This window comes from Manis pentadactyla, chromosome 2 (assembly GCF_030020395.1).
Source record: "Manis pentadactyla isolate mManPen7 chromosome 2, mManPen7.hap1, whole genome shotgun sequence".
Taxonomy (NCBI): Eukaryota; Metazoa; Chordata; class Mammalia; order Pholidota; family Manidae; genus Manis; species Manis pentadactyla.
Genome location: NC_080020.1, coordinates 185,776,551 through 185,920,729, shown reverse-complemented (window position 1 = coordinate 185,920,729; position 144,179 = coordinate 185,776,551).

Below are 144,179 nucleotides of genomic sequence, written 5' to 3'. Positions count from 1 at the left end.
TACTTAATTAAATTTTGGAACTGTTCCTGAAAATTTCATACTGTCACAGATACATATGACCTCCTTTCACCCATGTCACCCAGGAGAGGTTTAAACAAAAGCATGTAAAAAGAAGGAAGTGGGCTTATCTACCAAAGACCTGAGAAACTACATCAATTGTTGCACTTCTATTTTAAACACTGATGTTTAAAACATTCCAGCCGGGAAAACTCGGAGTACACAGGATTCATAGATGCAATGACTCTCATGAGTTCAATCTTTTCATTTTAGAGAGAGGCTAAGTGACTTAACTGAGGTAACTGATAATGCAGCAATAGTGCAGGAGTTATTCAGGCCAGAACCCTGCAGGGACATCAACCAGCATTAGACAGCGAGTAGACTCTGTGGTGCTCAGGTCCCATCCTCCGAGATGTGGCACTCAATTCCCCAGCTACCGGGAATGTGGTGAGTGACAGATGGGAATCCCTTCTGAGAGTCCTTAGCTGAAGATAGCCACTGCATGAGGGTCAGGCCCTGTTCCTGAAGCAGCCCACGTCCAATATGGGCTATAAAGAACTTGCTCCTTGAGCCAACCAGGAGACAACTCTGCAAAACTGTCCCACTTATGGATCACTCCAATGGATCAGATGAGGTCTTGGTTGTCGTTATGTTGCAGTCCTGCTGTTTCTTTGGACCAACCCTGCACACCTCACTCCTCACAGGTCTTCTTCCTAGAACATACTGCAATGAACTTTTTAAATGCTTACCTCCATCTCAGAGCCTGCTTCCCAGAGAACATCATCTGTAACAGAATTCAAAGCCCAGGGTATCTCTGCTGTCCCCAGTCCCAATTTGCAGACATCCTATAGTGTACAATTGGATGGTTCTTTCATTTTTAATTTTGTTAAAGTTTCCTGATGGTAGAATTTGTGAAGGAAGATAAAATATAGCCTGGACACTTCAGAAGATGTCAAGAAGCAATTCCCTGGCCAGAGCTGACAGTTCAATGGAACTCTCTCCCTCCTTCCTGGATGATAACTCAGAAATACGAAATTGGTAGAAGAAATAGAAGACAATGTCTCATTATAGAAAGTTTCTTTTCAGTGATTAAGAAGGCATTTACCAAAGTGAGCCAAGTCAAAAATCAACCCTGTACAGTAGCTACCTTATTAATGAAGGAGAGGCAACAATTTTTAATCTGCCCAAGACTCTTATCAATTGATTTCATGTGATTTACTGTGGATTTTATTCAACAAGAATTATGAGCTGTTTCTGTGCCTGCAGAGACCCAATATTTTTATTGTGTGGCACTGTCCCTGACTGTGTCCCACTCCATCTTGACATTAAATCATGTTCACAGACACTGGCCAATATTGCTTCATTTTATCTTGACATTGTTACTCTGTCTCCATAAACTCACTGTGTCAGGTCATGAAAAGATATGAGTTTATCAATTTTAAATAATGAACAGATTAGCATTACATGTAAAAATTAAGAAAAACTTCTGCATGTGTTCTGCAAGCCTAAGCATTTGAAGAGGTAGAAAGAAAAAAGTCAAATGCTGAGAATTCCAAGCACTGGTATTGGATTGCATGGAATCATTAACTCAACCAGTGCTCACTTAATTATTGTAAAATAGAGATAAACTTCATAAAAGAACCAAGCAACTAAAGACAGCATTCCCTGATGGTGGAAAGAGTCATGCAAGAAACTCAAATACACATCGCAAGGATGCTGCTGGACACAGAATTCCCAAAGTTCTCTGTGCTCAGGAAGGATGGTTCTCCCATGGTTTGCAGAATTGATAGATGGCCTTCATCCACAGAGGAAATATATATTTTGCCTGATGTTGTAGGATCAAGGAGGTCACTTACAAATGAAGTCACTCTTCCTTTGGCATTTCTTAAAATTATTTTTATGCAACTAATATTTGGATGACTTTTGGATATTTAAAAAAGCACACATATTTAGTTATAAAGCAAAAATTAATTATATAAAATAGCATCCCTGCCTCCACATTCCAGCCCACTTTCTTAACCAAAGGTAACCCACAGCTATCACTTTGACATGTATCCTTCAAGGTTTTCTCTAATAGTTATATAGATAGGCATAATTTTTGTTTTAAAGTAAATAAGAATCATACAATATGAACTGTTCTTTTTTTTTTAGCATTAAAAAAAGTTTTGGTGATCTTTCTGTGTCTTCTGGTATCTTTAATTGGTAGCCATTTGTGTGGTTTTATTTATTATCAATAGTGAAATGAACATTCATATCCATGTTTCTTTGTATATACTAGCAAGCATATTTTTCCCCTAAGGTATAAACTTAAAATAGAATTGCTGGGATAGAAGGTACACAGATATTACATTTTGATAGATATTACCAAATGGTCATGCCTAAAATTCACGTCAATTTAACAGAAGCTGATCTTATCAAATCCTTTCCCACCACTCCCCAGAGACTACTTAGATTACTACATTATTTTACTGTTTTAATCTGCTTATTTATTTTCAAACTCAGTAATATACTTCCAAACATATCCTTGCATTCTCAGAATAAACCTCAGCAAGTGAGAATATATAATTCGTTTGCAGTTCTGCTGAATTTTATTCATCAGTTTGCATTATTACCTTATTTAGGGTTCTTGCATCTGTATAGTAGAGCCAATATTGGCCTATACTTTTATTCTTGTATGCCATGCTTGCAAGCTTGGTAAAAGCACTTGAGTAGCTTTTCATTATTTTTTGTGCTCTGAAAGAATTTATAAAACATAGAGAATTACCAGTTTCTTAAATGTTGGTAGGGCATACTCTAAAACTTGGAGTCTAATTTTTTTTTTTTATAGAAAGAAAATTTTAACCAATTTTCAGTTACTTTTAAGATTTTTGACCTACTACAATTTCTAATTTTTTTCAATTTTATTGGGTCATCTAGAAAATCATCTATTTAGTCTAAATTTCCAAATTCATAGTAATGCTTTACATATATCCTTTCACAACATCCTTTCACAATTCCCTTCACCTCTGTCAGTTGTTCCTAAAGTAAAAGAGAAAATTTTTTTCAAATTTTCATTTCTAAGTGAGGAGTAATTTTATCTATCCTTCTTTTGGTTAATTTTTTATTTTATTTTCTGTGGTCAGAGAATTTGGACTCTGATTTCTTCAATTTAGAATTTATTGAGCTTTTCCTCTAGATTAATACATTATTCAAATTTAAAAATGTTTCATTGGAATCTGAAAAGAATATACATTTTCTATGTATTAGGTATCATTATACTATACCCAGTACATTTATACCCAATGAGTATCTAGCCAGATACATCTATAAATGACTAATCAAGCCTTTAAGTTACATTATTTAAATACCTATAGCTTTACTTATTTTTTATACACTTAATTTCCTTTTTTTCCAGGGGGTATGTTAAGTTTTAATTACAGATTACAGATTTTTGTCACTTTCTCCTAGCATTTGTAAAAGTTTCTCCTTTATATATATTACAAAGTGTATTTTTAGATGCACAAAAATTTATGATTATTGGATCTCATCAGTGAATTATATTTTTAATGAATATATGATCATCTTTGTTGGCTCTAATGTGATTTAATTTTGTCTTATATTAATACTGAAATATTTTATTTTTAAATAACATCTGCCTGATACATTTCTTCCATCCTTTTATACTAAATCCTTCTGTGTTATTTGGTTTTAGGTATGTTTATTTTAAATAACATCAAGCTAGGTATTACCATTACGAGCAAACTAGAGAGCAAATATTTTTAAAAGTAAATTTAATCTGCTCATATGTAAAGCAGTAACTGATATTTTGAGATATAGGCCTTCCACTGTATATCTATTTCAATGAACTCATATATTCTTATTTTTCTTGGGGTATTTGCTCTTTTGCTTTGCCTTTGTTAAAATGATTACATCTTCTGGTTCTTTTTTTTCTACTTATGCTAATGGTGTCAAGGTTATAAATCCTAAGCCTAATGGTTGGCCATGTTTAAGCCACATTTTTTTTATCTTGGTATCATTAATATACAATTATATGACCAACACTGTGGTTACTAGATTCCCCCCATTATCAAGTCCCCACCACATACCCCATTACAGTCACTGTCCATCAGCATAGTAAGATGCTATAGAGCCATTAATGGTCTTCTCTGTGCTATATAGCCTGCCCCGTGCACCACCCCTTCATTATGTGTGCTAATTGTAATGCCCCTTTTTCCCCTTATCCCTCCCTTCCCACCCACCTTCCCCAGTCCCTTTCTCTTTAGTAACTGTTAGTCCATTCTTGGGTTCTGTGAGTCTGCTGCTGTTTTGTTCCTTCAGCTTTTACTTTGTTCTTATGCTTCACAGATGAGTGAAATCATTTGGTACTTGTCTTTCTCCGCCTGGCTTATCTCACTGAGCGTAATACCCTCTCGCTCCATACATGTTGTTGCAAATGGTAGGATTTTTTTTCTTATTATGGCTGAATAATATTCCATTGTGTATACATACCACATCTTCTTTATTCATTCATCTACTGATGGACACTTAGGTTGCTTCCAATTCTTGGCTATTGTAAATAGTGATGCAATAAACATATGAGTGCATATGTCCTTTTGAATCTGTGATCCTGTTTTCTTAGGTTAAATTCCTAAGAGTGGAATTCCTGGGTCAAATGGTATTCCTATTTTGAGTTTCATGAGGAACCTCCATACTACTTTCCACAATGGTTAAACTAATTTACATTCCAACCAGCAGTGTAGGAGGGTTCCCCTTTCTCCACATCCTCGCCAACATTTGTTGTTTGTCTTTTGGATGGTGGCCATCCTAACTGGTGTGAGGTGATAATCTCATTGTGGTTTTAATTTGCATTTCTCTGATGATTAGTGATGTGGAGCATCTTTTCATGTGCCTGTTGGCCATCTGAATTTCCTCTTTGGAGAAGTGTCTGTTCAGATCCTGTGCCCATTTTTTAATTGGCTTATTTGCTTTTTGTTTGTTGAGGTGCGTGAACTCTTTATATATTTTGGTTGCCAAATCCTTAATGGATCTGTCATTTATGAATATATTCTCCCATACTGTAGGATGCCTTTTTGTTCTATGGGTGCTGTACTTTGCTGTACAGAAGCTTTTTAGTTTGATATAGTCCCACTTGTTCATTTTTGCTTTTGTTTCCCTTGCTGGGGGAGATATGTTGATGAAGAAGTTGTTCATGTTTATATTCAAGAGAGTTTTGCCTATGTTTTCTGTTATCTCCCTCCTGAATTCATCCCTTAGCTCTTGAATATTTCTCTGTAACTCCATCAGCATGCTTATGATTTTTATTTTGAATTCTTTCTGAGGAAGATTGGTGATTTCAGTCTCACCAAGCCCTCTGTCTGGTGTTTGAGGGATTTTGGACTGAACAAGGTTCTTCTGCCTTTTCATGGTGATGGGAGTGGTCATTGGTGAGTGGCACATGTGTCAGCTGGGAGAAAAAAGTTCCTTCCTTCTTGCTGGTCACCTTGCCTGTTTCTGCTGTTTCTGCCAGTCAACCACATTCCAGGAGCAGCCTGTGGGTTAATCCCCTGAGCTTCCATGGGTGGCGTGGCCCTCGGGATGCCCTAAGGCACTGGAGGGGATTGCAAGCACGTTGCGTGTGTTCTGCCATAAAAACAGAGCCCCTTCGTGCTTCCTAGACTCTGTGCCCATCTCCACTGTCTTTGCTGGTCAACTGTGTGCAGGGAGTAGCCTCTGGGTCTTGGCTGGTTAGCCGCGTGCAGGGAGAAGCCTCTGTGTTAAGCTGTGTGGTTGCGGTAGGTGGAGCTACTTCCCAGCTCCTCTGCAGCAATAGGGAGTCAGCAGGTTTGCTTGCAGTGCCATTGGTGGGGGAGGAACAGAGGTTACTTATCGCCATGAGGGGGTTTGGAGTCGCGTTGCCACCCAGGGGGTTAGAGCGCCTGAAATTTCTTAAAGTTCCAAGCTTGCTGGGCTAAGTGTGCCAGGATGATTTTGTCCACCTGTTAAACCTTTGTCCCCTTAAGAGCTTTAAAGCACCTGCTTTTCTTTTGTCCCAGGACAGTTGGCTGTGGGAACCTGTTCACAGTTTTAATCTTGGATTTTGCTTTTCCGCTCCTCTAATATCCAGTGCACCATATGCAGTATCTGTCTGTGCTCCTGGTGCAGATTACTAGGGCTGGTTATTTAGCAGTCCTGTGCTTCCACTCCCTTCCCACTCTGATTATTTTCCTCCCACCCATGAGCTGGGGTGCAGGGAGTGTTCAGGTCCCACCAGGTCATGGCTTTGTATCTTACCCTTTTCCGTGAGATGTTGGGTTCTAGCATATGTAGCCTGGCTCATGTACTGTATCTTCTGGTCACTCTTTTAGGAATACTTTTATTTGCTGTATTTTCAAAATACTATGGTTTTGGGGAGAGATTTCCATCACCCTATGCACGCCACCATCTTGAGAATCCTCCTAAGCCACATTTTTAAGTATATATTTTTCTATCAGTATCTGGAATTTAATCATCATTCATATCCTTCCACATACTAAGAAAAAAATATTAGCAGGATTGTATTTTCCTCATGTTAGTTTGAGAGACCATCACCTCCTTACTCCCCATCTCATCATCACGTGGCCCAATGTACTGTGATCTCATGATACGTTAGTGTATGAGTTAACAACTACTTAAATGCATGTTATGCTGGTTTCTTCTCTAAATATTATTTCTCTATCCTTCATTTTTCTCTTTCCTCTCTGTTTGTTGACTGCATAGCTGCATGTCTCTCATAAAGCAGGTCTGCAGGTTACCTAAAGATATTATGTTTTGCTGTCCCACTTGAATGTTGGTCTGACTGGATATCCTTAAATCGTTGGAGATATTGTTTCATAGTCCTCTATTATCACTGTGGCAAGTAAGAAGTCTGATGAATCTGCTTCTCATCCCTTTAGATACAGATATCTTCTTGGCTCCTCCCTGCCCCCTCAGAAGGTTTTACAATTTTTATATCTCTACTCTTGGAATTTTCAAAACATATTTTACAAGTTCTGTCTAAATATGGGTTTTACTTCATTCATTCTGCTTCTCACTTTCTTCAGCTCAGAAGAAGTTTTTTTAAATTTTTCCTTGACTTTTCCTTCTATAACTGCTATTATATATATATATATATAATATTATATAATATATATATATAACTTCTTGGATTTATTCTCTATTATTTTTATTTCTCTCTTGTATTTTCCATCTCTTTACCATGTTTATCTTTTCACTTCTTGTCCTAGGAGATATATGCAGATTTCTCTTTCAGATCATTAATTCAGGTATTTCCAGTCAATTACTCAGACTTTCCTTTATTATTTCAGAAATTATATTTTTAATTTCTAAGAAAGCTTTCTCATGCTCTGATTACTCATTTTTCACAGCAGCCTGTTTTTATATTATGAATGCAATGTCCTTTTAAACCACTCTGAAGGTATTAATTAGTATATTTAACATTCTTTTCAGCTCTATGCACTATTGGTATTCCCTCTCAGATCAGTTGTTTGTGTTTTTCTTTATAGTTACTCACTTGATTTTTGTAAAAATATATCTGTGGATTCTTTGTATATAATTTTGAATGAGAGATTACACTGATTCATATAAGTAGGTGGTTTCCTTTTGTTGTGTAGGTTTGTAACCCCAATAATTCTAAGATGTGAGAGTCAGCTGTGGGCTCTGAATGCATGAGTAAAGTCACAGAGGAAGCCGAACTCTTGTTTTGGTACAAAAACATAACCTGATGGCCTCCTGACACGTCTACTAGCACAGTGTTTTTCAAAGGGAGCTCAATAGAGCGCCCACACACAAATCTGCTTTCATGGTGTTAAGAATGCATATTCCTGAGCTCTGCTCCAGACTTCCTCCAGTGGAATCTCTGGACATTTAAGGACTTGGATTGTACATTACGTAGCAGTACAGTAGCTTTACGTGATGCACAATAGTCTTAGAAGCACACTATTAACAGCTGAACAGAAGGTCATTGTGGGTGTTATAGGATCTAAAATCAGTGCTAATCCAGGTACTGAATCTAGGAGCAGTACCAGGTCATCATCAAGATGGTCCTGATGTGAACATGCACATACATAGGTATATAAATTATTTTAGATTATCAAAACAAAATCGTTAAGTTTTATAAATCATTGTAGAGAACTTATACATGGATAAACAATTTAATCCTTACAATTCCCATGAAGCATTTCTAACTACTTTATCGATGAGAAAACTGGGCCTCAGAGAATTATACTTAGTTAAGTTTGCAGAGCTAGTACATAATAGGTGTGGGGATCACATCTAGGACTTCTGATTTAACGGCAATCTAGTGGGCTGAATCCTGGCCCCCAGATACCCAGGTCCTCATTCCTGAACCTTCAAGGTTACCCTTATCTGACAAAATGGACTTTTCTGATGTGATTAAGCTAAGGAACTTGAAATGGGGAGAGTATCCTGGATTATCCTGGTGGGTTCCCATATGTAATCACAAGTGTCCCTATCAGAGGAAGGCAGAGAGAGAGAGGTGACCACAGAGGAGAAGGCAGCAGTGTGAGGCCCAAAACAAGAATCCACTGATGCCTTTGAAAATGGAGGAAAAGACCACAAGCAAAGGAATTCATGAAATCCAGCTCTAGACACTAGAAAAGGCAAGGAAACAGATTTTCCCCTAGAGCCTACAGAGGGAGCATAGCCCTACCTACACCTAGATTTTAGCCAAGTGAAACTTATTGTAGATTCCTGACGTACAGAAATGTAAGAAAATAAACCTGCGCTGTTTTAAGTCACCAAGTTTGTGGTTATTTGCTATAGCGGCCCTAGGACACTCATTAGGGCTGTTGACAAACATTCCAGTTCTCTTCCCACGCCCACGGCAAGACTGTACTGCTGCCTCTCATTGAGGTCAGGACTTCTTCTGTGTGACTTCTTCTGACCAATAACATGTGAGCAGAAGAGACCTGTGTTAGTTCTGGGTGGCAGCTTTAAGGGTCAGGGACAGTTGATCACATTCCCTTTTCCCTTTGGTGGTGATCACAGAACACAGTGTATGTCAAGAGGAAGCTTCCATGAGCCTCGGTCCCTGAGTGACAATGATGAGCAGAGACCCCTGACCACCTATACGGAACATATAACAGAAAGGAGAAATCAGCCTGTGTTGTATCAAGACTGAAATTTGGGGCTTGTTACTAAAGTATAACCAAGGCTGCCCTGCCAAATACAGATTATAAAATATGTTTTCATTTCACAGAAACATGATGCCTCCTACATGTGCATCTGACTACAAGCCCCAGTCTCCCTTCATACTCCTAATATTTTAATATCATTTTTACCAGAGCCTCCTCCATTTCTGAACAGACTGTGATGTATACTGTGGAATTACAGACTGAATGGCTGAGGCGGGTATCCTGAGAAAAACTGAAACTGAACCGCAACTTCCTTCTTACACCTCCAGGTCCCACCATTCTCTTTTCACTAGGAGATTGTCTTTGTTTGCCACCATCACAGAAATCCTCCTCCGTCCCTCCACAATGGGCACGAGTGATGCCAGTGTCCCCATGCTGACATCAGAGGAGAGGGAGGGCCAGATCCTCCAGACTTCAGTAGCACAGCCCCATTCCTCTCCAATTACAGGCTGGCACACACAGGCTACCCAAGGTCAAAGGCCTTCCACCCACAGAGCACCTGCTACCAGTACCACCTGCTTGCTTCCCTCACTCAGGATAGACGTGCTTTTCTCTTGAAGCATCCTGAGGAGACTATCCTGGCACCCCCTTGTCTCCCCTAACCCTGCCTCTAGCCCTGAGCATGGCAGATGAGATTAGGATTTATGGTGACTTGATTTTCTTTAGAGGGATCAAGGGAGTAATATTCTCAAGTGGAGACGGCTACAGCTAACCTGTATAGGTAGTGGCAACCCAGACCTCCATCTGTACCACAGTCACCATTGCCAAAATATACCTGCTTTTACACAGGGCTCTACTACTCTTTTCAGGGCTTTACTGTGCTGTGTGATGTGAAGATCTGTCTCTCCTAAAACTATGATGAGATGGCCTTAGAAGCCATAGAAAATGTCAAGAACAAGAAGCAACATGTTAGCAGAACGCTGCTTCAAATTAAAGCCCTGCCTTTATTGGTGCAGAGATCTGCTAAAAGCTGGTATTTGAAATATTTGTAGATAGTTTGGATCTGTGAATAATTGCTTTCTGCACATCTCAAATTCTTTACAGTTTTCTGTTAGACATATCTGCATGAGGCTATAAATAGTGAAGCAATGTCGCTCACTGTATTATACAGTCTCCCTGCTTTTACAACTCATCATGAACTTCTATGTAATTTATTTTTTATTGAAGAATTCCAATTAATGGCTTCCTGGTGATTTTAAAGCCTCAAATTATCAGTCTCTGAAAACAAAGCAGAGAACATAATTATCATAAACTGAGAATTTTTCATTTTGAAGCTTATCTGTTTGTGCTAAGTATCTTGTCTGTAAGTAATTAGTGCCTTTATTTTTTTTTCAGTAAAAATAATGACCATTCTATGCTACACATCCAAATTTTGTTAACTACTACATGTACTGTATGTATTATATTTGAAAAGGGACCACCTTGGACTAGTTTTAAAGTATTTCATCAAATGATAATAGCGACAACAAAATACATCTGTTTGTCAGAATAAATTACGTGGCATGTATTTAAAAAACCTATTATATCTTTTTGCTTTCTTTCTAAGAATAAAAGCCTCACAAAAATATGTACTTGCCATTTATTACCAGGGCTGCATAACAAGAAAAGACCAGTTTTATCTTCCATTTATAATTCCAAACTGCTAATCAAATTGATCAGCCAGGAGCTTGGTTGTAGAGGGTCTTTCATAGGACCATTTCAAAATGTTTTACTAGAGATAAAACAAAATTCAATGAAATTAAACCAATTTGAATGATAATGTGAGCCAAACATTCCTCTCAGTGTTCTGAGGACTCAAGTTTCCATGATTTTTTTAAAAAAGAAAAAGACAGGGTTCTGCTGATGAACAAGAATTGCCACATCCTGAGAGACCTGGCTGCTCAGGCTGAGTCCTGTCCAGGAGCCCTTTCCTCCCCAACGCTAGGGAATGGACTTGATTCTAATGTTAGGATCAGTTTCCTTCCTCTTAAAAAAATAGTATTTTTCCAGGTTATAAAACTGACATGTTCCTTAAAAAAAAAAACTTGCAAAAAACAGATATCTATGCAGAAAGTGTCCATTTACCTATTTTACATAGATAAAGCATTCATTTTTTCATTTTACTATTTTATCATGCTTATTCAGTAAAAGAGCACACACACACACATTTTTTAAAGGATAAAATGTATACAGTAGCAGCTTGCTTATTTTACCTATTATTAAATATTTCCCCATAGCATAAAATATTCTTTCAAAACTGTTATTTAAATAGTAACATATGTCATAAATTAGTGTTGTATATATATATCATAATTGAACTATTTTCTTATGTTGGGCATGGCACTTCTAACCTTTTTTGTCTGAAAATAATGGTGCAACAAACATCTATATATAAGTTTCTAATACATCTCTTATTATTTCCTTCAGATAAAATCTTAAAGGACTGCTGTTGAATCATAGGTTTAAAAATTTTTAAACTCCTTACTCATGTTAAAAATCTGCTCTATGGAAAGACTGTGAGAGTTCAAATACCCTATCACTGAGGAGCAAGCCTTCTGCCCACACTCATGACTGTGGCCATGATACAAGACCACTGCTTAAGCTTATGCTGATTCAATGATAAAATGTGGGATTGTGCTATTTCTATTTGCATAATTTTGATGGGTCACATAGTTAAATACATTTAATATACTTATTCTTTCTCTTTCTACATATATAAATGCTTAAATAAAAATATAAATAAAACATATAAACACATTCTGGTTTACTGTACTTTTCTCATACTTTGAAAGAGGATTAAGATTTTCTTTTCTCATCCATTTGTAAGAGCTTATTATATCATAAGTATGCCTTTTATCTTACATAATTATTGCAGAAATTTTACCTCAGTATGTCATTTGTCTTTCCATTTTGTTTATATTTATGGCACATAAATATTTTTGACTTCCATGATTGGTTTTATGCTTACAAAGTCCTTTCCCAATAAAGATATAATAAATATCTACTTGTATGTTTTTTTAATGGCTTTGTATTTTTTAATTTATCTCTTTAAGCTAGGAATAATTTATTTTAGTGAAAGGGAGGAGGTAATGTGCTAAGTTTATATTTCTAAAATGTAAAGCAATTTTCCTTCTACCATTTATTGATTAAATGTTTTCTTCTCTGGAGATTTATGATATTTTATGTATCACATCTTACATTCTCATAGATCTGAGTCTGACTGATGGCTACTAACTTGACTCCATGTATCTATCTGCGACACTATCTTTTAGTTTTAGCTTAGTAATAGGTTTCAAATAGAGAATTCTCATCTCTACTCTTTCTTTATAAAAGGTATTATGTATATTTGACTCTTTCTTTTACCCAAATGAATTTTACAATCATTTTGTTACATTAAACAAAGTAATTTCCTTCTTGAAACTGAACTAAATTAATGAAAAATAATTTGGGAAAATTGACATCTTTATAATAACCAGCCTTCACATCCATGAACAATTTATATCTTTACATTAATTGCTTAATGCCTCTCAGTAAAGTTTTATGGTTTTTAATTCACATAGTTTCCCCGTTTATCCCATTCCCTGTTGAAATCCCAGTGTCCAGCAAATTCCTAGACCACAGAACTCACACAATCATTTTATATCAACCGAAGTCACTAATTTGTAGATTCAAGCTCTTGCTCTCCATTTGCTAGCTCTGCGATGTGCAATGACTGCCTTAAACAACTCAGATTCTCAGTTTCCTCAAGTGTAAAATGGTGAAACAATTCTATCAACCTAATAAAATTATCATGAGAATTAACTTGGATTAACTCATCAATTTAAAACTACAACTTACATATCTTAAGTCCCAACAAATAATAATGAGTGCTATAGTTCCCTGGGAAGTGAGCTAAATGAAGAACCAATAAAACTGCAGCCAGAGATGGAAGTGTGGGGAAAATGGGGAAGCAAGTATGACTCCAAAGTTTTAATGCTGATTCAAACAGAACTTTTAAAAATAACAACTACTGACTGTGACTGGAAAGTACGTGTCTTTGGACACTTAACCAGAACTTAGCTAAGAAGCTAGCCCTACTCACCTGGGAGACAGAGTTTAACATCAACGGAGCCCAGGATGGTGATCCCAGGGCCATGGGGGGCTTTTCCTACATGCACTAGGAGTAACAGCCCCAAATCAAATGGAAGGAATACAACAAGAAGTATTTCTGAAGAAGAGAGTACATTAAACCTATCCTCAGCTCAGATACAGACCATATTTACCTGATAAGTAACATGGGAAATTAAGGAAATTATCCAAACAACTCACATGCTCTTCCAAAAATGGCCCACTACTTAGCCTGCAACAATTTGAATATACTTAGATATTTGAGCCCAAGTGCCCTTGCTGGATAATAGTTTCCACTCTCCACTTCAGTGTTCATGTAGAGCATAGTGCCTTAAAAAAAACCAATGACTAACTTTAGCCACTGGTCCTGCTTTCAATAAAGCCTTGTTTTAATAGAAACACTGTGTCTCTCTTCCAAGTCCCCACCTTTTTTAGGCAGCTTGCCAGCTGAAGGCAAAAAAGAGAATTCTAGCACATTGTCCCCAAATTCCAGGCAGATCACAAAAATAAACTGTCCCAGAATGTATTTCTTTTAAGAAAAATTGCTTATTCAAGACTTGCTTTTCTTGTTTGCCTTCTTTCTTCCCTTTCCAAACACTTTTTCTTCTAACATCATGCTGTAAAGTTGCCATCTGTCTCAAGCATACACATACACAAAAGGGAAATCCACTTACAATGAATACTGGAAAGGAAAAACAATAAGTTGGGAATTCTGCAGCACATGACTTTCCCAACCAGTGGCCAAAATCTGAATTACCTCCCAGTCAGTTGTCTCCCAGTTTAGCTATCAAGACAAAAGTAAAAATAAATGAATAACTCTCTTTTTTAAAACTCTACCTTTGCACAATATGCCCAAGGGAATACCTGATTTTTACGATCCTGTGATATAGGGCTGAGCCAGGAGTTAAATTTTATAAATAAGAAAACTGAAACTCAAATGAATCACTAATAAAGATCGCGGGTTAGTTGAGAATTTCACAGCGTGCATCTGAGGGTCCCCTGCGTCAGAATCCCCTGGACATTTGTTCAAATGCATCTGTTACAGCGTAAATTGGATATCATTCTCCTTTTAGAAACCACTCAAGAGTTGCTCATTCAATTAGAAAGAAATCCACACTCAGGTTTCACACACCTCACTACAGACGACAGGACATCTGTCTGTTCACCCTCAGCCTTCAGGGGCTGCTGTTCTGCTGCCAACCACGTTCTCTGTGGGGCCTACCCCATCCTTCTCTGTGGCCTAATTCACAGGAAGGGTGTTCCTGTCTTGGTGTCTTTACACAGCAGTTCCCTCTGATTGGAAGTTTTTTCTTCAAATCTCCAAGTGACAGTGTCCTTCTCCCTATTGGAGTCTTCAAAGGGCCAGTTCTGTCCATGCTGGCATCTGCAGTCCCACACAACCATACATCCATTCATTAGATCTTATTTTTCACCTTACTTATCTCGGAATTTAACTTATGAGGCATTTATTAGTTACTGCACCTGTCCCTTCAAACACACACACACAGGCACATATATTTGACTCAAAGCTTCATGAAGCCAGTAATTTGTCTGTCTTATGCAGACAACAGAGAACAGTGATAAGCACGGAGTCACACTTAGAACCTACTGTCCATAAACATAGCTTTGGCACCATCTCAAACCTGTGGAGTTCCTATCTAGAAGCAGGGGCCTGGGGATCTGCATTTAAAATGTTTCCTAGATTATTTCAAAGCACATTAATATTTCAAAAGTCTGGAAGTGAGCATGTTAGCCAGGGCTGGACAGACACCCTTGACTCCTGGTGACATGCTCTCAATGACACCAAGCTGCAGTTTTAAAATGGTTAGTCTATTTCAAAAGGTTGCTTTAGCAGGAAAGTTGTTTGAGGATTCCTACTGGGCTTTCACTGTAGATGCAGATTAAGTGGTACCTAAATGCTTTTCCAAAATTCACTATTTCTCTCTAGTGAAGAGCTGGGCTTTGATGGGAAGCCTCAGAATTTGTGTGCAGATGGAGCATGTCCTCTCCCCACAAGGAGCTGGGTTTCATTCTTAGTTGACTCACTGACTGCTTATGGACCTTGGGCATTTTATTAATTTCTCAGGGTCTCATTTTCCCCATCTGCAAAGTGAGGCTGCTGAGTTAGATTATTTCTGCAGTCCCTCTGGGCTCAAATATTTTGTGGTGCCAAGTCATTCCAATTCGCACAGAAAGGGCCCAAGCAGTTGTGTTCAGTGTTGTGAAAGGGCTCTGAACAGCCCAGCATTTGTTCATGTGGCCCAGGCCAACCACAATCACCCAGCCGCCGTCCGATGCTTAGCACCTTGTCTTGTATCAGAAAAACAAGAAAATATCCCGTTCATACTGGGGGGAAAAAAAATGCATTTGTACTGACTCCATCTGATTCTGCTTAGGTGCCAGTAGGGATGTTTTGGTTGGGCACCTGGTAGGATGTACAATTGTTCTATTTGTTAGAAAATTCTCACATCTGTCAATGATCCAAACAGAATGTTCCTCTGCCCTTCATCCTACACACACATTTTAGAAAAACCTACTAAAAGGAATCCCCAATTGTTCTTTTGAGGGACTCTAAAGCCAGAGACTCAAGCTTCACTTTCTAACTTGAAAATAAGGATGGAATAGAATCACCCTGATATTTCTAGAGGAAAGAGGAGGATTGTCTCTATTTGTCAGAACTCGCAATAGGCAGTCTCTGATATTTACTGCCAGGGGGTTCTTTAAAATAGAAGCCAATTGGTGTACAATAGTTGGGGAGGTGTTTGGGGCAAGCAAAGGGGGTGGCAGGGTGCTAATGGCAGATGAGAGGAGAAGCTGATGAATGAATAAAGGTCTGACTGAGCAATCACATTCAGAAAGCAGGCAGGACAGATAATTTTGGTTATATAAATGCCAAGTGGAAGAGGCTAGACAAACTAGAGAAGTAAAATTAACTCTGGATAGAGTTTTTCTTAACTTTTAGAAATGTGGTTCTCAATCTTGGTTGAGATTCCTGTCTGGTCTTCAGTACTTGCAACACATTCTCTATACATAGTACATAAGATTCCTCAAATTTAGAAGGAAAACAAATAATCTGATAATTTACTAATCCACTCCCTGTTCAGTATCACTCTATACTTAAATTTTAGATGATTTGTATGTATGATGTAAATGTAAGATTCATGAGGTGCCAGTATAAGCGCGCTACCTGGTTTCTTACACTGCACACATAATCAGTCTCTTTATTTTTGCCTCACTTCTTATGTAAATGATAACCAATGGAACCATGTTTCTATGTTAAAAATATGAATCATCAAATGCTTTATGTAGGTGCTTTCCACTTATCTTTTGATGCCTGGAGGATCCTAGTGGGAGAAAGAAAGGAGGACTTGCCATAAATCTGATGAAGCCACACCACCTGATGAGGACCAGCAGGCCTTATTTGTCAAATAAACAGCAAAGGGACTGAGAAACAGACCTGGATCTCACCTTTCCCAACCTAAAAATATATTCTCCCTCATAAAATATTACCCAGTTGTTGACAGCTAGCCACATCACGGACACAGTATTCCATTAAGACTTTGGGTACTTCAATTTCAACAACTCACACTGCAGATGTGATCAAAAGAATCTGTAAATGCTATTTAAAAGGCTGGCAGCATGATGCAACAGGGAGAAATGTTATCCAAGGAGGAAGGACTACTAAAGATTAGAAAGGGAATCATTATGCCCAACAGCTAGCAGTATTTTTGGTAACCTGTATCAGCTAAGACAAGGAAATCCATCGCTCCTTACCAGAAAGGAGGAGATTTTTCAGTCCTGTAGGGTAAACTATGCATGCTTAAAATGTAAAAGTTAAAAACTGCACAAAGATCTCACAGTTTCTTTTTCAGAGTGTTCTTAGCCAAGGCCTTTAAAGGAATTGCCCCACGAAGTTGCCTTCTAGAGAGGCTACACTACATGTTATCGATGCTGTGTTAATGGATCTTGCTAATGCATGGGATCCTCTGAAAAAACACACATCTTCAGGCTGAAAGTGGGCCCTCCAAGGAGCCAGAGGGCTCTAATTTCTGATAGTTGTTCTCTGTGATTTAGTAATGCCAAGGGGAGTGAGAGAAGATGGGTAGTAAACAGATCCAGAATTTTCTAGGAAGACAGTCTAAACAAGGCTCTAAGAAAAGTCACGGAAAATGTCAGCCTAGCCAACAGAGAAGGTTCAGGGAGCAGCAGAGGCATGGCATATACTTTTTCATCTATTCAATCTGACCCTGGGCCCACTGCCATAATCTTTTTTAAGGTTAGTGGTGGGAAGGCTGCCGCCTGAATGTTTGCAAAGGTCTCTTAACATACTCTGCTGAGGAACCTTAAACCTCAGGTACTATTTCAGAGGAAATGGACATCACAAAAAACAGACAGTAAATTAGCCACAGCAGAACCAGCATCCAAATAAGGTCCCCTAACCTTTCTGAAATCACTGGAAGACTGGGGTTGCTGGGGGCAGTGGGGGTGGAGGGCAGGGAGGGGTGAAGTGGGTGCATGTGTGTGTGCATTTTCCCCCAACTTGGACCTTTGCCCAAATATTTTAGTAGGTGTAGCACATAGAGAAGGAAGAAAGGGAAAAAAAAATCAAACTATTTAGCTAAGCAATTTAAAAATTCTTTGCAAAAAATAATAATAATAAAAAGAAGGACTTTTAACAAAATTGCAGCTATAGCAGGTCTGTGAAGGTAACTTAGTAAAATACTCAGTGGATGCCTAGAAACCTCTAATGGAAAGTTGTTTAAGTGGCTGAGGCCAAAGTAGGCATTAATTACAATGAAAAATAAGTTTAGAGTAGGCCACAGCTAAATTGGAAGCTGGTCCTCTAGGTAAAACAAAGAAAGTGAACAGCAGCCTCAGATTTGATTACATGGCAATACAAGAAAAATGTGCTGCATGTTGTCTATTATTAAAGCTGCTTTGGGGCCCTGTGTTGGGTGCCTCAGGGATTTTAATAAAAAATTAGTAATAGGTCTGCTGCCCTGGCTCACTGTGGCTTTTTGGAGAATTTGTGGGTTCAGGGTTGGTCCTGCAGTGCAAATTAAGTCATTTCAGACAAGCAGCCTCAGAAAGTGTTATGTGATAGCAAAGTTCAAATACTGCACTTTGGCTCTGAAAGGACACAGCCCCCACTGGAGGCTGATTCAGTTTCAAAGAAATAATAAAATTTCATCATGAGGAAGAGGAGGGGGAAATGAAAAGCAAGAAAAAAAAGAAGCAGCAACTGGTTATTTCTTGAGTGTCTGATCACTCATGCCAAATACTAGGCCTGATATATGAACTGTATGGATGCGTAAAATACTGCCAACAAGTTAGTGGCAGAGAAGATAATTGTTAACCTGGGATTTTTCTTTCTTCCTTTTTTTTTTTTTGGTCTTACAAATGTTAACTCTATAACTCTTTTTATAGTGATGTAGTGATATTAATAATATTGTCTTTATTACTAATATCACCACTGGGTCCATGGCACAACCATATATATCCTAGCCATGAAACATTAACAAAAGTTCACCCTGATTAAGAAATCAAGCCTATAAATCTACATTCCTTTAAAGATGAAAATGTTTGGGGCAAATTATTTGCTACAAGACAGTTACATGAAGAAGCTATTTCTCAGGTTTTTCTAGGGATGCCATAGACCTGATGGCCGGCATTTGCTATCAGAGACAGCCCCTGGTCTTAGCATCCTGATAAATGCTGTGCAGAATCAATAAACTGCAAGCGCTTGGGGAGGAGGCCTACTTCCAACCTGGACTGTTGCTCAAACAGCTGAATAGTCCCAACAAGAAGGAGGGAGATTGAAGTGTGGCTGCACGATGGTTATAGAAAGTGGGTGCCTGTGCGAACATGACTGGGTGTGAGCATGGCTGTGGGTGTGGTAGTAGCGGCAGGGGGCTTTGAGTCAGAAAGAAAATGAACTTCAGTCCAAGTCATTTAAAAATTCTTTGTCACAATCATTTTTTTAAGTTTTATAAATAAGGGAAATCCCAATCCATGCCCATGTGGAATTTCCCTGGTCTGGCAACAAACAATACCCAGTGTTAGGACTTGCCTAATCAGTTGGCAGAGGTGTGGTGGCATAACTCACCTGATTTTAAGAGGTTTCAGGAAAACCCAATTGGCTCCCAATACCTTGTTCCCCTGCCTAAAGACCAGAACTTGAAATTGTTTGAACTAGAGAGTTCCTCCCTTAACTTAAAGCAATGACTGCTATTAAAATACAAATTGTCCTGCAAAATCTTCTTAACCTTGGAGTAAATGAGGAGACAGAGAGCACAGGGGAAAGAACAAGCTAGACAGGGACCTTGTCTCAGAAGGCTGAAAATAAACTGGAGCGAAGCTGTAACTTGTCTCAGGGACATCTCTCAGAGCCTCAGACAGTCTCCACGGAATCATGGAACAGCCACCTTCGACCGAAAACAGAAGTGGGGGAATGGAGAAGGTGCCCTTCAAACATAAAAGCTCCATGCTTTCAGACCATGAGAGTTACATAGACTTAAAAAGCAATCACACTCCTCCGTTCAGTTCCACAACAAACATCCGTTGAGCACTTACAAGGTATCAGACATTGTCCAAACTGCTGTGGAATCTCAAGCGAAAAAGACAGTTCCCTTTGTCACCATCCCCAGATTTCCAAAGGCCAAAGTCTCATAAAACTTTGCTCTTCACAAGCCGAAAAAATGGAGCCAAAAACAGCAACAGCACGAGGAAAAGAGAGGATAAAAGTATAGGCAGCAGACAAAATATGGTAAGAGTGTCACAGTTTTGTTCAAGCACTCGAAGTCCTGGTAATACTGACATATATTCAAAGTCGTCAACTGGAAGATGCTAACAGGTGACACCAAGTTCTTCCAACACTTTGGTTGGGTTAATCATATTTTTTTTCTGATTACATATTTTTTTAAAAACCTGGTGGCAATGATTAAAGTTTTATACTCTAGCAACAATACTAGTTTCAAATCAATCTGTGCAGTGGCATCTTACTGATAATGTATTACATCATCTTAAATATTTTCAAAGTAGGTTACTCAGTTTTTCAAAAGTTATGTAATGATCTTGAAAAGGTTCAAATGTATCTCTTGTTCAATAACTAGCAGACTGAGTTATGAAATTCATATATATATATGGAAATATATATATCTCCAGAATTCTCAGAATAAAAACCTCAGAATAGAAAAATCACATATTGAGATTTGAAGCAATGATAGACCACTTCTGTTTATACTTACATATTTTTAAAGACTATTTTTAAAGCTGATCCTTTCAAAGTAGAGATTTTCACATCATTCCTTATAAACAAAGGACCTTAAAAAAGTCTAACTTTCCAATCTGGATGACTTCTCAGTGCTTATGACTCCTTTCTAGACCGATGCCATCTGCACAAAACCTTCATGCTGAACTAAGTTCACAGGTATTTAAATAACAAATATATGTATTCCCATATTATGTAATAGTCTTTATGTGGAAGTCAAAAATACTTCTTGAAACTTTAATTGAATTCACTGAATCTGTCCCTGATTCCAGATGAGTTGGAAAAAATATATACTTTTCTACACAATTGTAAAGCTATAAAATTTAGGTGTTTAATATGTCATATGGGAAGGGATAGATGTACAGAATTCAAGTCCTTGAATCTTCTGCCAGACCCAATGGCAAAAACTGCATCTATCTTAGGTCTTATTCAGAACTGAATTCCCATTAGTCATGATAGTATCTAGCACTGTCAATAAATTACTGTTTCTTGACTGGCTGATGACGATGTCAGAAATACCCTGGTGACACTCACTAAACATGAAAAAATACCCATTCTTAGTATTTACAAACTTCAGGGTATTCATAAAGACAATTTCAATGTCAGGTTTCCTCTTCAAAACAACAGTCTTCGGAGGCAACAAGGGTGTGTGCGTGTATATTTACCTTTCAGTAGGAAAAAAGGAATGAAGAACAGTTTCTCTCTTCAAGATGTTTATCATCTAACAGGTGAGACAGACAGACTCCTCAAAACAATACAGTGTGATAATGCCATGGTGTGAGTAGTTTAATAGAAGCACAGGAAGGGCAGTGTTCCTTCCGTGTCTCCTAAGAACTTAATACTGGAGCTGGACTGAAAACTGAGGCTTAGCTCCAACTGAAGTTGTCAGTCAGGAGTCACTGTGAACTTTTATGAGCAGTTTCAGGAAAGGGGTTAAGCAGATGCCATGGAGCAGAATTGAAGAGTGAAAAGAAGACATTTATGGCTTATGAATAGGCTTATTTTCAAAAAACATCATTGGGAAGGAAGTAATTCAGAAAGACTTGGTGTTCACACAAGTAAGACGTGGGGTGACCCAAATTGAAGATGCAAGCAAGAGAGAGAATATATGATGGAAAAATGGTCCAGGATGCAGGACACAATCTCCAGGAACTGGTCTTGAAAGGAGTTGCTATATCTTCTTCCAAACTAATAGGGAAGAAGTAAGAAAAGGCAGAAATATAAATAAACTTGGAACTAAACAGAGAAGGAAGTTAAGAACACTGCTACCTAATGAAAATGGTAATAGCTACAGTTGAGGATCTACTGTGTCCTGACTGCTCTGAACATGTCATGCCATTGAATTTTCCCAACAAATCCTAGAAGTGATATTTTCATAATAAGGAAATGAAAGTTTAGAAGGACTAAGTCAACTGGCCAAGGTCACACAGGTGGTAACTGGTGAAACCAAAACTCTAACATAGCAAAGTCCAGAGTCTATCATTTTCCCACCATACCAGACCATCATCCATAGCCTTGCTTTTCTTTATAAAAGTAATGGGCAGGCTTCCCATTGAAAGAAAGGAAGCTAAGGAAGAATTGATAGTATGAAGAAATTATAAAGTGTTAGAAACGCATGGAAAGGGATTAACTATTTTCAGCAACTTTAAAAGTTTAGCTGAGGTTGGAAATCATACATTCTTATCTATCAATGAAATGAAAGGTTTCCTTTAGCACCAGGAAAAAAAGAGAGTGTTGGGTTGATCTGGACTTGGAGGATGAAGTCAATAATAAACTGAGGTATGATACAGAATGTAGCTGATATTATTGCTGTGCCCGTCACAAGGGAGGAAGTGATTATAAAAGGGAGTTTAAGGATGGGTACAAAAATGAAAGGACCTTGATAGAGGAGAACTAATATGTAGGCATGGGAGGAATGAACTCCAGGTGGTACTCGGAAAGCAAAAGCTCTAATAGGTTAAAGCGGTTGAACAATAACACCATGATCCAAGCTATTCAATGGAGTTGCTCAAGGACTGGAGGTGAGAGAAAGACAAAGAACACTAAGGAAATACGTATCACCAGCATGTTAGTAGGTTACCAAAATGGAATTTGAGCAGACTTAACATAATGCAGTAGACAGACTCCACCTAAAGATGGTGGTGTGAGTAGAGTGGCAGAAATATCCTCACAAAACCATATATATTTTGAAAATACAGCAAACACAACTATTCCTAAAAGAGCAACCAGAAGATACAGTATACCAGCCAGCCTACAACTGAAAGAACCCATCTCATGGAAAAGGGTAAGGTGTGGAGCTGTGACGGGGTGGTACCCAAGCACTACCCCCATCCCAGCTCACTGGCAGAAGGAAAAGAATCAGAGTGGGGAGGGAGCAGAAGCACAGGACTGCTAAATAACTAGCCCTAGTAATCTGCCCCAGGAGCACAGATACATATTGCATGTGCTCTGGATATTAAAGGAGTGGAAAAGCAAAATCTAAGACTAAGACTGAGAACAGGTTCCCACAGCTGGCTGCCCTAGGCCAAAAGAAAAGCAGATGCTTTAAAAGTCTTAAAGGGACAAGGGTTTAACAGGTTGACAAAATCATCCTGACACACTCAGCCCAGCAAGCTGGGAACTTTAAGGAACTTCAGGCACGCTATCCCCCTGGGTGGCAATGCAGTTCCAAGGCCCCTCAAGGAGACAGGAAGTCTGCTGTTCCTTCTTCCTCATTGGCACCTGTAAACAAGCTGGCTGTCCCTGCCATTACTGCAGACCAGCCAGAGAGCAGCCCCACCTACAGAAACCACACAGCTTAACATGGAGACTTCTCCCTGCGCACAGCTAACTGCCTCAGACCAAGAAGCTGCTCCCTGCACGCGGTTGACCGGCACAGACAGAGGAGACGATTGCAGAGTCTGGGAAGCATGAAGGGGCTTTGTTCTTGGAACAGAACACATGCTAATAGCCAGTGACCACTCCCATTGCCATGAAAAGGCAGAAGAAACTTGTTCAATCCAAAATCCCTCAAACAGCAGAAAGAGGGCTTGGAGAGACTGAACTCACCACTATTCCTGAAAAATATTTCAAAATAAAACTTATAAATGTGCTGATGGAGGTACAGAGAACTACTCAAGAGCTAAGGGGTGAATTCAGGAGGGAGATAAGAGAAATGAAACAAACAATGGAAGGATTTAAGAGCAGACTGGATGAGGTTGAAGAGACTGTTAATGGAACAGAAATCAGAGAACTGGAATACAGAAAAGCTGATGCAGAGAGAGAAAAAAATATCTCTAGCAATGAAAGAACATTAAAAGAACTGTGTGATCAATCCAAATGGAACAATTTTCACATTACAGGGGTACCAAAAAAAGAAGAGAGAGAAAAAGGGATAGAAGGTATCTTTGAAGAAATAATTGCTGAAAATTTCCCCAATCTGGGGAAGGAAATAGTCTCTCAGACCATGGAAGTCCACAGATCTCCCAACACAAGGGACCCAAGGAGGACAGCACCAAGACACATAATAATTAAAATGGCAAAGATCAAAGACAAGGACAGAGTATTAAAAGCAGCCAGAGAGAGAAAAAAGATCACCTACAAAGGAAAACCCACCAGGCTATCATCAGACTTCTCAGCAGAAACCTTACAGGCCAGGCCAGAAGAGAGTGGCGTGATATATTCAATGCAATGAAACAGAAGGGCCTCGAACCAAGAATACTGTATCCAGCAAGATTACCATTTAAATTTGAAGGAGGGATTAAACAATTCCCAGATAAGCAAAAGTTGAGGGAATTTACCTCGCAAAAACCATCTCTAAAATATATTTTAAAGGAACTGTTCTAGATGGAAGTATGCCTTAGGTTAAATAGCTGTCACCAGAGAAAATAAAACTACAGCAAAGGAAGTAGACCAACTAAATACTAACTAATTGAAAACTAAAATCAGCTAGCAACAAAATCAGTTAAGGGAAACACAAAGAGTACAGAATAAAACACCTAACATATAAAGAGTGGAGGAGGAAGAAAAAGAAAGGAGAGAAATAATCATCAGATTCTGTCTATAATAGTGTAGTAAGTGAGTTAAGTTAGAAAGTTAGATAGTAAAGAAGCTGCCCTTGAGCCTTTGGTAACCACAAATCCAAAGCCCACAATGGCAATAAATACATATCTATTGATAATCATCTAAATTTTAATGGACTGAATGCTCCAGTGAAAAGACACAGAGTTACAGAATGGAAAAAAAGCAAGACCCATCTATATGCTGCCTACAAGAGACTCACTTCAAACCCAAAGACATTAACAGACTAAAAGTGAAGGGAGGAAAAAAATATTTCATGCAAACAATAGGGAGAAAAAGGCAGGTGTTTTAGGACTTGTAGCAGACAAAATAGAATTCAAAACAAAGAAAGTAACAAGAGACAAAGAAGGACATTACATAATGATAAGGGGTCAGTGCAACAAGAGTATATAACCATTAAAAATGTCTATGCACCAAACACAGGATCACCTACATATGTGAAACAAATACTAACAGAAATAAAGGAGGAAACAGAATGCAATGCTTTCATTTTAGGAGACTTCAACACACCACTCACTCCAAAGGACAGATCAACCAGACAGAAAATAAGTAAAGACACAGAGACACTGAACAACACATTAGAACAGACAGACCTAACAGAAATCCATACAACATTCTACCTAAAAATAGCTGGATACACATTCTTCTCAAGTGCACATTGAACATTTTCCAGAATAGATCACATACTAGGCTGCACACAGAGCCACAGTAAATTCAAAAAGATTAAAATTGTACCAACCAACTTCTCAGATCACAAAGGTATAAAACTAGAAATAAATTGTACAAAGAAAACAAAAAGGCCCAGAAACACATGGAGGCTTAACAACATGCTCCTAAATAATCAATGGATCAATGACCAAATTAAAATAGAGAATCAAGCAATATACGGAGACAAATGAAAACTATAGGACAATGCCCCAATTTCTGTGGGAGGCAGTGAAGGCAGTCCTAAGAGGAAAGTATATAGCAAACCAGGCCTATTTAAAGAAGGAAGAACAATCCCAAATGAATAGTTTAAATTAACCATTACTGAAACTGTAAAAATAAAAACAAATGAGGCCCAAAGTCAGCAGAAGGAGGGATATAATAAAGATCAGAGAATAAATAAATAAACTTGAGAAGAATAAAACAATAGAAAAAGTAATGAAACCAAGAGCTGGTTCTTTGAGAAAATAAACAAAATAGATAACCCCCCTACCAGACTTATTAAGAAAAAAAAGAGAATCTACACACATAAAAAGAATCAGAAATGAGAAAAGAAAAATCATGTTGGACACCACAGAAATACAAAGTATTATTAGAGGATACTTTGAAAATCGATATGCTAACAAACTGGATAATCTAGAAGAAATGGACAACTTTCTAGAAAAATACAACCTTCCAAGACTGACCAAGGAAGAAACAGAAAATCTAAACAGACCAATTACCAGCAATGAAATTGAATTGGTAATCAAAAAACTACCACAGAACAAAACTCCCAAACAAGGATTCACTGCTGAATTTTATCAGACATTTAGAGAAGACATAATACACATTATCCTTCAAGATTTCCAAAATTAGAAGAGGAGGGAATACTTCCAAACTCATTCTATGAAGCCAGCATCACTCCAATACCAAAACCAGGCAAAGACACCACAAAAAAAGAAAACTACAGACCAATATCCCTAATGAACATAGATGCAAAAATACTCAACAAAATATTACAAAACCAAATTCAAAAATACATCAAGAGGATCATACACCATGAGCAAGTGGGATTCATCCCAAGGAGGCAAGGATGGTACAACATTCGAAAATCCATCAACATCATCATCCACATCAACAAAAAGAAGGACAAAAACCACATGATCATCTCCATAGATGCTGAAAAAGCACTGGGCAAAAGTCAACATCCATTCATGATAAAAACTCTCAACAAAATGGGTATAACAGGCAAGTACATCTCAACATAATAAAGGCCTTATATGACAAACCCACAGCCAACGCATACTTAAAAGCGAGAAGCTGAAAGTTTTCCCCCAGATCGGAAACAAGACAAGGATGCCCACTCTCTCCACTTCTATTCAACATAGTACTGGAGGTCCTAGACATGGGAATCAGACAACACAAAGAAATGAAAGGCATCCAGATTGATAAGGAAAGTAGCCAAACTGTCAATGTTTGCAGATGACATGATACTGTACATAAAAAGCCCTAAAGAATCCACCCTAAAATTACAAGAACTAATATTTCAATTCAGCAAAGTTGCAGGAAACAAAATTAATACACAGAAATCTGTTGCATTCCTATACACTAATGGTGAACTAGCAGAAAGAGAAATAAGGAAAAGAATTCCATTCACAATTGCATCAAAAAGAATAAAATACCTAGGAATAAACCTAACCAAGGAAGTGAAAGACCTATACCCTGAAAACTACAAGACACTCTTAAGAGAAATTAAAGAGGACACTAACAAATGAAAATTCATCCCATGATCTTGGGTAAGAAGAATTAATATTGTCAAAATGGCCATACTGCCTAAAGCAATCTACAGATTCAATGCAATTCCTATCAAAAAACCGACAGCATTCTTCAACAAACTGGAACAAATAGTTCTAAAATTTATATGAAAACACAAAAGACCCTGAATAGCCAAAGTAATTCTGAGAAGCAAGAATAAAGTAGAGGGGATCTCACTTCCCAACTTCAAGCTCTACTACAAAGCCACAGTAATTAAGACAATTTGGTACTGGCACAAGAACAGACCCATAGACCAGTGGAACAGAATAGAGAGTCCAGATATTAACCCAAGCATGTGTGGTCAATTAATATATGATAAAGGAGCCAGGGATATACAGTGGGGAAATGACAGCCTCTTCAACAGCTGGTGTTGGCAAAACTGGACAGCTATATGTAAGAGAATAACTGGAATACTGCGTAACTCCATACACAAAAGTAAACTCCAAATGGATCAAAGACCTGAATGTAAGTCATGAAACCATAAAACTCTTAGAAGAAAACATAGGCAAAACTCTCTTGAATATAAACATAAACAACTTCTTCTCAAACATATCTCCCCCAGAAAGGGAAACAAAAGCAAAAATGAACAAGTGGTACTATATCAAACTAAAAAGCTTCTGTACAGCAAAGGACACCATCAGTAGAACAAAAAGGCATCCTACAGTATGGGACAACATATTCATAAATGACATATCTGATAGGAGTTGAAATATAAAATATATAAATAGTTCACATACCTCAACAAATAAAAAGCAAATAATCTAATTAAAAATGGGCAGAGGATCTGAATAGACACTTCTCCAAAGAAGAAATTCAGATGGCAAACAGGCACATGAAAAGATGCATCACATTGCTAATCATCAGAGAAATGCAAATCAAAACCACAATGAGATCACCTCACACCAGTTAGGATAGTCAACATCCAAAAGACACACAACAACAAATGTTGGTGAGGTTGTGGAGAAAGGGGAATCCTCCTTCACTGCTGGTGAGAATGTAAATTAGTTCAACCATTGTGGAAAGCAGTATGGAGGTTCCTCAAAACACTAAAAATAGAAATACCGTTTGACTCAGAAATTTCACTCGTAGCAACATACCCTAAGAACACAGGGGCCCAGTTTGAAAAAGTCATATGCACCCCTGTTTATCACAGCACTATTTACCATAGCCAAAAAATGGCAGTAACCTAAGTGTCCATCAGTAGATGAATGGATAAAGAAGATGTGGTACATATACACAATGGAATATTATTCATCCATAAGAAGAAAACAAATCCTACCATTTGCAACAACATGGATGGAGCTAGAGGGTATTATGCTCAGTGAAATAAGCCAGGCAGAGAAAGACAAGTACCAAATGATGTCACTCATCTGTGGAGTATAACAACAAAGCAAAAACAGAAGGACAAAACAGCAGCAGACTCAAAGAACCCAAGAATGGACTAACAGTTACCGAAGGGAAAGGAACTAGGGAGGATGGGTGGGAAGGGAGGGATAAGGGGGGATAAGGGGCATTATGATTAGCACCCATAATGTAGTTGGGGGGGTGCACAGGAAAGGCAGTATAGAACAGAGAAGACAAGTAGTGACTCTATAGCATCTTACTACACTGATGGACAGTGAGTATAATGGGGTATGTGTTGGGAACTTGATAATGGGGGGAATCTAGTAACCACAATGTTGCTCATGTAATTGTATATTAATGATACCAGAATAAAAAGTGTTCTAAAACTAAAAAAAAGAAAAAACAATGCAGGAGACACTGGTTAGATAAAAAATATCCTATATAGAACAAAATCCTAAAGGAAACTTGAGAAATTACTTGAAGATCTGCATTTTCACAGAGGAAAGACGGATGGATGGCAGATGGAGGGATGGATGGAGAACCAGTATGTACTTGGAGAAGGAGATTTGTTGAAAAAAAAATGTACATTGTCTTAACATACCAAAATGAAGGGACTAATTATGCCATATTTTGTTTCAAATAAATATATATCATTTTCCTCTTAGAGGATATTAGGTTGGGGATGACAAATTAAAAAGTAGCCTACATAAAAACAACAAAGTACTGTAATGATGGTTTTTTTACATAGCAGTATGTGATTTTTGTGTGATGTTTGCTTCCCTGTACTTTCTTATACTTCTCCAATGTTCTACAGTGGACATATATAACTTACAATATCAAAATGTAATGTTTTAAAGAAAACTGTATTATATCACACCATAGGCATAAAAGACACTACAAATTATACACGTGTTGTAGGCCTTGTTAGATGGTCGGGACATTTTTTTCATATTTTATATGTATATAATTACATACATGCATATATGTGTATATATAGTTCTATATATACAAACATGTATACGTACTTTTTCTGTATATGCACGTGCATGTATGTGTGTGTGTATTTATGTTAAAACTGTGATATAGAGGACACAAACACACATTACTCTCTAAGAAAAGAATAAATATTAAGTGATTTCATCCACTACTATAACAATAACAAAAAACTTTACCATGAACAAATGAGCTAAGTACCAGGATTTCTCTCTCAAATACTATGGATGGTCAACCTTCATTAAAGAATAAACACATCCATATTGCTTGATTGTGTTCATGTGTAGCCAGATCTACATAGGCTTAAATGTAACTAGTCTATCTGTTCCTTTTGATCCATGCACTATGCATTTTCTTGTAGAAATGAAAACAGACTCTATTTTCTTCTATCTTTTGTAGGGGGGTTTGGGCTGTGGAGCCCATTCCAGTGAGGTTCTGCACACTGCTCTCTGGAAAGGCAGGCTCAGGGACATGAAGGCATGAAAGGATCAGACACAGAATAAGGCCTCTCTTTATGGAAACAATTATGTGACAGATCCACTTGGTTTTAAGAACCAGGGTAGAAAAGGGGAAAGGAAGCCCCCCTTTGTTTGCAGGAAGGTCCCGGAAAACGTATAGCCTGAGAAGATTGTTCAACCCAGCTCAAGGGGGGGTCCTGATTAGTTCTACTTTCAGATCTTCAAAGAAGAGGTGGTATTATTTCTTCAGCAAAGATTCCTCTGCACATGCTAGTATCAATAAATACTTTAAGTAAAGCATGGTTTCTAGGTCAGTAATTGACATCAGATCTATGATTTTAAACCAAAGAAAATGATTTTGAACAGTAATACATTCAAGAGCTGAAAACTCAAAATTTACATTCAAGAGCTGAAAACTGAAAATTTAGCATCAGCATTAAACATACATCACAAAATGCCATCAAGCCCATTCTCTAATAGGTTAACCCCCAGAAAGTAAAGATTTTTAGATCTGTTTTTTAGACTGTTCTTATAAGGTTTTCTAGGACTGTTTCTTCCCAAGTCACACACGAAAGGGAGAAAAAAACTGAAAGAACTTCACAGGAGAGCCTCCTTTACATGCACCTTCTAGTCCTGCCGTCCACCCTTCCACACACCCCATCTGTTCAGAGAGATCTAAGGAAAAAAAATTTACAAAATCATTCATTTGAAACCCTATTTTTTTTTCCTGTATCATCATTCAGTTGAACCAAAGTGTCTGCTTTTATTACTGCCTCAACTACTACTAATGAACAAAAAAGGGCTTGAATTTCATGAGTCTGTGAGATTTTCACCTTCCTTAAATGTACACTAAAGACCTCCTTAGTTAATATTTTCACAAACTATTGTAATTAATCTAAGTTTTACTTAGGCTAACAAATGGTTCTCCTTTACAATAGGAGGGCAAGCAGATTCACAAATTTGCTAATGTCCTCCAGTTGCTGACAGAGTCCACAGTTACATGGGAAAGTGGTGTGGAATAATTAATATATGTGGTTTTTGTCCCCTGCTCCTGGCACAAAGCTCCTGAACCCCTTTCCTGAGTGACAAGAGCACCTCTGTTACTCTTCGAAGCCCTTATGAACACACCTGAGTTGATGCTAGTGAGGTGACCTGGGTGGGGCCCCTGTTCAGCCTGAGAATGGGGCTGGTCACCAGAGACCTGGGGATCCCAGAGCTGGAGCATCCAGCTCCACCCACCAACCTCTGCCAAGAGCAAGTGGGGGCTGGAAATTAAAGCTCTATAAAAACAAGGAAATCAAACAAGGAGATATGATTAGATTCCAGATTGGTGAATGCACCCACATGCAGAGGGGATGGCACACTCCAGTTCCATGGGGACCCTTCTGGAACCTCATCCTATGTACCTCTTCATCTGCTACGTAGCCTTTAAAATATCCTTTATACTAACTGGAAAACCTAAGTAAACCCTTCTTTGAGTTCTGAGAGCCGCTCTAGCAAATTATTCAACTCTGAGGAGGGGGTCTAGGGAACCTGATTTACAGCAAGCTGGTCAGGAGCACAAGTGACAACCTGGGTTTGTGATTCCAACTAAAGTGGAGCAGCCTTGTGGGACCTCGTGAACCCTTAGTGTGTGGGAGCAGACACTATCTCCACAGAGATGGTGGCAGAATTCGGGTCACCTGTAGGACACTGGTTAGCTGAGAACTGGAAAACTGCTTGCTGTGGATTTTTCTATACACTGGAAGGGGGAAATCATGACAGCCCATAGGCCCCCCTCTCTTCTCAAAGTAAATGTAAGAACATCAGCCCCCCTAAGGCCCTTCTCTTCCAGAGCAAGTCTGCACCCTGCGGTGACTCCAGGTCTTGTTCTGGTAGTCACATCCTGGGGCTTATGCTGCCTGCACGTTCTGGGGAGACATGACCTAGGCCCTCTGAGATAAACACATAATTCTCAACCCTCTCCACTTGAATAATGCTACAGGCTGAGAGGCAGGTGATGCTTGAAAGTAACAGCTCTCCCGATTCAGGAACCAGGGAAATTTAGGCCACATTTCCAGGACCACTGTTCTCATGGGGATTCAGCTCAAGCCTAGGGTAAGAATAGATGCCCCAAATGGCATCCTGATCTAATTCTGCTTCTCCTTTCCTCTTTGCCCTAGAAGCACCCTGTGATGAGTAACAAACTGATTTATTCTGATTAAACAGTTATCTTTATTCAAATGCTTCCTCTCAAATTCATCACCAATCATTGATTAAGTCATAGGTACACAGCGAGAGAGTCAGAGACAGGGACAGAGATGGAGAGATTACTGACCTAGCCTAGGAATTAAGAGTTGCTCCTGCACGAGCTGCTGGTTTGCTCTGTACATTGAAAGATCTGCCCATCTAACTGGCTATGGGGTAAAACAGCTATCACTATAGCAATGGGCAGGGCAGATGTACTTGAAACTGATCTACACTTTTCTTTCTGGTTCTGATGTTCAGGGCTGCAAGTGTTGCAGGAAAGCAGGAGATTCTAAAGCAGCCTCCTTCATGGTTTTGATTCCACAATAGTTGACCTGGTCAGCTTTGGCAGTGGGGGAAGGGCACAAATATTTGGTGGGAAAAAAAGTCACCAAATATTTGTGGTTGTGAGGAAAAAACAAAAACAAAATAAACAAAATACTTCTTATTTTACTATGCTTCTTTGTGGGGGCGGTGAACAAAGGTGCTACATAAATACAATTAACATGTTTGGAATAAAGCAAAATCTGATAGATCTGACTGTGTAATAGCTAATGACTGGCATTCTCATTCTGATCAGTTTTATCATGGCAAGCTTTGTTCTTCCTTCTGAATACCTTCTGGTGTATGTTTAAAAGGTTACTCTAGATCTCTATTTTCCTAAACTTTAACATTTGTTTACTCAATATTCAGGCCACAAGTATTTACTGAACATTTACTATATCCTCACCACTATTCCAGGTACTTGGGGGGCACATCGGTACAAAACAAAGCTCCTACTTTCTTAAGGCTTGGGAAACAAAAGTTAATGGCAAAAAGAATAACTTAATAAGCAAAACATAAGTTACATAGTACGTTGAACAAGTTTTCTTGAAAAAATGAAAAATATACCAGGAGCAAGAGGTCCCCAAGGTGCTCAGGGCTGGGGTACAGTTGCAAGGTGCAATTAGGTGTTTAGGATAGGCTTGAGAAAATAAGTTCTGAAAAATGACTTGGAGGTGAAGGAGTTGAGTGCACTAAGATGGGTGCATTCTACTGTGTATTTATGGCAAAATTAGGGGGTACTGTGATTGGAACAGGATGATCAAGAGAAGGAAAAACAGGAGGCAAGTCAGACCCTTTGTAAGAAACTTTCAACGTGGCTTACAGTTCAGAAGGCCCAACTAACTGGCTGCTAATTTAGGAGTAGATCAAAGGGACAAGAGACTTGTTACGATGCTGCTGGAATAATGGAGGCAAGAGGTGATGATGGCTCAGACCCATGGTATCAAAGGAGGTGATGAGCTGTGGTTAGATTCTGAATGTATCTTGAAGGCAGAGCCAACAGTATTTTCTGGAAGAGTGGACATAGGAAGTAAGAGAAAGAGAGCAGACAAGAATGACTGCAAGTTTTCTGACCTAAGCATTGGAAAGTTGGAGTTGGCATCTACTGAAACTTGAAAAACTGCAAATACAGCAATGTGAGTGGGGAGCAGGGGGCAGAATAAGGAGTCCCATTCTGGATGTGCTGGATCTGAGATGTTTAGTAAATATGCAAGTGTAGAGATCTTGTTGGTAGCTGGATATAAGAGTCTAGAGTTCCAGAGAAAGGTTCAGGCTAAAGAGATAAAATAAGGAATTAAGTTTCACTTTTTTTTTTGCTTCACTCACACTTAACAGTTTGGAAAATTTATGTCTATAATCAGTATTTCATACCCTAATTCCTGTATGTTAAGATTATTTGGAAAATAAGAGGTTGGTGGGAGGGAGCCCAAGGGAAAGAAGGAGTGAGGAGGGAAGGCAGGCAAGAAGAGGGAAAGAGACTGATTATTGGGAGTCTTAACCTTAGAGTGTATTTCCCCAGGCTCAACCCGCTTCAGATAGAGGGCGCTCTCCAGAACAGTTTAAGTCAAATCCTAAAAACACTTTATTCTCTTTTCTCACAGATACACATCTTCCAATGTTTCTAAGTTATCCCAAGTATACCTTCCATTGGAAATGGCTCATAATGTTTTAACTCAAAGTTTATCAACCTCCAACTTTTCAAATAATTAAATATTTAAATCCTCAGGGAAGTCAGCATTTGTGAAGCAAGAATCATCTGGCAATGCAAATTGTCACCCTTAATTTCTCTGCTGGTAAAACACAAGTCCCAGGGATTTGTTTGTTTCTGGTGCTTGTGAAATAGTAACTTCCCCCCCTATTCTGGGTTCTGGGATGCCCCCTCTGTGTCAGAAGACACCTCTCACAGAAAATTCACACGACAGAAAGGGAGGAGGAAGGAAAGGGAGAGGCTGCTCCACTCTTAATGCTCTCAGGTACATTCTCCAAGCTTATTCCTAGTCCCTTTCTTCACTATCAACTGCTCTGTGTGAAAGCAGAACACGTCTGGAGCCTTCAGAGATGATGTGCGGCGCCAGCAATCCCCAGTGCCGGGCAGGCCGTGCTCACGGGGGAGTTTCTATTGCTGATGAACCTCTCACCACCTATCCAACAAGAGGCAGGAGAGCAGCCCCTTGGCCCCACCCTGCCCCGGGACCCCTACCTGTGGGAAATCAGTGTGTTTACATCTGCCAGAAGAAGGGTTAATCCAAGGGATTGTATGTGCATCCACCTTTTCCCCCTAAGACTCCTTTCATTTTTTAACAGAAAAAGAGAACTTTTCTCCCCTGAATTTAGTTTTGAGCATGAAATATGTGCATGAGCAAATGTGAACAAAGAAGAAAAAGAAAAGAGAGTGGGAAACTTCAGTACCAGGATTCAACAGAGCCTCGTCTCTGCTTTCTTCATCTGCATTAAACTGGTCACGACCTTCCAGGTGTCTTTAAGGCTGAAGTGTTTGCTGGACCATTTCTAGCTGAGCCAGCTGGGCCACGTGACCCTCCTGACATCAAGAGGCAGGCTTTTAAAAGAACAGAGGCACCTTGTCAGGGCCCAGGGGTCACTAATAGCCTGCCTTGGGCCCTCCAGTGGGTCATGTTCAGCTTCCTCACCCAACACAAAGGGAAAGGCGCCGGAGCCTGGGGAGGGGAGGGGATAATTATCATTCTGGTGTTTTTTTCCTCAGGCCCCGAGTTATGCTCCATGTCACTGTGTTAATGTGCCTGCAACCAGGGAGACACATAATGCCCCTCTCAGCCCTGTTTATTAGCAAGATCCATTTGCAAAAGGCCCTTCTTTTGTGCCACAATATGAATGTGCTTTGATGGCAAATAATTACGGGCAGTCCTTTTGACATGAAGATCCACAGGCTGCCCTAGTTAAGCCAGTAATTAGCCTGTCCTCCTTTTTTTTCAATATTATTGAGAAACTACAAATTATCCTCCTATGTGCACCGGCCATTGCTTTTTCTCCTTTCTCTTCTCCCACTCTCCTGATCACTCTCTCCTGCTCGCTTGCTCTGTTCTCTCTCCCTCTCCCCCATCTCCCCAGCACTTTGGATAAGCGGAATGCAGCTGCACAAAAGCAAGATAAAGCTCGACCATCAAGATGATGAACAATCTGGATGAAGAGCCTTCAAGATGAACACAAAAGCTGGAGAAGTGCGGTGGATGCGGGCCTGGACAGCAGAAGAATGCCTCAGCCTAGGGATGAATAGCCCTCATTTGTGAATATACAGATTTTCCACAATGAATAAAAGCTGAGTGGAGGTCACAATAAATATACTTTTTTCCCCCTTCTTCTTCAATAATAATTCAGGTTCCGGGCACCAAACAGCTGTAAATTGAAGGTTGTGCTTAGTTTTCTCAACTCTCAAAGGGGATAATTAAGCTAAGATCACATTGTTTGATATATTAGTATAATGATGAGCTACTATATTCTGCTTGTTTCAAGTTATTTTAATTTTTCTTTCCCATTATCTTTTTTTGTTAAATTACATTTCAAATACATTTTCAATGTAGGAATGGCGGTTCTGAAACAGATTTTGCCCTCTGTTTGGATCTATTTGAAATGTATTCATATAACATTTAATTAAAGCGGCAACATCCTCCTTCAGAAAATGCATAGAGGTAGAAATATCTGTATTATCTGACTAGTTCTGACATAATCTTGCCAAAAGGCGGACTCTTTTTCCTTATTGGTGCAGGATAATTAGACCATCGTTAACCTCCTGAAGCATCACTGTCAGTATTTCTTGGCGTTATAAAATCAGGATTTGGGAAGATTTTCATAATTTTACTTAAGATCACTGAGAAGGCAAAGATCAGTTCTGAAACAGGCTCAGTTTAGAAAAACAGAATATGCAAGGCTATTCTTTGTAAAGGAACTCAGCCCAAGGGGAATGCTCTGAACGGTGTTCCTCGGCTCTTTATACCAACACCCTCTCCTATTTGTGAAGTCCTGACAATAAAAAGGTTTTTTGTTTTGTGTTTTATTAATGTAAGTTAGACTGTCATTTTCTTCCAACAACTTCTGAGCTGAAAATGTATTGGAAAAAAATCTGAGTATCTATATCAAACAAAAAAGAAACGTACATTTCCAAACTTTTTTCATTTCTGGAATAAAATATTCTTGATTTCAAAAGCAACCATTTACTGCTGGATATTTGGTGGATTCTTCTGTTGTCATTTATTTTATTGGTTTGTTAGTATTTTTCCTAAGAATTTCTCTTCTGTCAGTCCCAGTGCAGAGCAGGCTCTATCATAACCTCATTCAGGAAGGTGTCCAGATTTGCACCAGGTAAGGGAAACCACTGATGAACAGGAACACTGAATTGTATGGAAAAGTCTGACGAGCCCACCCTTGACTCTGTTACTATCTAAGCCTCGCGAAAGAAGAGGAGCTTCTTAGAGGTCGTAACCCTGGAGACCTTTAACTCAAGCGCAGCTCACCACTGCGTGACGGGGAACCGCCCTTCCCCATGACTCCTTCAGTCTGTGCAGAGGGACGCTGAGGAAAGCAAGCAGCTGGATGTCCTGCCTGTATGTGCAACTCGAGACAGCACGAGCGAGAGAAACTCAACCTGCAGAAATCCAAGGCAGAAGAGCCTGGGTCCCACTCACAGAGTGCACCTGAGGGAGGATCCTCAAACTCGGGTGGGTTTTCTTCCTCTGTTGCATCAATGAACTAGTTGGAGACACAGAGAAAGAAGGCCGTGGGCCTCAAAGGTAATCAGTGCCACCTCTGTTTGCTGCCACCCAGGGGCTGTTCTTTAAAGGACTATCACATCGGTTTGAAAATGTTACACAGATTTAGGCCAAGGAAGCTCAGTTTAGAAGTTCACCTGGGTCAAATGTGAATAGCTTAATAAACTTTTACGTGTTAGAAGTAGGCAGTTCTGGCATGATGTGCAACCTCAGCTAATTAGCATTCTTACACCTCTCTCCTTAAAACATTAATTCTGCCCACAATTTACTGAATGCCTGCTATACCCTTGGCACTTTTCCAGGCTGTAGAATCTAGTGGAGAAACAAAACAGGTCACATCCTGCTTTCACAGAACTTACATTTCAGGGGAGGAGATAGGCAATAAACAAACCAATGAATAACACACAGTACAACCGGTAGTGATAAATGCTACAAAGAAATATAAGACAGCCTCCTGTGGTGGAAGTGAATGCATTGTACGAAGGCTGGTCAGTGAAGGCCTAGCCAATAGGGTGACATCTGACAAGAGACCTGAAGGAAGGGAGGGAGAGAGTCATGTAAAAGTGATGCAACTTTTTGGGGAAGAGTTTCCCAGTAAAAGGGGCCCTGGTTCAAAGGCCCTGAGGCAAAAGTCTATTTGGCATGTGCCCCCATCGCCAAGAAAGGAGACAAGGATGAGGGGAGAAAACTGACGGTGGGCTGAATTATGCAGGGCACCTTGTCATGAAACTGAAAGAAATCCTTGGTAATTTAGTTACTCACTCTGGTAAAAGGTAATATGCTACTAAGAAAGCTTGCATAGATGAGGTACTGAAAAGAATATTCCAAGGTGATGGGGGACTGACTGACTCACTGCAGTTTGGTGTTATGAAATGGTGGGTGTTGACTAGCAAAAATAATAGTAGAGTCAAAAAACATCTGTTGCAAATACAAACAACACTCTTCCTTCCAAAAAAGAAAAAAAAAATAGGCAAAAGATTTGAACAGCCACTTCACCAAAGAAGATACATGGATGGAAAATAGTCACAGGAAAAGATACTCAACATCATTAGCCATTTGGGAAATGCAAATTAAATCTATGAAATACCACTATACACCTATTAGATTTGCTCAGTTTTTCTTAAAAATTGACAATACAAAATACTGACAAAGATGTGGAGCCACTGGAACTTTCGTCTATTTCTGGTTGGAATATATGAAATGGTGAAACCACTCTGGAATAATTCAACAATTGCTTATAAACATACACTTACCATATTACCCAGCAATCCCTCACCCAAGAAAGTCCCATATCCATGTCTTTACACAGGAACACACATAAACCTGTGCAGACATTTAGAGCACTTATAATCACTAAAAGTTGGAAATCAACCAAATGTCCACTACTGGTGAATGGATAAATAAATCATGATATATTCATATAATGGAATATCAACAATAAAAAGGGATGACTACTACTATAAGAAACAATGTGATGAAGCTCAAAAGCATTTTGCTTGGTGAAAGCTGGCCTGGAAAAAACACATACTGTGTGATTCTATTTATATGGCATTCTTAAAAGGGTAAAATTATAGGCTCAGTAATCAGATCACAGATTTCCAGGGGCTGGAGATTAGGGGTGGCAAACTGGCTCAGGGCATGGAAAACTTTTTGGAGTTAAGGAAATATTCTCTAATTTAATTGTGAAGGTTACACATTGCAGAAATTTGTCAAAATCCATAGAACTATATACCTAAAAAAGGTGAATTTTATTATATGTAACATATCTCAAGAAATGCCTACTGCAATATCAAAACATTCTCAGGTAAGAACAGGAATCTAAAGACAGATTTTTTAAAAATTAATTTTAGTGCTTGCTATCTTTCTACTGAAGGAATAATTAATTGGTTAAGTAAGCTATCTCTGCAGATAATCTAATCTTAGTGTTGTATTGGGATGCAGTATTTTCATGCTACTATGGGGAGAGAAAAGACCAGAGATCAAGCCCTAGTGAATATGTTTCAAAACCCTCTACCTCGTACATCTCTCTCCCTTTACAAATATATATACATATCTGAATAGTTCATCATACCCAGCCAGGTCAGGGCTCTCCACTCCCTCACCAGCTCAGTTTTGGGACAAACTAATGAGCTTGCAAAATACACACAGTTTCTTTCCTCTGGTTTCTCTCTACATTCACCCAACACATCAGAGAACCAGAATCAATCCAGAAACTTACTATTAAGTACCTATTATCTGCAGTACACTTGAACTGAAACACGAATGTGGTATCCACTCTTAAAAGCTCAAAATTCAATTAGGTAGGGGAAATATTATATGAATAGATAAACTAGAAATGTAGGACACAGTATACAGAAAGTATCATTTAATCAGTGCAGACAATTGCTGTTATTCAAAAGCAAGGTCTTCCACATAAGAAAATAATACTTCATATTATCATTCATTGAAAGCCTATTGTCTATCAAGCCCTCTACATGCACCATCTCATTTCATTTTCATGATGTTTCTAAAAGTTGAGTTTCTTACCTGTTTACAAATGAGGAGCTGGAGCCTCAGAGGCAATGAGTAACCTGTCTATAGCCCGTCTACCACGATAAGCCCAGATGAAACAAGGTCTATCCAATTGCAAAGCCTGTGAGTTTTCCACTATCCTCAGCTGAGCTGGTTGAGGAATAGTTGTGAAAGTGGTAGAATTTCAGCTAGACTTTACAGCATGTAGAATTCTAGGAAAGCAACAAGGAGATCAGGTATGATGGAAAACCCAAGAATTGTACAGAGGGAAATGACAGCAACAGAAATACAATGTCTACTTTGCAAATGTCGTTAGATTGCACCCAGTATGTGTGAGCTCTCAAATATTTTATCGTAAGTTTAGTGTGTAAACAGTTCCGTCCTTTTTATTTATATCTAGCCTCTAAATCAGGTCAAAACATTTCAAAAACAGAGACCTCTACTGCTGAAATGAATTTTCCATGTTAAGAATTTTCTTTGAGGAGGTGGTGGTGGAGAATTTATTCAAGTTGACTTGGGTGAGTTATTCCCTACTACGAACCTCTCGGCTAGCTCTGAGACAGGGAAATGCAGTAAGACCCACCACAAACCACAAATAAAAATACCCACACTCTTTTATCCCTGAGTTGTAGTGTTAAGATTAGACACTTAAAATCAGAATTATCTAATGCAACCTAAGGCTTTTTCTCAAAGGGCCGCGCTTCTTGTTTGCACAAACAAAATGCCTTCTTTTACATGCCCACCCCACCTCTATCTCAGTTTCTGATGCTCAGATAGTTTTGGGGTAGGCAGTGAAAATTTTTGAAGCAGGCATATACTGAATCCCAGTGAAAACAATTAGAAAAACAGGCACTTCAGAGCAATTAAAAATCATGGTCAGGAAGTAAACATTTTCAGCTTTGTGAGCCATAAGGTCTCTGTTGCAACTGCTCAACTCTGCGAGGCCAGAGAGAATACTTACATGAATGGGTGTGGCTGTGTTCCAATAAACCTTTATTTATAAGAGCAGGAGTCTCCTGCTGTAGACTGAGCAGGCATTCCTGGAGCTGGTTTGCTACAGATCAATAGACAGGACCTCTGGAATTCCAAGAGATGCAACTCATGCAAGGATGTTGCCCTCTTCAGCTCACAGACCAGACATGCTACCTACCCATTCTTATCCACAGTGCCTCCATTCCTGGATTGGGCTTTTTACCTGTCTAGTACTTAAACTGCTCATGGATTTCCATTAGCAGTTGTAGCAAAGGCAGTGGATTTATTAACTCTTCTTCTTCACTCAATATCCTCATTTATATAACAGGTGTTTTCTGGAGAACACAGAGCAAGATCAATAACTAGAGTGGGGAGACACACAATGCTAGTTACTCAGTTCTCTTTATTCCTCAATTTCATTTATGATCCTTTATTTCTCTACTCTCCCTTCCTCAATCTCACCTTTTCTCTCTCCCTCTCTTTCTCAGTCTCTGTTTCTCTCTCTCTCTCTCTAACCCTCTCTCCTTCTCCACACTTGGATTTTCATTTTGCTCTGATCCAAAATCAAAGATATTTTGTTGGCCGTATATTAAATACACAATTCAGTTGACTAAGGTCAAGTTAAGGCAGACTTACTTCCCAGCCATATGAACAGGCAGGAAAGCAAGACTTAAATCTACAAATAAGGTTCTCTTCTTTTCCATTCAAACCCCAGGACTCACCAAAGACATCGTCAATCAGCAACTGATTTTAAAATTCTCTTAAAAATGTTTTACTAGTTCACTTTACTTGGCATTTTTATCACTATTTATATCTGTAAAGTAGTGATATAATTAGTAAAGCTATTAATGTTTCTTATGCTTAGTATTACAAATGCTATAAATCTAGCTTATGGCAAAATAAATAACAATGATAACACTGTCAAGCATTGATATACTTGCTGGATGGCTTTGTGTAAACCAAACGAGTATTAGCCCTATTAACCAGCTTAATCTGGGTGACTTAGCCAGCCTCCCTTTGAACCACTCATGGAGCCCAGAAGGAACCATGGAGTAAGAACTCTGCAATTCCCCCTATTTTTCACAGCAGAGGACAGCACAAGAGGGCTAGCCTGCTGACTGGTCTTCAATATATTGCTTCCATCTAAAAAGAGGTTCCTTTGTTCAGGGCCGACTAAACATAATGAAATCCTGCCCCATTCTAATGGTTAACTAAGGTGTGTGAAAACCCTGAACTCTTCAGTTATGTATGCTGCACCCTGGTTGGACTCTTAAAATTTTCCACAAGAAGGATTCATTCTGACAAACACAGAATCTGACTTTTTAGCAGGGTTTCCCTCAACAGAAGCTCCCAAATCTGAGGTCAGAACCCTTTACTCAGGGTGATGAAAACTCCATTTCTTTCACTATCTGGTTTATACCCCACTACCTGCCTACACACAGAAGCAGAGAATATAATCTTATCTTCAAGTTCTTCCTAGCATTACTGTTCTCAGTAAGCAGAAAGGATTAAAATGAACAGCCCTGCACACTGGTCCTGAATAATGGGCCTTCAAAAACCAAAGTATTAGACAAATACATCAGCTATGAGATATAACACCAAGGGCTAGTTTCACAGTATCAGCATTTTTAACTTTCATTCTAAAGTGACTGGATGATAAGAAAGTACAATTCATATTTTGAATTCAGGGTGAGAAGTTCTTTTTAATAAAATTGTTTTTACTATGTAGCTATATATCATTTCTTACCAAAATGCAAAACAAAGCCCAGGTCTTCTTTCTCTCTCTCTCTTTCTACAAAACATCCATAATGATAGATTTCCATTGTATTTTTTCATTCATTGAATGCATTTTTCAAGCCAAACTTTTGTTGCCACGGCTGTTGTTGATGGCACCAAAAGGTTTCAGGGGGTCTTTCTTTGCTCAGAAAGCAGCTTGCAGACCAAGACAGAGGGAAAGGAAGCTGTGTGGGTGCTTGAGGAGGACTGAGCCCAAACCTCCCACGTGGCATGGAAGAGGCCCAATTGAACTGGACAGTGCTTCATGTGTTCAAAGGCTCTCTTTCTCTTTCTCTTTCTCTCTCTCTCTCTCTCTCTCTCTCATGCTGTGCCACTGGCCCACTAATGAGTAGATAGGCACTACCATTCATCAGCACCTTTATGGCATGTTCTATTTGCAGTGCATATTACCAACTGCAACTGCATTGGTTGCCCTCATAACATTCCTTATGAGAACATCACCATTGATTCACTCTTACAGAGCAGCCCACACTGAAGTGGCTACAGGTGAGTGACCAAACTTAAGAGGAGGGAAATCACAGAGTTTGGGGTGCACTTGGGACAAGGATGTCACAGGATAGGCTTGGGTAGTGGATACACACGGGCTCCTCACTGGCAACTCCGCTTTCCACAGTTGCCCTTACTTGTCTTGTGTATCTATCACCTGCAAGTTAATTCAAACCCTTCTTGAACCTTATCCCTGTCAGACTTATTACTTGATAACAAGACTCAGATGGGTTCTGCTGAATTTGTGAAGTCATTTTTCTCTTTCTGCGAACTGGTCCTTTTACATTTCTACATGCAGCCAGTCTTTCATGGATGGTGACATTTACTATCCATGATTTTATTCATTTGAGGCATAACATCCTCTCTCTGGCTTAGTTTCTCTGAAACCAAGAACTGAGTCTCTTTCTAAAACTCCATATATCTTCATATTACACCCCTTTGGAAACTTCTGTCACCTTTCAAGTTTTCTTCTACTACATGTGCTGTATTGACAATGTGGATGTCAGATTTGGACACTTAACACTTCTTTATCAGTCTATCATTATTCCTTCTGTTCCTAATGATCGAGAGGGAAGGCCCAGCAAGTGAAAGAATGATGGCAGATTCAGAGCGAAATTAATGGCTGCACCACAGAGAGAGTTTTGAGGGAATCTTTGTCAACTGGACAACCTCACTGACCTAAAAGGAGGAGCCCAATTTCTAAAAACTGTCAGCAAGTCACTTTGTGCTTGTCTCAAATTTCTTTCTCAGAAGAACTTAGAGATGGAGGACATAACACAGGGAGAGGACCAGAGAGATAACAGCCCAGGAATGTCCTTGCAAAATGGATTACACCCCCACAGAGCTGCCAGGCCTCCCAGCAGAGGTTCACACAGATACAGTATTCAAAGTGGCCAACCTCATCTAAACCGCTGGCCCAAATTCAGGAAGATTTCGTCCTTCACGACGTGGTTTGCTGGATGCCCATGGGTTTTGTTTTTGTTTTTGTTTTTTCATTTTGAAATAATTTCAGATTTCCAATGGTATAAAATTGTCTTGAAGAACTTATATATGCCCTTCACCCAGATTCCTCAACTATTACCATCTTATATAGCCCTTATATAAACCTCATACAGTTAGCAAAATCAGGCAATTAGCACTGAAATAATGTTATAATCAAATCTAAAGATTATATTCAAATGTTTCCAATTGTCCTACTAAAGTGCCTCTTTTTCTGCTCCAGTATCCAATCCTGGATCACATAGTGCATTTAGACTGTTCCTCAATCTGTCTTTTATATCTGGATATTTTTGAGAGTACAGGTCACTTATTTTTTAAAATGTCCCCCAGTTTGGGTTTGTTTGATGCTTTCTTATGGTTGAATTCACGTTATGCATTTCAGGGAGAATATCATAAATGAGACGTTGTGGCCTTCTCAGTACAACGTATCAGGAGGCATATGATTTGTATTTGCCTAGTTAGTATTAGATAATAAACATCATTATTAGTGATGTTAATTTTGATCACTTAACAAAGGTGGCATTTCTCAGGTTTTTCCAGTTTGTCATTTATATGTGTCTTGGGGAGATGCCTTGAGATGGCAAATATCCTGGTTTTCATCAGATATTCACACATCCTTTGCATATTTTTTTAATATGCCAGCATTTAGCTAAGTAATTTTCCTGCACTATTACGTTCAATCCTCACATCTATGGTAGATGTTATTAATATTAACCTTATGTTATCATTGAGGAATCTGAAGTTCAGAGCGATTAAGCAATTTGACCCAGGAAATGGAGCTACCAGTGCCAGAGCCAGGGTTTGGACCTAAGTCTCATTCTATTACCTGTGAAAATGTGAGGAGAGGCAGACCAGCATCTAAAGGCTCCACTACTTACAGCCCCTGGGCTACCCTATTTTGCTACCATGAATGTGCCACTACTTAGAAGCATCTAAGTACACTGTCAGTGGTGTCATTATTGACATTCCAAGACAAGACAGAAAGTGGGGAGGATGTTGCAGAGGGAACACAAGGACCTTATACTCAATTCAGCTGGAATTGGCACAGTATTTATTATTTTTTCTTCTTAATTTTTTAATATAATTTGAGCATAACCCTTTAGTCAGCATTGTGCAGAGCATGTTAAGAGAAATTGTCCCTAAGGAGCTTAACACTTAAATGAGCCCAGGCCAATGTATTAGGACCTAGAGCACAGCTAAACTAATGGCAGACCGTAAGGAGGAGCTGGGGGTGTGAACATCAAAACTGTGAGATGTCCTGAGGCCTAACAGATAAACACAGTCTTGAGAGAGATCTTTGACATGAATGCTTAATAAATGTAAGGCCATGGAAAAACTCTTTTCTCATTAAATGCCACCAGCGGACACTCTTTTACAGAGATCATAAGTTCTGTGAGGGCAGCTATCTTGCCTGTCTTCAACAGTGTATCACCCCAACCTAGCACAGTGCCTGACTCACAGAGATCAGTAAATATTCATCAAATTGAACCTTCTGATCAAAGTATCATGTTTCAGAGTGTGTTCTTGGAAGAATCTTTGATGATAATGAGGATTCTGAAGAAACAGGAAGGTCTGAGTAGGGCCTCCACCAGACAAATACATTTCCAAAAACGCATGCACCGAGCCCAGGACCAATAGGCATTTCATCTCACTTTGATTCTTTACCCTCCCCCAGAGCTTGACTTCAAGAGACAAGAGCTAGCCAGGATGACAAATTCTATTGCTGCTGTTTAGTTTTGTTTTTGGATAAAGTTACTTATATTGTTTATGAGCCATCAGCACTAATATAGAAACCAGCACCCTCCTTCCTGGAAACATTTCAGTCACATATATCTCATTGCATATTAGATTCTTCCAGTGATAAGCCATAGTGTCTGACTCCAGATAGAAGAGATAACAGAAATTATTGGCCCACATAACTGGCTTCAGTCACAGCTAGATAGAGAAGTGCAAATGGCATCACCGAAGGATGTCTGTTTCTCTTGCCATCTATCAGCTCTGCATATCTCTGTTCAGCTCAAACAGGCTCTCTTCACACTGTGTCAGGAGAGCTGCTAGCAGCCCCTCACTCACTCATTTCCAGCCTGGCAAGCCCAGAAGGAAGAATAAGCCTTCCCTATAGCTCTGGCAAGAAAGTCCTAGGAGATTATTATTGGCCAGATTGAGTCAGGTGCCCATCCTTACACCAATCAATGTAGCCAAAGTGGTGAGATACTATGATTGGCTAGGCCTCAGTCACATGCCTAGCCCTCTGGTGAAGCTGTCCAGTTAAATCAAGCATGTGGAATTTTTCCCACAGTAAAAATAATTTTGTTTTCAGAGATGAATCCAGAGAAGTAATCATCAAGAGTCAAAAACACCAGATGTTCATTAGAGTCTAAACAGTAGCTGAAAATCTAGTGCCCCTGCTCTTATTAGCCTTTCTTGACCTGTCCTGACACCACAAATACTTCCTTTTCTGACTTCCAGGGCTGTTCACTCTCTAGTCATTTACTGCCCCACATGGCTTCATAAATGGGTGTGGCATCTCTAACAGGACAAGCTCCTGGAGGACAGAGACCCTGTCTTCCTTGTTCTTTGCAAAGCTCCATTCACCCTGGCACAGTGCACATAACAAACTCCATAGTGACCATTAAAGTTTCAAACTAGAAACTTCTGTGATCATATCACTCATCTCAAGCTTCCTTGTTAACTACCTGGAATTTAGTCCCATTTGGACTTCTTCATATAGCCGGTACCTGAGCCCAAAGCAGTAGGATAGGCAAGAGTCTCTGTTTTGAAACATGACAAAGAGACCTGTGCAGGTACCTCAGACCAAAATTACAACAGGCCCCAAAGAGTTCTTCTTTCAAAAGTTAGCAGTCTTTCCAAACTAGAAAGCTTAGAAGAAGTTCTAAATGAGATTTTAGCCCCTGCCACTGATAGAAGGAGAGCTGCCATGTGAGAAGTGAGGGAAAAAAGACAAAAAATCCCACAGTCCCGTCATGCCAGCCCGGCTTCTGCCTCCCACTCCAGCAGCTGGCTTCCACGGGCCCACTGACCTTGTGCTGGCAAACTAGTCACGTGGAGCTCAAGTTATCAGACATCACCTGCCTGGGTGCATGCTTCTGACTTTTGTCTGTGTTTCTATTACACAAATGCCACAAATTCTGTCTTTGCCAGATTGAACTGAAGATTGAGCTGCCTGAAAATGCAAAGAGGGGAGCCTCTCCTTCCCCTCTGCTCCAGCTGGAACCCCAGGCTTGGTCTCTAGCACATCTCTAAGTACATATCGTTCCCTAGAGCAGATCTGGAGATTTATGTTTATCCAAGTTCTCATGCCCACTGGCCTTCTGAATCAAAGGTGGAGTTATAAACCAAAGACATCGACTGCAAGATGCTAGTACACACTTGTGAAGCTGAAACATTTCACTCTTTTTTAATAAGGTGAAAATAGCTACAAATGGAGCACTGGCACCAGGGCTTGAAAGAGCTCTGTGGTGCATCTGTGGCCTGGCCAGCATTTACAGCCCTGCCTATTAAACAGCCCAGGCTATAGCTGTTCTTGCTCCTCAACCTCACCAGGCACACTAACAATGCAGTCTGTGGGCCGTTCACATTTTCAGCCCTGGCATCTGTATCCCAGAACAATTAATGGGGACCAGCCAGCCTCTGCTTACCATTATGGGAGGTCATTTAACTACCCATTGACTTGTTTCACACAGGATAGCCAGCAGATGTAGAAAAGGTCTGGTGAGAAAGAGCAAAACCTTACCTAGGGTTCAATTTTGAGATGGCCAAAAATAAACCCACCAAAGGGCAAGTCCACGCAGCTGCTACCATGGCCATTTGGGGCTGAATGGAGGGAGGAAGGCAAATTAAACCCTTCAAGCCCAAGACCACAAAGAAGAAACTGGGTTAGGGAAAAGACCCCAAACCTCAATCCCCTGCATGGGTCAAAGTCACACTCCGTCCACCTACTGAGAAAACCTGTGCACGTGTACGTAGAAAATGGCAGCAAAAGCCTCATGCCTCCTGCCACAAGCTAGACGGTAATGTGATTATAAAAGCTCAGATCAAAGGGTAGAAAGGATTCTGGCTAAGTGCCAGGGAGAGTCATGGCTCCTGATAGAACTAAATCAGGTCCAATCTGGATCTGAGAATAATAAAGCAATTAACCACGAAGTGACAGAAGCTGAATTTCACAGTAAAAGCAGTGCTAACCAGCCATTTAGCATCATGAGAACAAGACCCCTTTCTTCAGCCACCTGCGGTCAGCACCCCACCCCCTGCTCTGTAACTCCCACCCCGCCCCCCTCCCTTGCAACTCATTGAAAGCAGAAGATTAAGCCCAGGCCCTCACTAACAGGCAGGCAGGGTGGGGGCAGTGGACAGACACCTCATTCAGAGGCCCCCAGAGGACACGTTGACTTGGCTCAGAAAAAAAAGAGCTTACTAACTACTCAGAACTTTTCAAAACAAGGCTCTGGCTACTTAGTTAATTGGCAGAGATGAAAGGCAAGGAGATGATGAGAAACAGTGGTGCTATCAGAAATGAAGGAGAAAAAATCGGAACAGCAATCTTGGCCTCCATCACTAAAGAAACTCAGAAGACAGAAAGAACTGCCAGGGTTTTTAAAAATCACACTTAAAAACACAAGTCTACGTTGATATAACCTTGAAAGTCTGACCACCCTTGCTTGCTTAACCCCAAATACATGCAAACATGCACAGAGCATTGCTAAAATTCATATTTTAGAAGCAGGCTCTGTCTTTCCCACATGCTGTGGCCAGGCAGGAGAACATGGTCTGTCAGGCCACCCACCGACAAAAGCCACCTTCCTTACCAGCCACAATGAGCAGATTGAGGATGGAATTTCAGAATTACATAACTTGTTTGAGTCCTTTGGTGAATTAGCTTAGACACAGAGCTTTATTTCTATCTTTCCTATTCCAAGAGAATTCTAGAATAGGAGATAAGAAAATATCTAAGAACAGAAGGGCAGTCCCTTAGCATTCTAGGCAGATATACCCCCGCACTTCCATACGTAATAATGAGATTATTTAGCTCTAGCTAATCGCTGTAATATTACTACCTTTGAACATTCACCAAGTTCCTATCACCCTGAGAAGTTCCTGTGAATTGACTGGCATCCTGAAGAAAAAAAAGAAACAATTTCCACTCTCCTCTTTAGAGACAACTACATATACAGATCCATTTAAAAAGGTTAGAGGAATAAAATAAATTGGGTAACCCATCTGATAACTTTTGGGGGCAAGAGAAGCTGCAAAGGGGGAGGTAAGCTTTAATTCAGTACATTCTCAGCTCTGTCATCCAATCTTGTCGACTCTCGTATCATCCAATCCCCTCAACAGCGTGGAAGAGCCAGGGTCTCCATCAAGTTGGGATGATGCTATCCTTGCGTAAGATGTTATTTTATAAAGGAAAACAGTTTTCTAGGGAGTGTGAGCAGACTATTATTCAAAACAGTCCACCAGACAACATAAATAAAAGCCTCAAAATGAAGAAATGGCCCTTCCTTTCCAATGAATATCTTTCAACATGAATAGTCAAGATGGTACACTTCAAATGTGCCCCTCCATGAAAAGAAAAACTTGCACATGCATGTACACGTACTTGCATACACTGTTAACCTGTTGTTTTTGAGGTTGTATTTTAAATCAGCAGGAGTAGGGGATGTAATGGAAACACTGACAGGCCCATAACCAGAGCAGTGTTAGCAGGCACTGCCACAATAACCATTTAAGCTCCTTTTTACTTGGAAATGTCTGGCCCAACCAATGAGAAGAGCATAAACATGGCTGGCATCTTAATGACCTTTGAGCATTAGCAGATGGCCTTTTTATGATCACAGATTAGCAGTACATGCCTGTTTGTTAATGACCGGTAACAGGTGCCAGTGGTCCCTTACACTCCTTCTTGTGCTTGGCTTCACCGTCTCTGAGTGAGCAGGGGTCAGCCTCTCAGTGAGCCTCCTCTCTCTGTGCTGCCCTTTGTCTCTCCTTCAGCTGCAACATAGCCCAAAGAGGATGCAAGGATGCAACCACTTCAATGTCTCAATCTCCCCCTCCTTCCCCTTTGTCCCTCTCCAAAAACATCCTCCTCTTGAGATGAGCACCTTTGTCTGACAGTTTTTGAACCATAAGAGCCCAGCAGCAGAGGAAAGACTACTATAAACCAGGCTCATTTACAGGACACCTGGTACTATGGATAGAGATGACAAAAAAAGCCACAGACAAGGCTTCTTCCAAACTTAATTAAGTGAATCAGCCAGAGTGGGTGAAGCCATCTCCAGTCTTCCTTTCTGCCATTTACAGCATCCAATTAATTCCACCTGGAAGAACACACCTTCCCGGTGCTGCACCTCACCCACGCTCCTCACCTTTAGGACCACTTCCCTCTCCCTTGCCTTCCTCTCACCTCCCTGCTTTTTCATCCCCAAGGAGAAAATCAGCCATATGGAGCCAGCGCCCAGTTTAAGTAAATGATTTTTCTGCACATATTTGGGTAAATAACCCTTTGACCTAGTTTATTCTAGTACTGGAGCAATTCAAGAGGGCACCAGGAGGTTGGGTAATTATCAAATTGGTTCCTCTGTGTTCATCTCTGTGGGTGGGGAAAAACTCCTACAATTACCCTGAGATGCTGACTGGCTCCAGGACCCTGCAGCTCATTTCCCAGTGAGCTGAGGAAGCCCACCTTAAAGCTGGAGCAGAAATCAGGGCACTCACAGAACATGTGAACCAAGACACCCCTGACCTGGAGGCTGAAGCTCTCTGTCCCAAACACAGATGCTGAGAGAAGGGCGGGTGGAGGCAGAGCCCTCCCTACAGGCTCCCAAACTGCGGGCATAGAAACAGCTGATTTTTGGAATAAAAAAGTATTATATTTCAAAATATAAATTTACTGTATATTATTGGAAAACAACTTGTTTTCCAAAAGAGACACATTTTTTCATCTTCATTAAAATGTTGCAAGATATGTGTCTGTTACAGATGCCTTACAAAATGCAGCTTAAGAAAATGCAGGCATCTTATTTTTTAAATAAATTAGAGATTCCCCAAAATGGACAGATTTGTTATAGCATGAATGGAAATATGGACATTTTAAGATTTTTTTTTTTCTTGATGGGTTGGGGACTTACTCTGTGTTTTGACAGGATTGTTCATTAAAATTTTCTATTTTTGGCTTTAAAATGCTGCATGTTCTCAAGTGAATATTACATCTGTGGGGATATTTATTGCTGTTCTTGGGCTGATCACTTGGAGTGGGGGAAGAGGATTCAATGATTTTTAGAGAGATTAAATCACAAAATCAAACCTAAAAGTAGCCATTTCTCTGGTTTATACAGGAAAAGTATGAATGAACCATGGTCCTGAGACATGTCCATCTCTCACCTTCGAGAATGAGCCGCTTCTAAGTCTCCCTGAACTCCCCAGGGCAATGGTTCTCTCAATTCTTGGTCAAGTTCCAAGGCTGAGTGTACTCAAGGCTTCATCTCTGCCCCAGCCACGCATGCTGTGGCTCAGAGGTGTAAAACCAATTAGGAAAGTGAATCCCACAGTGCTGAATTTCCAAATCTGTTGGGCAAGGGTTTGTGTTTTTTACCTCCCCATTTCAAATATGAGAGAGCAAATATGAGAAAAAGAAAGATAAACAGCCCACCGGGAACACTGTTACTGAGAACCAGTATTAGTGGAGACATGTAAGGTTGGCTCCTTCCACACCCAGACACTGCCTACAGCACAGGGGTTTTATCCTTTCTGATAGACACAAATGAAATCAGGAAAGGAATGTGTAATGGTTGGAGGGAGACTTACAGGGCACCCCAACACCTGGAGCTTCTTCTTGGAAAAAATATACAGCTTTATCTTCCCAGTACCACCAACTCTTTGGCAACCAAACAGAAACAGATCATTTCTCATCTAGGCTCTGCTGTCAGAAAGACCTAATTCAAATTACTAATATATAAATATCCTTTCCTGGTCCTAATCAAATCCAGATCTCATCTTTGCATGGCATAGTCAAAAAGATAAAAATAAAATGAAAAATCCATTCCTAATTAGACTGTTAAATTAAACTGCTCTAACTTTATTTTATGAGAGACATAAAGTACACAAAGAGAAGACTCAAAGTGGTACCGATGACCTTTAGCGGCGACTTGTGGCCCCGCCCTGATGCTTTTTGAACCACTTGCCTGAAAACTCCTGGATTTGCTAACACCTCCTATTCCCTCTCTACCACTTCTAAACCTGAAGGATTTATTTTTAACAGTCCCTCACCCACATAATGACTTTAAAATTCCTTAGGTTCATACCTTAAAATATAGCTAGGAATTAAGAAATAATGTCAATTAATAGCTGAAGCTCAGAGGCACTAATAGAGTTAGCTAACCACTTCCTTCTGCAAAGCTGTCCTAAGTACCTGGAGGAGTCTGACCACCCTAAGATTTCTGTGCTGCAGTGCAGGGACCAGCACACTATGGGCCACAGGCCAAATCTAGTCCACTACCTGTTTTTATATAGCCACAAGCTAAAAGAGAGTTTTTACATTTTTAAATGCACTTAAAACTAAAAAGAATTCTATTTATTAACACATGAAAATTTTATGAAATTCAAATTTTAATGCCCCTAAATAAAGTTATATTTGAAAACAGACACACTCATGCATAATGTTTCATCTGTGGCTGCTTTCACGCTACAATGCAACAATAGCCTGAAAATCCTAAAATATTTACTGTCAAGCCCTTTACAGAGAAGACTGGCCAAACATGGCTCCATAAGTGGCTTTGCTATACGCACAGACAAGAGGAAACTGGGTGCCACTTGTTCCAGTGAGAAACCAAATGTCAGGGAAACAGAGTACAGAATACATAATTCTATTAAAAGTGAACAACCATGTTAATGTAACAGTGCAGCAGAGATCTTAGCAGTCCCCCAAAGCGAGGACACTGGAGTAAATCAGTTCCCACATCTAACATTACCTTATTTTGTGTTATTATATAAGCTGTTAACTTTGATACCTTATATATTTGTACAATAGAGCAAAGTGACTATATGGTTTCCCAGCTCATTTGCTATTATCAGACGTTCCACTGTGTATACTGCATCAACGGAGCCTCAATTGTAGCCCCTCCAAGAAAAGCTGGCTCTCCTTTGGTTAGAAGGATTTTATCTTCCATGATCTTTTTCTTCCCAAGATATTTTTTAAGGGTCTGAGATATGCTCTAGAACAAGTCACATTCTGTGGAGCATTTCCATTCTCGCCAATCAATGAAGGAAAATTCGTGCCTCTAAGACCACATTTGGTCTGTGTTTGCCAACAGCATTCTTGAGTCCCATGTCCAGGCCAGATTTCTCCCTCCAGAATTGATTGTCTATATTATTTATTTTAAACTTTTATCCCTGTTTTATTGTCCCCCTCTTTTCCTCCCTTCTATCCTTCTTTATTTTCTTTCTCTAAGCACATATTTTGGAATCTGATAGAACCGAACTCCAATCACAACACTGTCATCGATAGCTGTACTTCTTTAGGCAGATCACACAGCCTCTCTGAGCCCATTTCCTCACCTCTAAATTAGAGATAAGGGCAGCCATCTTGAATATATTTGAACCATTTGGCAGAATGTTAGGCATATGGTATGTTCTTAAATGGTAATAACTGGATGAACATACATACAGGTACAGGTAAAAATATAAAGATATATAGATATAGACAGATTAATTATGTGTGACTTGTACTTTACACTCTTCAGCACAGTGATAAACACATAGGAAGTGTGTTTCACTCCAATAAACTCTCACTCAATAAACATGCCAGTGAACTTACAGCGAGCACTTTTTGAGCTGAAATGCATGGTCAACTCTATGCTACCAATATGGAACCCAGAAAGGAGGTCAAATATACATACACATGGATTTTTACTTCATCAAAGAGCAGTATACACAGACCAACATCTGTGTCACAATAACATTTTAGAAAGTGTTTTTTGTCACATCTGGCACACAGTTGGCATCCAATATATTGTTTGAATTTTGCTCCAAAATCTAAACCAGAAAAAACAAAATGCAAAGAATGTAAAAAAATACTGAAGAAGATGCAAAATGGATAAAGCAGTGAGTCAGAAAAAATGCTTTAGACGGAGAGGTGTGGCTTCCTGGAGGAGGTAGGGGTGCAAAGTGATGGAAGTAAAGCAGAGGAGCCTCACCAACAGTACTGGCACGCCGGATCAGAATGGCCACGTTGGGGCATCAGACAAAGGCAGTAAGTAGAACAGCTGAAGGAGCCTGACTTTGATATTAGACAGACCTGGGGAAGATTTTGATACCTCCACTTACTAGTGCATACATATGGGAAAATACCATAGCCTCTCTAATCATCATTAAATAATAATAAAACCTACCTTTGCATCACTACTGGCATGTAAAATGTCAAGAATTTTGGCAATTGCCATAGTATTATTTAATGCTAGAGAGCTGCAGTTTGTATTTATTGTCGAAGAGACTTGAATTAAAGATGGAGGCTTTTAGTTGGGAGCCCTTGTAAATTCAGCATCCTTCATGAGGACGATCTGCTATGTAAATGCCAATAATCTTTAGGGTTTTGTCCTCGACCTTTCTCTCATATCTTGGTTGACCAACACTCCTTGGGTGATATCAGCTGGTACAATCTACACTGAAGTATATCAAAGATTAGCCTCCCAGACAAACAGCTTGGAGCCATTAATACCTCCTGCTCATCCCTCATCAACCACCTTGTCTTCCCAAATAGTCAGTCAATTCTTCTGTCAATTCTATCTCTTTAATAGCTGTTGTATTTCTTCCCTTTTCTACATGCTTACCATCCCCTAGCTCAGGTCCTCATCACCTCTTCCATATGTCCATAAATTCTCTCCCTGCCTGTCCTGCCCAGCTGCAGTTCATTCCCCAGGCTTTGGGAAGAGCAGTCTTCCTCAAAAATCAAACCCAGCCATACTGCTCTCCTGCTTAAAATCCTTCAATGGTTTTCCACTGCGTTCAAGAGAACATTTAAACTTTAGTGTAATGGACAAGAAATCCCATGGTCTTGTTCATTTCAGGGTTAAACTGGCTTTTCACACACGTTGCATAGGTACACCCACACACACACATGCACACTCCACACAATAGCTTACTAATCTGCTTGCAGTTTCCCCAAAAACACCTTGTTCTCTCTCTTCCTTTTCTCTTGCTACTTCTCTATCCTTCAGAACTCAGCATAGGTCTCACTTGCTTTGGAGAAACTGTCCCTAACATCCTCCCACTTTCTGCACTGAGCTGGATGCTCCAACAGGGAACATCTACCCACTTTCTATGAACTGTATTCATCAGGCGTTTCTCCATCTTCTTCCCCATCTCCGCGAATTCACCTGTGCCCTAAGCCCATGTCTTCATCTCTGGAGAAAGTACCTGAGGACTCATAATTGATGGATGGATAAACAGATGGATGGTTGGTTGGTTGGTTGGATGACTGAAAGATAAGGGTTCAGAGACAGGTGTCTACTCCAGAGCCATCAGGTGAGATGTTTTTGAGGTGTTAAAAGTCTGTTTGGAGAAGCATTACAGTGAAAAAGAAAGAAGGTAGGTTGGAGTTTTGAGAAATGACATAAAAGAATGGGAGCAAGAATCACTTGCAAATTATATAAACAGAAGTCAGAGAGGCACTGGAATGTTTCTTACATGTGTCTGGCTACCATGTAAACAGGTACAGGCCTCTGTGTGGCAGAGCACATTTTTGCAAATACACATACTCTCTGACCTGTCCACCTATTGAAGGAATAATTTTAAAAGTGAAAACAGAGTCAATCTAAATATCTAACCACATGAATGCTTAAGGAAATTATGATGTAGAATACCATTCAGCCATTTACTTGCATATCATAGTTACAAAGAATATATATGTGTCAACATTTTAAGAAATTGCTTGTAAAACATGTTCAAAAGAGAGCTAGTTGATGCATGGTAGTATCATGTTATGGAAATCAAGGAAAGAGAAAATGCCAGGGAGAGGGGCCACTAGTAATATACTAGGGGTCAAGGAGGATGGCAGACAGGTGATCAGACTGCAGAGAAATTCGGGTGTTCCCTACTGACCCAAGTCTGTTTCACAGTAGTTACTTGTGTGCCCACATCTGCCCTTCTCTGAAATCACCTGCTCTATTCATGCCCATGATCACGCCTGGCACAAATGCTCAGTACCCTTTCCACCATGCCTGAAGATCCTTCCTATTTTTGAGTAGTTCACAGCCAGCTTTCCCAGTGCTCTCTTGCTACCTGTATTTGAGATGGGGTTATCACTGCCCTCATTTCACAAAATCACAGAGAGGTTAAGTAATTTGCTTCCCTTAGTTGCACAGAAACCCCTACCCCATCCCATTCGGAGTCCAGACCTGTGGCCTGTCAACTGAGCTCTTCTTTTTTTACCTATTTAGAAAGTGTGGTGAATTATTTGACGTTACACAATTACTGTTGTCTCTGGACTTTTCTCGTATGTGTTAATTGTGCTATTACCAGTTGTCTATGCCCCTAGAGGGCAAAAGCTATGGTCTTTAAAAAACTTTTTCAATAGTGCCAAGTTGAGTGTCACTTGTTATCGATTGTTTGAGGAGGATGATGCCTCTGGTAATGACAATGGAGATGACTCCCTTTATTCACTGCCCCTTCTCACATTTCCTGCTGGAATGTACTAGCCCTTTGAAAGCCAGTTCTAAAAGACCTTGGGAAGACTGATGGCTGGGAGTCCTGAAATGGAGAATGGTGCCCCACTGTCCTCAGATGAAGGGGACAGGAGGCATGCAGCACTGACACACAGGACACTCAGTAAGAGTTCCCAGATGCTTAGCTGAATTAAAAACCCTTCTAAAAATAAAGGGCATGGAATAGAGAGTGAAAAATGTAGAACTCCTGGGAGCAAATTGTCTTCAGTGGATAAAGAGCTATATAAATAGAGATACTCAGTTTTTGTCTTAGGTGGTTCCTTGCACACAGCTCCTGAAGCCCTTGGAATCTCTGGATTGGTAAATGTGTCTTTGATATGCTAATGAGATGATCAGTGAGATGGTGTTGGGGGTGTGTTGGGGGAGGTTGTATTTGATGCCAGCCCTTGGTGCTGGCACCCTAGAGCCCCACAGAGCAAACACAGCGGAGAAACAGTTGGTGACTCTTCCCAGTCAGTCCTACCACAGCAATGCAGGCCTGCTACTCAGTTGGTGATGCTGGTTTCTGGGCCTCACAGGACATTATGAAGCGCTTTGCAACAAAGGTGAAAGCCTGCACCATGTATCTTCCTTTCTTCCATTCCCCCAGAACTGTATCCTGCCCCTCTGAAAATTATCTCCGCTTTTTGTAATGAGAAAGCGGGAACATAAAAGAACGATGTTACATTTTCTTTCTTAAAAATATGAGAGAAGAAAAAGGAACACTGTGTTTATTATTGTGGATAGTTCCAAAGAGGTTACTAACATTTTATTGTGGCCTTGTTAGTAACTGTATAAATCAGTTGACAGCATCTCTGTTTTAAAATCTCTTCTGCATACAAGCAGCGAAATGTATTGGAAATTCTGATGTCGAAGTTCAGACTTTCTTTTAAAGTAATAACTTTAATTCAGTTCTTTCTGGCATAAACTTTTTCATCCCATTATGTCAAAAATTGTATTATCTATCCATTTGTCTGTCAGAACGTCTCCCTGTGGGGCGATAGACTCCTGGCTTCTCTACTCTAAACCTCCCCATTACATCCTGCTATCAAGAGTCACAATTTTCCATGAAAGTCTCTGGTGACTTTTGACAATGTTTTACAGAGAACTAGACCAGGAAGCTCAGAGTTAAAGGAAATCTTCCATTCTAGCAATGAATATGTAATAGGTATTACACTGTGCAGTATTCCAAAAAATGTAAGGTTCATTAAGTCTTTCTAAAGCAGGGGCTTCCGTGTAGCTTTGAAGGAACCTGTCTTCACAATGGCATTAGGAAATGGCACTTTGGGGCAAAGAATATTAATATTGCACATTAAGGAACAAATTTGTTTAAATGCGGTATAGCTATACGTAGATGCTGATGATCCAGAAATAAATAAAAAAGTGAATAGTTGTCTAACTTTGTATGTAAATTGCTCTTTGCTTATATACGTAAGAATGCTTTTTGCTCCTAAATTCCTTCATATTAACAAGCAGGAATGTAACTAATATATAAACCAAAGTCATTCTCTTTAATGAGAATGCTAAATATTTTAAAGAGATGCACGGCTGTGAAATATTGTCAAGGGCATTTTTATACTTAAGTTTAAGAACGCTTATGACTTAACTGTTGAATTATTTAACATATCCAGCCTGGAAGCTCTATTTATGTATGTTTTTTAATGTTCTTACTTACGTTGGCCTTTCTTTACTAAGGATTTAGGACCTTTGATTTCTGTTTATAAAATTTACATTTTTAATCTCCTATTTTTGTGTATTTCCCATTTGACAGAGGCAACAATATCCAGAAGAAAGGGGGAAAAAAAAAAGGAAAAAATCTCATGGAACCTGAAACAAGGGCTGTACATGAGAGAAACTGAAGTGACACTGGCTTAAGAACGGAATAAAGTCAACTTTGAGAGCCAAAAATAAAAGTCCTGTTCAATGAACCACCTGTACAACTAAGATAATAGATACAGAAATACACACCTGCTTTCCAAGCTTTTCCCAAGGAAGTACATGACAGACAGGGAGCTGAGCATCCTGTACAAGAATGTAATTCTATACAATCAAAAGTTGCTACTTTGAGTTGTCAGCTTCCATTTTTCACCTTCATATTTTTTTGTAATTATTGTCTAGCTGTAGACTTATCAGAGCAACATAAAAACACATTTTCTCTCATTTTTCTTCAATTAATCTTGATTTATAGTTCTTAAAAGTAGAAGGATTCCTCCAAGATTTTGGAAGGATTCTGGTTAGAATCCATGTCAGAGCCATTCAGGAAATGGAAACTGACAACTAAAGGCTGGGTGAGGGCATGTTTTATTTAAGCTGTTCCCATTAAATTCTGCTCATATGGTTAATAATATGAAAATGGTCTAGGAGACTTGGGATGGAAATGTACCTAGAATTTGCATGCAGTGTGATTCCAAAGGAACTATAATTTGGGAAAGAATGGGCAGTTTTTAAGACTGGTATGTTCTTGTCTAGTGATGCTTTGCCTTATAAACTACATAAACATATATATATATATAAACATATGTGTGTATATATATAACATATATGTATATACACACACATATTACAAACTGTATATATATATATGTATATAACTATGTGTGTGTGTGTATATATATATATATATATATATATATATATATTCCAATATTACTAATGTTATTGAGTCAAAATTTTCCTGCTGCACTCTGTCAAAAAGACACAATAATGAGGTCTCCGAGGGATGAGGCCTCAGTCATGCAGTCAGCAGAGGAACTGAAGGTTTCCATGGCTTTTTTAAACCATTAGAGGTCTTTCCAACATTGATTTTCACTTTCATTTACCCAGCATTCCTTAACATGTGTTCCATGGGAATTATTAAGTTTATTTTTTAAAAGTGTATCCCAATTAAATGAGCTTTAGAAATGTGGGAGTAAACATAATTCAGTAAGATTTTTCAGAGCCTTAAATATTTGACTGTGTTTTGTTAATCCCCAAGAGAGAAGGACAATGGCTACTATTTTCCAAACATTTTGACTAGGAATCTCTTTTTCACTGTTTTTTTCCCAGAGCACCATTAGGCTAGCATTCCACAGAGCACACTTTGGGAAACAACGACTTTTGTCAGTTAACACTTACTGAACCTAGTTTATGGGACAAGGTTCTATGCTGGGAGTTCATTATTTCAGAGAAATAAGGTTCATTATCAACCACATTGTAGGAAGGGACTTTGCCAAATTCATGTTTATGTTCCTAAATGTCACAATGTCCAGTGCTCAATAAATGGGTATTGAATGACTGAAGCAATCTAGTGATTTATACCTAATTGTGCTTGTACAGATTATAAAATTTTTTTATATTTATTTCATATTCTAAGGAGATAGTAATATAATGTTCTCCTAGGTTTCACACTATCACCCAATCTCTTTAAAACTCTGATCAAGGGAAGAGCCTAAAGGAAGACAAGTAATTTAATTTCATGAAGGATTAAAGAGATCAAAATTCATCTGCTTATACATAATGACCATGCTAGTCTTACATTATCAGCTATGAGAAGGATTTGTATTATTAACAACATTTTTCCTTAACACTCTCCACTCACCTCCCCAAAAACATGCACAAAAAATACATACACACACACACTATTAATTCTATCACAGAAAGGCATAAAGGTGTCTATCTAAGAGTTGGAGTTTTATAATTTGCTGAATTATAGAGATACTGTGTATAAAGCTACTTGGCCTTTTTTTTAATTGAGGTATAAATGACATATATAGCACTATATTAGTTTCAGATGTACAACATAATATTTCATATTTGTATATATTGCAAAAGGATCACCACAGTAAGTCTAGTAACATCCATCACCATACATAGTACAAAATTTTTTCATAGTACCAAATTTAGAATCTAAAGCTCAGAAAAAATACTTCTAAAAATAGAACTTTTAAGACCTTTCTCTTAACTTTTGATGATACAGTTCAACACTGTTAACTGTAGTCACCTTGCTGTGTATTACATCTTCAGGACTTATTTAAACCAAGCTGACTGGTCTTATAAGGACTTCATGCACTAGATGCCTCATGTAGCTACACAGCAGACATTGTCATCATACCCCAAAACTGACATTCTCAATCATTTTTCAAGTCTCGAGGCATACTCTTTCCTTACGTAGCTGGATGGCATCTGCTTATGAAATACATCTATTTAAATTAATTGTGCTTTGAGAGTACATGAGGAATTCTGAGACAGCTCAAGTATCCAGGATGGCACTGGCCAGAATTATCAATGAGTGTACTGAAAATAATTGGGTGATGAAAGTCACTAACTAGCAACAAACCATGGGCAGGAAATTTAAGTGATAGGAACATTTCTTTCTATATATTGTACTTTTCCCTCAAAGGTAAGAGGAGACACAAAGATAGAAGTGCTGAGTTGCCCTGTTGGGTTGACCCTACCTCCAAATTCCATTTCTTAAAAAAGAATTATTAAGGGTCAAAAATCCATTGACTCCTACAGAGGTGTTTAGGAGAAACAGCTCTCTGACTTCGTGTGAGTAAAAAAAGCAATCTGGAAATGCAAATCAAAATCCAGTGGGTGATGCATGGAGATGGCCACCACTGTTTCCTGTCCTCCAGAGCAGAGCATTTCCCAGCATCATTCCAGAGCCTAACAAGCTGCCCAAGCAGTTTACCTGGAACAGCATGCAGTCACCAGGAAGGTAAGCATCAAAGTTCTGGAAGTGCTGCCAGAGCCAAAATGATGAAGCAGGAATTCTACTAGAGACACAGGAGTAAGGCCGAGTCTAGAAGACTGGCCGAAGCATGAAAAGCGCCCTAAGCACATGGGATCCATTAATAACTATTATAACAAGGGAGAGTCACCAAAGTTCTGATACTGGAACAAGAACTTTTGCTTCCCAACCCCTAAGCTCTAAGCAACCTGACAGTAGAATTAAGCTCAGCCATTTAAATCTCACCACCCAGCAACTCAGTGTCTAGCCATGGTGGTAACTCAATAAATGTTACAGAACTAGATTAACTTTCTTTTTGCTTAATTTCTCACCCTGATTCTTGTTAAGGCAGAGAAGCTGTAATTACCCTTTGTCCTTCAGGTTTCTCAAGCTAAAGAAAATTTTCAGTATTCAAAGACTAGTGAAGAGAAGGCCATAGTGACACCCCTGAAAATAGACCCAGAGGTCTTACCATAACCTCCTTCTCTTGACTCTCTTCTCTTCAGCTGGGATCTAGTCACTATCATAACTTTTTTTTTTTTCTATAACCGAGAATTCTCTACTAACCAGTAAATCAGTTCAACCTATCTACAGTGGCATTTGTAACAGTGCCACTGAGATACAGGAGCTCTTTGAATCACAAAATAATCGAAATAACCTTGTTTCAGTTTTAGTGTTAAACACTTTCTTGGAAGTACTGCAGTGAACTGATGATGGGATAGATTCGTTCTAGAATAACCAAGAGCTAAACACTGGTTAGACCAGTGGCTTCAGGCAAGTGCTCAGAGACCTTTCCAGGAGTACATAAGAGGGAAAATGAAGCCAAGTAGACACTAGATGTTATCAAGGACATACTGTGAAGCAGCAGCTATACAGGTATTTGCTCTGCAGAGTCTGGGAGGCAACGAAGGTGGAAACTAGCTGGTGGTGGGCTGATGCCAGAGGGGCTGCAGAGCTCAGAGGCGGGCAGCCCAGCAGTCAGGTGGAACACAGCGACTCTAGCGGCCAAGCCAGCACACGGTCCAGATAAAGTCTTTATTAGTGGGAATTCTTGCAACAAGGAGTGAAGACGCCAGTCTCCAATAGAACTAGAAAAGCCAGTCTAGGCAACTGGCCTGAAGGAGGACATAAGAAGTACTTAATTAGTAGTGCGAAAATATAAGAGTTCGGCTTAAAATAAAAGGCTAGGGACAAACGCCCATCAGTGGTTGCCCAGGAGCAGGATAGATAGAGGTGACCAAGGGGTAAAGTAAAAGGGAACTTTTGAGAGTGTTAGATATATTCATTATCTTGGCTGTGGTGATGGTTTCTAGATACATAAACATATCAAGATCTATTAAGTCACATACTTTAAACATGTCGTGTAACTGTATGCTGATTAAACCTCAATAAAACTCTTAAAGAAATGAAGAAAGAAAACAAAAAACAAGGCTAACCCAAAGTCTAGAACTGATGTTCAAGGTCTAAGCATGACAAACAACAAATCTGAAGTAAACTGTTGACTCAAGGTCTCAACAGTTCTTTTGCCTACTGCAGTAAAATGCAGGCCAGGCCAGTCAGAGATCTGCCTGCCTTTCTGGTGTGCCCACTCACTTTGCCTGTCACCAGAGAATTCCGACGAGAGGACATGTGGCACAGTGCAGACATATAGAAGAGTGTGTCTATTTGAGACAGCCCAGCAAGCTGTATCCCAGGACGCTTCACAGAGCAAACACTTGTGTGGGGGGGTGGGGGGTGGGAGGACAATCCTTTAATCCTTTAGTACACTCCACTTGCAGAGGGATTGCCCCCATCGCCAGAACCCATAAACCCTCAGAGACGGCACCCAGATCACACTGTGCCTAGGGAAGCTATTTCTCCTGGACGAGGAGAGAGAGTTGCACTAGGGGCTCCCTAGGGAGCATGCCACAGGGCCCAGCATGGGCCCCCTCCTGCACCCTCAGCTGCCTCCCTGGGGTCCCCAGGTGGCGGTGGTCCCACACAGGAACACCCTGCATTCATGCCTGGAAAGGCTGGGTTTGGCAGGATGGCCCCACCTCTTCCTGGAACTCTGTGGCTATGAAATAGTAGCTGGAGGCACCCAGAGCAGTGGCATTGGCTATACAGGAGGTCACCTGCACCAAGGCAGCCACCCTCTGCAGGTGCGGCAGGTTGCATCTGTCCACCAGGCCATGAGCTTAGCCAGCAAGGGCATTTGTTGGTGCATTTACCCTGATGGACACAAGGCTACTGCCATCCATGGTGAATTAGGGTCTGGTCTGCATTTCTGATGCTTGTTGGAAACTGAAGGGTCAGCACACCAAGCCCATTTCTCACTGGTAGACCCCAGTCAAGCTCAAGAGAGTGATTTATTTAACTTAAATGTTCATTTACTTACTAACAATGAGAAATATTCCTCTCATTCAGAACAAAATCTTTGGTTGCAGCTGTCCAGGTAGTTTTCTGCCCAAGGCTAGAGACTCATGGCAAGGTGAACTGTCCTCAGAAGTTTAAATGAGTCAGAACAAGGAGAGACTCTGTTGTTTGGCTGCTGTATTAGGCGGCATCACCCGACACACCCATCCTGACCACGGCATGGCATTGCCGGGCTCTCTCTCCCCTGGATGGCACTTGGATTAGCCAGGGTTTACTCCTGCAATCCTCTTCCTTTTCTACTTTTATATCTGATTAGTCCCTCCCCTGGTAAACATACTGTTTGTGCATATTTGCAGCAACTGTGACTCAGCTTTGCAGCCAAGTGTCTCTGAACATGAAAGCCACCCCATCACCATAAGGAGACTTTGCTTACCTGTGCTCTACCCAGGAGATGTTGACTTTACAGCTTAACCCCAAGGAGGAACTCTGTTTGTCCTTATTTATATAACCCTAGATAGACATCTGTAACTCCCAAGAACTGACAACAGTATGTGTCTAGTACAATTATGCTCCATAAATTATTTATTCTAAAAATTAAGCATTGAATTCTAACATGCTGAAAATAAGTAAACACTGTAGTACCGGTTGTAACTCTCTAACAACCAAAATGCTGTTTACCCGAATCCTTCAGTTCTCTGACTCTGCTGGCAAAAGTGTTTACCCTCCTGTGGGACAATGACATCTTTATCATGCGTGCAGATTAATCTGCCTGGCCAGCAAACAGAGCAGGGCTTCCTTCTTCACTACAAATGCACATCAGAATGGAGAGAGTCCTATAATCCTTGGGAAAATTCACAGAATCCAGAAGAGGAACTTGGCTTTTTGGGTTCCACACTCAAAACATCCCTTCAGAAGCCTGTGAAAATGAGGGGTGTTTCTCCTATCTGTCCTAGGGAGCTCTTGGATTCTTTTGATCACAGTGAGTTGGAAATTGCAGGACTCAAGGGGGAGAGTTTGGTCTAGGGGTTTCAGTCTCGCCTACTTCCCGTGCTAAGCCATACCAAGTCATTACCCACTCTGGGAGAGGCAGTCTGCAACAGACAGGACACTCTTGAACCTAAAGCTGCAGTGAGATGCCTCAGCTACCAGTGGGGTAGCAACAGAGGGGCTTTGATCACAGCCAGTAGTGAATCCCTTGGAGGAACAACCTCAGGACTTTACAGCAAAGGGAGGCAAAGAGGGAAATAATCTAATTCCGTCAAATACCCTGTGTGGGGTAGAGGGTAGGCCCTATGGAAACATCCAGTCACATCTTCTCCCCTCATTTGGAATATGTGTTTCCCCCTCCCCCAATTGATTTATCATGGCATTTACAGCAAAAGAGCAATCGAGCAGGATTTTATATGAAGAAACTTCAACAAGGGATGTGTAGCAGTCATACATTCTTTTTCTTTAATGCCTGTATTTTGGGGAGGGACAAACATACCTTTAAAATACCTTTAAAATAGGTAAAAATGATGGACAATCACCAATCTGCTTATCTCCTTCTCTTGAGAAGTGTGAGGGGTCTCAGGGCCCATTTAAAGGATAGACCTGAGGTCTGACATAGAAAATATTGTCATATGGGCCTTGAGCCTGCCATCGTCCACAAAGGGCAGAGCCAGGCCGCATGGTGAAAGCTGGCGCTTACACATACGTGAGACAATTAACAGCTTGGGCAGTTCGTTCTCTTTGGCTCTGATGATCAAGTTGGGAATTAAGCGGCCACAATGGTCTGAGAATCAGGAACTAGGGTTTGTAATAATTCACAAAATGACGGAAGTGAAGGCTTTTGTAGCTGAAAGGGACAACAGGGAACTTCTAATCCAGCGGTTTGTAAGCTCTTTTTAATATTGGAACTTCTCATTTTTTAAACAAATTTTACATACAATCACCAGATAAAGATCATATAACACTGGAACTGATGAGATGGAAGCAGTTACACAAGGCTCTGAAGAAAAACAGCTTGAAAACTGCTGGTTAGTAATATTCCCTTCCTTTAAGAGCTGAGATGCCTTCTCCAGGGCCCCACTTAGGGAGAGTGGCAAAGAGCAAACTAAAACTGGTCTTCTACTCTCCCATCCTTTCAAGCAAAACTGCCCTTCCAGCACAGACGGGGACTGGCCTGCAGAACCATGCCTACCCCCGAGTCACGTCAGCACCCACGTGGTAATGCTGGGCGTGTGGTATTAGCTGTAGCCACAGCTGCTGTGACAGTAGCATTAAGAGCAGCAGCAGCAAAGTAACTAACTACAATGATGTTCAAGGTCTCACATGATGTCACTTGCTAGTCGGAGCAACGATGCAAGGTAGACAGGAAAGAGCACCATTATCCTCATTTACAGATGAGGGAACAGGTCTGGTGAGGCTAAGTGGCACACCTCCTCAAGGTTATCTGTACGTAGTAGCAGAGCTGGGTCATCAAGTTCCAAAGCCTGTGCGCTTGTCCCTCTTCGATAACGTTGTCCTCTTTCAAATACCAAACTTTTCCAATTACCCGTATTTCCTGAGAAATAGGAGTGAAAATCCAGCTCGTCTGAGAAGGTAAGCCACTCTGCTTGGCATTCCACTAACAGGCTGAACTGGAGTAGATGCAGATCCTCTACAGCAAGGACCTACAATGGGCTGATCAATGGAAACAGTCTCCTAAAGCATGGAACTGCAAAAGTCATCTATACAGACTTCAAACATTTTAGTTTAGCTTAAAAGCTGTAAAAGTAGATTATTTGCCAATTTTCCAATCCAGACCTAAGCTTTGTCTTTGAATCAGCTGTTTGGAGTTCAAGCCATCTTCCTGCATAAACCACAACCATAGTGTCTATCAGCTGCAATTTCTGATTCCAGTTCCTTTAAAACAGGTGAGACCCAAGGCATTTGCAAAGCAATCTGGATGTAAACTGCTTTTAATCTGTATGATCGTGCCCCAGTCCTTGCAGGTGTCTTACATACGCTTAATTCAATGGCACATTTTTTAGTGTCTTGCTTTCATGGAGTAATCTTACAGTGAGCATTTTGATTACAATTTCATACTTTGTGCCATCATATTTCATCAATGACTTAATGCTTAACTAAATCACACAATAAGAACAAGAACAACCTGTATAAACCTACTGGAAAACAAATGCACCAGACCACATACTAGCACAGAGGCCCAGGGATGGTGGCAGAGAGGTGACAGTGTACTAAAGAGCAGCTTTCTCAGCATGCACATCCAGCAGGCTATACATGCTGTCCCAGTGGTTTACAGTTGATTGAGGGCACTGCCTAATCCCACAGGCTGGTAAGCAGAAGTCTGCCCAAAGAACTTGTCCTGAATTCTAAAGTCGCTGATTTTGGTTATGTTACTTTTCAGATGTGCTGGGAAGTTGTGTCCTTGGTATATCTTCTATTTCTCCAAGCTCTCAAAAAGTGAAGACATTCCCTCAGTTAAAAAAATGAAACATTCTACTTCTCTTCACCCATAATGAATACAGGACCCTTCACCCAGCAGATGCCTGAAGAAATGTCACTGTCCAGAACATCAGGATGAGGAAAACTGACACTGCTTCAGAAATGCACTGTGTAGTGCCTTTCCAAAGCATGCTGAGTTTCGGTGGTTATGCAGTTCTCAACTTCTGGCGTGCCCAGTGGGGTGTGTGAGTTGTAAATGTGAATGCACTTTGAAAACAAATGTAAAATGTGGTATGTTTTGCATTGGGTATTCTTATCCCTTCATCATTTCCAACAACGTCTGTCCTTACTCTCTGCACCACACCCACCACTCTGGGGAATCACTACCAGCTCTGGGCCATCGCTGCTCACATGCTTAGGTTCTCCAGGACTTAAGGGGCAGCAAGAGCCACACTGATGCTGTGTCTCTTTAATCTCACACCTTGTCGACCTCAGGACATCCTAACAGGGACCCAACTGGAAGCTTGGGTGGGCACCCAGCATAGGACACCACAGAGGAAGGAGAAAATGTGTGCCAGAGCTGCGGTCCACAAAAATCCTCTATTACCCTCGAAATGGTCCACTTGAAAAATGGCTATATTTTTTGTATGCCAGCCTCAAAGTCCCTGCTCGAAGAATGTTTGTAACAAAGCTGTATTTCCGCTTTGAGGGCTTCTTGAAGGATGCAATTAGGCAAGAGCTAGCCTTTTCTTCCAGAAACAGCAACGGCTATCCGTCAATCTACTGGCAAGCCACTCATCAAGCTCACTCGACAAAGGGTCAAGGCAGCAAGCCCCCACAATAATGTGGAAACAGAAATATTACAAAGTAAAGGCTTATAAAATAATAAAAATTCTACTTACTCCAGATACCTCCCTGTGCCTTTGGCAAAATACCTTAAGCATTCCACATACGGCGGGCATTGTCTTTATAAGATGGCACCTCATAAAATGGTATTAAATATCACCAACGGGGCTTCATATTTCATCCAGCAGGGTTTAGGCCAGGCATGTTCTATATCACACATTATTAGAATGACATCTGCTTTGCAAGTTGTGTACCCAGGAGCCTACCCGGATCACTCATTTCAGCACTCATTCTCGAGGCTTCTGTGCCTTCATAATGCCTAATATGTTTAACTCATTTTGAACAGAAGTCTAAAGCCTGCCACGGCCCTCTGGCCAAAACTGTAGCTGTCAGACAACGCAGCCAGCTATCATACATTCCTCATTTATCATTAGTGGTGATGCAGTTGTACAGAAAAATGTGCCCACTGTACTGAGAGGCTGTCAATTGCTCCCCCCTATAAAACTCCTCTTCTCAAATAGGGACATTTCTCTGTGGAGGCCTTGCCATTACATTCACTCCTTTTCCCACAACACTGAATTTATAATGCAAAGAAAATGGGGAACATATATTCATCCAAATGGCCTCTCTGCTACAAGATGAATAAGGAGATCATCAATGGCAGCGTCAGTGCAGGGCTGTACGCCATTGGGGGAAATTAATAGAATCAGTCCAGAAAGAGTGAAGAGAGAAAAAGAGAAAGAGGTGAAAAATCACCCACAGGTTTTATGCTGAGGTAGAATCTTGCATAATAAAGGCATGCATCTGAAAGTTGGAACTCTCTTTGGAATTACCATTTTGCCACCTAAGTAGGATGCAGGGCTACAAACCTGCCTTAGGAGGCAAATTCCTCCAACTTTCTGCTCCTTATTTGACCCCTGGCAATGGTTCTTTAGGTCTCTTCCCCTCCCCCTCCTCACCCCATAACTGTGCCTCTGAAATCAGCTTCCAGCCCAGAGGCCACCCAGATTTTTCACTGATATTTACACAAGCTCATGGAAGGTCTCTGCATTTGAAAAAATAGTCAGGTGATACTCCTGATTAACATCATTATTATTGGGTTTATGATTATTACTATTAGGACCATGAAGATCTGCCCTTACCATTTTATTCTTCCTCCATCCACATGACTGCCTCTTCGCAAACATTTTAGCCATCTCTCTTATCATTCTGCTAGGAGAAAGACTGACTCAATTAAATGTATTTGAGATGCCTCCAGACTTATGCCTGTGTCTTAAAAGAGGGAGTGTTAAGAGTAGTTAATGGTAACACCCTTGCTGACTTCACAAGAGGCCTGGCAAATGGATTTATTCCCACGATACCCCTGCCAGACCAGTTATTATCCCCATTTCAGAGATGGGAAAATAGAGTGTCTTGCCTAAGGACATGGTTAGGAGTCAGTCCCAGAAAGAGAGTGAAAGGTTCTGTATCTTTCTCAAATTCTGACCATTTTCTTCCAGCAACAATAAATCTCATCCTCAAAATTAGCAAAATTCAGGGTAGGTAAAGAAAACCAAGAAAAAAATACTCCATTTGGCACATCCTGTATGCACAAAATAGTGGAATGTTCATGAAATGATTTAAGGAATGAAGAGGCAAAGATTTGCTCTCCACCTGCCTCACTTCTCCAGAACCCAATCCTCCCTCTACCCAAAGCATCTCCCCCCAGGGTTGGATGGGCTGGGGCCTTAACACAGGAAGTTAGGGAAGCTAATAAGCAGCCCTTGGCTGAACTCTTGACAGTCTCATTTCCATGACATCCTACCTCTTAGATTCCCCACCTGGTAGAAAGCCATCTCCTTCTGGGATGGGGAAAGTAGCCCGGACCCTCAATGGCCCAGACGAGCTCTGCAGCTAACTGCGCATGGTATTCTCCACTGGATATTCTTTAAGAACCTACCTTTCTGGCTCTGTCACCCAGAGGGCACCCTCTATTTTCTAGTCTCTAGGCCAAGAGTGTCTAAACCATTTTTTCTCATTGCCACAACAGTGTTTCTCCAGTTCCAGGACTGTCTCTCTTCCTCTCTCCCTGTGGTCTCCAGGAGCTCACACATCCTCTTCTCTGCCCCAGCGTTTCTTTAAAACCACCCTTTACTATAAAACACTTGTCCTGAAAACACTTGATGATTAACTGTCCTCTTGGATATAGTCTCAAAATACATTCTCCAGGTTCCCTAATCTTCTTTAATTTTATCTTCCTTTCCTCTAAGTCACCCTTCACCTTTTCTCACCCACATGTACACAGTGATCCAGGGTTACGTATTCAAAGCATGTTCTTCATCTGGTCATCACAGGGAATTTATGGTTTCTTATGGAGCTGTTCTATTGAAGACTTGATCAACTTTAATATTTTTCTTATATCCTTTGGCACTGTTCTTTCCATCTCAAGGCTGGCAACTTAGCATTGCAGCTGAATTGGAGATAAATGGGTCAATTCAATTCAATTCAATTCCAAAAGGGCTGCAGTGCCATGTAATTCATTAAGCACTGGAGATATATAAGATATTGTTGCTCTCCTTAAGGGGCTTATAGTTTAGTTAGAGAGATACAAAGAATGCCTGTGAGCTTGATATATGACACTGCATAGCAATAAAATGGCAACAGTCTAAGAAAATAGTAAGAACAATAAAAGGTCAAAAGAGTGAACTATGTAGACAAGAATGAAAAGGAAGCACTTTATGGAGAACATGCATCTTGTTCTAAACTGGGAAGGCACTGGAGGATCTAAATGACCGGGAGAAGTGCTGAAGAACATTTCAACCAGGAATAACGGGAGGATGAGAGTCTGTGAGTTAACCTCATTGCTGTTAAGTCATTTGAAGAAATAGAAGAGAAGAACCCAGGGCAGTCAAGTTTTTTTTTTTTTTTGCTCATTACCTTAGTCGTGCCTTGGAAGAACTTTCTATTTTTTCCTGCAACCGTCATCTGCCTTCTTAGTTCAACTGCAATTAATTGAAAAACCAAGCAGAAAATGGGCTTTCACTGGGCTGCTGGTGGCTCGGGGAAACATGAACAGTTTTACCAGAATAATCAGCTGTCCACAGTGAGCATGACTCTGCAGTTAACTACACATTTCTAGGGGACAGTGGAGGATGAAAACAGAGGTCTGAGACCCTCCTGATGATAGAGGCTGCCAGGTATCCTCATATAAGTCAGGCACTCTCTTTCTGGCCTCTGGGATGTTCTAGGTGAAGCCATGCCCTGCAACACTGCCACAGCCAGGCTTAGGAAAGAGGTTCAACACCACCTGGATGGCCCTGCATCAACGTCTAACCTCAAGGGAATTGTGAATCATTCTGTTTTAACTATTGTTACCTCCCTCACTGACCCTTCCACTGATCACCCCCACCACCCAGGGCTTTGATATCAGATGTCTGTGCTGTGAAGAAAAAGAAACAATGTTGAGTGTGTACCAATTTTTAACTAGGGGATTACTCCTAAAATTTACTCTTCAGAGCAGCAGTGCCTCTCTGATGGTGGTATTTTAGACACTGTAACAAGTCGGCAAAATGGCTGTTTTCTGTTTGTTGGAGGGTTGGTGGGGAGACTTCGAGCTGCTCTTAACTCACCCCATGTACAAAGCACTCACTCTGCCTAATTATAAATTGAGTCTTATCACAGAATCCATCTTTACATAGAGAAGTAAAGACCTAGAAAAATGTTAAGTTTCATGAAGCCAAGGATTTTATCTGATCACTAAATCTTGGAATCCTAAAGCTATCAGACAGCCAACATTTAGCAACTCACAGACCAGCCTCCTAAGCGCTCCAGGCTAGGCCCTTGGGTAAGTGCTTCAAACCAGTGCTAAGAAATACAAATCATAGACTTTCCCGGCCTCAGAAATCCCTCTGTCTGTCACACAAGCTTTCCCGATTCCTTCCTGACAGTCATTTCAATTTCGATGACATAAGAAAAGGCAGGACGAAACAAAAAGTTGTGGTCTGTGCCACAACTTGGAGGTTCATTTAATGCAGATTTTGATACACAAACTGTTCAGCAACCCCAAGCTGAGGTGTGTTTTTCACATGGAAGGTGAGAGACCAATTAGTAGCTCTAAGTCCTTCAGCAGATGGTTTTCGTATGATATTGGCAGCGCCTGTCCTGTCCTTTGCCATTAAAAAGTCATCTTTTTCCTGATATCTTTCTCTACAAAGGAAGAATATTATGGAGACAGACTGCATAGCCTAGACACCTCTATGAAGTTGAGTTTTCAGCAGGACATGTGGAGCCTGGGAATCTTGTTCTTGAATTATTGGTCAGATCTAGCTCCTAAAAACTGCCTCTAAAATAAAATACAAGGGAAGAATTTCAGGGCAGAGAAATAAAGCTGATAAGATTCTTAGGTTCTGAGCCCTATCCCAACCTGGAATGGTGGACATGCTACAGTTGGCCCACAGTTACCAGCAAGGGATCCTTCCCTTCCGTGGCTTAGAATCACATACTATAAAGGAACTAATGTGGATCTGGAGTTAGAGGACCTTGATTTGAATTCCAACTCTTGTCTTTTACAAGCTGGTGACCTGAATCTCTTTGCTTGAACTCCCAGCCTCAGTTTACTGTCCTGCAAAACTAGACTTACAGGAACTTAGAGAGAGATGAAGATTAAATGAAATTCCAAGTGAAAAATCCTGATGCCTGGCACTTTTACCTTCCCTCAAAACTTCAGGCAGGCAGAGAACCTCACCACACAGGCAAGAACCTGGGGGGAAGTCAGGGCCCAAACTACAGCCTTGTCTGAGTGCCCTTCTCTTTTCAGTCAACGCAGTTGTTAGAGCACTCAGGAGTCTGATAAACGTGGGTTTGATTCTTGGTCCCACCATTTGCTGGGTGTGTAAACCTGGAACAGATACACGATTCTGCACCTCAGTGCCTTCATGTGTAAAAGTGGGCAATACCTACCTTGTTCATGGGACTGATGTGATGATTAAAGGAAGCAGATCACAGAAAGAGCTCAGCAAAGTGTCTAGCCCATGATAAGCATGTCTCTTCCTCCTTCCCCTCTTCTTTCCTGTCCCCCCTTTCCTCCTCTTTTCTTTTCCCTCTTCTTTTCATCTATTCTCCAACATACTCCAAGCTGCTGTCATTTTCAATATCCAGAATGGACTATATCAGGGCCTCTGCTTTCCTCTGCTCAGAGAGGTCAGGGTTCCATGCTTGAGATCAAGAAATAAAGGCCAAAGAAATTCTTAGAACATAGCTAGGGGTTCTGTTTGCCAGGCCCCTGGTCCTGAATTCAAGTCCTTTCTCTTTTGCTGGCCCCAGTTTCTTTGTCTATAAAGTGATAGGATAAATCGGAATCTCCTGAACATTAACAGACTAAATCTCCTAGCTGAGATCTCACCTGCCTATTCATGGAGTCTCCTGAAATTTCCCTTCCTCTCTGGCCATCACAACACTAGCCAGGGGTCAAATTCTAATTCAAATGACTTGCACTACTTCCAAAATGTTAACAAAGTAAATGCACAAATGCACGTTGAGATTGAACTGCTCAAACAGGATTTATTAGGAACATACTCAGGTCCCCAAGATTTTGTAAAGTTTATCCTGATTGGTTAAGGTCTTCTGAATTCTGATGTTCTCACAGTGCAGGTAACACAATTTAATATGTAGTCTGTCCATCAGCTTCTTTAAGACAAAAACTGCCTTATTTACTATTAAACCTTTCTGCCTAGTCCAGTACATGGCTACCGAAAATTTGCATGATTAAGTGACTGAAGGATTTATCTTACAGGAAAATACTGGCTAATGACTATGTAATAAATCAGTTGAGGCCAAGGATTTTCAACGTTTTTTGTATTCTGTACTGCATCTAGCACTGGGTACAAAATGTAGTAGGTGCTCAGATGGTGGTGGCGGCCCATATATTACAAACTTTGCCTCTGTATTTTTGATGGAATTCTTCTAGACAACCATGTTCAACAAAAGCCCAGCGTTAGAACTGCTCCTAAGACTGACACGACAGGGGCCATCAGTTTGAATGGCTCTACAAAATGTTATAGAAAATGACCTAAGGCCCATAGCATATAAACAAGCAGCCCAGAAACCCCTTGTCCTTACCACCACTAAGAAAGTCTCCTCCATCCTTAGCACACATATTCCACCCTTTGATGACCAGCCTCCTTCAAGGACTTCCCTGGCATTCAGCATCCTTTTCCTTATAAAATGTTAGAGATTTGGGGGTTCGGGGAGGGAGGATAGCAATGCACTTTTTGCCTTGAGCCTCAAGGGACAGTTCAAAATCTCTAGGGATGGTTCTGATCACAGTTGTCTCCTTCCCCCTCTCCTTCCCTTACTCTTCCCCCATATTCCTCTTCCTCCTCCTTTTTATCTCAGCATTGGCACTCTTCCCCCAACATACTCTACAAAAAGCCTTCCTGCTCCTAAGTTTGAGCAATTAGTGAAGGGCCCCCACCAGTAAGATGGCAAACTTCCGGCTTCTCTTCCGGGTCCTCAGTTCCCGACGGTGCCACCTAAAGACCAATCACCTCTCTCCCCACTCCCACTCCCAGCACCTAGCCAATAGCCACCAGCCCCGTAGAAGTAACACCACAATCACCGCATGCCCCTTCCTATATAACCCAGCACCTTTCCCCAATAAAGCGGAATTCTCCGGTGAATTGCTGCTGTGTGTCGCTCCTTTCCTTTCATTGGTGCCGAAACCCGGGAGACGGGACACCCCAAGTGGGCCCCGTCTTCCCCTGACACCAGCAGCAGCTTGCCCTCATCCTCTTTTTCCGGCGCTGGCTCCTCACACTCACCACTCCTCTCTGGCCTTTAGGTAAGTTTTCCCCCAGAGTGGGCCACTCTTCCCCGAGCTATCGCAGTGCCATTGACCGTGATCGTCCAGCAAGGCCCTGACGCTCGGGGATGAAGAAAGAACTCTCCCTGCCTCTGGCCTTCATGGCTGCAGCAGACCCTCAGGCCCCCCTTCAACAGCCATAAACGAGGTGACTCCTTTGTGGATGAGAACGCTCCCTTTTCCACTCCTTCCGTTTTACCTGCCGAAATCCGTTCCTTCCGCCGAAAACTCCTAGTACTAGGTACCTCGGACTCTGGCACTCTGCCTTCTTAGAGAAGTCTGGGTGACGACCCACACTTCCTAAGAAACCGACTCGTATACGAGTTTCCGCAGACCCCCAAGGATCATCGGGGATGCCCTTTGTCTCCTTGCGGTCTGCTCCCAGTCCGAGGGTCTCCGTTCGTCTTCCCCTGTTTGTCTCCTTCTCTGTCCTTTAGCCATGGGAGCCTCCTCATCCCTCCCTGGAAGTTCACCTCTTGAATGCCTGCTCAAGTATCTAACTACCCTCTCCCTGACATCTGATATAAAACCAAAACTTCTCCGCAAATACTGCTCCCAAGATTGGCTGACATACCCCCTAGACAATAACAACCAATGGCCCGCAGGGGGAACTCTTGATCCTAACATCACTCGCGATCTCTTTAACTACTGCCAGCGCCTGAAAAAATGGAAGGAGATTCCCTATACCGAAGCTTTCCGCCTCCTCCCCCGCCTCCCCCCAAGTTCTCCTAGCCTGCAAGCCGTCTCCCCCGCAGAAGCCTCCCGTTCACTCCCTTCCCCCTCCTCTCCTACAACAGCCCCTCCCCCTTCCTCCACCACCATCTCCTCCCCCACCTCACCCCCCTGCAGATCAAGCCTGAGCCTTTCAGCCCCCCTCTAACTAAGTTCCAAGAGCCTCCTCTGTCTTTGCCCCCATCACCTGTTTCTCCCCCACAGACTGAGCCAGAACCCTTCAGTCCTCCTCAGACTCAGTCCCGAGGGCCTCCCAAAATTATCGCCCCCCACTCCGAGAAGTAGCAAGATCTGAAAGCATCATGAGCGTGCACGTCCCTTTCTCCTTAAGACATTTAGCCCAACTTGAGAAACGCCTAAGTTCCTTTTCCACTGATCCCACAACATATATCAGAGAGTTTCAATAGACCCTCCAGTCATACAGCCTCACACATCATGACATTTTCATGCTCCTGGCCAATACCCTCCTTCCTGAAGAGCATAGATGAGTTTGAGACTTCGCCCAAATGCACGCCACCTAAACCCACAGGACTGACCCCACCTATCCCTCTGGCCCCACCGCTGTCCCCGAACAAGACCCACACTGAGATTATAACACCACTGTGAGTATCCGCTCTCAAGATATCTTCGCCTGCTGCTTAATAGCAAGTCTGAAAAAAAAAAAGCTCGTAAATAATCAATTTTCAAAAGCTCCCTCCGAGTTCTTAGACAGGCTCACCCAAGCCCTATTACAGTATACCAGCCTGGACCCAGAAACGCCTGATGGAAGACATGTCCTTATGACATACTTCCTAGCTCAAAGCTACCCCGACATTAAAGCTAAACTCAAAAAGTTAGAACAGGGCCCCGCTACCCCACAGACTGAGATCCTAACAGTGGCCTTTAAAGTCTTCCATAACAGGGAGGAGGAGAAGGAATGCCGTAAACAAAAGGCTGATCAGGCCAATTTCCAAATGTTAGCCCAGCTGATAAAACCACAACCTGGGCACTCTTCTACAAACAAGCCCCCCACAGGAGCTTGTTTCAACTGCGGACAAGAAGGACATTGGTCAAGGGCATGCCCCTCCCCCAGATCTCCTACCACCCCATGCCCCAGATGCCACAAAAAGGGCCACTGGGGGTCTGATTGCCCAGCCACCCGAAGGGGAGGCTGGACGAACAACCCCCATCCTGAGCCCGCCGTAGTGGGGCTGGCAGAAGATTGATGGGGCCTGAGAGCTTCTCGCCCAACCATTTCCATCACCAAACAGGAGCCCAGCGTTACTTCAGTAATAGACGGTCGCCCCATCTCCTTCCTCCTAGATACAGGAGCCACCTTCTCAGTCTTGCGGGAATACCGGGGCCCTACCACGCCTGCCATTACTCCTATAGTCGGGGTAGGAGGTAAACAGATTTTCCCATTAAACCCCCCCCCCTTTTTATGCACAATCCAGGACAATCCCATACCTTTCTCCCACTCCTTCCTGGTTATGCCCCAGTGTCCCATCCCCTTACTAAGACGGGACATCCTTTCTCTCCTCCATGTTTCCATAACTATATCCACTCCCACAGCCCCCAGTACTCCCTTTCTAATGGCCCTCATAGCCGACGACCCCCTCTACCCAATGAAAGCTCCAGTTCCACCCTCATACACCCTATAAATCCCAAAGTTTGGGACATTACAAGCCCCTCCATGGCTCTATGTCCTCCTGCCTCTATCAAACTATGTGACCCTTCTCAGTATATCTGTCAGGCCCAATACCCCCAAACCACTTCAGCCCTCATAGGCCTCCAACCCATCATCCAAAACCTCTTAAACAAAAATTACCTCGGACCCACTCACTCCCTGTTTAATACCCCCATATTAAAAAAACCAACGAATCTTTTAAAAAAAACTGTTAAAAAAAACTGTTAAAAAAAACCAACGAATCTTTCCACCTAGTCCAAGACCTTCGCCTCATCAACATGGCCGTTGTCCCTTTCCATCCCTTAGTCCCAAATCCATACACCCTTTTATCGCAGATCCCTGCCTTGGCCTCCCACTTCTCAGTCCTAGATCTCAAGGACGCATTTTTTTCTATCCCTCTGGACCCCTCCTCCCAAGATTTCTTCGCCTTCACCTGAACAGACCCATACACAAGACATTCTGAACAACTCACTTGGACAGTTTTGCCACAAGGCTTCCAATATAGTCCCCATATTTTTGGACAAGTCCTAGCTCAAGACCTCAAACAGTTTCATCATAATCACTCTGAGTCCACCTTATTACAATACGTAGACGATCTTCTACTCTGCAGTCCCTTGTGGGAACAGTCTCAACTTGACACTGCCTCCCTACTTAACCTTCTAGCTTCCAGAGGTTACCAGGTATCCCCGCCCAAAGCTCAAATCTCTTCCCCTTCTGTCACTTACCTTGGATTCCTTCTATCTCAACAAAGAAAGTCCATTACCTTAGACAGAAAACGACTCCTCTCTGACCTGCCCGTTCCCAAAACCAAGACAGAAATCCTTTCCTTTCTGGGCCTGGCTGGGTATTTTAGAGCATGGATCCCTAACTTTTCCCTGTTAGCAAGACCCCTATATGACCTCAGCAAGGGCCCCCCCGAAGAACCATTATCATCCTCACCCCAACACTCCTTCATTAAGCTCCATCAAGCCCTTGTAGAAGCTCCAGCTCTCCATCTCCCTGATTTGTCGAAACCCTTCTCATTATACATTCATGAGAAGTCCAGTCAAGCTCTAGGAGTCTTAGGCCAATATTATGGCCCATCCTTTGCCCCAGTAGCTTATCTCTCCAAGCAATTAGACCCCACAGTTCGGGGATGGGCCCCCTGCCTACGGGCATTAGCCGCTGGACAGCTCTTGCAGAAGGAAGCTCATAAACTGACATTCGGGGCGCCCCTTACCATTCTGTCCCCACACCACCTAAAAGATCTCTTAACCTACAAAAGTTTACAGACTCTCCCTCCCTCCAGACTCCTGACCTTACTGTCCTCTTTCCTCCAAAATCCAGACATTTATTTCCTCCCCTGCCAGCCCCTGAATCCTGCCACTCTTCTTCCTCTACCCTACGCTCCTCATACTCCCTCGCATGATTGCCTGGAAGCCCTTCACAACTTCCTTCCATGCCATTCCACGATCTCCGAAGGAGCCCTCTCACATTCCGACCTCATCTGGTTTACTGATGGGTCCTCCTTTAAACATGAGAGCACCCACTATGCAAGATATGCAGTAGTCTCTCTCGAAGACGTCATTGAGGCACAAGCCCTGCCCCCTGGTACAACCAATCAACAGGCTGAACTCATTGCAGCCACCAGAGCTTGCACTCTGGCCCGGGACACGTCTCTCACACTGTACACTGACTCCAAGTACGTATTCCATATTCTCTTGTCTCATGCGGCAGTATGGCAAGAACGAGGCCTCCTCACCACAAAAGGAAATTCTGTAACTAATTCAGCCTTAATTACTAAACTTCTAGAGGCCTCACAACTCCCACACCGACTAGGCATAGTCCACTGCAAATCACATGAGAAAGATGACTCCCCCATTGCAAGAGGTAACAACAAAGCCGACAGAGTAGCCCCAGTCAGTTGCCTTATCAGAAGACACACCAGACAACAATCCATCTGCCCTTGCAGTTTTAGCCTTATCACAAGACACCCTCTGTTCCCAGGACAAAGAGTCTCTCTTCTGCTTCTTACACGATCTGTTCCATTCCAGCCCCCAATCCTTGACCCATTTTTTACAATCCTTTTTTTCTCTCTCTCCTGAAGACAAAACCCTCCTTAACGAAATCACCTGCAAGTGCACAATCTGCCAACACACTAACCCTAATACCCCCCTCAAAGCCCGACCCTTCCCGGCTCATCAAGCACGGGGTAATGTCCCCGCCACAGATTGGCAAATAGACTTCACTAACATGCCCCCTGTATGGCGTACCAGATACCTACTCATGATAGTAGATACATTTTCAGGATGGGTCGAAGCTTTCCCCACCACTAACAAACGAGTGTCCGCAGTTGCCTCTATCCTCCTCACCCAGATCTTTCCTAGGTTCGGGATGCCCACTTCCCTCCAATCAGATAACGGCCCTGAGTTCACTGCCCAAATTATCCAGAACCTCTCCAAGTCGCCCTCGCTCCCCTGGCATTTACATTGTCCTTATCGACCACAAGCTTCGGGAAAAGTAGAAAGAACCAAGAGAACTCTAAAGGACATCCTGACCAAACTATCTCTAGAACTACACCTTGACTGGGTCCGCTTACTTCCCTTAGCTCTACTCCGCATTCGGGCCCTCCCAAAGAAACCTTCCTTCTTGTCGCCCTTTGAGATCATGTACGGCCGCCCGATTCTACTCCCGGAGCTCCCTTCCCACAAAGGACCAATACCTTCCAATATAGCCCTTCCGCTACTCTCTCTTCTCCACACTGAATTGTGGAAATATCAAGATTGGCTCCTTCCTGATCCATCTGCCTCCCAAAATCCTCCTGTCTTACAGCCCGGCCAACTAGTGTTTTATAAGCCGCCAGAGGACCGGCCTTCTCTCACCCCGAAATGGGAAGGTCCACACCCAGTTATTCTCTGCACCCTCTCGGCTGCCAAGCTCTTACTGCCTGATAACTCTGTCACCACTTGGATTCATATCTCCAGGTTGAAACCAAGTACCCAAGACCCACCTTCTCTGGACACCCAAGACCCATCAGTCACAATCCAGAGTCCTTCGGATACAGCCCAAGACGCTGTCTACTCTACCACGCCTCATCCCTCTGATCCCTTGAAACTCCAAAATCCCGTTCACCCCCTTTCCTTCCATACCCGAATCATGACTTTTTCCTCCTTTACCACTCTCTTGCTTTTTCTCCTCATTCCTATTGTCTTCCCCGCCACCCCAGCCTCCTTTGTATGACGATTCAAAGTAAGACAGACTTACACACAGCATCAAACAAAAGTTACTGCCTCACTGCCACATCAGACTGCCCTCTGAAGGGCTGCTCCGAGCCTTTATACCTCCACTTTCCTCCCTCCACCGAAGTGTTCACTAGCAGCTACCTTTATTCTCCCTCCCTCTGCTTCCTCTATGACCAAAGACAAGCCTATTGCAAGCGATGGCAAGACACCTATGGGGGATGTCCCTACTGGTCTTGTGCCATTCACTACATGAGTAACTCCCAGTACCCACAGTATTACTCCTCCAACCGTTTCATGAAATACCCCAACGGCTCATTCTCCTTATCGATCCCAGATCCCTGGGACACTCGATGGGCCGCTGGGGTCACAGCCTCAGTTTACTATGAGGAGTCCTCGACCCCCCATGGTACCCTTCATATCTCTCAAGAGTATGTTCCCTCTCACTCCCAGATCTCTCAAGTTGCATCAGATATCAGACATTCCGAAAAAGTCATTATCCAAACTCTTGACGGCACTTCTTCATCTTCTTATTCCTCCTACTCTTGGTTACAGCTTGTTCAAGACACCACCATCTTTCTCAATCACACCCTCAGCACCGCCAATTGTTTCCTGTGTGCATCACTACAGCGCCCATTGCTGGCCGCCGTGCCCCTTAATATTTCCAACTACTCCTTCCATGCAGAAGGACCACCCCTCCGCCCCCTGGCAGACATACCCCTATGGGAACCAAAATACGCAGATAATCTCACCATCCACCACTGTGTAGGCCCAGCTCCACCCCCCTCCAACGCATTTCACTGCCTCTCTATCTACACCTCTACCTCCAGCTCTAAGACTTTCACTCAACCAGGACACTTCTTTTAGTGCAATGGCATTCTTTTCAACTCACTGCCTCCCAACTCCGATATACCCTGCATTCTCATCACCCTAATCCCACAGCTTACACTTTACAACATGGCAGAATTCCTTGAGCTCCAGCCTCCCTTGCCCTCGCACACAAAAAGGGCTGCTTTCCTTCCCATCATGGTCAGTATCTCTTTGACCACCTCAGCCATTGGTCCAGGGTTTTCGAAAAGAGCCTTGAGTCACTCTCTATGGGCAATTAGAAATCTCAACGACAAACTTGAAAGAGCCCTGACATCCACTGCCGATTCCCTGGCCTCTCTCCAAAGACAGGTCACTTCGCTAGCTAAGGTCACCCTTCAAAACCAGCGGGCCTTAGATCTGCTTACAGCCGAGAAGGGCGGCACCTGAGTCTTCCTTCGGGAAGAGTGCTGCTATTACATCAACGAATCCGGCATTGTAGAAACTGACATTACCAAACTCACCGACCTTGCCTCCAGCCTCCACTCTTCTTCCAATTCCAACCCATTCTCTTCAATACTAACAAACCCCCTCCTTACCTGGCTCTGGCCCATTGCAGGCCCCATAATAATCATTCTTCTCCCCTGTCTCTTCTTACCCTGTATAATGAAGTTCATCAAATCCCAAGTCAGAAAAATCTCTAATCAAACTTTCAACCAGCTTTTACTCAGGAACTATCAGCTTCTGGCCACAGAAGATCCCTCACCCTCACGTGACCTCCTCCCCACACGCTGAGATGGACCCCTCTCTCCGCTGGAAACTGTTCCTGAAAACAATGGCCGCAGACGCCTGGCTTCTGGCACCCGTATCCTCTTGGCACCATTAGAATCAACAAGTCCTCGACCTATAGTCACAAGGAACCTTCATTGATTTCCAACCTGAAGAAGTCCACATCTACTCGTCCTTACTGTGGGGAGTCCTATCAACCCTTTCCCCCCAATCCTCAAGCCCTCACTCCCTTCTCCGCCCCCGTTTAGCAGGAAGCAGTCAGAGAGAAAGCAACGTCCACAACCCCATAGAGGAGAAAGGGGGGAATGAAGGGCCCCCACCAGTAAGATGGTGAACTTCCAGCTTCTCTTCCGGGTCCTCAGTTCCCGACGGTGCCACCTAAAGACCAATCACCTCTCTCCCCACTCCCACTCCCAGCACCTAGCCAATAGCCACCAGCCCTGTAGAAGTGACACCACAATCACCCCATGCCCCTTCCTATATAACCCAGCACCTTTCCCCAATAAAGCGGAATTCTCCGGTGAATTGCTGCTGTGTGTCGCTCCTTTCCTTTCAATTAGCTCATTCAAAATATCTTGGCCCTTGCTGGAGCAGGGGTGAGGGCAGAGGATGAAATACCCGCTCTGCTTATTCTTGACCTGCAAGACGAGCCTACCTTTTTGTCTTTGAAGGAGGCCTCAGAGACTCAGTAACTCTCTGGTGAGCAGTGAGATCCTGTGACACCCAAGTTCCTGCTGCCTGATTAAATACTGAGGAAGCAAGTCCATGGATTGACTTGCCCTCAGTAAAATTAGGTTTGAAATAAAACCCCTGGAGGGCCACACCCCCTAGTCGGCTGGCGGCCACTCCCTATAGGGCCGGACAAATAGAATTACTGAGTGATCCCACAGAAGGAAAACAGGCAAGGGAAAGCCCTGCAAGCGTGTCTCTGCACATCTACTAAAAATCAGCTGGGCACTCAAGGGGTTAAACGAGGATCAGCAGGCCAGGGGGCCAGCTCTGCCTGCGGCTACCAGTCAAGTCTGTCGCTGAGGGCTGCACACACAGCTTGTACTTTCAACTCAGCACGGTAATTTTTAAAGAAAGAATCACTCCAAGTTTACAGTGGCATCAAACTGATTATTCGGAAGTGTGATTGCTGCCCCAGTTAACTAATCAATACTTTATCTTTAAGGGTAGGGACAGAGAAAGAATATATGAGCAGATCAATAAACAAGTGAGTTCCATTTCTTTTTTTCTTTCTTACAGATCCTGTTTTCTTCAGTAAATTTAATCCTATAAAATAATAAATGATTCCTATGAGCTTTTTTCTGTAAGTATTGATGAGAGCTATATTCCTTTGAATATACACATACACAGATACCTTTACTGAATACCTACTAAGTGCCAAGTACTGTCCCGAAATCTTTCACACAGTCTCTCATTTTGTGGGAATTGTTTCATTTTCATAGGAGGCTGAAGTAAAAGAGTTGACTTCTTAAGGCTGCTCCTAAATTTCAATTTTTTCACTATGATGAGGCCATTTCTCATAATCTTCACCCACGGCTGATAATTTTCAAAGAATTTATTTGCCACATTTCTGCCTATTATTAAGCTCAAAGGTGTGCCAAGAAAAATCACATTAAACAGCACTTGTCATTGTTGGCCCCACTTCATCCTGGCATCAAGCTAGACACACACACAGCAATTCAGCGAGGTGCCAGCAGTCCTACCTGCTAGAATATTAAGATCAAAACATAGCAATGAAGTCGAAGCTTGAGGTGGAAATCCCTCAGTGGCATTTCAGTCTCTCCAGCCATACAGCCATCCACCCATCCATCCATTTGACAAATACCAGTTGAATGCCTGCCATGTGCCATCCCTGACTTCAACGAACTTGCTCTCTAAGGCAGGAGAAAGAAATAATCAAAACTAATACAATTCAAGGAACACTGAGGAAAAGTTCTGAAGGGAGTACAGACAGTGTTGATTCTGAGAAGACAGGGAAAAGCTTCATAAAACCTCAACAGTCTTAAAGCTTCCAAACAGCACTTACAGTTATGCTCCCAATTATAAAAGCATTACATGTTCAATATTCAATAGGTAGGACTCTCTTGTCCCCTCCTAGTGTGAGCTGGGAGCTTTGTCCTTTCACTGTATCTCTAAATAAAAGCCTGTACCTTGCTCTCCTAAAAAAAAAAATTCAATAGGTAATATTTGAATAACTCGAAAGTAGACCATATCTGACAATACAGAGAAGCATAAAAGATAAAAATCACCCTTAATTTGACCTTCATTTCTTCTTCTACTAAAGTGTATAAAACAAAAATTGTAGGTCCCTTAGTCCCTGCTTCCAATCCTGGGTTCCAGGGTGGACAGTGTGGTGCAGATGCTTTAAAATCTATAACTTGCTCTTACACAAATAATGCACTCCACCTCCCTGCCAACACATGCACAGAGATTAAGACAATTAGCTCTGAAGTCCAACCGGCTGGTTTCAGGTCTTAGCTCAACCACCAACTAGCTGTATGACCTTAGGGCTAGTTACTTAACTTCTCTCTGTGTTACCTTTCTAATATGTAAAGTACAGATAGTAAAAGTACATATTCTAGGTCTGCTTTAAGAATTAAGTGAGAAAATGAGTATCAACAGGTCCTGGCATATAGTAAGTACTCAATAAATACAAAAATATTTATGTTCAATAAATATTATATGGTATATAAATATAAATATGGGCCTAGACCTTGATTTTAAAAAGTAAAATCAAGCTCCTTTGGAGAGTCTGAAGAAAGTCAAGAAGCTTCTTCTCCATGCAGTTCACACACACACACAAAACCCTGCATTTAATTGGAGAGTCTCCACAGGCAGCAGCGGTGCCCACGCACTGAGCACGTCAAGGCTCGGTTACCCGGAAGTCTGCATCCCTGCTCTGGGGCTTTTGGGCAACCTTGGAATTTAGTGCTCACAGAACTTGAAACTACAGTATAGATTGGATTAACCCAAAACGTGGCCAATTTAAAATGTTCACCTTTAGGCCATGGAAATTTGCTTTGGAAAAGCAAGGCCATTCCTGGAAAACATTCTGCCCAATACAGACATAGGGCAAGTCACAAATGTGAGCCACATAAGTAAGTTTAAGTTTTCCGATAGCCATGTAATAGAAGTAAAAAGAAATAGGGGAAATTAATTTTAATAATGCATTTCTGTAATCCAGTATATCCAAAATATAATTATTTCAATCTGTAATCAATATAAAATTTAATGATTTTTTTCATACTAAGTCTTCGAAATCTAGAGTGTGTTTTATATTTATATTGCATCTCAATTCAGATTAGTCACATTTCAAGGGCTCAACAGTCACATGTGGCTGGCAGCTATCACACTGGACAGCACAGTTTTAAATCATTTCTTTACATTTCCTTTTCTCTAAATACATTTTCCTCCCAGAACCTAAATTCCTCCCACTTTAACTAGGCATCACTAAAAAACTTATTCTTATTCTACCTAACTCTCTTCTTAGACCTTCTCACTATAGTAAGAATGAAAAACAGTAGGTTTTCTCTCCATGGAACATTATACTTCAAGCTTGGCATCCCACTGCAGAACAGAAAATGTTAAACCAGCAGGGAAAAAATTCAAATATCAGTGAAGAAGAGAGAAATATTTCTTTCAAAGCAAGAGGTTTGCTGGCTGCTCTCTGTCCCACTAGCAGGAAATTCTAAGTGGGCACTGTTTACATGCACAGTTTTCTCAACTTTAGTGTAAAAGCTTGAGAAAACAGCAAAGGTTCCCAGCAATCCAAGGAATCCTAAAATACCAGAATACCAGGCTTGCTCTGTCTATCCATGTCATCTTACAATTGGGGAAAATGTAATTTTTTTCCTCAGAAATATTGTCTATGAATAAATACTACATTCCCAGAATAAAGTTTGGAAGGAACATGAGCAACATGATAACATTACTCCATCCACATGCCTAAAAAATTAATAGGACTTTACCCTGAAAAAAAAAAAAGCTTTAAATGCAACTTTTTATTGAATTGAGGGATAAATATTAACAATTAAATATAAAGAAAGGAAAAATAAAATAGCTTCTCAAAGTGTTTCTTATTTCTAATTGTAGAAATAACAGCATTACTTGCTACATCTACAGACTCATCCTATGGCCACACGCCACTGAACGGCATTAGATTTGCAGGGGCTTAGAGACCAAGAGACTCAGGGAGCCTGGCTCAAGTTCAGAACCCTAGAAACTCTCCATTCTTTCCTTCCAAAAAAGAGAAAGACATGCTTAGTAGTGACACAATTTCAGCTATAAGCAGCAGCCTTCTAATTAAAAATAAACCAAGTCCATTATTTCTATTTACAGCTTTTCCACAATTTAGCAGCAATGTGAAGAGAGAAAGAGAGATGCTAGAAGCATATGTTTAAACATCCCAAATGCTTTTGGAGAGCATCATTAGAGTAAACATCCTGTGAATGTTTTTCTTTACCTTCAAGGCCCATCTTCAAAGCACTTCCCAAGCCCTGAGAGGGCAGCACTTGCAGCATGAACACATCTACCCTCAGAAGGAATGGTCCAGAAAAGACATGGCTGCCGTTAAATTAGTAACTAGAAAGAGCCATGCTTTTGACTCCAGACATTCCCTCTGCAGTATCCTTTCATTTTTTCCATGGATACTAGAAAATGGTGAGGGGACGGGAAGATGGGCAAAAGGGAGAGGGGACTGGGAAAAACGAAATCCCAGAGGGCTTTCTGGGTGGAGATGCTGGTTGGTTTTCAGCATGAAAAATACTCAATATTTGCTGAATGACTTCCAAAAGCCAATGGCCTTTTTCCAGACATTTTGAATCCATGTGGTGGTGTCATGGGATACATATGGCCATATGGCTGAGCTTCTCAATCTCAGCACTCCTGACACTTTGAGCCAGATTACTGTTGTGGGGGCTGTCCTGTGCACTGTAGGATGTTAGCACCATCCCTGGCCTCTACCCACTAGGTGCCAGCAGCACCCCCACCCCACATCTCCCCAGCGGAAACAACCAAAAACATCTCCAGACATGCCAAATATCCCCAGGGGGCAAATCACCCCCAGCTGAAAACCACTGATGTGGGCATACCGTAAGTCCTCATCCATTCATTTATTCAACAAATCTGACTCATATATTTAGCCATTCTTCTGTTTGGAACACTGACGGGTGTACTGGCCCCCACCCTCAAGGAGTTCCCAGTTTAGTGTCAGAACGTTCAAAATGATAGGACATTGAAAGTGATAAGAGATTATAGGCTGACTACTATAAAATGGGTATGTACTCCTTTTTAAGGACATTTAGAAAGTGTACCTTTAACTGTAACAAAGATTACACATTTAGAAAAGTTCTCAAAGAAAAGCCTATTAAAATGTAGTGAGTTTTTGCTCTGCTAGTAGGTTACATATTAAAGATGAATTTGAAGGCTCTCAGAGAAGCAGCAAGTCTGGCCCCTATACATCTTTGCTGACTTCATAAAAAACAAGGGTGCCGCTTTGTGACCCATGCAGGTCTACGAGAAGATTGTGTAACATGCAGTATGCCTCTGATCCAAATAAACTCCTGGATTATTAAAAGGATGTTTTTTCCCTCTAGAGGTCAAGGTGAGTCACTGGAGCTTTTTCCCTGTTATTAACCAAGCACTAGAGGTACAAGGCTTAGATATTAAAAGGCATTAGACAAGGCATCATGGCCATCTAGTTTAGAGCAAATGCAAAACTTGAAGGGGAAGCCGCATTACTTACAAAGCAAGCAAATGGCCTGAGATATCAGAAGCCAAGTATACAGACCCACTCAAATTTCAGTGGGCAACTGACAAGGAGGTATATAGCCAGTCTCCCAAGTACCTAAGGCCAGTCTCTCCCCAGTGTGATTCTACACAGAAATAAATACACAACCACTGACTTACCCTGACCCAGAACTGCCAACAAATCTATGAATTTTTTTCAATAACCTAGTTGTTTATTTTCACCAAGAAGAATGGCATTTGTACAATAAAACAGTCCCCCTTTCAAGCTCTATGGCCACCCCCACTCCTGAGAAGCAAAATAACCCACCTTGCCCACTCACGAAAAGGTTGCTGGCCTCAGTGGAAACCAATCAGAATATTTACTTGGATCGGAATCAAGTTCAAGAAGTATATAAACCTCATGAACCCATGAAAACACCCCAAAGTGGGAATCAGACTGTCTCCGTAGCTTTCAGATGAATTTTAACGTAGATTAAGCTAGCACAAAGAGCACAAGGAAGGGTGGCGATCACTGTTTTAGGCTGAAATGAGCCCCTGTCTTTATGACACCACCGGTTAATGGCGTTGCACTTCAACACAGTTATTTCTGCCACATGTAAAATTTTCTCAGACCAGAGACCATTAACTAACTGACTGTACTTATCACATCAATTTTTTTTCCCCATTCCTACTAAGACAAGCCCTAAATATCCAGAAAAGGAGGTTGATGGTACTGGGACAAATGATGCTTGTAAATAGGACAACATTGCTGCTGCCAGGACAGACAGACACTGAGGAGTACTTCTAAGATTCTCTATATGGAACTCCAGCAGGACAGACAGACCAGTACTGGCCTGGGTTTCCATGGAGCGCCCTCTGTTGTTTTATCAGTAGCACCCACCTAACAGGCCAAGAAGCCTGGGGGGAATGACTTCTCATGAATTGTTCCATCAGCTTCCTGAGAACACTCTTCTTTTTGATTCATATTCCACAGGTGGCCCAGACATGGACAATGACCCTGGACAGATTCTAAAGTTGGCCCCCTTGCGATTTATTTTCTTCCATGATGCAGTCAAAGGCTCAGCATTCCCTGACGGCCTTCCTTAATGTGAACCACTTAACAGTGTTAGGCATTTCCACACACTGGAATTTTGAGTGAGGAGCTTAGAGAGTAAGCCAAAAGGATCACTAATGGTGAAATTTTTTTGATGGCAGTGGGCAGGGAAGGTGTGCCTAGTTGAACCACATTATACCTGAAGCTGCCATTAGTGACCACTGCTGGAGGTCCACCTGCCAATGTGTGTAAGAATGGCTGTCTGCCAAATAGCCCTGCTCCACCTCCACATCGCATAGTGTTCACCAGCAAGCTGGTGCCCACCCAGAGGCCATATTTCACAGACCCCCTTTCATCAGGTGGGGTATGAAGGTAGGGTCTCCAGGTGGTCCTACCAAGCAGAAAGGTAATAACTTCAGTTTTGTGTCTTTGAAACTGCTCCTTCCCCGGTCTGCTGGCTGGTTATAGAGGACTCCAAGGCCCAAAGGGATAGCAAAACCGCAACACGGAGTAAAGCTTCCTGACAACCAGGAACACCTACATAGGATTTACATCTAGTGAAAAATACACTTCCAGTGTTCAGCCACTGAAATCTGGGGAGTTATTTGTTATAGCAGCCAACCTGGTATTAGCCTAACTCATATACCAAGTCAATAGAATATGAAAGAAAGGAGGAAAAAGAACCTATTTTTGTATCTACTAATATTTATTAGGTATCAAGGTCTATAATACTTAGCTACTCTGTCTTTGTGCTTTCATGCAACTTCTCTGGTATCATTCAAATTCACTTCCATTTATCAAACTTTTACAGAATGCCTAGTGAACTAGACCTGAAATCAGCCCTACAAGGCACCCCATGCCCTTTGACCTTTTGAATAATTTAATTCAACCATTATCTGTTGAGCATCAGTTATGTGCCAGGCAACATGATAGACCTGGTGATACAAACACAGTCCTCTCCCTCAAGGAGCCCATTCAGCTTCCATTTCCAGCCTCATTCTACCACTCTTGCCACAAGAAAAAGAGGATATGGCATGTTTTGACTCACACAGAAAGTAGAAAAGCATATGCAAAAAATCTTCTGATATCTGGGCAAATTTAGTGACATGGATACTTGCAGATCTATAGTTTGTGTCACATTCATATTTACATATGATCTCAGCTCTCTTGCTTAGTGGTTGCTATTCTCCTAGTCATTTCTATCCTTTTATAGAAGTAACTGATTGCAGATACTATTTTTTAAATGTGAACTAAAGTTTCCATGCAGTACTAATCCAGATTCATCAGGAGTCTGGGTGTTAGTCTGTATTTGTCTCTGTAGCCTCCTCCCACTGCACTGCTGCCCTGCATAGTAAGATGGCTTCATCTAATTCCATCTTCCACCAGATGATCCTGCTCCTTGGTTGGCCAGTTTCTGGCTGTGTATCAGACAGCTTAGCCACTAGGTCCTGCTTCATGGTAAAACCTTAGAGAATTTTACTCTTATAGATGCATGGTCCAGAAGAGTCCAGGCAAATTATAAGAACCCACCATATTTATGTGGAATGAAGGAATGAAGGAATGAGAGATGGGTACCTTATGTTATTAGCATGACCACTCAGAGATTTGGTTTCCCCTTGGGGCATGTACTGGCCAATCACTGTTCTCAGGGAGAATATTTTGCTAAGGATATTAAGATTGAATGAACTAGTGAAGCCCAAGGATGACAAATAGGTCTACTCTGGCATGCTGACTTTGAACAATCAATAGGAGTTCCCTGGAACACAGCATGAGAGGATTCAGAGGCTTAATGGAAGATGACTATTTCATCTATTGGTACGAATAGCATGGATATGTTAGAGAGGTGTAACGAAGTGCAAGCCAGGCAACCCAGTTCCTGCCACAATCGCTAACTGACAACCAGCTCAACAGGCACAGATTGTTGGACCTGGGTGTTCTTACTATGAGATCATCAGGCAAGCAAATGAGTTAATAAACATAAGAGATTATTAAAGGGGTGAAATAAAAGCTATAAAAGTTTAGTGTTGTTGGTATGTAAACATTTTCTTGTCTAAAGGAAGGATTGATAGATTATATGGCCATAGTTGTTCTTCAATCTCATGAGCATCTGGCAGGCAGTAAGCACTTATAATGAGTTAGCCCCCACAGCTCATGGTGCCCATCCTATGCTGAACGTGTGAGTTTGAATTAGTAAGTTGGGGTTTGGGATCCTGCTGTGCATTCTGACATATCAACAGAGACTTTTTTTTATGACCTTGGTCCCAGACACTCAGGCTAGTCCAGCAAAATGGGTTCACAACAGTATTTCAATTAACCTAAATTTGGGGTCCTGGAAAATCGCAAAGGAACATCTAACATAGAAGAAAAGAGAAAGAGGAAGAAAAACTATTTGTTCTCCCCATCGTCTGGTCAAAGGACTAGGCCTCAAACAACATTTAGAAATGTGCTAAGTTATTTTAGCCCCACTTCCACCTTCTTTCTTAGATATATATTCTGCCACCCATTCTTCTCCCCCAAAATCAATTCCAGCAGGGTATTCTAAGCCCCACATTGTCCAGATCCACCTAGACTTAGTCTCCACCCTCTCTCTACTTAAGAGTTTCATGATGTAAAATACTCTACATCCCATGGCCAATCAAAAGCTTAGCTAGATTTTAGAAGGTCTGATGCAGTTATTTCAAACTAATGTGTAAATAAGTTATAGTCTATCCTCCTCGGAGGAACTTGCATTTCTAATGGAGTATTGTGCAATCAAACTGAATCTCCAATTAGCAGACTTTCCAGCATCATCAGAGAGCAAAATGAACCTTTCAGCAGGAGCTGTGAAAGTATCTGGAGGCAGGAGGTCCACCTCAAAGTCTAATAACTATGCCACAATATCTGTTCTTGTTCTGTTTCTTCTTTCCCCGAGGCAGATCTCTGAAGCTACTATTTTCTTTTCTTTATAATTTCTTCCCTGCTTCTATTTCTGACTTCATACACTCTATATAAAGTCACAAAATTTTTAATAGCCTCTACCATAGCATAGGCAGAAAATAATTCTGCTGTCTTTTTAAGTGAGGCACATAGGAGTCAATAAATGCATAAATTCATACCCTCCACACCCAAATAAAAAGAAAAACAAAACAAAACAAGATTCTAAAGATCAACAGGGTAAGCACATGCAGCCAAGGCCCATGTTAGAAGCACATGGCTTTCATCCTTTCAACGTGTTAAAGTCTGAAGTAAAGTTAGTCACTCCATTTCTCTCTCTTCTTGTTTTGTCTTTTCCAGCATCAACTTTAGGATAAGAAGATAGGCCAGTTTCTTATGCTAAAAACACACTAATACATGTTTTTGATCAGTCATTTGCCAATGTCTGAATTGGAGTTCTAATGTAGAATAAAAGATGAAAGATTAAAGGTGCTCTCCCGAAAGCCAGACTGAAAAACCCTCTGCCAGGAGAGAACAGTCCTAGCAAAGGAGCAGGTGGGTCACTCTTAGTCCCACTTTCCAGATGGAAGAGGCCACACAATGAAGAAATGACCTTCAGACCTTTGGCTTTAAGAACTTTGCATTTCTACCTTCTTTTTCCAGGTGCAATAGGAGGGGCATTTCCGTCACATTCCCTCTCACCCTTCTGTTCTTTGCCCTTCTCTGAGGAGTCAGCTGGAGCTTTCACCCACTCTTCACTTCCCAACATGCTGTGCAAAACAGCACCTGGGGCAGTCGGCAGAGCTTCAGCGTGGTCAAAAGAGAAAAAAAAGGAGGGAAGGTGGAGATTGGCTGGAGAGGAGGTAATGATTTGTAATTGCAATACTTTCATTACTGTCTTTCAGCTCTTTGCAGAGTAATGTCAAGAGCTTCGTCTTTGTAGTGTTATTGGCATTTTTCATCATATTCATGAAGTGTGGGTCAATTTTCTTCAAAAGGCGCACTTCGCCAACTTGCTACACAGACAGACAGTAATAAATTCTACTAGTGCACTGTGAAGGCTTCGTAGCTGCAAGCAACAATAAAAAGCAATGAGCTGGGTGTCACTAAGTAACTCCAGTTTACACTGCATTTTCTTCCTTTATTGAAAACTCAGAATATGAATTTATTAATGAATACACAGGCATCCTTTTGGTGGGGGGCAGTGGAGGAGGAGGAGGGGTATGTGCATGGGGGGTCGGGTGAGCCACCATGTCAATTTATTTGGTATTCACACTGTGTGCGCCTATACTGTATTGTTCCATCATTTCATGGCCAGGCTTACCTTGTTAGGCTGTGGCCCTCCAGAAAAAACCCGAGCTCATATAGCAACACCTTGACGTGGATCTACAGCTGCTCTCGCTGTGCCTGTCTCACCTTTAGCCCTGGCTGTCTACTGCCGCCTTTCATTTTCCGCATTCATACATCAATAAGCTTTGCATGCTGACACCTAATTTTGCAGGCTACTTTGGTTATGGAGGCCGTGTTTTGCATATCACTACCCACCCCCTTCTGACACCTACTGCCTTTAAAGGGAAATGAGGAGAAGAGAGGAAGAGGCAGAGGAAAGAGAAGAGGAAGAGAGAGCAAGAAAGAGAATGTTGCTTTTCTTCTCTGCCTAATCAGAGATTTCTTTATATTTGTCAAAAGCAGATATGCCAAATCAACTTTAATTGATTCCTCGGCGGCGCTCACAGATCATGTTGGAAGGACTGGGCTTGTGTTCCCAGAACACTGTTGTGTTTCCAACAAAAAGGAGGTTTCTCCCACAAATCAAATTTTGATGCCAATTAGTTAGCATTTTCCATTCCAATTAAATTGGAGACTCAGAGACCTTTCCGATTTGGGAAGACTTTATATATATTTTATATTAAAGATGCCCTTCAGGGGCTAATAAGCAAGAAGGGACTGTCCGTATGTGGGACACGCTTGGGGGTGGGGGAGAGGTATGCGTCATGGCCATTTTCGGCTCCTTTCTCTGGGGGTCTTGCACAAAGGTTTATCAAGCCCATGGTGACCTGTTATGGGACATCACAAAGGTTTTTACCTCACAGTTAGGTGGCTAATGTCATTAGAGCCTTGGCAATCCATAAAATGTTATAATCTAAGAGTTTTTTCTGCCGTATCCCACCCTCCATGCCCCATGAGACCTCATTGTGCAATAAAGAGAACTGGGGATGGGATAGAGGGGAAACAATATTGATGTTGGAAAGAACAGGCTGTGGATGGACTTGAGAGAGTATACAAACAAAACAAAAGCACAAAATAAAACGGGGGGGAAGACCCACCAAATGCAGTAGAGATGCCTAAGCGCTCTTACATATACCTGTGAGCACACGGCTGTGAGACGTGCCTGCTAATGACATGTCATCGAGAATTTCTAAATCTACTCAGTTTAGTATTTATTATGTGTACCAGAACACTTTAAGGGGGAAGAGACTGGTTGTAATTTTAACTTAAGAGCAACTAAAATCAGTTTGTAACACTACTAACAATTACAATGTTTCTTTCCCTCTTCTTCTCCCTACATTCCCAACCCTCCTTTACTTTTCTCTTTATTTTTCTCTTCTGCGTAATATCAGTCTTTAAAAAAAAGAAAAAGTGCTATTTTGTTTCATAAGGTCATTGACTTGGGAGTAATCCTCAGGCAAAACTGGAGAACCTACTTAGAGAGTTTGGACTCCAAAGGCTCACCTGTGTCTTTGCTACTCTTCTCCTTGGCCATGAGTTCAAGTTTAAAGCCCTGGGCACAGCTGGGTTCACACAGGTAACGATGGTGTGCACAACTTGCACCCTGAAGACTTTTAAGGAAGTAAGAGGTAATACACAATGCCTAGATTAAAATGCAAACGGCATGTATATAGTGCTTAAAACTTTCAAACACATTCTTCTGTTTTTACTCATTTATCCTCAGAACAACGGAACGACACTGGCAGAGTGGTGCTCTTGTATGTACAAGAGCCTCAACCAAGACCATCCTGGTAGTGAGGGTGGGGAACTTCTATGCCATGGACTTGGGGTCCATCTTCATAATTCTGATGTGCATGGAGGTCAAATAAGAAAACATGCCATCTATTAATTTTAAAGTGGGATTTCAGTCCCATCTGGATGACCCCACTCCTTTCACTTTCCTGATTCTTGCCAAAACAGCTTCCTTATGAGTGCTCAACATATGCCAGACATCTTGTAAAGTGCTCTGCATGGACTCTCATTGAATCCTCACAACACTCTAATCACATCCCCATTTTACAGAAAAGAAAAGTGATATTCAAAGTGACTGAGTACATTCCTTGAGGTTGCAAATGTTGCCATTAGGGCAGAGCCAGGATTTGGACCCAGGTGGTCAGCCTGTGGTGGCCAGCCTTTAGCCTTATCTTTCTTTGGACTCCCCAGAAACAGCATAAATTTCTTTAGGAGGGATCACATCTGGGTGAGTTAAAAAGGATTACTTTAGGCTTGAACAAAAAAAATCAATCTTTGTGGATACCCCTCCAACTTCCCGTAAGTGATTTTTATATAGGAATGTGATCCACCTCCACTATTGCCATGGAACCAAATAGTTTAAGACCACAAGCCTCTCTTGGGTATAGTAATATTCCTTAACTACCCCAGATGGGAATAACTAAAAGTAAAATAACAACCAATCCCCGTAACAACAAATAAGACAGCACGCATTTGGAGGCTAAGACTCAAGTTATAGGTACAGTGAGCCAAATACTGGTCTAGACAGTACTGAGCACAGGAATGGGGAATACTAGACAATATTCAGCTGGGCGGAAGCTTCCTGCATAAGAGGGCTGGGCATGACATGCTCAGGACAGGCTCACTACCAGCCACAGAAAGAGGAGTTATGAGGACGAGTGAACCCTGGTCACATTCACACAGTGCCACACTGCACTGCCAATTAGCATGCATGTTTCCATAATTGTTATACAAGGGGGAAATTTACAGTGTTAAATGGCCCTCAAATTCACACTTCTGTGTGAGTTTTTGTTTGGTGCTGTGTCTAATATTAGCATGGATGACTGCCTCTGACATCTCTTTGCCTCTGAAGACAGAAACCACTAACGTAACAAGACACACAAGAAGAGAATATACCTATTTGTTCTTTAGGCTAAAATAGATGGATAGACAGATGATAGATAGAGAGATAGATAGCCTTTTTTTTTTTTTGCAAAGGGAAGTTTTTGCTATTCTCATATTTATCAAGTGTCTATTATTCCTTCATGTTGGCCTCTTCTTAAGGAGGTATGCTTTCAGTGCAAAATCACATTTTCAAGTTTCATATTTTACACTGTGTGTGTCCTGCATCATTTTGGATAATTTAGGATATGTTTGGTCTGAAGATAGAACGGAATAAGATGAGATCTCAAAGTCACAGTTTTTGTGCAAGCCTGTAATCCCCAGCTCCACCCCACAGCCATATACACCCATATACACACCTCAAAGATCTCATATATACGTACATCCACCAAAGAAAGAAATACCCAAACAACATGGGATCAATATAAAGCTCTGACCTCTCACGTAACTGAATGATCCATTAGACAACAAAATACTAGAGTTAGAATGACCTGTGGTGATTGGAAAGCACAACCCCTCTATTTTACAAATTAGTAAGAAATGGTTCAGGGAGGTTAAGTAACTTGTCCAAAGTCACACAGCAAGTTAAACTAATAATTATGTGCCACCATTTAGACATTTCTTAATATTATATTCACACTCAAAGAAACAACATTTACTATTTTTAATGTTATTCAAATGTATAAATCACAAGAATAAAGAAGTATTTACTCATTATTTACACCCCCGCCTTATTTCACAAGAACTACAAATGAACTACAAAACAACGGTCATGATGATGGTAAATTTTTGAGCAATGTCACACGATTTAGATTAAATTCTTACGTATTAGTGTAGACATCACTTACACGAATTTTATCATCAGACATTAACTTTAAAAAGATAAAGAAAGAAGGGGAAAAAGAAAAGAGAAATAAATCAAGACACACGATGTTCCCCGACAGACCTGGAGTAAACATAATGGTTCCAGTCCTGGCTTCTGGTCAAGAAGCTGGTTGCTTCTTGCTTCAGTCCTTTGTGTTCCAAGGAAACACTACCAAGCTGCCCTCAAGGGCCCAGAGTCTTGGATACATTAGGCTGCACTGCGGTCTCACAGCAGGAGACTTGAGAGTGAGAATGCCTTCAAGGGCCAGAATCAGGGTTAGGGGATCAAACAATGGACACGGAGTACATAGTGCAGGACCATTTCATTTCCATCAGAGGGGAAAAATTACAAGACTGACGATGTATCTTTTGCCAAAGATGTGTAACAAAGAGAACTCTCATACCTGCAGATGAGCATAAATGGAGCATACGATAAGGGAAGAGGTTGGGGATGAAGATGTAAATTCAGAAGTTCCGGTGTCAAGATGTAATTTGAAGGCATGAGCTAAGTTGAGATCATCTACAGAATGAGGATGGACAGAAACAAGAAATTCCAAGGGCTAAGACCTGGGGGCCCCTAACATGTAGAGGTTGAGAGTTTGAGGAGGATATATTAGAGGAGACAGAAAAAAAGAAGAAACTGAACAGATGTCAAGGAGAGGAAGTACCTCACACAACACTCACAGGACAGCATTATTAGCCACACAAAGGCTGCTGGCAATTCAGGGCCTGAAACTGCCCTTCTTGTTGTCTGAGGTTGGCTTACAAGATCACCCTTCTCCAGAGTGACTGCTTATTAATAAAGGATCCTGGGAACCACATGTTAATTACAGCAATAATAAGTATTGATGATTACCTATAGTGTGACAGTTCTTAGGTGCCAAGTGTTTTATATACACTACTCTAATTTGGTCATACAACAACTGTAGAGGAAGGTATCATCAGCCAAAATCATAGATGAGAAAACTTAAATACAGAAGGGTTATGTGACATATCTGAAGTCACCCAGCTAGCAAGTCTGAAACTGGGATTCTAGATCCAAAATATAATGCAAGGCTACCAAAAGACCTACAGGCTGAAGGTCTAACATTTGGGGTGCTATGAAGGAGACTGGGAGCATGAGGCTTTGCTCTCCTTCCTCAGGGCACAAACAGCTGCCACCTGGGCCCATTCACCCAGCTGGGCAGCTGTAATTCCTTGTTGGAGATTTTGCATTCTACGTGAGTTTCCCTGGGGTGGCCTGGAGCCTCTGTAGAATTCTGAGCCAGCTCTCCGGTCTCTCCTCACTATTCCTGCTAAGTGGACCCTAGAGCTGGGAACCAGGAGCAGGGTCACTCTCCCAGGCCTCTTTCATTGATAAACCTGTTCACTAGGTTCCCTTTGGCTTCCTGCTGCAGCCCTCTGGGAGACCCAAAGGTGCACCCCCAGTGGTACCAACCCCCCAGCTCCCCTGGAAACTAACAGAGGCTATGTGGACATACAAGGGCATGTTTGTCAAATCCCCTCTGATCTACCCAGCTAATGAGGTCAAAATAGCTACATCCATAAGGGATACATTTTCTCAATGGGAGCTTATGACTCAGAAAACACATTGAAAATATATATCTTTTTCTCAGAGTGCAGACAGAGCAATATAGAATACTAGCCTGTAAAAATGATCCTTGAAAAGCTGAAGAAAAGAAAACATAAAACACAGCAAATTCAAAGGGAACCCTCCCAAACCATGCCACCAGCTGCTGTCCAAGAGGCTTGCTTGTGTCATTAGGAAAGCGTCCAGTCAGCAGAGAGCACACTGAAGCAAACACACATGGCTCAGGAACCCCGGGACCTTCCTGGGCTTGTGAGAGGCCATACCACCCCTGCCTTGGAGTGTCAGAAGGGAAACTATGATTGGTCCTCACTGCAGCTCTCCTGAGCCCCTCTGGCCAGGCCTACAACCCCCAGATCTCCTTCTCCATACTCTCTGAATCCCAGAGTACAGAGCACAGGAAGGTTCATCAAAATGTGGCCTGAGGTCCTGGACACACCTCCCAAGGCGGCCTGTACTGAACCACTAACCTCTGGCAACTGGCACAAATCTGAGCTTTCCAGAACCTGAAAGGGCCCTGATTATATCTGGTTCTTCACAGAACCCAGGCTGTTCAGACTCACTTACATTCCAATTCCCTCTAGGCCAGTGGTTCTAAACCTGAGGTGATTTTGCCCCTTCTCCTGGACATCTGGCAATGTCTGGAGGCATATGACGTGGTGACGTTAGGGGCTGTCCCAACTGGCAGGGGTTTAAGGGAGCATCCAGTGGGTGGAGGAAGCCAAGGCTGCCCCCAAACACCCTACAAGGCATGGGATGGAGCCCTGACACAAAACTAAGAGGCCCGAAATAGGAGAGCCACGGCCGAGAAACTCTTGTCTGGACATTTCTTTTTATACCATCATCTCAAATTCACCACAAATTGAAAATTCTTCCTCATTTTCCCCAGCCCTATCTCCTCTTCTGATAGTTTAATTTATGTCAATGGTACCATCATTTCCTTGGTCACTAGACTAGAAAATTACAGGCATTTTTTTGCTATTTCCCTCCTTTACCTGCCTGCACGCATGCGTGTGCACACACACACACACACACGGCCCCCATCTAATTAGTCACTTGGTCATGTGAATCTGACCAAGGGAACACCTTTCACTTTTTCTCACTAGAACCTCTACCAAATCAGTCAGAGCTTTTCATCTTATATGTACCTTTGTACCAGCCTCTTCTTGTCCCTCTCTATTCCAACGTGTATCAGTCAGGGTATGTTAACTGCTGCTAACAAACAATCCCTGAGTCTTAGTAACTGAACACAGATGTTTTTCTTACCCACATAAAGTTCAGTAAGTAGCGAGGGGAGAAGTGACTCTGATGCACACAGTAATTCAGTGACCCAGGTTCCTTGCAACCTGTGGCCCCACCATTCCCCAGAATGCCAATGTTTCCTGTCAAATGTTCTGTTCTGGCTGGAAGATGGAGAAGGGAATGTGTGGGATCACAATTAATGGGCCAAGTCTGAAAGTGGTGCCTATCTCTTCCACTGACATTTAATTGGCCAGGATTCAGTCACATGGCCTCTCCTTGCCATGAGAGAGACTGGGAATTGTAGTCTAATCACATGCTCAGGAGGAGAAGCAAACTGGCGTTAGTGAACTCATATCTCTCTGCAAACTCCTGTCTGCTATACCATTTAATAACATTTTACCACATTCACATTCTGCTCAGAAAGTTTGTGAATGATTCCCAATGATTTACCTAATAAAGGCCCAAACTACATCACCTGTGTTCTTCCCACCACACTTGGCCTCCGTCCTTTCACACTGCCCCCAACCGGCCTCTGTGCTTTTGCCCCTAGCTTTTCCAAAGACTCGGGAATCTTTGCTTCCACCTCTATGAATATCAAAACCTACAAATCCTTAACCACCTTTACCTCTCCACCCTGCAGTGACCAGTCACTTTCTAAACCTCAGTGATAAACAGCGACCTTGAGCTAAGTACTGAGAACCTCTCAGGAACTGTGCTAAGCATGCATATGCCCAGCTTTTTTATCTTCATGATCTCATTTAATCTTCCTAACAACCTATAAAGTCATTACTATTATTACTTCTCCTTTTAAAAAGACAGAAATTGGGGCTCAGAGAGGAAAAGCAACTTGCCAACGACACATATGCAAATGGTAGAACTCCACCCTCCCTGACACCCCTAACACTGCCCCTGAGACAAGGTCCCCCATCTTCTGAGCTCCCACCTACTGATAGCCCCTTATAGGTTCTGAAAGAGGAAGAAAAAAATCTAATACAAATTAGACAGTATCCGAAAGATGGCCTCTTATTCCACGTTCATGTGAAGGGAAGAACCAACCACCCTCCCTCTGGCCAAGCGTGAGCAGAAGCAGTGGCAGGGTGAGCCAGGTTCCTGCTTTTGCATGGCATCCAAATCGCTAGTCAGCAGGCCCCAGCAGGAAAGCTGGCAAGCATGCCCTTGCTAGATTATTTGGGCCAGGGGCCTGGTGGGCTGAGCCACTGGGGATGCAGCCATGGGTGGGAAGGTCAGAGAAAGAGGAGCTGTGTGCTCTTGAAAGGCACATTCACATGTGAGAATGGGCTGCTGTGAGCGTGGGAATGTGTGCCCAGACTGCCACCACGGAGACAGAGGAGTGAGCTGGCTTCCTGGGAAAGCCTGCCCAGGGCCTGGGCAAACAGCCCTTTCCATGCCACGAGCCCATCCAACCATGTGAAAGGGAACTGTTTCCCCTGGTGGAGTGAACCTGAGGAAGTGACCCACCTCCCTGTGCCTCAGCTCCATGAGCTGTAACGTGGAATGAACTCGCCACTCACTTCATAAGGTGGCTGCCAGGATTGCACGAGTTAACACATGCAAGGTATTTAGGGCTGAAGCTGTCATTACTGATTCCATATTTTGCAAAATAGAGAAGATATATAAATGAGATCATGAAGATAAAAAGACATTCCAGACGGAAAACATGTTTAGTTTTAGTTTTGCCATCACACACCAAGGACCTGGAGGGCAAGATTAGCCCCTTCTTTGTTACAGAGTGTCACACCTCTTGGTGACTTGGGCATCCTGTCATGCATCCCTGCCTTACCTGTAGGCCAGAGGGTGAGACTGTCCACATAGGGGAGTGAGGAGCATCAAGCCCACAGAAGGAGCACCTTCTACATCCACCCACCATTCACCTGGAATTTAACCACTAGGGCAAGATTCCTTCAGCTTCAGAAAATAGTTGTTAACCTTGTAGACGTCACAGATCTGAGAATTTGATCAAAGTTATGGAGCCACCCACACCCACTCACACAAATTCATATACCCAAAGAGAATAATTCCCTTATGATTTGGCACACAGCTTCAGGACATTCAGAGGCTCTTGAAAGCCTAGCCCAGTTCAGCAAGTCTGGCTTAAGGGCACTGCATTAAATGCATAGCTATACAACTAATTAGGGAGTTTTCTCCAATAGCAGGTATTTAAGATCATGTTTATGTTGAGGAAAGAAGTAGATGTTAAAGATTGCAGATCATCTCATAAGGATAAGAGACACGAGAAGAGAATTGCTCTGGTTTACTCACCCCCGTCCCTCACCCAGGATGGACAGGGGCTCTTACCACCCGCTGGTGAACCCCAAACCACTCTCCTCTGTGCTCACAAAACTTTGCCACCAACACCTTCAGAAGGACTTTGCTGGTTCATGCCCTCCTCTGCCGGCAGCCCCAACAGTCACCTGGGAGTCAAACATGGCTCTGCCAATGTGTCCACCTATGCCAAATGCCTCTTCCTCCTCTCCATAGAATAAAAAGGCAGGGAGAGTTCTGCTAGGAAACCTCACCCAAGCCCACACACAATTCCAGGCACTCCATCCTTCAAGGACATCACCATGGCCAACACACCTTTGCAGACTTTTAAAAATACTGCCCTCCCAGGATGGCCAGGAGATCAGGGCAAATCCTTAAGTGACATGTGGAATAAAACCCACTCAGTCCTGTCCACTCCACTTCCTCCTCACCTGCATAACCCAGAAGAGAAATCAGGCAGGCACTCATGACAACTGGCGCTTCTTGCTCTAAGTAAACTGTGAAATGAGTTTAGAAACTGAGCATCTTAGACTATGCATCTTGCCTCAGTCCTTCCTTTGAAAAAAGACCCAGTCTGGAAAATAGCCCACAGAGGTGGTAAACCTTGTCCTGGAGTCTGAAAATCAATTTCCTCTGTACCTCTAAGCAACAGAAGGAAGCTTCTCCATGCCAGGATTTTAGCCCTGTGCACAGAGGATGAAGTGGAAAAGCTGCTGCTAGTCTTTGGCCATTACTCAAGGCAGTCTGTAAGCAAAAGAGGAGAGGGATAGAAGGAACAGGGTGGATATGGAAAGGAGTTTTTGCCTTTTTATACACAATGTTGATACTGCTGGCATCACCGTTCAGTTTTCTTTGCAGCAAGAAATAGGTGACAAAGAGAACCAAGTGAAGAGTTTGGGTACCTGAGGACTTACTACGCATAGCTGTGATTTTAAAGAGCTGGATGACACATCCAGTGTGGGAATCAAGTAAGATGGATTCTGGAGAGTGTTCATGTGCATATGCTCAGATGTACCCAAATGTGTGTGAGAACACATTCCAGGCATTGCACAAGTCTCTGTACATCTGTGTGTGCATTTGTGTTTGCACTCACGGAGTTTATAAGGAATTGACGTGTCTACGTATGCTTGTGCAGGTACATGTTCAGCTAAAGTAGAAGAGAAAATAATTTTGTACAAAATTAATAGTAGTGATTAAAAAGTGATGGTGTGATTCTTTAATAGTCCCACCTTCTTTTTCTCATCTCTTCAAATTCACCTGGAAAAACACTGGACTCCCCCCCTCATTCCATGGTAGAGAGGTACGGCTTTTGAAAGGAAATCAGAACCTTATCTCAGTCTTAGAGTATAAATCAAAAGTCAGGATATTGTGGCCTATGGGTCAAATCCAGTCCATCATTTTCCTCCCTTCAACAGCAGAGCCAAGCAGTTGCAACAGAGACCCCGTGGAGCACTCCACCTGTTCCCTCTTTATGGGCCATTCTACCTACCCTTTCTTGCAAAGTCTGCTCACTGCTAACTACTGGCTTTGCCTTTTCAGGATATTCCACTCCCCTGCTCACTGTTCATTTCACTAGGGCTGAAATTGATGCAATGGAGAAGAGTCGTGCCTGCTCAATTTTAACTTGAAATTCAAGGTTAACAGCAGAAGTTCCCTGGGAAAGTACTAGGATTTTCTTTCTTCTGGGTGCCATGTTTTGGGTGGAAGAGCTGTGAATTCTTTCCTCAACCAGTAGAAATCCTGCATCAGGTGTTAACTTCTAGAACAGGCACAGAACCTACCCAGCCATGAAACTATGGACCAGTTACTCAACATTTCCAGGCCTGTTGATATGATCAATAATTACCACACCTGGAGTCACTGCTATTTAACTCTTGGAGAAGGTAAGATTAGTATCATTTCAAAGGGTATACTTCTTCTGGATTAGTGTAAACACTCCTTCCATCTCCAACTATCTTGGGCACACAACTGAGTTCCATTTAGAATCCTGGAGATGACTTCTTTAGCTTCATGAAGTAACCCTGAAAAAAATGCCAAGTTCTATGAAAAAATGCAGTTTACACACACAGATATGATTGTGACATGTTAGACCATTTTTGTCCATGATGTTGACAGGCCTCTCCAATCACCAAATTCTTCTAAGTTAAGCAAACCAACAGGGATGAATAGAGGCATATTTGGCCCTCAGTGCTACCCAAGAGGAGGAATCAGAAGATAGGATCTTTGGGGGTGATAAGCAGGAGTATGTTGATACAGAGTGCATCTTCTGCTTATGGGAAACCCAGCTTTGTCTTCCAAGTAGACCAAGATTCAGGAATCAGGTGTTGTGGTCACTTAGCTGAGAACCTGAGGTTGTTACGGAACCTCCTGTTAGCTTCCTCAAAGCTAGCAAACGCATGTGCCCAGCTTTCCTGCTGACCACTGGGAAACTGCACTCCAGAACCTGTGTAAGACTGGAGCTGCTCACCCTAGAGATGCTAAACACCAGATCAAGGCTTGGCCGTCTCTTCCCCATCCAGCTCTGCTCCAAAATCGCCATCAATATGCAACCTGATCTTCCTTAACCTGACACTGAGATAATGGACCCAGTGCCATGCCGTGTGCCCTTTTTCCCAGAGGACGGACAGAGGAGATCTGAGGGGTCCAGCCGGAGGCGTGCTCTCATCCTCTGGCAGCACTCTGCTTTTACAACAGCAGTCCCTCCGATTCCCCTGCAGAGCTGCAGACCGGACTCTTCCATCTAACTCTGCACATGTTGTCTCTCCTAAAGAGATGCTTATTATGACATATAATGTGAATAAAGGTTGGAACTGTCCACTGTACTCTGATTTGCTAGAGCTGTCGTTTACAATGCTTGTTTCTCATTTATATCCAAAATGAAACTCCAGCATGGCACCAACACCATCAAGTATTCTTCCAGAAGAAAAGGATGTGTTTTCAGTTGCCTAGAAACAGATGCTCCATCCCTCGTCCTGGGGCTGCACCGCAAAGTGGACAGTGGGCATGGTGGGCATTACCAAGGGGCACTGTGTGTGCTTTTAATGAAGGGTGGAGCTCCTCCTCAGAGCCTGGCGAGGACTGAGGATGACTTCCTCCCCTTTCTAAGTCCCTGCAGGAAGGACAGATACCTTGTTGCCTTTGAGAAGATGAGCAAAAGAGAAAGGCAAGGGGAGATGGATGTATCCCAGGCACACTGACCCTTCAGTGTAAAATTAAGAAAACAGAGGCTGGGGGGAAATGTGACGAGGCAAGCACTTTGTCAGAGAAAAGATTTGCTGCAGCATGAAACCATATTTATGACAATATACCTTAAAAAGATACTCTCTAATCCAACTACATGGGCTCCTCCATAGACAGATTTCCCAGAAGGCACTGCATGTGCAAAGGCTCAGCTTACCGAGCCCTAATTGGATTTCTGCATCTATCTGGGTACCCTGCTACTGGGAAGAGCATTCCTGGTCATAGAATGATAGGGCCTATGAGCCATCCAGACAAAGAGGGAACATGTGAGGGTCTCTGGGCAGGGCAGGGTTAGTTCTCTGAGACTGGCAAAGAGCAAGTGCAGCTCCATCCAGGCAAGAGGTTGTCCAATGGCACGAGGACATGCAGGCTACACTGTGTTTGGTCAGGCCTGGTTTTGCCACAAGAGTTCCAGATCCTCATTCTTACTATAGAAGTCTGAGAAGCCACTGCACGTTCCTGTGCTTCCATTTCTCCCTCTGTCCAATGAGGGAAAGAAATTCTTCCCTCCAATTCTTTCTCTGGGAATAATTCTCAGGATACTCTTCAGATTGTCCTGTGAAGATGGTGCCGTTATTACATGGAATGCTTCTTCCTGAGTTACAATGAACTTTCCCAGTTAGTATTTCCTCTCAAGTTTACAAATACACCATGTGCATTCCCAAGTGTGACCCCAAAGAAAGCACTACCCAACGCCACTTGTGGGCACCTGACTTCTCACAATTTGGGAGGGTGACAGGCTTTGAGTGCTATCCCTGTGTGCATGGGGAATCAGGAGGAGAATATAGCGGAATGGAGGGAAGAGGTACTAAAAAGTAAGATGATGAGCTGTGGCAAATGGAAATAGAGAACAAGGCTAGCTGGAGACACAGCAAGTAAAATAAAAATGGGATTAAATTCAAGAAACCAGAGTGGAAGAACTCACCTGGAGACATGCTGAGATTTCTCCTGGAAAAGCCACCAGTGCCTTTGGTGAAATAGTTTTTAAGAATCTGGAGACAAATGCTGTCATGAAAGATGATGGCTGCTAAAACATAATCATCTTTAGAGCCTCCTGGTCATCTGCTAAGTGTTCTCCTGATTATATTTCAAGTCCTGGTTTCTTTGAGAGGCCCAGTCTTCTACAAGCTCACTTTAGCCTTCCACAATAATGTCTCCATTTGGAATTGTAGTATATAGACTCTCTTTCTCTCTCTCATAATGCCTTGCATGGAATAACCATTGGAAGGGCTGTCAGGAGTGATGGCTGATGCTAGCCAGGCTCGCAGCCTGCTGACTGCCACGTGATGCCCGCACCATGTGTCTTTCATGTGCTGGCTTGCGGGGTCCACCACAGTTCCGAAGTATGTTTTTGCTTAATGAAGAGTGTCACGGGATTCTGGAGATGAAAGGAATTCAGGAGATGAAAAAATACTCTCTTAGCACTTTTAAAAAATAACTCCATTCCAGACTGGGAGATGTCAACAGCAAGGGTTTAGGGCAGTATGCCGCATGGAGTTTGCTGTAGTTTCTTCAGGCCAGAAGTGAGCGTGGCAGTGATGACCTCAAGCAAAGGCAAAAGTCAGATTTGAGGGTCAGATTACCAAACAGTTGACACAAATATGGGTGTGGAGAAATGTAGTCAGAGGAAGTGAAATCTGTAACACCCAGGAGTCCAGACAGGGAAGCATCTGTGCTCATGTAAACAGAGAATGTTACAGTGGAGGGGAAAGTGACTGAGGGCCTGCATACCCTGAGGTGTTTCTTCCACTAGGTCCTGGGTCACTGATAACTCCAGAGTACTCAGTGGGAGTTTTTAAGATGTCTTTGAAAAGGAATACACAAAACAAGATTATGTATTCATAAGTTGATGAAAATGTTATGGCCAGAGGCTTGCAGGAACCTAACCTTATATTTCCCTTAGGAGCAGTGATTCAGTATTTGTTAATTCAGTAATCCTAGTAAATTTACTAAACATAACTAGTGCAAATAATGAGAATCATGTGATGTTGATGGTGGAAGTAGTGACTAGCATGGGGGTACTTCCTATTTGAGAAGAGAAGGAATAGAATAAAGAGTTGCACAGATAAGTGGGAGATCTAACTATGCAGAGCTGGGAGGCCAGCAGAAAACATGGGACATAATAGGCTGATCTCTATTTAGTCCTTGTAGGAAGGTCCCTAACCCTGCATGCCAGAAGGCAACAGCTTCTCCCAAAACCCCATTGCAAGTTGCTGCCACCTAAGCACAGTGCTGTGATCATTAATTAATAAGCACATTGGAAATCTAAGCAGACAGACCCACAGTTAAGGGGCTGCAGAGACCCAAAGAGGGAATCTCAAGGGGCTGCCTCTTTGCAGTCCAGTTTATGACTCTTCAGGGAAGGCTAAGCTACAGCCTTGTTATTTTCCTTCTGGGACTAAAAAGAGAACTGTAGTTTCCTGCCCTATTAAGCCAATGCCTTTCATGATCATTAAAATACCTTTAAATACTTCATTTCTCCCCTTAAAGTATTCCAGGCATAAGGGAAGCTCTCCTTCCATATAACCTTGCTCCAAAATAACAAACACATGATGCCATTTGATTTTGGTTTCTCTCTTCTTTTTTGGGTGTTCAGAAATAGCCACTTACAAACACATAAAGGCATTTGCCTCAGTGGTAAATATGTCTTACATGTAGATTTCAGCAGGCAACTCTCTGCAGACATGCACATGTGTGCTCATTTCCTGCCCTCCAAAATTATTCTTTTTGCTTGTGGACATATGGTGAGCAATAGTTGGAATAGTTACTAAGGGTGCAGACTCTCCTCTGGGATCTGTGGGACAAATCTTGCTCCTTCTGTCAAGTCAGGATCACCAAGAATGTACTGAGCCCTGCAATGGGCAAGGGGTTTTAACCATGTGTGCATGCTTACGGCCATACTCATAATAAAATCATTTACAGTCCTCTTCAGCATGCTAATGGTCAAACAGATAATAACTGATGAAGAGCTTAACCATGATCAGGTATTATTATATGTAACTTGCAAGTATTAAATAATTTATTCTTGTAGCAAACCTAGGAAGCAGTTATTAATATTATTGTCATTTTATAGCTAGTGAAACTAGGGCAGGGAGAGTTTGTCTAGGCAGGTAACTCATCTAAATCTAGAATCAAAGAAAGGATGGGACTGTGATTCAGATAATTTATGAACATTAATTTAAGTTTAAGTTTCATTCCCTCTGTACCCTCCTCTCTCCTACAGAAGTCCCACCTCTCTCGAGAAGGGAGCCCAGTCTGCAGTGCCCCCCCCTTGGCTCTGGAAGGTTTGTGGCAGGTTGGAAGCTGAAGATTCTGAAGCACCCCTCTCCATGAGTTCACTGAAGAGGTCAATGCCAAAGCCCTGGAGGCACAGAGAGAAGTGAGCAGTTTTGAGGGAGCTACAGAGGGAGAGATGGCTCTAAGACAGAGACAAGGAGGATACTAGCAGGTCCCCAAACCCAGGGGCCCAGGCCCCACACCCCAGCAGCCTAAGCCCACAGAGGGAACAGCTGTGTGGTCTCCCATGGAAGATGTGACCTGGGCAGGAGGCACCCAGTCTAGGTCAGTAAACCTGCTGCAAAGCCTGAATGACAGAGTCACCACTTTCAAGGAGGACACAGGCATGGAGGGAGAGATCTGAGATATGCATGATGGATTGAAAACCAGAGGCTCTTGCTCCACCTCCCAGCTCCGGGGAGCTCACAACCCGCGAGGAGAAGGAAGCCCTAACTACCCCTGAGACTGAATTACCATCATTCTGAGCAGACAGGGGCTTAAAGTCAGACTTATTTAACAAAAATTATGAGATAGGCAATTTTTGCAGACCTGAGTTGGTGGTATGAGAATATCCTACTCCTTATAAAATGTTTAGAAATTTCACAAAGGAGAATGAAAGAACTTGGGGACTTGAAGAATCAAGGCTAGAGACGCAGAAGGAAGGTCAAGGATCATCAGGGCAGATGGAGGAGGAGGCCACTGGCGTGGACAGAACAGAAGCTCGAGGTCTGGGCAGAAGCCCAGAGCAGACAGGGCTGGATGGGGCACCAGGCCTGTGGCGAGAGAAGATGTAAGGGAGCTCTAGGATCAGGGGGTGTGGGCTGGCCTTTGGGCCCATCCCATGCCAGGGCTGCTTTCTCAGCACACTGTGCCAATACACTGGCAAGAGTAACTGGAGCGGAGATCACTGGCCCCCACCAAGCAGTCACGTGCCTTCCTGCCGCCTGGCTCTGCACATGCTACTTCATCCCCGTGCTACCCCTTCCCTCTGTATGCACCCCAACCCCTCCTGAGCACCTGCTCCCTGCCCCACCCCTCCAACAGATATGCCAGCAAATGCTCACCATTATTCAAGGCTTAAACCAATCGCCACCTCCCATGCAAAGCTCATCCTGACTCCCTTGGGGGATCCGGCTCCCCTTCCCCTCAGGTCACACAACTCTCTGTTGGACTGTGGTTTAGTATTTTTTTCGTGTTCTTCTGTGAACTTCATAATGGCAGGAACCATGTCTTTCTCACACTGGGATCCTCACACTGACTCGCTCACCCGAGGGGCAAACACTCCTCCGGAGACGGTCGCAGAGCTGCGGCAGGGCAAGGAGACGCGCGGGAATGTTCCATGAACCCAGCCTTGCCCCGCCCACTCTGTCGTGTGCACCCAGCCCCGGCATCGGGGTCCTCCTCTGGGTTAGTGCTGGAGGGGCAATGCAAGGGCAAGCACATTACCCGGGCAGGTACAACACACCATCCCTTGTCTCTGGTGTCTCAGCAGAGAGCATGACCCCAGGGAATGGGAACAGAGGAGGAAGAAGTGTTGACATAGAAGCAGCAAAAACCAACCAAACTAGCTTTGAATAGAATTCGGAGTAACAAAGGAGCCTGTGGTGATCACCTACCCAGAAAGCCTTGAAGCATGTGAGCTCAGAGTTTCAGAACACAAGAGGGCAATACTGCCAAAGAAGGAGGGGCAGGGAGGAAAATCTCCTCCTCCCTGGGGCCAAGGATCTGAGAAGCACTGGGCGTGGCCTGGGGTGATGCAAGAGGAACCAGGCTGTCAGGTAACCCCAAACAAGAAAAGGGCCTTTCTCACTGCAACAGGTGCACATGCGAAAAGCAGTCCACTTCTGATACAGAACCAGGCTGGGACTTGGATTAAGGGAAATTGGGCTTTCACTTTGACTCAATCACTAATTAGCTGTGTGACCCTGAGCAAGTCACTCTACTTCTCTGGGCCTCCATTTCCTCATTTATAAAATGAGTGGGTTGAGCTACAGGGAGATGATTACATAGCCCTTCTTAGCTCTAACATTCTAGGACATTATTTATTCCCCATCATAGCTGTAATGTGACAGCTTTCTGAGGCTTTCCTTCCTCCATAAAGTCCAACGTGTAGATGGAGAGGGAAAGCATATGCATTACAATCCAGAAGCATTTCAGGAAATGGTGTAAGCAAAGCATTCAAGACATTTATCAAGAAAATCTGAATATCAACCATCAAGCCCCAGGCTGAGGGGAGCTGGGAATATTTCAGGGCACATTAACCACTGTTGTGGTAAGTAATTATGCACATTGACTTTGAGTCTGTTTCAACGGTCACATCTCAGGGTGTAATTCCTGCACTGTTTCCAGGGAGGGAGGGACCTGAGCAAATGCTAACGAGTCTTCCTAGAGTCTGAACTGTGGACTGGTAATAACCGGCATTTCAAAAACATAGCCTTTTGTTTCCTGAAAAACTGCTTAAAAGCATTCAACTCGCCCATCTCTGATCCTTCTCTGAAAAGGAAAACAATAAATATGATTTCAATCCATTGTGTTAATATCAGGATGCACACACAGAAGTCTCTGGGATCCAGCACTGAGCAGAAACCCATCTGTGATGCCAACAACTTACAAAAGACAGAAAAAACAGCATTTAACACTTTCAGGTCCCTCGAGAAGTGAGAGTTTGGTGGTCACTTGCTCTAAATACATAAGGTGAGAAAAGATCTCGTACATAGGTAAAGTGTTACCTGAAAACAAAAACTGATAAAAATGTAATGGGATAATCTGACAGAGGACAGTGTGTGTTTTCCCCTAAAATAATTTATCTCTGCAGGAAAACCTGTCATTGAAACTGCTGGCCTAACTGATCTAAATTCCCACTTCTTGTCTTTTGTTCAAAACCTTATCCATGTCCCAATTAAAATCTCTGCTAGCAAAAGCTATGAAAGATGCCAGCACAATTTTCATGAAACTGTAAAAGAAGGAAATCACATGGAATTTTTAACAATGTATTAGCACCATGGTAAAGAGCGTTATGGGTAGGCCCCATGGGGAGTAGGCACTTGAAGGATTATTTTTCTTATCAAAACGTAGGCTTCTTAGATTGGATAATGTAATCAATCAATCAATCAATATCACTTACCCAAAACTTGATAGGGAAAATAGTTACTATTACGATTTTTTGGAGATAGCAGTTAGGCATGTAAGATCTTGCCACTTCAAGTGTGGCCTTGTACCAGAGCATCTGAGTATTGCCTGAGAGCCTGTTAGAGATGTAGAATCTCAGGTCCCACCCAGGCCTACTCAGTCAGAATCTGCAGTTTTAACAGTTCCCAGGTTGAAAGTGATTCATACTTTTATTAAGGTTTGAGAAGTGGAAGCAGTATCCATAGATTCATGAAACTAAAAGAAGGTGTGTGCAGCAGGGAGGGGAGAGTTGTGACTGGGTGTGTGTTGGAAAAGAAGTAAGAATTACAGACTGTAAATGTAGAGTGAGGATTTTGAAACCATCCAGTTTATTTCAGAGTCCATGTTCTTTCTTAGCCACCGAGCTGTTCAGTCTAAGAGATCATCTGTATGTGAATGCCATCTCCGTAGTCTCTACTTGAATACCTCCAGTAACAGGCATCCCACTCATTCTCCGGGGCAACCCATTGCATTTTCAGTAGTTAGCCCATTTTCAAAGACTTAGAATGATTTAGATGCTATTATATGTGGATATGTGGATAGCTCAAAGTGGTCCTGGATCCCTCTGCAATACAGACAACTACCTTATCCCTTTTTCCATTCAGTCCTTCAAGTAGGAGGAGATGGCTCTCATGACTGCACTTAAGACTGGACCATCTTTTATTTAAGAACATGATTGTCCCACCCAAGGCATGACCTTCAAAGAGAAATCCTTTGGCAAGCTAGCCATGTGACCTTGGGCACATTACTAAACCTGAGTGTATGTGTCAGTTTTCTTGTCTCTAAAACAGAGTGAGGAATAGTCCCTATCTCATATGGGCTTGTGAAATTAGATAATATAACCCATCTGACGCCCTGTCAATGTTCAAGAAGACATAGTAAGTGCTCGATGAATGACAGATATTATTATTTCCAACTTAGATGTTCTTTGTTCAAGAAAGGCATTACAGAAAAGGTAGTGTTTAATTATCTCTTTAAATGGATGGACAGAATCCAAGTCAGCTAAAGGGCATTCTGGGAGAGTGGGGACCTGAAAGCACCGAGTATCAGGGTTGTAGATGCTGAAAGGGAATGTGGTTCAGACTATAGAGTGAAAGGTTTGTGGCCCAGTAAAGAAAGACTCTGGGAAAGGTACATGAAGGACAGATGTTGTTTTCCAAAAGTATGATTCTGAGAAGACAGGGTTGGGAGATGGGCACTATGAAATCTACAGAGACACCTTTTTAACTGAATCCAGAGCTTAAGCAGTGCTTGGAAGAAGGCACTGGAGTCTGACATCAGAAAGCACTTCGTATCAGGTGGAACCATAAGGTGTTGCCAGTATTAACATTGCTTTTGACTTAGAAAAACAGCAATTTCATTTGATTCAACCTCACAGAAGTCCCTTCCTTACCTTTAGTGTATAAGATGTGTCAGAGGACAGGGCAGTAGAGAGAGACCTAACTGCCCTGCAACCCTCCTTCACCCAGAGTTGCACAGAGATTGGACAAGCCTTTGTAAATGAGATTTGGAAGGAAAGGCACGGCACTGATGTGTTGGGTGAACAAAAATGTTACTTTCTGGATGTCCCAGCTTCTGGCACTGCAGTGGTCAGAAGCACCTTTGTCTCACAGATCTGCTTTCCAGAAGCATTCACAGTTTACTGCTGATGTGGGCAACCCAAAATCTTGCCCTCTGCCCAATTCCAAGACTCGCCAAGGCTTTAACTGTTAGCTTTGCATAGAGCATTTGCAATCATTTGGGGAAAAATTAAATTTGAAACAAAACAAAACCCTGGCTCCTTCTGAGAGCCTGAAAGGACAGTTTAGGAAAAGGCAAGAGGCAAGCAATTTATTAAAAAGGAGAAAAAAATGCTAACAAGATATTTCAAAATAATGGCAGCTGCGTGCACATCCAGGATGTGAGGGCCTCGTTTGGGCCCATTTTGGTAACGACGGGAAACTGCTGCTTTCTCTTTCCCAGGCATATGTTTAAAGCACCCTGCAAATGATTTCATGTTGGATCGAGCTTCATTACTCACAGTTCATATTTGGTCTAAATTACAGTAAATGTTATTTCAAGGTTTACAAGTTAATTATTATAGTATAGTATTTACTCCATTATATAGTAATTACGGCAGTATCTAACGCCTAAAGGGTTTTCCCCAGTATAGGAAGGACGGAGAATGTTTTAGAGCTTTTTCAAGCAGAACAGGGCTCACTGGGGTATGTATGTGAGTGTGCATGTGGGGCGGGGGCTGGGAAGATGGAAGCCAGAGATTTGTCTGCAAATGCCCACATTGTTTAGGATTCAGGGTTACAGAGACCACTAGTAGCCAAGCTTACTTTAGCCATCTTAGAAAGTAGTACATCCCATTAGAAGGGGCTAAAGAGATGGTGCTGGGGTCCATGGATATGCAAGATGCCCGGCTCACCTCCAACATGCCATAACTGTACAGCACAGAACAAAAAATCTCTTCTGACCTACAGATAAACAGACAAAGATTGAGTTTGCTGCTCATCTTTGGAAAGCAATTGCCTGAGAGACCTCATTTGCAATTTGGCTCCCTCTCTTTTGGCTTTTTGTGGAAGTTTAAATGGTCTCCTTACATACACCCTCCTCCCGAACACCCCACCCCTGCCACAGAAGAGTCAGCTATGAGACACCAGATAGCTGCTTGCTCTGGGCTACATTTACACCTCTTTGCTCCATTCCAGCCTCGTTCTTTGTTCTGGCTGCCAAACCCAAAATGGATTCCATAAGCATCCGGCTTCCCAAATGTTGGTCCAAGTGGCAGCCTGCAGGTCTAGGAACCCTAGGGGCCTGACAGGCAGATAAGCTGAATAGCAGGCTTGGGATCAAACTTAACATTTTTGTCCTCTGATTGCAGCCGGGCGTGTTGGGCCAGTCAGGCGCAGCTTCCTCTTACAATGTCCTCTCCTCCACAGAAGGCTGACCGCTAACACCTTGATAAATGCTGAGCAGATGCAAAAGAAGAATTTGGCAATCATGAAGCATCATGTCCCTAGACCCTGGCCCCTCGTCAGGAAGAAAGTGGTGATCACTGGGGCCAGGTGAGTTGATGTGCACTGAGTGAGCACCTGCTGTGTGTGTAGCCCTGAGGCTGGCCCAAGTGGAAGGGGAAATGCTTGGCATTTCTAGTGCATGCTTGCTCCTTCGGCTCAGGATCCCGGAGCTCAGCCTTTTCACTGTCAGAGGAGGCAGAGACAGAGCAGGGGAAGGGGGAGACACTGCTGCTGTGTCTTCTCCTAAAGTGCTCTTCACACATTTTTCTTTTGGCAGGTGGGGGTAGAAACCTATACCTGGAGGGTTTCAGTCAACATGCTTCTGGAAGTGGCTGCTGGCGCTCACAGGTGGATGTATGGTTTACGGGAGGTCCTCCCTACACCCGAGCACACAATTTGCCCTTCTTGGACTGGCTTACAATGGGCCCAGGCAATTGTTCAAGAGACAGCCGTTTGGCCAGTGGACAGGGGAGGATAACTTACCCCAAGCTCTCTTACTTCCCTGTGCCTCTGCTTCTCCCTGCCGTGGTAGCTGGCTACCCCCAGCCGATGCACCCCTCTCCTTCTGCCTCCCTTTCGGTCTAGTAACCTTCTCTAAATGTACATCTCATCACATCTAACTGTGCTGCTTTAAATCCACTGGTGGTTTCCCATTACTCATGGCCTAATCCCACTTCCTTGGGTGGCTGTCCACACCTCCCATGGTTGATCTCTGCCTGCCCCGCCTGCCTTCCTTCTGCCATTGTCTTCCCAGCAGTTTTTAAGGTCTAGCCACTTTTTAGCCCTTGGGCCCTACCTCTGTCCCTTCCTATCTCTGGGGGTTTGCTTACACCGCTCTTGCCATCCCCCCAGCCCACTCCTCCCTGACCTCCTGCTGGTGGCCCTCTCCAACCTGTCCTTCAGATTCAGGTCAGGACTCTCTGACATCTGGACTCGGGTGAGTTCCCTGCTCTGCCCCCTCCCATGACTCACATAAATCCCCAATCTTAGCATTCATCCCTTTATCGTATTCAGTCGTCACATATCTGCTCAGCTAGACCATAAGCTCTGTGAGGGTAGCAGTCACATTTGTCCTGCTCAATCCCAGTTACAGCAACTAGCAAAGTACTTGTCAATGGTAATACATATTTATAGAACAAGAATGTTCTTCAGTGAATTTCAAGAATGTTAGCAGAAAAGGTAGGCAGTTTAGTGTATCAATTGGTGGAGAAACCTTGTAGTAATAAAAATGAGAACTAATATGTGAAGTGCTAAGTTGAACCCCTACTATGTGCCAAGGGCTGTACATTTATTTCCATTTCACAATAATCCAATACAAAATAGGTGCTCTTAATGTACCCCTTACAGAAAGAAAAATTGAGGTGCAGGAAAGATAAGTAATATGCCCAGGGGCACCCAGCTCATAAGGGGTGGAAACAGGATACAGTTCCAACCAGTTGGATCCAGAGGCCATACCCCTAACTGCTCTGCTAGGCTGACTCTTGTTGAGCATGGCAAGGATGGGAGCAGCAGCATCAGGCACACGTCAGGCCGCTCCCTCACATGACCTCTTTCTCCCTCATCTTTCTACATACAAGCCCTTGTTTAAAGAACATATATCTGACGTGAGAAGAGAATAAACCATACCAGCTCCATGCCTGCTTCACACACACTCTTTCACTACCTGTCACATTGTTACAATGTAGTCACAGCATTGTCAGCTGCAGAGATAATTAAAAAATAAAAAGAAGAAGAAGTAGCAAGTTTGGGCAAAATAATGGTTACCAAAGAGAAGGACTCCTCACCTTGGTCCCCACCAGTTCTGAAAGTGCCAAACTCAAGCCTGGACCCTCTGGGAAGGTGTCCTCTCCTTTTCTCCTTGGCCAGTATCTCCTCCCCATTCTGTTCCCCCACCCAGTGCCCTCCCCTAAAATGCATGCTCATGGGAGACACATACACACATAGATTTGGACTAGAGAGCTAGGAGAGGGGTGTGGCAGCTCATAAAACTCACTAGGAACTATTAGAAGGCAAAATCCCCAGCAGAGTTTTAAAAGGCAGCTGTACCCAGCCACCACATTTCAGGAAGAGAATGGGGAGTTGCAATAAAGGAGAACATGGGGTCATCATGGGCTCTGGAGGCTCCATCCCTTGCTTGTCTCTAATATTACCACCTTGGAAATGCCCCTCAGCACAGGCCTCATCTATTTTTCCCACTCGTCTTTCCAGGTGTGAGACCATTCTAGCAAGCTCTGGAAGATTTTTGTCCAATAAAACTTTATTCCAAAAAGAGTTTCCACTTAAAATTGTTGAATACAAATAAATATTTTTTGTTCCAAAACACTTTACTTACTTGGCTGTTAATCAAGTTTCTTTCTATATCTCCCTTTCTTTTATCTGTGTGGAAATAATCATTTCTACTGCTGAATATAATTATTTATTTAGACACCGTGGAGTGAGCCAAGCCACTGGCAATCTCAAAAGGAAGCACAGTGCATCCCTCTTCCTATAATGCCTGCTGCTATCATCAACTCTAGGCTGAGCTGCTTCCAGTCTAAAATACCCTTGAGTGGTCCTAACCTAGAAAGGCCAAGGGAAAAAGATCATACTCAGAGTCACAGTCCCCCCAGGTGCAAATGCTGGCCTCCCCATTACCAGCTATGTGACCTTGGGCATGTCCCATAATCTCTCTCCATTTCAAATTACTGGAATAGGGATTTCTGGAATAGAGATCTAAATCCTTCTTTTACAGAACTGGGATAAGATAGACTATATGATGTACTTTCCATAATATTTGATGTAGAGTAAGCACTCAAGTAACAGCCTCTACTATTATTTATGATGATTTTACTTATGGTATCGTGAAGCAAACTCATATGACCACATGCAATGATCTAATGCCCTTTAGCATATAGGTGAGATGAATCAGAAATGTTTTCCCTTATATCGTTGGAGTCAAAGACCATCACAGGTGGGTTTTAAAGGATGGCTTGAAAGAAGAAAATCAGGATAGACACATACCCAATCCCAACAACAAAACCCATTAAGTTTAACTCTCTTCTTGAGCCTTAACTAAGCTATATCCAAGGAGTTTTTTCCCAGCCACTCCACTGCAGGGATAAATTCCATTAGTGACCCTGCTAAAGCAGATGTCTTTGGGAACACTTCCTCCCGACATAACCCCTCGTCCTGCACCCGACATGTGTCCCCAGGGGACACTACAGCCTCCTAAAGCCACAGCATCCCTCTGGCTGATGGCAGAGATCTGACCTATGGCCACCAGCATACAGCTGAACAAGGCTTTTATTTTTACAAGTTGTTCAATAATCTATTTGGCCTTTTCCAATTTAAATGGAAGAAAGAAGCTAACTAATACAAATGCCTGTGGTAAATATTTTTATTTTTTAAAATTATGAATCCTGTGGAACACAAGAAAAGGAGGAAATATTAACATGAGTTATTTTTATCTTCCAGTTCAACTTCTTTTGTTCAAGTACAGATACAGGACATGGAACACTTTTCTGTTTTGTGGGTGGTAGATTTTTTTTTTTTCCTCTTTACCAGTGCCCGAATTATCTCCAGGTCCTTAGATCCATTAGCCTAATTAATATTAAGAACATATGCATATGCAAATAAGGCCCTCTTTGCCATATATTTCACTTTCTAAGACAGGTTGAAGGGTGGTTGGGTGAGTCAATCAAATGTCATAAAATTGGCTATGCATAAGATCTCATTTATATTAATTGGGGCGTGGGCATTGTGCAGTAGTCCATGCCTCCATTAGAGATGGGCCCCTTGCTTTAATTGTTCCAAAGATTTTGAAAACCAAAGCCTCTGACCTGATTTAAATATGTAATCTCCTCCCCCACCCCCACCCCCAGGTAGCCTACTGAACAGCTTCAGAAAGGTATTAAAAAAAATACAGAGCAGACCTTTTCTAAGACAGATGGCACACAATGAGGTTAGAAAAAGTATCTTGAGATCCAACCTGCAAGAACAAAAAAAAATTGCTTGCATTGTTGTTTTCATTATCTTGCTTCTGTCATTTCATGAGCTTTGTATCTTGCAAGGAAAGAAAGAAGGGAGAAAAACTGTGAAATTAATCTTTTGTGCATGGCCTGATAAAGAAGAGACATGCTCAGACAAAAGATAGACTGCGAGAAGGTACCGTGATTGATGACTAAAGTAAAGGTGTCAGAAGAGTATTATGTAAATTACTGGAGGCACACACCATTTCCGAGAGAATGAGAGAGGGAGAGCAGGCAGGGGGGGCGAGGGCGAGGGCGAGAGAGGGAGTAAGGTACTGGGAGTGAAAAAAGGATTGCAGAGTGGATGTCACCGAAGAACTGGTCCCCAAACACCCGTTTCTTGCCATCTTTCATCTCTTGCGACAAGCTCACCTCGCATTCTCCCTGGGTTGCAGGATGTAACAAAGCAGGTGGGGGTGGGGAAGAACTGTCAACATTAGCATGATTCTAGTCAAGGGAAGGCTTAGGGAAAGCAGTGTTTGAAGTGAAATCATCGAGGAGGGAAGTTTCAGTTAACGGGGAAAAGGAGCCGGCTGGAGACTGCATTGTCTCAGTGTGAAACATGTCACAAGAGGTGGGACAGGCAACGTCGGGCCTCTCATTCTTCATGCTAGAAATGGGCTCTGACAGGGCCTGTGTCCTTCCCCCAAGTCTCTGACTATTTTCATACCTCTGTGTAGGGTGCACGCCATGACCGCTGCATCGGCAAGGCAGGTGGAGAGAGACTCAAAAGGCCAAGGGCCAGGAGCCATGTTACAAAAATCTCTGCTCCTTTTTTTTTTCTCTTTGGCTACAAGTACTTTCTAAATAATGAAATGAAGGCAAGTATTGAAAATTTCATCCATTTTCTTAACTGGAAAAGATACAAAGTAACAGTAGTATTATATTCAATATGGGAATGAGTGGCCCTTGCACACGGACTGCTCTGCTCCTCCTGGAATGTGAGGTGCCCTTAGACTTCTCAAATGCTGCATGCTTCGAAGTCCAGCACTGGGACTGCTAGGCTTGCAAAATAAAGGGAACTCCTTCCAAATCCTTGGACACCAAATCTGGAGATACCAAAGGCAGTACTCAGTGAGAACTCACCAGACAGGTAAACCAGGCCCCTCTTGACTACAGTAACATCTGTCCCCCATTTGTTGGGGATTGTGCAATACTGGTGGCCAAATATTTTAAATATCACCCCTTTGAAAAGCCCACAGAGATGAAGCTGATGTCTAGGTCCAGATTTCCTCCACACCTGCCCTCCCTCCTCAGCAAGGTGGGAAGGGAAAGGGGAATAAAGTGCATCTCCATTGATTAAAAGCATTGAAGGCCCCCAAACACTATCAAGATTATCATAAACCCTGACCTGCCATGAAATCCAACATGCAGTTAATCAATTTTTAAATGAATGACAAAATAAAATCTAAAGTAAATTTATTTATGTGCAAGTCCTGATTGTCTCATTTTGATTATCTTGGAACATTTTGAAATAGTAAATGGCTGGGAGAACGAAGGTCTAGAAATAAAAAGGGACCAAATTTCCATTCCAAAAGCTGTTCCACAAGACACGCCCCTCAGGGACATTAACACCCTCAAATGTAGTCCCCACTCTCCCTAGGGTTCCTCTTCCTCGTCTGACTTCCTACAGTCTCACTGCCAGGTCATTCGGCAATAGGCACACACTGCTTCCTTTATGTATCCATGATCAATGTTTACTGAGCCCTTCTGTGCTCCAGATACTCTGCTAGGTGATGGAGATACAAAACTGAACAAGATACAGTTTCTCTGGTGGAGCTGGTATTGCTTTCCAGGAGATAACCAGCTCCTTGTGGCCATCTCTCAGAGCTCACAATACTCACCTCAGTGGCCAGGCCACCTTACTGCTATGGGCCCAGGCCTTGCTGGTTCGAACTGAATTCCCAAAACAGGGCTGAGCCAGAGATCCGCCTAAGCATGGAAAGTGAGCTAGGCGAGAACACTGGCCTCAGAAAGGCAAAAGACACAGAAGAAAGACATTTTTCTGCTTGCATCCCTGCATGATTAAACTGTCTCCTTCTTTAGGAATCCTTTGGTCACATGGAACAAACCTCAATCAAAAAAAAAACCTCAAGAATGAAGTTTTATTACAAGAGTTCTCAGAGGACTCAGGAGGGAAAAGTGCATGTAGGCCTCAAGAAATACTTGGGTCAAACTCCAAACCCATTCTCTCTGTATTTAAATTTCCATCTTACTCAGGTAACACACGAGATTTTGACCATGCTTCTCTTTATATCTGTATATTCCCCATCTCTCTCTACAACCCCATTTCCTTTGCTGGCTTTCCTCACAGACCATCTTGAAGGCATACTTATGGAGGTACTATTACTACTATTAAAATAATAGCAAGCACTTGAATAGCTACTGGCACTGGTATATAATACATACTCACTCATTTAACACAACTTTATTATTTTATGATTTATTTTTCATTCATCCATTTTTGTCTTCATTTATTATTATCTTTAATTTTCAACTATGGAAACTGAGGCAGAGAGGTGCTATTCCCAAGGCTGCAGCCAGGGAGTGGTAGGACTGGCATGAGCATCCTGGCAGGCTTGCCCCAGGAGATACACAACTAAGTTAGGCTGCCCAGAACCCACCAGTTCCACTACCTTCCAGATCCAGCTAAGGAGAAAAACTATGTCCCAACTACAAATTTCCGAGATGAAAAAGTGGCACAGCTTGAGATCTGACTACGTCCCTGGCACCCATAGCCATGGTCTGGGGCAGCAGGTTAGGTGTATATAATGCTGCAGAGGTGTGCCGGAAGATGAGAGGGTGACTGCAAGGAGCCCTAATACTGCTTATGCAAACATTTTCACAGGAAAGGTCTTTCAAAACAGGACTCCACCAATATAGCAAAAGGGGCTCAATGAGGCAAGTTCGTACAGCCATAGGACTACAGGCAACCCGTAAGTGAGCAATGACTGCACGTACATGACTTCTAAGAAAATCACACTCTAGCCTCTTGTACCCTAACTCCAAAGTTGCTCTTCAGGTTAATGAAGAGTAAAAGTAGCGGTGAGCAGCACAAAGAGTGAATGAACAAAAAAGACTTTTGAATGGATGGAATTCCTCTTGCTCCCCACCCCACAGTCACTCACACGGGTGCAGAGTCCTGGGCAGCCTGCCTTTGGGGCAGGGTGAGGTGGGTCAGATCTGGCCTGGAAGCCGGGACATCTTGGTTCTACCACTGGCCCCATGCCACTCAGCCACCTGATTCTGAGCAAGTCACCACATGCCAGCCTCAGTGCCCATCACTGTGAAGCTGGGATATTCTGCAGATTCTCTCCTCCCTCTCAGCTCTAAACATTGGTGTTTCTCTCGAAGACCCTATGCTTGAGTCCACAGCTACTCCCCTTGCTGACAACTGGCTTCCAGCACCCATACTGACGTGTGCACCTCCTAAGGCCCTGTCTCCCTTCTCCCTGACCTATGGTTCTCGGGAGGAAACGAAGTGATGACTATAGACATAGTGGAAACAGATTTCCATGGAAGCTGTAAAAGCTGGAGGAGACAGATCCCCTTCTGCTCACCGAGTGTTTTCAGACACACTGGAAAGGACAGTGAGCGGGTTCCTGGCCGGGTCTCACGAAGCTCTACCCCGTCGTTGCCACTTTGTTTTCTCACAGGCCGCTTGCAGCCTTCGCCCCAAAGTCTTCTTGAGAAAGCTTTTTCCTTTCATATGTCTGACCTTATGATTCATCTGGCTCCTGTTTTAAAACCAATTATTACGTATTGTCTTTTGAATTTCACCCCTGACACCACTTTGCCCTGACTTAATTCTATGACTGGCTTTTATTCAAAACTTTCATTTTTGAGGAAGGTGTAAGAGCTGCAAATGGCCTTCTAGAAGCCCTGAGCAAAGCGGCTGCTCTGGTGATCAAAAATAGAGCATTGCCATTTGATGCATGCTGTTAAACAAAATGTATACTTGTTTCAGATGACAGGAAAAAAAGGAAACCAAAACAAAGGCCCAAATGACAAGACAGAAGGGGTTCTGGGTGGTGACTTCTGCATACAAGTCCGAACCTTGCCCCAGAGCTCTGAGCCAGTCACTATTACCAAGAGTCGGCTACACCTTTCTATATGGTAGCCCTGCCTACACCAGTGTCTCTTTCAGAACCTGCTTCTCTCTGGTATTCCCTCCAAATGTTCACTGACTGCATGCTGGTCTTCAGCTTCCATACACAATTATCCAACAATCTATTCAAGGCTGACACATAAATGTCTCCCAAATCCATTCTCCTCTTTGCGCTCCCATCCAAACTGGCCTAGTACAGATTGCCTCCTCCCTCACCCACTCTACCGGAAGCCGTACCTTCTCAATTGGTTTCCTTTGCTCCAGTTTACCCTATTTCTAGTTCATTCTCTACAATGCACCCATGTTTTCCTAAAACAAAGCTCTGATCATACCACGTGTCAGCTTCCAAACCTCCAGTGGTTCTCCAACATGTGTAGAATAAATTCAAACTTTGTGGAGAAGCACACTAGGTGAGCACAATCAGACTCCAACAATTTGTTTCAGCCCTCCTTTTCCCCCTGCGCTTTCCCATACAGCCAAAGTTAGGGTCACCCCAGGCTTTGACTGTCTCAGAACATACACTATGCACTTCCGTGCTCTGCCCCTCGCCCTGTGTCTTCCTCTTCTGAGAAGGCCACTTCCTGTCCTCCTAGCCTCCACCACACCCCATGTAAGTCACAGCCACCTCCAGGCTCCAACACCCCTCGGAAAACAGCCTCTGTTTGCTCCCAAAGGGCAGTTCATTTCTCTCCCCTCTAAGGTCCCCTAGCATGAAGCTTCTCAAAGCTAGGGAGCTTTTTCAAATGCTGACTTCCTGGTCTAATTAAGTCAGAATCCCTAGGAATCAAGTCTTGAGGCATCAGCATTTTTCAAGGTCCATCTAGGTTATTTACACATCACCTAACTTTGAAAAGTGCTGCACAAGTATTTGGTTTGTACCCCTGCTACTTTTCACATTTAATTAGCATTTATTTCTAAGCCAATACACCAGGTACAAGCATTGGTGCTCTATGTGGGAATACTTCAGTGAGTCAGGTCCAATGGAAAAAGTAATAATATGGAATATGTATTATGTATTTTATCATGCTTTACAATCTATTATAAAAATACATTATAATAAAACATGATATCATATATTCTAGTCATTTGTGCACATGTCTTTCTATTGCTATTCCTGGAGAATGAGTATTTCTCATTTATCTTCTTATCTTTTAGCACCTAACACAGTGACTCATATTCAATAAACAGATGGTGATTTAATGAATTAATATATTTATTGATGTGTTAACTTTTGGATTAATGTGATGGAATGACACTGTAATTTTAAACAGCATTTAACACCATCATCAGAGGGACAAAGGTTGGTGGGCCCTGGCATGGGCCTGTGCCCACAGCCTGGTCAGAGGAGAGCCAGCTAACCTCCAGATCATATCCTAGATGAGCTTGCTAACTTCTGGCAAAGACACTGACATAAGCTATACTCCTGTTAGTCTTTGAGGAAGTACAGTTTTCCAGTGGTTTCCATTTTCTGAACACTAGCTCAGCCCCCCAGCACCAAGGGAAAGGAAAGACAGGCCCCTCTCACTTGCAGGTAAGGAGAGGAAGGCCTACAGCGCTGGGTTCTGTGAGGTTGGGGTGTCTGCTGGCCCACTGCCTCGGCCGTGCAAGCCTGGGAGAGAAAACAATAAATATGTGAAGCCCTTGAGAAGTGTCACCTCATGCCGGTGTGCAGACACTGGATGAACTGAAGGCTTCACACTCCACATAAGAGTTTCAGCTTTCAGAGAGAATCAACATCCCTCTGAAGAAGTTAAGAGGAGTCAAACCTTTTTTTTCAAATTTCCTGATTTAAAGCCATTTCCCCATAAGCAATTTGAGGATGCACATTTTCCAAAGGCACAATCACATATGGAACAAGAGTGTCATATTTCTTGTAAAGATAAATATTTGAAATGGTCACCTAAGTCTCGTTGAGGTGAGAAATTAATACAAATTACAACAGTAATGTGCTTAAATTTTATATCATTTATCTTCCCTTTTCCTCTGTTGTAAATAACCTTTGAAAGGGAAACATTATTTGCATTTTTAGACTTGTCCCTTTCTTTTTCTTTCATATTGTTGAAACTCCCAACTAAAAGATAAAATAAGGAAAATCAACCTTAAAGATGAACCTATCGATTCTAACTTCCTTTCAATTTTCCCCTTAGTATGTTTCAGATGAATAATATTTCACTTCTTAGAAAAGAGAAAATTGATATCCTAGGCAAGCCATAATGCAAATGAACATTAAAAGTATCAGAGAATCTCCTTTTTTTAATGATTAGTCTAAGTGGGGGAGGGGTTCAATGCTCCGTAACATCTTGACACACAAAGTGAATTTTATGCTTCTGCCCACTTCCTACTCTGAGGCCACTTGGACTATTCTCCACCACAGCCGTAGGAACTGAGACCCCGCGCCCTACGCCCAAGCCTTCACCGAGCATCCCCAGGAGGCGGGGCTGTGTCAGAGATCCGTCTCTCTTCTCCTCTCCACTAAACGTGTGCGAGTCTTCAGTCCATCAGGACCATGCTCTTCACTGATACATTAATCTCATTAGTGCTATCAGTGATTTAACATGAGAAATTAGCATTTTAACAGGGCCCTTCTGGAAATGCCTTTACCCAAAAAAGAACTGCAATAATGACAAGATGCCAAGCCATAGAGGAGAGGTGCAGGGATAACACACTCTCCCGGTGTCCGCCAAATCACCCCGAAAAGCTGGCTACCTGCTTCAGATCCCCACAGTGCTGGCCTTATTTGAAAGATTCAAAGTCTCTTTACACAGACGCTCTCAAAGGAAGTTGTCACTTTCAGCTGCGCAAACCAAAACTCTTCCAAAATCAGGTGCTTGGGGAAAAAAAAAAATTGAAGTACTTTTAATAATTTAAATGGCTCTTCTCTGCACATGCCCAGAACCCAAATCCCTTTTCTAACTGAAGTGCTTATATAAAAATTTGACAGCTCTTATAATTTTAAATTGCTCTACACTGAGTATGCCTAGAACCTTGATCACTTCCAAATTCAAGGGCTTATAAAAATTTGAAGCACTCCAATAATTTTAAATTGCAATGCACAGTGTAGAGTGATTTAAAATTATTGGACTGCTTCAATTTTTTTAAAAGGTCTTCAATTTGGAAGTGAGTCAAGCAGCATTCTAATACAGTGGTTTAAGACATAGTGTGCTAATCTAAAACTTAACACCTAAAAATAATGAAAATTAAACCACATGAGCTTTTTTTTTTTCCTTTTTCCTTTCTTTTCTTTCTTTTTCTTTCTTTTTTTTTTTTTTTTAACAGTGAAGGAGCATTTAGGGCACACACAAAGAGCTGCAAAGTGTCTGCAAGGCAGCTAAAGCTCAGGCCATAGAGAGGGGGTGGAGAGAACAAGTACATGTAGGCGGGCTGGACAGAAATGGCAGTCAGGCCACCCAGCTCCTGTCTAACCCTGGAGGTTTTAGATGGAGAACAGAGAACGTAATAGAAGCGGGCACAGCCAGAGCTGAGCAAAGGAAAGCTTGAATCTGACTTGGAACATAGCATTCTCTGAACTTTGCAACACCTGGGGTGCCAGTTGGACAGCTCCTCCTAAAAATTACTACTTTTGTCATGGTGGTGGTGGGAGTCATTTTTCTGATGGAGCTATTGAATAGAATTCATATCTGTGCTAATTCGGAGTCTCCGCCCATGAGTTTGGGTGACATGGCTCTCAGAGGGCTGGCTAATCACAGTCATAGCCAGTTACAAGCAAACAGCACGTTTTTGCATGTCTTTCCCATGGAGATCTGCACCTCTTTTTAGCTCAGAACAGCTGCCTAGGTGGGTTTTCTTTGTTTCCAAAGTACCAATGTTCTTTTCTCCTAACCTTTTCTTCTTGCCTTCTTCCTAATTCTCTTTCTACCTTTCTTTCTCCTCCAATCACTACCTCTTTGTTCAACTACCAAAAACTTTTCAAACTGAAAGATCATAGCGACTTTTTTACTCAACTGTCCTTCCTATCTGACTCACAGGGCAAAGCTGCAGGTCATGGAAAACAATCACAGCAACAAGGTAAAGGCCCTGAACAGCAGCCCCGGGACAAACCACATATGTGTCTCTAATGGTCCCTCGCCACTTTACCACAAAGCAACCTGTGTTTTAAACAACATCTAAGCGCACTTTATTTCATCCACTTGTTGTGAGCTGTTCTACTCTACTGGCTGGATGTGTGCTCTGAAATATTTTTTAAGTACGTATTTAAATGATAGCTTATGCTATTTCCCAGGAACCCCTTGCAATCTGGGATCAAGGTAAAAATTAAGTTTACAAAAGCTGAATTTTGTCACCTTTCTCATTATAAGGGGCTAACCATATGATACCATCTCCTGAATAGAGAAAAAAAAAAAAAGAGCACAACATAATAAAGAAAAGGTGAGGGAAGCACATTGAAACAAAAATGTTATTCCTCCAGAGAGGTAAGGTTCCTAGAAAGAGGAAATGCAGACCTGAGCAAAATTAAATGGTAGGAAACATTTTAATGACATAAAATTTGGAAGGAACTTAGTGAAGGAGAGCAAGGAATTTAGAGCACTTTGGGATGGAAATAGCTCTGTACACTTTTCTTCTAAGCTAAGTGATGTGCCCTGTGCCCCGAACACAGAGGTGCCTCATACGTGAACAGCACGCAGACCTGGGCCAGTGCGTGGTAGAACAGCTTAAAATAAGCCATGCTCATTTGTTCTACTGGCTTCTCCACAAGTCTACACAAGACTATTGTAGATAACCCTGGGCTCCAAAGTTAAACTGTAATTTCTTGTAATTTCCAATTATCTCCCAATCTGGATAATAATTTTTATTGTTATTTCATGCCATAATGAATGAATAAATTGACAAAAGTCTATTGCCAGTAAAGAATATTAAGCAATAAAATTTCAAAACAGCCCAGATGAAAACTAACTGTTGAAGCCAGGACTAATCAGGAGACTTTAAAATAGCCTATAGACTGAGTACTATGGAAAGGATAAAATAAATGCAGAGGGAGAAAATGCTTCAAATCACAGTTTTCTTAATAGACACGTGAATAAATTAAACAGCTTGATCCAGAATCTAGACCATGACTAGCAGTATAAGTAGATAATCTGGGGAAGGACAAACTTGTGGTGAGCAGCCAAACACAGCGTAGCTCAAACAAACAGAAATATCAAGTTCTTACAGACTAGGAGACCAAGGAGTGGCATGTGTGAATAGATTTAGTCCCCTAGTTGTGAAACATACCAGGAGATGATTAAGAATACTTCACTAAGGAGTAACATTTTTAGGTCACATGTCTGTAGAGATGTCACCATTTAATAAAATGACAAAATCTATCTATCACATAGGCATGAACACAGAACAATATAAAGAGGTTAACAGAAATTGATGGCATCCAAGGTTTAATTTTACACTGAATCGGAGTCTTTGGTGATTGAAATAGACAAAGATGTATAGGGTTATCTTGTTGAAGAGGCTGTGCTAATTACTGGCACTTGTCATTTCTCCATAGCTTTATCTAAGTCAAGAAGGCTAACTAGCTTCTTTTTCCCCAGTGTGTATTGTTTGTTCAGGAGCTTTTGCTGAGGAAGCCTTTTTTCATAACTACACCTCATTATTAACAGGTTCATAAATAAATGAGTCCTAATATTTTTCTCCGTTAGCATTTATGATAGGGACATTTGGTCTACAAAAGATTACACTTGTCTTTAATAAAAATAGGCACTTACACATGAAGCCTATTAGGCCCTTGTTACTCTGGAGGAGGAGGAAAGGGGAGGAACTGGAGTTTAAATATAAAACAATAATAATATCCTGGTATGCTGGCAGCATTGTAAATAGAGAATATTTAATGGAGCTTCATGACTGTACCCAGTACTAACTCTTCAACCTGCTCTTCTAACCTCCAGCCCTCTGAGATGTGAACACAAGCCAAGAAGTATTAAGCAAGCATTTTCCATAAAACTACCACTATTCTAAGTATTGCAAAGGACATAAAATTATAAAGCGTAATGACCATTCTTAAGGAAATTCCAGTCTAGTGTAAGACCTGAAAAAAAGAATTCATGGAGATGCTTGATCCATGTAGAGCCACTGGTGTAAGGCTCTCAGTGCTACAGTATTCAAAGTTGGCAAAACTTGTATTGGGCTGGGATAATTTAAAGTCTTTTTTTTTTTTTTTAAAGCTCAGGTTTGTGGGGACTTCAAGGGTTTGGATAAATAGCAATGGGAACATATGCCAGGTTGGGAAGTCCACATGAAAAAGGCAGAGGCGGGTAGGAGAGAGGAACATGGGGCAAATGAGAAAAGTCTGGAGTGAGACATCTGTTACGGAATTTCCCACTATTACTATAGGAAATAATGTTGACTATGTGCACCTAAGGCCAGAATGGGTAGTTGGAACTTGATCTGATAATATGGAATCTCTTTAGCTCAGAATCAGATCACCGCCATGGTGAGCAGAGCATGCAATGAAACAAAAGTCACACAAAGAGACAATGCAGTAAATACCACCATCCAGTCATAAAAAAAATTGAGTGGTGGTCACTGTAGTAAAGAAAATGGCTTAGAACCTGAGAAACATTTCAAAAGAAATCTCAACAAGACTTGATGGTCCTTGGAACGATAGTAGAAGAGAAAAGAAAGACACCACTGGGGATGAAAAGGCTGGGAGAGGAGAGAGGATTGGAACAGCAAGTCAGATGCGCAGAGGAGGAAACGAAGAAGAGAAAACCAGGTCTGACTGTAGGCAGGTCAGAGAGGCAGCACATGACACGGGGTGAACAGGGCCGGTGGTGCAGATCAGACTGCAGTCATGCATGTGTGTGAGCTCAGAAGGTCAGAATGTTCTGAAGTGCAGAGGCAGGGACAAAGCCTCGGTCAGCACCCAGTTGTTGGGCAGAAGTTCATTTCTGAACTTTGCCACAGGTCAGGTTCTCCTAGACACAGATTTCACAGTGTCAGAGGCACTACCAAAACAAAGAAAGAAAGTGGAGCCAAGCAGGAAAGCTGGCATCCACAGAGCCAAGATGTGGCCCTGCCAGTTGCCTGTAGGAGATGGTCAGAAAGAGACAGGGACTCCCAGTGAACCAAAGGTCAGAACCAGGGACAACAGGCAGACCCAAGTCGGTGACTGGCCAAGGAGCCTCAGCCCAGGACCCCTCAGGTGGGTGTTCATGACTTCCTTTCTTGAGCCCCTCTGTGCACGATGATATTTGAGGGAGCCACTCTGTGGTCTAAAGGGACAAGGGCAGGCCGAAGGGACAAAGAAACCAGAGAATGAACCCTAACACATGAACACCTCAATGCTCTGCATCTACTCCTTGTACAAGGGCCATTATTTCTTTTTTCTGCATGGTTCCAATTACTTACAAAACTCTATGGTTCCAAATGTTCCTGTGAGTTTGTATAATAACTTTAATACCAAAAAGAACAGTGCATCTCAAAACCAGTGTTTGGAGCTCATTATAAAGTACTAAACACTCTAAGAATGTAAAAACTCCTCACATTTCAATAGAGCTCAAGTAATAATATTTATTAGTTGACCCCATGATACCTTAGATAAGTTCTTTTTTTAGGGTGAAAATACCCTGGATGTTTTCTCTGCCTATTTAGGAAAAAGTAGCTCTTCTTTGAAAAGTAACAAAAAAACAGTATTCTATCAGGACATTCCCTGAATGGGGTGGGAGAAAGTAAAACACACCCATGTACCTACCTGATCTCCTGGCATTACTCAAATTTCTAACAGGTTTCTGAAAAGATGTATCTGTTTTTAAAGGCACCCCTCCTTCTTGAGGACATCCATTTTGCACTTGCATCCCCCACATTTGCACATGAAAAAAATTCATCACTGTGTATACAAATGCCAAATTGCAATGCAAATAGGCATTTGTGTGCCCAATTACCCATTTTGTGTGTTTGCAAAACGGATGTGCCGGCAAATTCTGCAGGTGTGAGTTGGTAGCCTGCTGGAGACTTGGCTCCCACTGAGTCAGCACCAAATAAGGTGCTGCCTCCTGACAGTGCGGCTGAGGGGAGTAAGTCCATCTCCGGGACAGCCTTTCCATGTGGTACCAGGTATAGACAGCAAACAGACAGAGGCCATGCAGAGAGGAAGATAGAAACAAATCAACGTAAAAAGTAAAAGAACCGGACCTACAAGTGCTGATTGGGAGTGTCCTGGAGCACCGAGGGTTTTCCCTGCACAACCCTAAATCCCTTTAGTGCACACTCTTTATTGGGAAGCTCTAATTTTGTGGGCGAGAGTGTGGCGTGTGGCAGGACTGTTTAACATGAGATCTTCCTTCTTAACAAAATATTAATTGTACTATAGTGTATCGTTAACTACAGGTACAATGTTGTACAACAGATGTCTAGAATTTACTCTGCTCAACTGAAACTTTATGTTCCTTGATTAGAAAGTCCCCATTTCCCTTTCCCCCCAGCCCCTTGCAGCTACCATTCTCCTCTTCGATTATACAAATTTGACAATTTGGGGTATCTCCTGGAAGTGGAATCCTGCAGTATTTGTCCCTTTGCGGCTGGCCTATTTCACTTAGTACAATGTCCTCAAAATTCATCCGTGTTGTCTAATATTGCAGAATCTCCTTTTTCAGGACTGAACAATATTCTATAATGTGCATATAACACATTTTCTATATCCAGTCATCTGTCAGAGGACGTTGAGATTGTTTCCATATTTTGGCCACTTGCGAGTAGTGCTTCAATGAGCACGGGAGTGTAGCTCTTTGAGATAGTGATACTTCTTTTGGATATGTGCCCAGAAGTGGGCTTGCTGGACATATGGTAGTTCTTTTTTTAATTTTTTGAGAAACCTCCATATTGTTTTCCATAGTAGTTACACTATTTTGCATTCCCACTACCAGGATATACTGGGAAACTCTATTGTTCAAAGCATATTTATATCTTTTTGAAGTGTGACTCTAAGACAGACATGCCAGCTGGCACTCAGAATATCTCAATAAATCCCAGGGCTTTACCTGACTGATCTGCAGCCTGCTGCCACCACCATGTACGTCACTGACCAGAACGTCGTCATTTTCTCCATTGGAATTCTCAGGACATCGAGAGGAGCCAGCAGCACTCAGAAATTCCTCTGCAGTCAACTGCCACCCAAGTGGGCTACCACCCTTTCCTCCCACCAGCTATGATGATCACATCAAAAATTCTGCCCCAAATAGTAACTGAGTAAGTTACAAGGACAGTATAAATTGCAAAGATCGATGATCCTCATTTGCTTATTTGTTACTTCTGAGATAAGTCAAGCTCAGAAATGGTACATCCAAGAATTCAGTGTTTTCTTGACAAATCTAGAATCTGGTTCACAAATTCTTTACCTCACTTGATTAACAAGCCAGAAATAAAATTAGGTGAAGTTCTACTTTCTTTGGGTGCCTGACTATATGAAAGTCATTTAAAAACCACTGTTGTCAACTTATAAATTATATTTTTAATCCTTTTTTGTATCTGAAAGAACTTGAGTTTTTTAAAAAAATCAGAGCAAAATATAGGCAACCTGCTTAATCATAAAAGTACCACTTCCTTTAGGATGTCAGTAATTCTCAAAATTGCCTTAGATATTTGCTAGATATCAGAAATGGGTAAGGTAGTATTTTAAGTGGCAGAAATGCATTAGTAGTATGTAAGTACATGATCCTTAATGTACTAATCTCGGCAATATGTGTAATGAGGACTTTCAGTAACACTTATTTTAAGTGTCCTCTGAGAAATGCTAATTTACAATGAAACACCTATGGAAGTACATGTGACATCTACATGAATACCAAATGAATTCATTTTGATCAATGCTATTACAGTGAATATAAAATGAATTCACAATGATAGGACATTTAAAGTATTACCAAATTTTCTTTTAATATTACATGTGCTATGATGATTAGCATATCTTAAGGATCAGATTGAATATATATATACTTATATACATATACATGTTTACACACACACCCATTTAAACCAAAAATTATGCCCCTACTAATTACTTCATTAGCAAGTACCTTTTTTAAAAGAAACATCCTACTCACACACACACATAATCTTCTATGTGTAAAATGCTTTTGCCACATTTACAAAATTGCATACTAGACATTAACAAACATAAGATTTACATTAGGAAAGCAAGCAAACACACAAGCTTTGTAGATTTTAGATTTGACAAAAGATGTTTCCAAATCTACATCTTGAATTTTCCTGACTCTTCCATGATGGGAATGGCTGGTAAATTGTTTCAAACTACCTCTTAAAACTCAGGTGGTTTTTGTGAATAATTAAGGATAATCAATGATGGATGGATAGTGAATATATTACAGTATATATAATATTGGAGTATATAGTACATAGTGAATAATATAGTATATTTCAATATGATCTTTGGGGGAATGATTGGAATTTTTATTTAGAATTTCCAAGAAACCAGAATTTGTAAGGAAAGTATGAATTGTCAGTTTTTGTTGACAGGCTATTTCTTTTTGATGATAAACTAAGATCCACAGACTGTGGACACTCAAACTTGACTTAGGCTGACCCTCTGTAAGATATGCAACCACATAACAATCAATAAGAATTGACCTTGGGGGATGGAGTCTCTAGTCCTATTAATGAGTTTTAAGGAGCTAATACAAGCAGGCTAATATAGGTCTCCCAGATAAAGCCAGCAAGAGTCCATACTCTGCATTTTAGATCCCACCTCAGATCACAGGATATCTCATATAACATGCATCACATTTCTGTCAATGCTGTGCTGTGACTGATCTGCCCACCTGAGCCAGAATTCACTCAAATCATAATCAACTCCTGTCCATCCCCACCAATCCCCCTCTCCTCAGCATCATGTGCCTTTCCTCCTCTTCCTCTTCACTGTCACAACTCTGTGTCAGAGTTTCACCATCTCTTGCCTGGGTACTTGCAGTAATAGCCCCATAACTGACCTGTCTCCCTGCTTCCCTGCTTCCAATAAGTCCTACACATGGCCAACCAGGTCATCTTTCTAACAAGCATATTGTGTCGTGTGACTCATCTGCTCAAAATTTCTCAGTGGCTCTTTCTCACCTACAGGATTAAACCAGAATGCTTGTGGGGCACACAGGGCTCAGTCAACCTGTCCACCTGGTATCTCCCTGCACCATCTCCTACAAATGCTTTATGCTCCAGCAGACCTGAGCGACTACAATGTCTTTCTACATGGATCCTTCTGCCTAGCATGTCCTCCCCTCACCTGCCTGCCTGAAAAACACCTTCTTATTCTTTGAATTGCAGCTCAATAGTTTCTTCCATGAGAACTTTTCTATTCCCTTGCTGCATTCTGAATCCCACAGATTCCATTACGGCACTTTTCACACAGAATTTTAATCTGTTAACATGTCCATGGAGTAACTAGACTATAAAACCTTGAGCCAAGAACAATATTTTATTTATCTTTGTCCCCCAAGCCATTTCCCAGTGTCTAGCGCATAATGCCTATTCAATGGATGTTGAGTAAATAGACTTGTCTCCTAAAGATTCTATTATGCTTTATGTTGTCCATTCTTCAAACAGATATTTCAAAAATTTGTGCTCACAAATTGTTCAGTAAGTACCATTCTGATTTTAATTGACGCGGTAAGCACATTCCAAATGTATGTGGGCAAAAGTGTAAACTTGAAAGTCCAAGTCATTCTCTAAAATCTCCAAACCTAGAAAATCGAATTACTATAATATTAAACTAAAAACCAAATAGCTAAGATTTATTCAACCCCTACTATGTGTTGGGCATGGTACTAAGTGCCGTATGTATATCACTTCATGAAAATCTCCCAACTGTCACATCACTTCACTATTACTATGCCTATTTCACAGATGAAGAAATCGGGGTTCAGAGAAGTGAGGTGAGCAGACCAAGGCAACCAGCTAAGGAATGCAGAATGGGGATTCAGGCACAAGTTTGGTTGGCTCAATCCCTAGGCTCATCGCCTGACACCACTACCTTTCCTAGGTGTGCCAAAAGCTTCTACAGATTCTGGGTAAGAGATCCTAACAACTCCAGGTGGGAGATTCCAGAGTTTTATGGGTAAATCTTAAAGTCAAAATGAACCAGGCCGCTCACTTGTCATTCACTCCACATTCAATAAAGGAAGCTCCTTTTGCCTTAGAAATTTTGGATTAAAATTCTCTCACCTAGAAATTGACATCCTTGTAACTAGAAGATGAAGTATGATGGCTTCACCTATTCTCATAGATTTTCTTTTCTTTTTTTTGGAAAATTTTGTGGCCCAATTTTTTTAAAAACCCATTTTCAGGTGACTTCTAGCATTCTTCTACATTTTCCTTTTTTCTAAAGAGGAAGCTGGTACCAGTTCTTCTGCTCTGATGAAGAGTCCATAAATCTGAACTCGGTTTCTGGTCTTCACTTGATTTTTCTTTGTTTGGCCTGGAAAGTATCCTAGGTAGACTGAAACTAGGCTGTTGAAATGAACTGTCCATTTTGAGTTTAAACACTCTTTTAGAAGAAAGAAAAAAAAATACAAGGTTTGCTTATTTCTGTAATGAAGTTAGCTCCCAGCCAATTTCAGAGGTGGGGGTGGGGGGGATGGGTGGCATGGGGAGGGGCTCACTGCCAAAACTTCAGGGGTACCTCTCTCTTGCAGCAAATGCTGCTGGAAACCCGAAGGCCACTTCCGTCTGTGGGCACATGGGAGTCTCCTCCTTCTCCAGTGCTGACTCCATTTGCAATAACCAGAGCAAGAGAGACATGCTCTATATTTTTCAAGATAAAACCAGTAACTTTTGTAAGCATCCCTGGAAGTCTGAGACTGTCCAGATCTCCTTCCACTCCCCACCATTGGAAGCTCAACTCTTCACCAATTAAGCAGCTTCCAACACTGAAGAAAAATAAAATAGATTCCATAAAGCCACCCTCATCTGAGATCTTTCTAAGCCAAGACTCAGGAATAACTGGGCAGAAAAAAATGAGCACTCTCCACAAAAGGAAGTGGACTTTAGATTGGGTATTCTGGGAGGGCCGATGGGAGATACCTGCACTACAGTATCAAAGCACTGGTTCTTTCTCTCCTCTTCCAAAATGCCAGGAAACTCCCAACTCAAATATTACCTTCACCTAGATGTCACCCTCTAATCCCACTTCTTAAATACATAATGTTTGTCCCTGGGTTCCCACAGTACCCCTTCAGATGTCCATCATCCTACCCTCCACAACACAGTGTAATTAGATAATCACACAACTCTGAAGCCTCTGAAGATAAGGACAGTGTCTTGTGACTTTGTCCATGGTGCCTGGCACAAAACAGGGGTCAGTATAGTTCCTTCTTCAAAGGGCCAGAAAGAAATATTTCAGGCTTTGTGGACAATACAGTTTCTGTTATAACTGTGCAACTGCCACTGTAGTGCAAACCCACCAACAGACACTACGAAAACAGAGAAGCCCAGCTGCGCTCCAAAACATCATGTACAAGAACAAGTAGTGGGCCAGATTCGACCCACGGCCATAGTTTGCCAGCTTCTGACACAGACTAGCCAATGAAAACTGTAAAGAAGGGAGGGAGGGAACAAGGAAATAAGGGAGACAGGGAGAAAAGGAGAGATTGAAGAGCCGGAAAGGGAGATTAAGCCCAGAAATAAAGTAAGATTGATACAAAATTTGATATGTTTCCCAGATGGTAAAGAGCTATTCCTAGTGAGTTTCTTTTCAGCAAAGCATTTAGTCCATGAGAAACAATTCTAATTAGAATCTTCCTATTATACTTCACACTGTATTCTCTACATGTAAATCTTCTGAACAGCTTCTCTCTTTTGGCAAATCATTATTTCCCATTTATTAAGACAAAGTACAGTTGAAGAGCTCCATTGTTGGCTCGTAACTACATCCTGCCTACAGGTGTCATATTTTATACACTTTAAAGAGAGTATTATTTTGCCACTCTCTATGCAAGAACTACGAATGCCTGGAAACAAATGACTTTTGACTGCTGATCAGAAGCACACTTTAATCAGTTACTGGTCTATGATTAATAATTAATCATGCTATTCTGTCTAGGTAATAAATAATGGGGAAATATCAATGAATATATAGTTGGCCCAATTCTCCCTGGGGCAAAACAGAAAAGGACCAGCATAAGAGTCTTTCTGGATAACCCTGTGGATTCTCAAAATACAGTTTCAGTTGCAATTCCAGAGAGTTAGAGCTATTAGTAGAGGAAGGAGGCTTGTCACCATTGACACCTCCCCCCAGGCCCTTCAGGACTAATACTCCCTACTTGGATCAAATGCGTCTGTGCTAAGACAACCGCAAAGGGGGCCTGCAACAGCAGGGGTACCATGGACAGACCAAACGTTTCCCGGGGACAGTGATGGCTCTCCTCCCTTGGAGACGGAAGCAGCTGGTGAAGTACAGGTACACCTTGCTTTATGTTGTAATGCTTACAGGCCAGAAGTGTGTTACCTGCAATTTTAGACACTGGATCTTGTAAGAGCACTCAGTGACTTTGCTATTTCCAAGTCTTATGATGGAATATTTTGTGAAGAGAATAATTGTATGGGTTTTCTATTACTGTGTAACAAATTACCACAAGTTTCGTGACTTAAAACAGCACACATTAATTATCTCATAGTTTCTGTAGGTCAGGGGTCTGGGCACAGTTTATCTGGGCTCTCTGCTCAAGGGCTCCCAAGGCTGCAACCCCAGTGTCAGTTAGGGTTGTGCTCCTTTCTAGAGCTCAGGGTCCTCTTCTGAGCTCACATGGTGGTTGGCAGATTCAGTTCCTTGCGGTTGTATGACTGAGAGCCCGGCCTTCTTGCAGGCTGTTGCCGTAAGAATCGTGCCTGATTTATCTTTTTACCCAACGTCCAAGTAAAGGCATAGGGAATGAGACCATACCCATGGGAGGGAGATTCAGAGTGAACTGCTGTCACAGTTTCTGCAGCTAACCTCTTCAGTGCTGTGAGAGACAAAGATCTTGTCTTTTTTTTAGTAGCTTGGGAGTTTTCCTGAAAAAAGTCTGGGCAAAAGTTTCCATTATATTGTGCCACACTACCACTGTGCTAGATTTACAGGCCTGTGACCTTTCTTATGCTAATGTAGATGGAACCATCCTACCTTAAGATTATAACAATATTTTTGATTCAGAAGTTACGATGCTTTCAGTTGTCTTTTATTCTGTCTGGGTTAGCATTAGAAAAGCATCATTTGTACTATGATATTAACAAATTGTCTATGTACCTAAGTAAGCTTTGAATCATGTATTTTCTTTTAATTAACTTATTTTTCCCCAAGACTTCAGCCTTCCTACATGCTGCAGACATGCAGCGAAACTCATAAACAGCCTTTCTAACAAAGCATGACCCCTACCAAAGCCTGGGCCTGCCTCTCTTGGCCTCACGGGAGCCTGCAGAGCACGAGTGTCACTGCCACTATGCACAGCGCCGAAGGATGGGAAGGGGCCCCAGGTTCTTTGAGCAAAGGCAATGAAGAAAACATAAGACTGAGTAACTCCTAGCCACCCAGGGAGCAAGTCCATAAAGGAAACTGGAGCTTTATGTTTCCAATAAACATCTACCCTACCTGCCTATCTACCCTTCCATCTATGTGTTCCCCATCTTCTCCACTGTCAATCAGTTACTGAAGGGTTCACTCCCAGATTTGCAAATAGACATCTGAACCCTTTTTAAAACTTCCACATTGGGCCCCTATTGCCTGAAAACTGCACACCTAAAAAGCACACCTTTCACAAGGACATCTTTTTTCAATGTCCTTGAAAAAAGCAAGCTGGTCCAAGGGTGGGCTCTTACCAGGCCCATGGTAAGTATCTCATGATGGCACTACCCTACTTTGCCATATTAGATATATAAACTTCAACAGCCAGGGAAGCAGGAAGAGATCACAGAGCAGCATGAACTATATTAAAGCAGAGGAGTGGATTCGACTGCCAAAATACTTAGCACCCCAACCTCTCAATGTGGGTGAGGGGACTTATGCAGGTCAGGATGACTCTCCAAAGCCTCCTAGAGGCAGAGACAGCACCCACTTCTTATTTAAGGAAAACGACTCTGCATAAGACAGTATCAGGTCACTTTTAAGCCCAAGAAATAAGAAATATTAACAGGAAACCATGTGTCAACCAGAAATTCAGATGAGTAAGTGTCCCCCAGTACCACCAGCAATTGCTGGAACTGAGGATGGAGGAGGGTCAGCATACACGTGTGCACACAAGCTCCACACTACGGAGAAGCCCCAACATGGGAGAAACCTGCTTGGCTTCCCGGCCCCCCGACTGGCTGCTGTAGCTGAATTGGAGGGGACTTACAGCCACTTCAGAGGAGGGTCTGCAGCCAATGCAGACCAAACACAATCTGCTTCTTTGTGAACTGCAAGCAATTCCCAACTGCCTGTGCTAATGGTACGGAGCAGTAGAGCAGATAACCCAATACGGTGGATAATCTCAAAATCATTTTCCATTTGGCTTGTGGAATGAATTAAATGATTTGTTTCAGCTTCAGCAGATTTACCTTCCTAATTATGTTTTTTGTTAGGCTAGAAACATTCAACACCACAGGATGTTGCCAGTGATTTAAAAAGTGCAGCAGTAACAGCCATGTAAGAGATTAGCAAAGAGGTCACCCAGGCTTGTCAAATCTACTAAGTGCCTACTGTGTGCAAGTTACTGAATGGGACAGAAAGTGATGAAAGACATGTCTCTTGCAGTCAGGAGTGTAATGCAATAAACAAGGCCAGATCAAGAGGTATAAAAATATACTTTAGAGATAGTTGGTTATAGAAATGCATGTAAAGCATGGATGTTTCTATACTTGGGATCTCCGTAGATGTTCCATAAATATTTGTTGAATAAATGAAAGAATAGATGAACAAAGCATATTTGGAAAGAAGTCAAACAAACAGTTGTAGTAGTAAGCATTCCAAGGCTGCCAAGAAAAAGAAGCTCATTGTTCACTAGAGTGAACAGTCAGGGAACATGCCTCTAAATCAGAAGCTCCTAGAAGGCCGGTTGCATGCCCCTCAAGGCTTTGTTTAGGTAGAAAACATGGTAGATTCTCTCCCCACCCTGCCTGACTCTCTTCCCTTGGATTAATCGTCACCATCTTTAGATCTCAACCCATACCTTCTCAAGGAAATCTTTCCAACCCCAGACTATGTCAGTCCCCAAGGGTATGCATTCTTAATATCCTCAACTTCACCTTGCAAGCATTTCTTCCAATGCAAAGTAAACACATATCTTTGCCATACTTGTTGAAAGGCTGCTTCCTGACAGAACATAAGCTCCATGATGGCAGGGACAATAATCTCTCCCATTTTTGTCACTGTACTTGCAGCACTTAACACAGTGACTTGCATACAGTGAGGCTAAATAAATATTTGTGGAGCAACAGATTGAACTGAAGAGCAGAAGGAAAAAGACCTCTAACTGAGCCCTAGAGAATGGTAGGAAATACTTAAAGGAAGACAAGGAAAGTTTCTGGAATGTCAGAAAAAGGAGTCTGTGCAGCCATAAGAGATGAAACTGAACAGGAGGACTTCATGGGATCATTAAAAGGCTGGTACATAACATTGTGATAAGGATTAGAAATCAACAAAAAAAAAACAAGAATAACAGCTACCATTTATTCAGTGTTTCCTATAAGCTGGTTTAATGGGTTATCTCACTGACTCTCCTAGCAACCCTGTGAAATAGCTTTTATCCTTATTTTACAAGAAGGGAACTTACACCTACAGAATTTAAGGCCACTTAATAACTGTATGGCAGAGCCATTATTTGAACCCAGGCTTATTCATCCAGATGACTCCCAAGCACAGAATTCAAAATTGTATAAACTTTAATGCGCTTGGTAGCTGCGATGTGTGTGGGTACAGATAAACAAAGTCTAACACCCAGAATCAGACTGAGTGACTAGCTAGCTAGTTGGCTAGCTAACTAACAAGGAATCCAAGTTTCTCAATGCCCCTATTTATTGGGTTACATAAGCCTTGCATTGCACAACTGGTGAAAATCCAAAATATTGTCTTATGTAAAGGACAGAAAAATCTGGGTCTCCTTGATGCCCAAACAAACGGGTAACAATGGAAACGTCCATGTACTTCATCACCAACTAACTGGTTTAACACTTTTTTTTCCTTTTCTGCAAAAACTTAAAACTACAGAATAAATTTTAAGACCAATGTGCCCTTTCTCAGTAAGTTCAAGGTTAATTGGTACAATTACAAGTGACTATTAGAACAGATTTGATGCAAGTGTGCAAACCCTGGTAGAATGAGAACTGCCAAGTTGTTTTGGTGTAAAGCTATCTAGACCCCTAGACCATAAGCTCCAAGAAGAGAGGATCCAAGTCTGTTGTTCACCTTTGCATCTCTCGTGCCAACACAGAGCATATGATACATTCACAATTATGGAATGAAAGAGTGAATGTTTAGGATTTACTTAATTTTAACTGTAAACTGTTAAAGGGACACTGAATGCCCTGGACTATGTATTTACCATTACTATAATTGTTGCAGAACTAAGAAATATGGGTCACTTTCAGAGGCAGTGTCAAATAGGTTTGACTAAATCTAAATTATCAAAAAATATATTTTATTCATTGGAAAAGCATTTATTTTGCAACATGATGGCAAACAAATATAACAAATGAACTAAAAATTTCTTAGCCTTTGTCATTGGTTATCTTAACATCCCACTGACACATCCCGATTGGAAGCTCCTGGACGATCATCAACTCTCAATTAGCATTTGGTATTGTTATTATTAATAATCAGCTTGTTTAAATTTCTTCTCAGGAGATGTCAATGGATTTCCATTTTTCAATAATGAGAATGTGAGGAATGATTTATTTTAATACACCTGAAAAATATGCTGCTGAAAATAATAAAACTTCTATTTGTCCTAATGACAACCATTACCTCTCACACAGGTATGCCAAGGTAGAACATAGAGCTTTTTTGTGTGTCTAGCAGATCCTGGAGGTTTGCTAGGAGCTGGGTACAAACCACAGAATAACAAGTAAGTCACCATCTCAGGAAGCATTCCTCAGATATTCTGGTTTTTGAGACAAGTGGAATTATTCTCCCCTAATTTATAAACCAATGAAACTGGCCGGTTGGCAAGTCCACAATTAATGTGAATGCCAAGTGGGAAGGCAGCTTTGTTTCATCTCAAGAGAACACTTCACTGAACAGCAGCCTCCCAGCTGAAAACGCATGCAATGTCTCTCTCTTTTAACTTGCAGCAGACACTGGCATTTCTTCATCTCTATTCACTCTATCATTATGATGCATTATACAATGTAATGATGTAATACACCGGAAAGCTGAAATGTGCACGCCTTGCCAAAAATAATAATAAGAAAAGTATACAATTATTTTCTGCTATGAAAGCCACTATCACTATCATTTCATCCTTCCCCAGCCAAAATGAAAGCTTCCCTAATGGCTCAGAGTCTCTTTATGTTTGTGAATTGAACATGAATGTGAAAAGTAGGACGTCACCTCTTCTGTACTGAGTTAGAACTTTTAAAGGATGTAAACAAATTTATCACTTGAGCATGGCGGGCTGGCTCCAGAATGTGCTCAAGCCATATTTTTTGATGGTGTGATTTCTGGTGTGATGCCCTTTATTTGTTACCAACCCTTTATTTGTTATTAACAAATTTTTCTAAAAAGGGATTGCCTTTTCATGTTTCATTAACATTAACCTACAACCACAAGCCACTGTTCTAGGCAGGAAGCACATTTCAGGGGAAAGTCACCGTATGCTGATAGCTGCGTTCCTGGCTGATTTAATCAAAAAGAACCAAAGTAATAAAACCTCAGAAATAAAGCCAACTAATTGCAACATTTCCCCTCCCCCTTACTGAACCCTATTTTGAGTTACAGAAGCAGAAAATTGTTTTAAGAATCAGATTATTTTTAATGCATCATAAGAAAAGATTCCCGAAAGATTGCAATATTGAGCAGACTTTTTTCATCCATTCCTTCTGGTTCTGCCCCTCCTTTTCTTTTCTTTTCTCCCCTCCACTATCACTCCCATCCCCTGCTCCCATGGATTTTCTGGAGAGATCTCTTACAGCATATCTAATGTTTTTCTTCATTATTAGCAGGTATCAACCTCTTACAAGGAGGACTAAACCAAAAGAAGGAAGCTGTGTCCCTGACTGTCGTCCAGCTTGAATGCAGAAGCTCCATCAATTTGGATTGCAGTGACGTTTCAAAATGATACTTGCAGTGCTGTTAGGACAAGTGCAATTGGGAAGCGGGATAGAGGCCAGAGACGAATTTTAAGGGAACCCAGGGACCAAAGCAGGGGCATGCTGCTGTCCACCGTATCCTACCTCCAGCTTTGAGAGAACTGCCTGGACAGAGCTCACTCGCAAAAACCCAGCCACAGATCATAAAGCTCTAAGTGGGCTGGCCACCCACTTTATGCTAAAAATTTGTGGGATGCCATTTTTTGCCTGGCAAAATCAGTAGGAATGCTTAACATAATTAATTTTTATACTAAACACGTGTTATTTTTTTTTAGTGTACAATTACCAAACCATCGAAACCACAGTAGAGCACAATCAGATGTGCCTGAAAACACATAACTGACATTAAGGACGGGCAGGAAAATAATGTGAAAACATAAAATAAATGGCTATGGCTATTTAGAATCTGCATTTAAAGAGCAGAATTAATCATAATTATGCATTATTAGCTAATAATTGGGTGGAAGCATACAGGGCATATCGTTTTAATCGTTGTTGGTGCTGCTATTGTTACTGTTGTTATTATTTTCTGTGGAAAATTTTACCAACCTGAGATTGTTTTGACGAATTCCCAGTGATTACTCAGCGCGTACAGCTTGTAGAATGTTTTGCATCATTCATTCACTCACCACTGAAACACAGTCACCTCTGGGGAAGGCCCCAGAAAACCCCAAACATCTCATAAAAACATACCAGCAGGTGTAGGGCATGTTTCCTCATCCAGAAGGAAACCAAAGACAGGCAGAAAGAAAAGAGGAATGGATTATTCAGGCAGGGTAAGAAGCAGCCCAGAGCAAAAAAGCTCACACTGATTCAAGCATTATTCAACATACCATTTCTTCACTCATTCTCTCTCTCTCTCTGTGTATAGATAGAGAGATCCACATATATATATACAATTTCTATCTATAGATCTGTGTGTGAATATATATATATGTATATATATATATAAAGAAGATGTTTATGTTATATTTTATATATCTCTCCCCAGAAATAAAAGAAGGATAAGACATGGTGGCTAGGTTATTAATGACTGCTGACGGTCATCAGTAACATAAAATATAAACTGTATTTGTGTCACTGAGGGTCAAAAGATGGAAAGCATCATGTAATTCATCACTTTCAAACTTCAGGCTTCAGCACTCCAGTATGGCAGCCTCGAGCTACCCACTCCAGTTCTTTTTCTTTGGGGAATGTGTCAAGTGAACTATGATCAAATTCTTGTGCTATGAAACCATGAAGACTGAGTGACGTGCATAAAACAGAAGTGGTGT